The 125,861-nt window shown below is 34.9% G+C and overlaps 3 protein-coding genes across 5 annotated transcripts; 1 reads left to right on the top strand and 2 right to left on the bottom strand.

Annotated features, from left to right (window-relative positions):
* The first annotated feature begins 6,234 nt into the window (after positions 1 to 6,234).
* LOC124357689 (probable 39S ribosomal protein L49, mitochondrial) lies at positions 6,235 to 11,413 on the top strand. Its single transcript, XM_046809680.1, has 3 exons — positions 6,235 to 6,595; positions 9,075 to 9,258; positions 11,025 to 11,413. The coding sequence occupies exons 1-3, from the start codon at positions 6,524 to 6,526 to the stop codon at positions 11,300 to 11,302; spliced, it is 534 nt and encodes a 177-aa protein (XP_046665636.1). The 5' UTR covers positions 6,235 to 6,523; the 3' UTR covers positions 11,303 to 11,413.
* A 5,490-nt stretch (positions 11,414 to 16,903) lies between these two features.
* LOC124358417 lies at positions 16,904 to 38,026 on the bottom strand. Its single transcript, XM_046810715.1, has 7 exons — positions 37,181 to 38,026; positions 27,988 to 28,103; positions 26,285 to 26,454; positions 25,692 to 25,910; positions 22,062 to 22,129; positions 20,872 to 21,116; positions 16,904 to 19,362 (listed from the first exon to the last, which is right to left on the bottom strand). The coding sequence occupies exons 1-7, from the start codon at positions 38,024 to 38,026 to the stop codon at positions 17,721 to 17,723; spliced, it is 3,306 nt and encodes a 1,101-aa protein (XP_046666671.1). The 3' UTR covers positions 16,904 to 17,720.
* Positions 38,027 to 61,299: 23,273 nt separating this feature from the next.
* LOC124357691 lies at positions 61,300 to 109,329 on the bottom strand. Of its 3 annotated transcripts, none has more exons than XM_046809682.1 (7): positions 109,173 to 109,329; positions 104,745 to 104,912; positions 93,875 to 93,981; positions 91,302 to 91,431; positions 88,519 to 88,680; positions 88,050 to 88,217; positions 61,300 to 63,170 (listed from the first exon to the last, which is right to left on the bottom strand). In XM_046809682.1, the coding sequence occupies exons 1-7, from the start codon at positions 109,182 to 109,184 to the stop codon at positions 62,808 to 62,810; spliced, it is 1,110 nt and encodes a 369-aa protein (XP_046665638.1). In that variant the 5' UTR covers positions 109,185 to 109,329; the 3' UTR covers positions 61,300 to 62,807. The 3 variants fall into 3 exon arrangements, with proteins under 3 accessions (XP_046665638.1, XP_046665639.1, XP_046665641.1); XM_046809683.1 differs by lacking the exon at positions 109,173 to 109,329 and adding an exon at positions 108,716 to 108,980; XM_046809685.1 differs by lacking the exon at positions 88,519 to 88,680.
* Positions 109,330 to 125,861: the final 16,532 nt, after the last annotated feature.

Here is a 125,861-nt window from a genome sequence, read left to right on the forward strand (position 1 = left end):
CCAGTGATGTATTTGGAGAAAAACTTAAGAGAGAAGGCTTACAGCTAGTTCAGCAAGGAAATCTGAGACTCTTTGGTCAGAGATTTACTGTGAATGGAATAAAAAAACATGTAAACAGTTATATCTTAGAATTTTAGCAATAGCACAAAATCCAGTGTACACTGATTATAAAAATTAAAGTAATTACACTAATATACTCAACAATTACAAAAGAGGGAACAGTTCTAGTAGATGGAAACCAACTGGGAATACATATTTTTTTTAAACACGTAAGTAGTTTCCCTACCATTGAATCCAGTCGTTGTAGGGATGATATCAAATGAGAGTATCTACGATCCAACTTGAGCATTAATAAAATGTTTGAGCTTTACTTGAAAAAATGTAAGGAAAATTCTATACCAAGACAATCCATGTACTATAAAATCGTTGTATCTGGCTTTAATATAGGATTACATATTCCTAAGTAACAGGTAGAACATTGACAAAAGTACAAAATGGCATACAATAACATTTTTCTTTTAAGGTCTTACATCTGAATATTATGTGCATTTGTTAGAAAGGAATGTAATGCATCAGAAAGCCAGATAAAACATAGCCAATGATTAGTATTATTTTTTGACTTAGAGAATGTTATTACATGTCCCAAAGCAGCTTTAAGCTGCTCGTTCAAATACAAGAAAGTTGAATGTGTTCCAACATGACAGCTTACTACAGTGTAACCAAGCAACTATATGGAATAACACAATGGCTACAAGAAAAGGGAACAATATTGCAAGCACATTAAGAAGAATTATGGTTGTTGTTGCTGAGGAAAATGAACATAACAACATGGTCTGATTCTTGCATTCCCCAAAATACGAATTCGCTCATCTCTTATGCAGTCATAGACTGTTTGAAGAAAACCCCAAAGGTAGACACTGTGACAATGAAATAGTCAGTACCATGTTACTCATGTGTACAATGGTAGAAAATGGTCACAGCCTGATTTTTTTACTAATCCATTAGGATTAGTGCTTCTTTTAAAGCAAACCCATCACAAGAAGCCGTTCTGCATTATTTAAGTGAAAGAATCTGATTTTAAGGATTTTGTAGGTTAAGCTAAACATCTTAATTTCAAACGCAGTAGCTTATCAAAAATTTCAACTATTCAGTTTTCTCAGACACTTCATCAAGCTAAAATCAAGAATTCACCTCAAGCCGAAAAACCTTTAACTAATAGTCAACCTAAAGTTTGAATAGATATCATCTTGGAGCAGACAAACAGTTCGAACAAGTAGACTCCAGTGCCTTCTAGATTAAACCAAATTTAGATAGGATTAAACCAAGACAAGGTTCCAACTGCAAAATTGCATATCCAGAAATCATGAAATTACTTAAAATAATTTTGGTTTACTATTGGCCAGATGTAGTTATTGAAAACATGAAGAAATATACAGAACATTACGCAATAATAATGATTACCGTTTATTTTGTATCAAAACTTTGAATGCGATATTCTCTAAATAAGCAAAAATGCAGTTGGAACCGTGTCAAATCAAAGTAGTGAATTGTATTCCATTGAAACTGGATATTATAGTCTCTCAAAAAGGAGTGAATTATGGGGAATAGTATTAATATCGTTGTAAAAATCTTAAGAAATATCGCTAGAACGACATTAATATCCAGAAAGTTAGAAAGATTTGTTTTTACTATGTTCTTGTTTACCGTACTGTTAGAATACAACAATAACATTCCAATAAAATGAGTAATATATCCATAGTAAACTGTACATGCAATAATAGAAATTTCCTGGTATTATGTAACAATGTGTCATTTTGATTAAAGATAAACTTTCCTGTTTAATATAGAGCAAAATATCGTTTTTTACTGTTTTACCTGTTTCTACAATTAGGAAAAAAATAACTCTCGATATGTTTTATTGAAAAATTTCGTATATTCTAAAATGTTTCATAAAGAGCATTGTTTCTCACGAATCGATCATTTTTCTATTGATGACTTAAAAAAATATTGCATGGCGATTATTTCATATAAAAATGAATATATAGTTGTATGAAGATTATAATATAGTAATTGTCTCAATATTTAAAATATATTTATATGATATGTTCTTAAGTCTTCATAACTGTTTGTTATTAATTTGTTTATACCTTGATTTTAAAACACAAGTGGTATCATGTAGGAACATAATGAATTTGGTTATATAAATAACTATTTAGTGTCATGTTCTCAATTTGACGAAGAGGAAAAGAATATAATGGAAATACCACGTTAAAATTCTATATAGAAATATTAGTAATGCAAAACCAGTTCCCGCGTTGTCGTGTTACCCTCTCCAGCACAATTTCCCATCTCTACCTTTTCCAATCAACCACGTGCAGTTTAGCATTTATCAAGATCCATTACCATTCTAAAAACAACAAAATACTTTGCTGATTATAAGCAACATATATTTTCTCCAGTAGTAAATTGTTTTCAATTCCAATTTAGTTAATTTCAATACAACGGAGATTCTGTTAACGACGTTAGAGGACTGAAGTACAAAATGTACATACAAAATTCTCAACACGTATGGTAATGCCACCCTACTAGTAGTTGAAAATAGCGAATAATGAAGGTTTATAATAATTCACTTATAATATATCGATATATAGAAGTTATTATAAAATACCAGTCAATCAATAAGAAGTGACTTTATGAGAACTATTTTTCTTGTGGTACCCTCGATTATGAAACCTTCTGAGAAGATAAAGTATCCACGTTGTTTTTAGTCTGAAATTCCTCGACGTATATATAATAATATATGTGCCATCTAGCGGCTGAACGATAGAAACACGCCCAATCAGCGAGCGGCGAGTAGCTCTAAGACTTTATGCTTTCATGACACCCATACTTAGAATATTGTATTTTTGACTAACACTAAATTGATATGACATCTTTCTTTAAATAGTGTTTGATTTGACCTTTTATATATAGCATATATATACCACTCTGAGGTTCATGACGTCATCAAAGCCATTGTTTAGAAATAAACCGGGAAATGCGAGCGTATTGTCGTGTAACAAGTGCAGCGCGATCATTTTAGAACTGTTATCATACGGTGGAGCGATGTTAACACATCCACGCAACACATGATGTTAACACAATTGCCATAGCTGCCCACCATGCCACAACCATACTCCTTACAACCACGGATAAAGATTATTTGTTTCTTTGCACTACTAATGACTACCTGTATTGATTCTGAGCCTGGCTGTTCGACAGTCCTATGAAGTTACATTACAATTAGTTCTTACTAAAATTCGTCATTACAGTAATAATAAGCAATTAATTACAATTGTAGTGTTAAGTATTTGCAATAACCCTAATTTAATAGGTTGCCCTGTTCATACCGTAAAAAGTAGCATATCAATGTATTAAATATTGTGAATTAGGATTATCCCTTACTGAAATGGATATCATACTAAAAGAGCTATTGTGACCATTGTCATAAACATTTCCTCATTTAATCCAGATAAAAAACAGCAGTAAGATCAATAAGCTTATATCTATTAAACAAAAAAGGTTTTCTCATTATAAAAATAAAAAAACAGTAGCAGTCGTGGGACTGCCGATAGAAGTGAAAACGGAAATATTAAGTTGAGAGTAATTAACAATACGTTATAGTAGCAGTACATCTGTAATTGTAAATGTGACGCGTTTTTAATTTTCCAATTTTAAAATCCACGAAAAAATATTATCAAATAACTAGAAATCTATTTTACCACGCTAGTAAGATAAATCTTATACCGTAATAATACTCATTTCATGATGAAGAGGTTAAATATTAAAAACATAATTAAAATGAATAATGCTAAATTTTAAATACAAATATTCGTACAAATATTAAAAATGTTTAAAAATATATTCGTTGTTTTCATTATTCATTTATCTGTATAAAAATATGTTTGTAATTGCTCAATATTAATAGTTAGTTAAACATAGAATACAAGTGAGTAAACACCGAGTGAACAACAGTGAGTTGAACACCGTTGTAAATAATACAGTTATTGCTACGGATAAAGTATATAATTGCAATAACAATTAAACCCACAATATTTTTAAAACTAATAAATTAGTTAAATTAAATTGGTTCTTTCGTAAAGGTATTTTTATTGCACAATAAACTAATTTATTGAGTTAATACGGTATCAGTGAGCCAATGCGCCAACTACAGTTCCGGCAGAAACGTTCACTCATCACTTCATACGCTACTACAGGCTAAACTAAACTTCCAATAAAAAAATGATAAATTACAAAAAAAATATTCATCTATTTTCACACAACTTTCTCGCTGACAAATTTTGTCTGACCAAAAAATAAAAAAAAATCCTCGCTTACTACTTTTTTCTTGTCATTGTAAACGCTATGTAAAATGTAAACAATAATCAAAATTATTTCGAAATTTTTTTTAATATTTAAAAATGTAACCAATAGATTGCCAATATTAAGAGCTTTAATTTGACGCATCTTACAGAATTGTACGACATTGGCTTCACTTTTAAATCGCGAGAGGAAGCCGTAAAGGTCACTGATTTTCGCAGTCTGTTTTCATACTCCGCCGGGACAGTTTAAACACAGCGAGACTGACTTTTTCATGCAGGTTAGTAGTCCGCGGCCAAGTCTACGGTTAAAAAAACACAGCTAGACTGACTTTTTCATGCAGGTTAGTATCATTAGCACGTCGGTGACGCGAACCGAGGATTTTTACCCTCTACCAAAACGCTCAACGCGCCTAAAGAAGTTTTCACTTCAATAAAGCGTTTACAAAAAGTATTGTGAACAAATCTTTTTGGAATATCTCAATATAACTGTTATAAACATATTTTTGATCCAGAGAGTCCGTAGGCACATTGAAGAAGCAGGATAATAATTTACTTTAGTATGAGTGTTTTTAGGCGGATCCTTAGTATGGTTATATATATATATATATTTTTTTATTTGCAGAGTATTATTTACTAATAATAAAATATTAATCCATAACATTTGGTCTGTTTTTATTTTTGTTTTATAATTTAGAATGTCATACACATTTCTTAAGTCAAAAAACTATGAATATTACTCGTAACTTAAATGTTTTGTTTAGCTTAAATCCCTTACACAAAAATGATTGATTTTATAAATTGAAAAACTTAAATAAAAGTAAACTAAATGTCAAGAATTAATATCTTGTCACGAATAAAAATATTATTTTAATATAAAAATAATATAATCATATTTAAGATCCACATAAAAAAATATATTCTATATTATTGTCTTAGTCTTGATATAGCTACAAATCCTATGAACGGTATAACATTTCTATAAAAGCAATATTGTCATAATCTAGTAAAATATTTAATGGTCTACAAGCTTCGTTTTTCATGAGAAAAAAAATATTAGGTGTCTGGCTTTATTCGGGTACAACTTGTTTTAATTAAAAACGTTTAGAAAGTTTTCAGTTTTATAGCTGTTGTTTTATTTGTATTCAATAAGGAAGTTTTGTTTATAATTTGCCGTTATATCTGCAGATTAGCAATTACCGGTGGCTTCGCACTCAATTTCGTAGGCTTTGAACATGTATGAACACTACTGGTTCGTTTGAATTATATTTTCCACGTCAATGATGAGTTTGATCAATGTGAATGATGAAATGTTAAAGAGATGAAAATGTCCTTACAGGGAGAGACAAGTTTAAATTGGAAACATGTTACGTTATTGACAGACTTAAAAGTGAACTACTATACTAAAAAAAACACATTCTAAAATACTTTATAGATTTTCAGTTTTTTTAACCTTTCAAACAAACAACCATCAGTCATTGTAGAACATGCAACAAAACTGCAAACCCTTTACGATAGTGATCTGGAGTCACCATTAAGAAGTGAATGCGTACACGTTTAGAAATTAATCGAATTTAATAATGTCATATGCACACCTCTTTCTATAAGGAAGTTGCTCAGAGAACAAAACTTGTAGAATACGCTTCCTAATGTATATATAACTCTAAGGATGTATTTGTGTCAGCAACTGCTCCGCAAACAGGTAATTTTCGTCGTTGAAGAAAATTAAGTCATATCTACATTCTATTCTCAAAGAAGAAATATTGCTTAACAGAAAAATAGAGAGCGGGGATGTCGGATGTATTCTTTTTGTCCCAACTTATTGTCTTCCTTTGCATTTTGCAACATTTAGCTTTTCGTCACTGCTAAATTAACCAAGACAAAACTATTCAGAATTAATATAACTTAAATATTTCATCTATACTGGTACAAAAACTACAGTGAGAAAGATCAATTAAATTGAAGAAGCAATACAAAAAAAGAGAACAGCTAAGCAGCATGATGAACAGCCAAAACCTACAACTATGTAAATAGAGTACAAAATCAAAACAACATCTTAACCTATAGTAACTAGTAACCATAATACTAACTCAGGTTATTTAGAAGTAACTATTTTAAAAGTTCTTCATAGTGTAAAAAGAAAATAGCAACTAGCAAATAGAATAATGATTTCGATGAGAAGTTTAGCAATTAAAGCCTTAACTTGTAATAGGTTGACAAATTTTAACAACATACAGGTAAGAATAGTTAATTTCTTGTATATAAGTAAACCTAGGCCTCTAGACCATAGGGATAAAAAATAGCTTACAATAAATTATGCTCATTTTAGTTCTATGATATATATGGAACAGTTGCACTTGTTGACAACATTTTAGTGCCTGATGTCATGTTAAATTACTTGCTCAACAGGAATATAAGTTTTTTTTATGTTAACTTTAGCCATATCATAATAGTTGTTTTTCAAAAAATGCTTATAAATAAATTTAAAAAAGGAAAAAAATATTTGATGTTGGAAAGGTTAAAAATGTATAAACTATAAAAGAAATTAGTCTAGTAGTTGAATTGCCTGATAGTAACGGCTCCGGCCTTCAGTGTGGTACATTGATGGTAAAACATTCCTCTATACAGCCCAGTACCAATTAGTAACATTTAAAATTCTTAAAGCCTGATTACTAATGCTTGAGAGCCATTACTAATGCTATGGATAATGTTTACTTTAGCCAAATTACCTAAAACACAAGAGTTTAAGCTAGAAGAATAAGAATTTCATTTTAAGGTAATTTAAGTTTTTCAGTGTGGACAAAATGAAAAATATAACCCTTTTAACACAACAGACATATGCAATTTGGAGTACAATGAGCGCCAAGTGCTAAATCAGCCATTAACTGTATGTTTTTATAAACAAAATCATCTTATAAGGGTACAGCAATAATTTTAAGATGAAAAATACTTTAGTAAAAAAATTAAATTTGTATTTTTGATAACAACTATTCTTTGGCAGTAAGCACATAGAAAAAATATGTATTATAAAATAGAAAAAAAGTTCATTACGAGTTCTTGCAAAACCTGAGTCAGGCGCATTTCCGATAGATACCATACAAACCTCAGATCACTTTGGACGATCCCACAAGCACTTATGTCGGCTTGATATGAACTTTTATTATCAAAATATCATTGTAATGGAAATACTTTTGTTCTTTTGAGTCGTAACCTCCTTGATTTCACTATAATTATTCATTTTCACCCAAAGCTGGCATGACGGCTGCTGTCTGTTATGACTAATACGATGTTGATTCACAGCTACAAGATCATGTGATGCACAGCGCATATGTAGAACAACGAAATATTGCTCAGCCAATAAATATGAAATTAACAGCCGGAGTGGAAAATTACAAGTTTCGTGTCATGTTAACCTATTGCAATCATCCTCTTGAAGAAAAAAATATAAACGCATTAAAAGTGGATTACTGTATACTTTCATTTCATGGAGCATTATTTTCTTGTTCTACATTTGTAGAGCATCACATGATCTTGTTGTGGCTGTGAATCAATGTGGTTTGTCTTTGGATTCCAGGAACCAATCAATCAAGATGAAGGAACTCAAGTCTTTAATAGCCAAAGACCGTTTTAACTTCACCCCAGGCTCCTCCGAGGTTTTAGTCTACAGAACCCCTGGCCCTTTGTAGGTCTCTCACTTTGTAACAATGATCTTTGGGAATATCCAGCCTTAAGAATCATGATACCTAGAAAGTTCTGATCTCAGAATTAATTGCTCTGTAGAAGACATTGGGAATTTAAACCACCATTCTCTTCTTGTGCATTATGGGCCTAACTGAAAATCGTTTTAGTTTGTAGCCTAATATGTGAGATAACTAGTACAAATTCAAATTTAACATAATTATTGCTGCTGACATTTTTAATAGGATTTACATGTGCTAATTTTGTATAAATTATTTAAAATACTTTCAGTCTTGCAAATAAATAATTATGCCCTTCAACTGATTCTGAACTAGGCTATGTTTAATTTGGTACTATAATTAATTAATTTTGGTTATACATAGATTTAAGATTTCTGTGTTTTACCAACAATCCATAGTTTGTAAAATCTCCATTTTTGTGTTTTGTTTTAACATGCTCCGAATTTTTTCAGAAATAATCAATTATAGCCTACTTTGTTTTTTGGCCTCGACTGAGCTATATTTGGTCTGAATATTAATGAACAATTGTTTAGTTTTAGTTACTAATACCAATTAAAATAAAACATAGTAAATGATAGAATAGTTAAGTATGTGTTAGCCGAAAAAGTTAGTCAGGGAATAATAAAATAAAAACTAGAAAATATTGTTTCTTTCTAGCTTTATAAATATGAATCCAGTCATGTTGTTCTGAATCCAATTATTCTAATGTTGTTTCACTTGCCATATGAAGATGCATATGAAGGGCCTGAGTTGCTGGAAATGCACATGAAGGACATTCTTTATCTATATTACGCATTGTCTGCGTTGTGACTCCACAGTCGCAGGATTCAATGGGAGACTGAGTCCACTGGTCGGGCTAACAAATTATGTATTAGAGACCAAAACCAAAACTTAGTATTGTACTTCAGTACATCTAAAAGTAGAAAAAACCTGGTTTTACTATTATAAGTAATAATTGTAATAAATTAATATTAAAGGTAACATTTTCCAAGCTATAAATCATTATTATTGTTTATAGTTTCAAACACGTGGAGTCTCGTACAAAAATAGTAAACTAGTTGAAGATGATAGTAAGTACACAGAATTTGAGGTATTTCATAATCCGGAAGAATGGAAGTATGTGGAGAGGTTGTTGCCAATAAAATGGATACCAGACCCAAAACCAAAAGAAAATTATCCTTCTGGATGGATTCCACAAAAAGGTGCAGTAAGACTTACAGTTACCTAAATTCTAAGCCATTCTGTTGTACACTAACGTTCTAAATAATATGTCAGAGTTTCAATACTATATAACATGTATGATAATCAGTGATGCCATTGCTAATTTAGCAATACTGGAATGCTTAAGTTGCATGGGGATAGGTCAATACAGAATCCCTCCTCCTAAATAAAAAAAAAAACGGGTTAATACTAATTTTTCACTAATAACTCACTTAACGTGACGATATCAAAGTATTTTCCTTCTTGGGTACTACATAGAAGGTAGCACTAGTCAAGATACCTCATTTCTTACTGGTTAGAATGTTATAACATTAATTTAAATATATCAGATGCTATTGCCTTCTTTATATTTATTGATATTTGTATTTATTGTATTGAGAATTATGTATCTTTACTGTATAGATTTCATTCCTCATTTTCCCGTGATAATGGAATCCAAATAAATTGAAAATTAAAGAGTTTAACATGTAGATGTTAAACTCTCTTTTTTGTAGATGTTAAACTACAAAATTTTACTGTAGAGTAAAATTGTGTAGTTTAAATTTAGTATAGAAAGTAGTTGTTTTTATTCTAGATAATTCTACAACACTTAGTAAGTAGAAGTAGTAGTGTGTTTATACTATATTAATATACAAGGATGTCACCAGCAAGGGGTCTAAGGGGACCCCCTCAAATTTTCAATTTTCTAAATGACTTTTTTTATTATTTAAATAATTCAGTATTACTATAATGGCTCTTACTTTAACTCATTTTACTATGCAGCCTCATAAAGCCTGACTTCTGTATATTATGACGAACTCTTATTTACAGAGTTTCTCAACAGGTGTGATTTTTGTTTGCTGAAAAATCTTTCTCAACATTGAAACGGGTCAAGAGCTTTTTTATACAAAATAGAGATTGAACAGTTGACTACTTGCCTTACTCTCTGTCTACTACAGGAAAATCAGTTTCTCCAGAGCAAGTACTAGATACCATGGTTTTGAAGTCAAGAAAAATTTTTATTTTTGTAAAAACTTTTACATATTATCATTTCTCACTGTGCATGTTTATACTATGTACTGTGTTTTGCAGACAAAATTGTTGGTTTTGTAATTACATTACTACATAAGTTTAATAAATTTAAGTTATTAACCCTGCACAGCCTACTAAAGCAGTGCCTCAACAATTATAAATATCATTCTTAAATACAATCTATTCAAAGACGTAAAATCTTTGTGCAAAATTCCCTATTGTGCTTCTTAAACTTGAACGTTTCACAATTTTTTCTTGCCCCCAACATTTTTTCCTGGCTACGTCCTTGTGATATATAGTAGTAATGAATTTGTAATAGACCACACATAATTGAATCAGGTAGAAATGGGAATTTGAGCGGAAAAGAGTGGTTCAGTGTAATATATACAATACGTCTATTTTGTAACGTAGACCTTTGACACTATTTTAAATTCTTTACTCTAAGTCAAATTGTGTTAAATATTTATGAAACGGAATGGTTATAGAAATAGAAAGGATACCAGGATTTTGGATATTAACCTTCATAATATGTTTAAAGAATGAACACTACATTTTGAGGATTAGAATCCATCGTCTTCAAGTGTCAAAAAATTTAAAGATATAAGAAGAGGATAGATTCCAATTCTTGAAACTAAGTATTTCTTTTTTTGTTAAAACAGTTAAAATTATGGGTGCAACTTTAAGTATACACTAGTTTTTAGGCATACAACTGGTTTAAGATGTTTTTCAATTTCAGCGGACCCAGAAAAGACTCCATATTTTATTGAAAGAACAAAGAACCACATGTTGCCCGTATATCTGAAACTTGGACAGCGTAGAATGCAGCAGCATACCAAGATCCGCAAAATAGAAGGAGACATCTGGAGATTAAGTGAAGAACTGGTGCAATACATTAAGCCACTCATGGGATATACTTCTATTGGAGTCAAAGTTGAGGAGCTGAGGAGAACAATTACACTTCGAGGAGATTTTGTTGCATATACAAAAAAATTCTTAATTGAAAAAGGATTTTAAGGAATTTGTACAATGCAAACAGTTATTTGTTAATTGTATGAATGGATGTTTAATAAGTAAACCTGTAAAATATTTGTAGAAGAGGCAAAATAAAGAATAGCTAAACAAATATATAGTACATGTATGTCTGAATTTCACCCTATACAAAAACTCAAATAAATACATGATGAAAGTCACACACAGTATAGCATTATCTGTTGAGCATTTGAGATAAGTATTTATTCTCATATCATCATTAAATGTTGACAATCTATTTTCAATTTCTAAATATGTATGGAACTCCTGGCAATGATACGTTAAGGATTTTCAGTAGAGGAAAGAGTTAACATTTTTAAGACCAAACACTTAATTTTGATTAAAGTCTTTTTGCCAAATCTCTCCATTGCAGGAGATTTAACATAAGGCTGACTAGGTTTCAGCCCAAAGCCAGAAAAGGGGTGACATATGAATATGGAATTTGAATATCATTGTCTACGGCGCAGTGAGTGTGGTTCTCCCAATCATCAATTTTCAATTCAATTCTTAAATCCAGTGCATATCTGAATGGGACAATTGCATAGATAACACTTGAGAATACTTCTTCACCTACATTACACTATATATTTTTTATTTTATAGTCTGGGTGTCTTTGATGTCGAAACAATGTAGAGTTCAATTTGAGCTTCTTCGTTGCCAACATTTTTTATCTCTTCAGATGAACATGACTCCAATTTCCAGGAGTCAAGTCTGTGACAGTGTTGGATTCCAGATGCTGCACTAAGAGGAAGGTGAATTGTAGCTGATCTTAACATTCACAATAAATCAACCCTTCCCACCATAGCTACGTTATTAGATTTTTTGTAAGAAGCGGGTATTTTGGAAATAACAAAGAGGAGTGAGTTTTTGCAAAATTTAATAAAGATAATAGATAGTTGTTTGGTTGAAGATATAGAGTGAAAACTCACATCTTGAAATGAATGTTTCCCGATATTAGCTTTATTAAAAAAATTTTGTTACGGTGAAAATGCGGAAAGTTTGATCAATTAGATGTTACCGTTAGAGTCAAGAAATATTGAGTTAATGGTACTATATACTGTCAATGGGAGATTAATTTAAGAAATGGTACACAGTAAAAAGTTAATACTCTCTTCCTCTTCTTCTCGACTGAAAGTTAGCACAGAATGAGCTTCCTCCAGGAGGAGAGTTTAAATAGGGATTTCATTAATGTTTTTGTCATAATTCAACCAATTTCAGCCTCTCAGTGTTAGCCTGACATCATGTCACTTCTGGCCAATTGTTCCTTTTTCTTTAAAATAATTTTGTAGCATTCATTCCTTCACAATAAACTGTGCATTGTGATTTCAGAGAAATATGAGCCGATTTTTCTCAATAAGATTTTGGGCCGTCTCAATGTTGACGACGGTGGGCGATGATTGTGCCTCTTGTTCTCAATCTATTCATGTCCTTCAAATAATTTTGAACTTTGGTTAGGCTCACTCCTTCCTAGGCCAGAAGCTTGAATATGATATGCTGAGCCACAGAGATATGAGCTTCCTGTTTTCCCATGATTTTCATAGTAAATGAACCTGAGAGTTGCAGTCAGTTCTCCTCTCCCTAACTCTAAACGCTAACTACGCATCAAGTGATTGTAGGTTAGTGACTCCTTTAGAATTTTTAAAATAACCGATTCCATTTGTATTTGACACAACCTCGTCACTACGCACACTACAACGTGGTTGTGGTGCTCACTAGCATATCAACCTCCATTTTGTTACCTAGAAATTCCTGTTATTTCCTGTCAGCAGCAGTACAGTCTCGGTGGCACACAGCTTCGAACAGAGCTCCAGGCAGCTGTGTCAATTCTGGTTTTGCTGATCAACAGTATTTCACATTGAGTTGGCAACATTGCTGAGTATTAATGTCATAGGAAAAAGTTATTTTGTTTATAGTTTTTGCCATTACTGCTTGGTATCACATCTATGTAGAGATACAAAATTTATTAAATGTTTGACTACTGTTAAAAAATAATGAAAAGTTGTAACAAAAGTACAACCTGATATGTAACAAAAATAGGAGTATCTTGCTTCTTTAGCAACTATTTTTATACAATGAATAACATTTAAATTTTTACCTTTCTCATTGCTCAGTTATTATTTAGCAAGTAATAACTTCTGTTGTTTAATCTTTTCTCTGAAAAATTAAAAAAAAACCATAGTCTGATTTGTTCTTACTTTGATTATTGTACAACATCAAACATCATTCTCAACAGACAGCTGACATGAACGTAATACGCATCAGCCACGTTGTTGTAAAACTCTTAAACAAGTGCCGGGTTTTGTGTGTTACAAATCCAATAGTATTTGTGGAAAAATGTATTTTATAGTGTTTGAGTGTTATTACTGTGGTTTAGCTTTCTTAGGTTATAGTTTTAGTTGTTTATTATGGGTGAACGCTTTAGAGAGCGATCATGAGATTTTAAGAGAGCTGGTTTTGAATCATCCTATTTCTAGTGAAGACAAAGTTTATTCTGACATTGAGGCAAACCTGACAGACGATGTAACCTAGTACCCAGATGTGAAATCCTAGTAAATGTTTTCTCACAATTGTGTGGCTCAGACAGAGAAGTTGTTTATCCACCTGGTATATACAACTGTGTATACATTGTGCATATGTAAATAAAATAGAATTCAAATTTAGTGTTTTATTTTGTTTTTGTTTAAACTATCATACTTACACCATTATAAATGCTGTCATGTTTACCCATGAAAGATAATATTTCTTTAAAGATCAACCTATTTAAAAAAAAAAACTGCACAATTTTCTATACAAAGCCATGTAACAAATAAGATTTGAGGTTAAAGTTAACCCTCCAAGTGGCGGTCATTTTTCCCTGTAGTGGCAGCATGTTTTAGAGCCTCGTGCAAGAGTTTTAAAAAAAAATTATTAAAATTATAAATTAAAAGTAATATATATATAGAAGTATATATTTTTGTGTTCAGAATTAAACATATAATAATATTAGCATTTAAAATTGGCCTTGAAAAAATTGTTACTAAAAATATTTTTCCATGAAATTCAAAATTTACATTTTTTTTTTTTAATTTGGAGGGGACCATACCTAGCAAACCAAGTTATAGTAAGAAAACTATAAAAGTGAGATAGCCATTTTGTGTCAAATTTATTCTAGTTTCAGAAAAACATAAGCATTATACAAATTTATGAAACTATAATAACGCTATATAACAAAAAGCAGCAATGCGCATAAATTGTGAAAAAAGGGTGTATATGTAAGAGTTTGCTAATAAAAGTTTTACTAATACAGTTTTACTTGAATACATGTTATATTTTATTACTCAGAATGAAGTAAACTGTACAGCAGCAGTAAAATAAATTCCATAACTTTTTTTTGAAGAGACGAAAAAAGTTTCACTCTGTCATTACTCAAAACTTTTGCGAAAAATTTTCAAAGAGCAAAGTATAAAATGTTTTTCAAAGCCTGTATTATATCCAAATTTATAAATCTATGGTTTACATCTGATGGGAAATTTTATGTAGTTTTAGAAAACCATAAACTGTGTCTAAATATATTACATATATTTTGATTCTTCAACTACATGTATTACTAACATAACAGTATATAGCCTACGCGACTAACAATGACCCCTGGAATGGTCCAAACAGTTATCATACATAACCAAAGAAATTACAGTAAATATATATTTGGTTCTGAAAATTGTTATTTCAGAACTAAAAGAGTGCCTAAAATAACGTTTAGTGAGTGAAAAACAATAACAAACTACGTGAAATGAATTTTAGCCAAGTCATTTTGCCATAGCCTACACAGATTCGATAATTCATCAAACATATTTCAGTAAAATAAAAAGAAATTTATTTATTCTAAAATATATTTATTTGCACTACTGCAATATCTAACAACTCACCACACACTAAACACAACACTAAAACACAAATAAAACTTACTAATAAACACGACACGTCACAGAAACAAATCAGAACGGCAGCGACAACATGGCGGTCAGAATAAACTGCATCATTTTCTTTTACGTTCCAAAACTACGAACTTGGTACGTTGCAACTACAATAAAAAGAGGAATAAAACTATAGTATTTCTTAGGCTTTTTCTTCCCGAATCCAATGGTGCATGAATCGAATCGATACGTTGCCGGAATATACTGTAATAAGTGATTATGTAAGGGAATGTTTGATCGTAAAAATTTTGACGAACAACATTAAAGGATGGAAAATAACCATCAAAATTTTGATGAAAACACTTGGAGGGCTAAGAAAACTATATATTTTTGGAATTGACACAAAATGTAGAATAAGCTACAGTACGCGCGCTGAAGGTTCGGCCCTGTCGTTGCCCTACTAACCAAATAAAAACATTGACTCTCCAATGATCCGTGACGGACGGCAATGTTTAGTTCTCGCTCGACAATCAATTTATGGTTAGACCAACTTCCTGTACAAATACAATTCTGAAACTTCGCCTTTTCCTGTGTATGCCAATGCTAATATATGTATTAAGTTTCAATGTTTTATTACTTTTTCTTCAATAAAATATATTTTCAAATTAACTGTGCCAAAATTGTGATACAAAAAAGTTTGTATGTGAGGATTTTTTTTATTATTTGGTCAGGAAACTTTCACCAGCGGGAAAGTTTTTCTGAATGAACTGAATTTAATTTTAGATTTAACTTTTTTCAGATACATAGTTTAGGTTAGCCGTAACTTAGTCTGAAGTGGAATGTATCACCGACACCGCTGCCCTACAGTTTATGGCCCATTCACGTAAATGCAACACGGCAATACCATTTGAAAGTTTAACACTTTGCAATAGTTTATTTCTGAAAAAAAAAACACTTTTGGCCATAGTGGTGATCTGTGGATAAACTAAAAGTTTAAACTTTAATGAAATTATGTTGAATTTCATTGTATTATATTCGAATAGAAAGTGTTTTGGGGTGTATTGTTTATACACTAATTTTATGACAGATGAATGAATACGAAACACTGAATTATAAAGAATCCTGAGAACAGGGACAATAAATATTCAGACTGCAGCGGGCCAAACATTGGCGGATGTCTGCAGAACAGTTGTTATATCGGGCAATCCACCCGTCCCCCGCCATAGTCTGCTCGGTTGACTCGGAGCCGAACCTTCAGCGCGCGCGTACTGTATACATTTACAGTTTTAACGTAAAACTTATCGCTAAGCAGTTGCACTACAAAATTAATTTCAAATGTTTTAAAATTTTGATAAAAAAATTATTTACATGGAAACTAACAAGAGGTTATTGTTACTATAATATTCTCCAAATATTTGTGAATAAAATGACCTATAATGGTTTAAACTTGGAGAGAAGCCAGTACAGTGTAATACAATTTCCAGTTCTACGATAACAGATTATTGTAGGTACTTCCAGGTACTTTTATTACCTGGAAACAATTTTAGATATATAAATGGTAATAGATAATTATGTTATTATAATGAAAAAATAATGATGAAACTAATCACTTTTTTGAGTATCTTGGATTTTGTAAAACCTAAGCTAACCTGTATGATTTATTGGATCCATGGCATAAAAGTAAAACACAATGTAAAGATAAAGTTCTTTAATCTCCATACCTGACAGTCTCATTAATTAATAGTTTATAACAATAACACTAGATAAAATAATAGGATTTACAAATTATTCTTCTCTTTGATTAACTACATGACTTGAAGATGCAATACAAAAAAATATAGTTACATTCTGTGTCAAAAATATTACAACACACCAAAATGTAAAAAGTTCAGGCACTAAACTGTCAACTTATATACAATGATAAATAATAAGTATTTTATTGAATTTTGAATTCATCAAAAAGTGCTCATAAAATAAATAATAGTGCTGTTCTCTCTTTCATGATAAGCTCAATAAATAATTCGGTATCAAATGAAAAATCTGATTAAAAATAGTTACATGTCATATAACTAGAATACTAAATGAAAATAAGTTAATATGGAACACTATGATAACCTCTACAAACTATAATAACATTTGTGATAAGCAAGACTGGATAAAAAAACTGCATATGCGTACTTGCCTCAACCATAATACATGTTAATGATATGCTTATACCAGCCATTTGGTCTTATTTGATAAATAAAATTGTAAAAAATATTGTAGATACAAATCAATGACATTGCCTCAACATCAATATGATGTTTGGTAGGAGCCATTTTATAGATGACAGAAAACAACTTTTGTCAGTAATTAATACTTTTAAGTAACTATTTAACAAGTCCAAACAATTCAACCGTTAGTATAATAGGTTGAAGGTATAAAAATATTCTATCGAATCACAATTTAAAAACATGACTCTCAACTAATTTAAGAATTTATCAAATTTCGGCCAGCCGACATTTGTCTGGTTAACCGTTTTCACTAGGAGTAGTTTCCCTAAAGACACTAATAGAAGGCTTTTCTGGAGGTGCAATATTGGGTTTAGTATTGACATTTGGAGCCTTTTCAATCGTCAATGATGAAGTTTTCATAACCAACCCTGATGTCTTTGGAAAAGTGGTTACGGTCAATGAACTGGGCATTTTTGGCAGTATCGGTGCATAATATTTTGCAACATTCTGCTTCAGTAACTTCTGTTGTTGTTTTCTGAAACTTTCATTCCAGTCAGATGTAGAAGTCGAGGTCGCTAGTGATCTAACATCACAGATCAGAGGCACAAACTCGGTTTCTGAAGAAGTGATTGTAGACGTGGGTTGTGACTGCGATACAGGTTCAACTTTGGGGATGATTGTTACTTGACTTGTTGAAACTGCTGGCGGTGGCTGCTCCAACCGAATCTTTTTGAATTGATGATAAGATATAGAAACAGGCCTAACATTCTGTTGTCCCCTACCGGACTGTATGTAGCTGTGACTAGGACAAGGCATCCTCATGGTGCGAGGCCCAGACTGACTCGGTCTGGCAGGGAACCTGTATGGTGGAGGTGGTGGTGCAGGGGTGGTAACAGTTGCAGGCAACATTCCACTAGCTGATCCTGTTGTTTGTGTTGAAGTAACAGGAAACTTGTAGGGAGGCGGCCTTTTCAACTGATTTGGTAGCCAGGAGGAACCTGGAGTTATCTTCATCAGAGGAGGTGGATCACTAGTAACCTTAACTGGAGTTGACATTGGTCTTGGTGGTGGTGAAGCCATGTTCAATTCAGGTTCTTTACCATCTTCTTTAACACCTGAAGATTTGGCTCCATCATAAGCCTGCACTCGATTTCTTACGCTGTTAATATATTTAACAGCTCTTGGGTTAGGATTGTCTGCCAGGACCAAGGAACCATTTCGCCAGTGCTTCTCAAGGATCACAAGATGCCGTAGAAAACTTGATTGATTGCCATATGGCCTCTGAAGTTCCTGCCACAGCTTCTTCGTATCTCGATCAAACTGGATGGTTGAGGTACAGCGTTCCCAACTAGATATTGGATTCAAGGTTCCATGAAATTCAAATTCTCCTGACAGATTCAGATCTCTTTCACCTGGAAGATAGGGAGGTCTCTCTAAGGCAGGGGTAGCAGTGCTTGCAGGCCGTGTATCTTGGCCAATGTTAAGGTTACTTAGTTTTCCGATGTTCAAGTTTCCAAATTTGACTTGAATTCTAGTGGGTTTTTCAACTCTAGAACGGTTTTGTGAATCTGAGGGATAAACTGTCCCTTGACCTCCTTCCAGAGGATTCAAAAGTGATGCTATGTTGCTAAATCCTCCTTCAAAGTCTCCCAAAGAACTATAGTCCACTGTTGGTGTAGTTGGCTCTTCTCTGTGAACATTTAGGGAATCTAAGTAGCTGTAGTCTATCATTTGTGAGTCATTTGATCTTTCTTCATTTCCAGCGTCTGATTTTTCTTCTTTATCTGCACTTCTCTTTTTAGATTCATGACCATCAAAACTCTTTGATTTAGATTTTTTCTTCTTAGCCTTTGGAACTTCTGAAGTAGTAGCTTCATCTTCAACAGACTTCCCTTCTTCTTCACTGTCACTAACTGGTATGTCATGGTAATGCAAGATCCTGGAAATAACATATGATTAATTAATAAAGTAGAAACATTATTACACATTAATAATATATTTTTAATATAAATTTACATATAAAATTTAAAGCTCAAGATGCAATTTCACACATTATTTTATTTTTATGTTGATTTTAAAATACGTAAAGGTAAAATCACTGTTGTTATAATTTGTTAGATATATCAATGTTGATAAAATATATGAGGTACCGTACTTCAAAACTCATAAATTTATCTTATACGAGTAAAATAAGACAAGAGGTCAGATGAGTTAGAAAAGTACTTCCCAAGAACTAGAACTATGTGGTAAAATGTATTTGGCTGAATTATTAAAAATAATCTAAATTCAGTGGAAGCTAACAAAATGTTGCACTTAAAATGAATGAGATAAGATAAAAAATAAAACGTTAAAGAATAATTATAGAGGATTAAATAAGTTACAATAACTGTTATTTCTTCTACAGTTGTTTCTTTGAACAAGATCAAACTTACCATATTTTTTTGTTCTTTATTTCAGACTCTAATAAAGCAGAGAAGTACTGATGAAATGAAATTATTTTGTATAAAATTAAATATGATTTCTTTTTGTGAAAAGAAATCAGATACATTTTTATTACTAATTTTAACTACATCAATCCAATGAAAATAGCCCATAACTTTTACATACAGTGTTCAACAAGTTTCGCTTTTCTATTCCACAAAATTAGTAATTCGCTCTATAAAATTAAGACATAATATACAGGGTGATTCCAATAAAAGTGCGCATTTTTAGGGTGGTAGAGGAAGTGAATACAAACATTTTTTTTTGTCCGATACACATAGGGTCACAAATGTTTCATTTCTGAGAAAATTGAGAATTTGTGAAGGCCTCCTTGTAAGCGACACAGTGTTCCCTTTAAAATTCAGCAAAAAACAACGTGAAGCTGCAGAAACAAAACTTTATTTCCTTTCAATAACACTTTAGAAAACCATATAATGTGAACAACAATGTAAACAAATTGATATTTTTTTTATTTTTTTGTTTGCATGATTCTTTTATTTGTAACTGAGAAGAAAAACACATTTAGTTTCAGTAGCTTTGCGTTTTTCTGGCTGAATTTTAAAAGAAACACTACGTGTTGCCGACAATGAGGCATTTCACAAATTTTAAATTTTTTTCGAAACAGGACATGGGGTCGCACCATGTGCATTAGACAAAATATGTTTGTATTCACATCATCTATCAACCCTGAAAAATAGGCACTTGTATTGAAATCATTGTGTATAATGAGAAAAATTAGATTAAAATGTTGATTAAATAAGGATAAAGAGACCAAATAATGTAAAAGTAGAAAATATGATTGCATCTATTACTGCATTACCTAGTCTGAATCCAACATAGTTTTAAAATTTTAAAACGTTTTTGAACTAAGGAAACGGTTTTAACCCTTTGCGATCGCCATTAAACCTATACGATTGCCCTCGTAGATAGATTGAATTTGTTACAGCCAAGAGATGTGAACACTTACTTTTTACGATAACTGTTGAGGAAGAGCCGATGAGTGGACGACATAGTTGTAGGGTCCCGGTACTTGAGCCGCAGTGAACTGTAGTACCGGCAGAGTTTACACAGGAACAGCTTGTCTGACAGCCTAACAGGTATGCCATCGTCACTCAGTGCTTGATTGAGATCGTCAGCCTCAGGTCCCAGTGCATACATGTGGTTACGTGTCAACCTTTTCTTGCAGATCCCACAAACAGTAAAATAGTCCACCTGCAAAAGTATATTAAACATTAATTTTTAAAAAGAACAGGATTTTTTGGCATTTAATTTTTATACAATGCTAAAAACAATGCATTTAGTTAATAATTCTTGAGAAAACAGTTCATCAATATATGAAAACCTTTTCAATCACATTTGACTATTAGAACTAAATGTAGATGTAACCCTGAAAAGTAATTACACACTATAATCTGCAAAATACATTCAAACCTTAGACCTTAACAGGTGGAGTGAGCATGCAAATTTCTTGATTATACTTTAACTGTTTTATCTGCAATGGTTCAAACAATATAAGTCTGTCCCAACATGAACTGTCCTGTTTGTCCGCTATGGTAGTCATTATTTTCAATTTTCACAGTATTTAATATTTACACTCATGTTGGCAATTTATTAATGAAAGTATTAAGATTTTATTTCTGAACCTGGATACAACAGACAATATTCTTTACTTCCATATTCCTTCATGGCGTTTTAAAACTTTTCCAGGCTATAAAAAATTCTTGAGTTCTCCAGATAGCATGTTGTAAAAGCCTGGCACCTACATAAAATGACTTTTTTGAAAATAAAACAGATCTGAGGGTTGGCAAGTTATAGCTATCGCCATGTCTTCTTTGATGTTGATGGATACTAATGTTCCTAAATAAATGTTTATAAACAAACAGTTACATAATAAAAACAATTTCCTCCATAGATATGATAAGTGAAACCCAAAACCAAAAGAATAATCAGACTACTATCTATCCTCAGCAAATAAAATTAGTTGGTTAGTTGTTACAAGTAAATCTTGGATAGGAGAGTTTTAAATATATCTCACGGAAATTGTACAAAGTAAATAAAATAATACAAGTAAACATATGTAATCAGCAAACTGTGTTGAACTGGCAACAAGTAACCCATCTCATGTGTCTACTTTAATGATTAAAGTTTATCACTTACCCAATAGTAATGCTGTGAGCACAATGGGATAGGCAGATGAGGATTCTTGTCCATGTCGATCACAAGCTGTAAAGCACAAGCAGGTAAAAGTAAGCCATTAATGTACTATAATCTAAAACTGATTTTAAAAGTTTGTTAAGTTTAGACATTGGTTTTAATAGAAAGCCTTTAATGTAATTCCAAAGCATCTGATGGGTGGGATGATCAAATAAAAATAAATACAATGTCACCTATCCCTTCAGAGAACCCTGCTTTCAGCCAACATCTTGCTCTTCCTGTGGTATATCTTTCTTTTACCAGCATGGATAGCAGACCTTTTTCCAATCAAGGTTAAAAGTCTCTAGAAGAAGTGAATGGGGAAAAGAGCCTATTTCTGTATCTTTAAAAGAGGAGGCTGTGTTGACATCTCAATGGACTGACTATGTACGAGGGTCGTCCATAAAGTAACCGCCGTTTGGGCGTGGCACGATAAGTAGTGGGGGTAGCACCGCCATTCTCACGTTGGTGTGCGCAGCCGTTCAGTACGCTTCTAGCTGTGCAAGGGAGAGCATCATGCGATCGCGCGCGTTCTTTGGTTACAATGTAAAAAACATGAGCGCCGTGATAGAATATCCCGCCAAGTGTGAAGTGCGTGGTTGTACTAAGATTTCTGTGTACCCAGCAGGGATCACTTCTGGCTGGTTTATACCTACCAGTTGAATCCACCACTGGGCACAGCAAAAACCGATGTGCCACTTCAATCTGGGCAACCTTATGGATGTCCAGTAGCGGCTCATCACTAACCGCAAATATTGAAATTCTGGGGTTCATGGGCAATTCAATAGGTCTAGTCTACTGTGGAAGATGGCTGTTGGAGTTGGTGGGGTTTGATCCCTTACCTCAGAGGCTCTTGTTAACCTCAACAAGGGTGTGTCCCCCCCCTGCCTACTTTGACTGGAGAGGCTGGTTCACAGCTGGCCTCCCTTCTTCCGGGATGACTTTGAGATGTAGTGCCCTAATTCTTCCTCATGGATCTCGATTGGAGGCGGCCCCTACTCCCTAACCTTACCCATCCTGAATATCCTATCACTCCGGAAGCAGCGCAAAGGTCCTTACAGGACTAAGTGCAATTTATAAGCTTCTTGTCCTAAGAGAACAAAAAAAAAAAAAAAAAAAAAAAAAAAAAAAAAAGATTTCTGTGGTGGAAAATTGCACAGCAGCTGAAATTCATCATGAATTGAGTGCGGTGTATGGCCCAAACATTATGAGCGAAGGTGTAGTCCGTCAATGGGTTCGTTTTTTTTAAATGGAAGAACGAACGTTTACGATGAAGACCGGAGTGGTAGGCCATCTCTCATCAGTGATGACTTGGTGAACAAAGTGGATGAGAAATTTCGCGAGCACCGTCGCTTCACAATCTCGGAACTTTCAGATCATTTTCCTGAAATTTCTCGAAGTCTTGTGCATGAGATAGTGACAGAAAAACTAGACTATCACAAGTTTTGTGCTCGTTGGATTCCAAAAGTGCTCACCGATGATCACAAAATGAAAAGAATGAATTCTGCCATAGACTTTCTTACTCAGTATGATGTTGAAGGAGAAACATTTTTGAACAGGATCGTTACAGGAGATGAGACTTGGGTAGCCTATGTGAATGCCGAAACAAAACAACATTCAATGCAATGGGGTCATACCGCTTCGCCAAGCAAGCCAAAGAAATTGATGGCTACAGTTTTTTGGGATGCTAAGGGCATCTTGCTCGTTAAATTTATGGAGCGTGGTACGACCATTACAGTTGCAGTTTACTGTGAAACCTTAAAACGGCTACGACGAGTGATTCAAAACAAGCGTCACGGTTTTCTGACATCTGGTGTTGTGTTTGTCCATGACAACGCCCGCCCTCCTACAGCTCAAAGAACAACAGAACTTTTGGAAAAGTTCAAATGGGACGTTTTTGACCACCCCCCCCCTACAGCCCGGACTTGGCTCCCAGTGATTTCCATCTTTTCCCGTACATGAAGCGGTGGCTTGCATCTCAGAGGTTTGCGAGTGATGAAGAGCTTCAAAACGCTGTGACAGGTTGGCTACGTTCTCAGGCGGCAGATTATTTTAAAGACGGAATTAAAAAAAACTGTTAAAAGATATGATAAGTGCTTGAATTTGTATGGTGAATATGTAGAAAAGTAGAAAAAAGCTGTAGTTTTAACATTTATATAATAAACTTTTTGTATCTCAACTGGTTTTTTTTTTTTTTTTTTTTTTCAAAACGGAGGTTACTTTGTGGACGACTCTTGTAGGTTAACAACACATTTTATTCTGTTTATTTATATCTTTAGATTTACAAGGCATGTTTTAAAGTAGGCATTGTTTTTTACTGAGTGGCCGTCCACTCAGTTCATTTCTCATTATAAATATTCTTTTGTCCATCTTTTTAAACTCTTACAGATTTGAGTGCCAGTCCATTACTCATAATAATTCATGTCCACACAGTTCACAACTATGATGATGAAGTTCAACTACTTTTACATCTGTAGAACGAAGAAAAAAATAGAGCACGTATTTCACAGTCACCAGGATTTGCGATTGATCGGTGCGTTTGAAAAATGTATTACCAAATGTAAAAATGATCAGTTTTCCACGTAAGCCTGATGATACTCCTATCCAACACTTATTTTAACTACAATGTGACAATTTAACAGTAAATTGTGTGAATTGGAAATAACAGTAACAGTAAGTTCAGTTTGTAGCGATACAGTTCAAGAAATGGGGCAACATAAAAAAATTTGATCCTAACTGATTTTGAATTTTTATCTAACCTAAAAATAAATTCTGGGAAACAAATAATGAAATATCCAAACAACGACCACATCCGTTTATCTAAGTATTAAATTAGAATATTCCAGTTATGTTAATACTCTCTTGACAACAACCTATAAGGTGGTAAGATATGTGATTGTTAAAGATATGAAAATCAAGATAATCTAATATTGTATTAGGATATATACATTTGTATTAGGATAAGGGATAAAAAACTATTATATTTATTTTTGTTGCTACTACAAACTGATCTTATAAATTTAAGTTTTAAAACTGAAATATCCCTCTAATAGAGTGAAAATAGAGGAATAAAAGTATTTGTAACTAAAAAAGGAAACTTTTTTGGACTCATAGTAAATATTTGACATTCCGATTAACTGAAGGCCTGCCTTCTTCTGTCCTGTATCAGATATCTAATGTGTAATATAAAATCTTAGCTGAAGTGGAATCTTCAGCTCCTAGGGACATATTGAGGTTTATTAAAATAAAGCATAAGCCTCTAGATAACATGGGCTGTCTAGGTTACAGCATTGTCATAATAAATCCTTAGGGTCACTGTGACAGGGCTATCCCTTTGCCTAATTGAATCTCTGTACTGTATTGTAATATACAAAATATTTACTCGCATTTTTCACTCAGTCCCACTGGAAGGAAACTTAAAAATAATTTAATCAGTTTTTGTAACAAAAACTTGCCTGGTTCATACAAATCAAAATAAACTCTAAAATTTTTAATAAGCAGCAATCAAATTTCAATTACTGTGAAGGACTAGCTAATATGAGAATTTTCCTTTCTCTTAGGGAAAAGGCTTAGATTTGTATTGTTACTAACCTTTTTTGCCGATACTTTTCTTCAGTTTGATGAGCCACTTGCGCCGTACTGAATGCCTAGCTGGCTGCGAGCACTCCTGAACAGCGCACACGGTACCAGCGAGAGGCCCGCGCCGAGCTGCCGGCTTGCGTGACCGCTGAGAGGTAGGACAATTAGCTTTGCGATCCACATAGCGGAAACATCCGTCACAAAGGCAGGAGTCGGCAGAGAGGTGCACCTCGACTGTCAACACATATTATACTTTAGACTATATAATGATAAAGTTAATAAAATACGTAATAAAATTACAAGCAAGTAAACAATATTCTCCTTATACAGAATGATAAGTGAGAAAAAAATCAAGATAATAGTTTATATTAGTTAAATAATATAATAATTGTATTTTTTACATAAATGCTTTCTTCAATACTGAATACATTATAAACCAGTTGTTTCTATTAGAAGCAGCTATCTAAACTTTCAACTGTGTACATATAAACCATAACTGACTTTAACATGTTGAGTGCTAAAAATGAATAGCATACAAAATTCATGCATACATGAATTGCTGACATTTTATTATAATTTTTTAAATGAAAATACTATGCTCTACTTACTTGCTAGGATCTTGGACTGTCTCTCGGAGTTCTTAAGTTGAGCCAGATGACAAGGGGTGTCTAGAGAGCCAAACTTTCCAAAACAGTACGAGCAGACGTCGGTGCACAAACGTTCAGGATGGATGGAGAATGAACTGCTCTTCTCTGGTATTATTAGATTCTGCTTCCCTCTGCCAATGCACAAAACAATGGATATAACAATTTTCCCTACAAAAATATAATTCTGCTTGAAATAATTTTATGTTAGTGCTGCTCAAAACATATTATGCCTCTATCAGATATATTATTTGGTAGCAATGAAATCCAGTTCCATTACTGTATTTAGTTTTAATACCAATATAAAGAAAACTTTTATTTCAATTATATTGCTCTTTAATGCAATTTTGAAATTACTCTTCAATAAATTAAACTTTACCACTACATATAAACAATGATTTTCTTACAACATCAAGTAAAACAAAAAGTTTCTACAAAACTGAAGATTACACCTGTCATTATTTAAAAATATTATCATCAACTAGCTGAAAATGACAGCCCACTTTGCTTTGTTATCATAATATTTCAAGGGAAGTGTAAAATTCATGAACAGTGTCAAATTCTTTACTATATAATATAATAAATCATAACTAATATGGTTTTCAAAAAGGCAGAACAACCTTAATACTGTATGCTGTCAAAGTGTTTATTACAACATTGGTGCCTAGACTTTGACTAAAAACTAATCCTTTTAGAATAGGACCTAATCTGATTAAGGTTTTAGACAGTGTAAACATAAATTCTCCAGAAACCTTTGTGTGTCACAGTGACGATCATCTGTAGCTGTTTAACTATGTCAAAAATACCAGGGCGATGATCCATCACCACTGCCTGACAGTGTGAAAAATGTTACCTGATGTTATCGTAAATGTATCTTATTAAAATCCTATATCGTTTATATAGATACATACTTAATATATTTATTACCTACTCTACAATATGTAAAATAAATGTCAATAGTAGTATAGAATTGTGTAAAAATAAACTTAAAAACCATATGCACCCAAAAATCTGCCCAACACAATTACTATAATAATTACAACACAAGTCAGGTATTTTTTATACACCATTAGAATCCAATGTGGCACCCAAAGGATTAACTGGAAAAATTCGTGTCTAGGCTTGAACTAAAAACTAATCCGTAAAAAATGTTTCTGCACAACTTTTATCATTTGGCATGTATACCTTATTAAAAGTGTCAATCATATATTCAATCAGTTTTTGGAAAAACTCGACTTGTATGCTTGCACATGACGGCACATTAATTTATGTACTTTTAAAATAATACCCACAACAAACCTTTATATTAACATATAGTGCAGTCTTATATTGAACCATCAACTCATACAATGCAGGTTCTTCGGATGACTCAACAAATTGATTGATTAAATTCTGTTATTTTCATCAAAATAGCAAAGTCAATACTAAATTTAAAAAGAGGTACTAGTAAAAAGCCTGTATTGCACTATCATAGTTCTAATGGATATATTATCAGACATTTGATAATATGTTCTCTAGGAGAAGATAATTATGATCGTAAACATATGATCATAGTTAAAATATTATATTTGGTAATATTGGTAGTAATATTTTCTATCATAGACATACCATAATAGATGTATGTCATAGAACTATGATAGTATAATACCAATCTAAGATCAACTTACCCTGTTTCTTTGGTATTATCTATTGTAGTTTCCATTGAACCAGCTGACCCTACAATATTAGGGCTGTTACTCAGATCTGAAAAATTATTTATTCTGATTAAAATTTTTTTAACAGCCTACAAAGAGAACATATTTGTTGCATCAAATATTTAAAAATATCACAACAAAATAAATATTCATGTTGTAACCGTACTCTCAGATCAATAGTATAGATACATGTTTGAACATTAAACCACAAACTAACCAGTAGAGCTGCAATTAGGGGAGTTACATAAAATTAGCTTGTTTATTTTTGAGTTTAGACATATATAAAAATTATTTACAATCAATAACTTTTATTTGTTATATCGATAACAAAGAGTGTTGTGATGCTTTTCAACCAAACTGTAACTTAGAAATTTCATAACTCTGAAACTTGTGATCCGATTAACACAAATTTTCATACGAGACAGATACACATGTACTGTTTTGAACATGTAATTTTAAATATTTAAAATTAGATGAAAAATAGTGTTATTAAATTAACATCTCCACTTTTATTCATGATTGGGTGGAACAAAAATTCAGCATTGGTCTCTCATAATGAAGATCTTAAAGTAAATTATCTTGGCCATGGAGTTTTGTAACACCACAAATTAAATGGTTTATTTTTAACACAATTTTAATTGAACAGGTTTTGTTAATTTATCACGGTGAATGTTCAAACCACCAGACTATACAGGGCAGTCATTATTTGGTCATTAAAATACAAATTTGGTTCAATTCACAATGGTCAAGGACTAATTTATTTTCTTAAATTTACAAGATATTGAAATGAATGAAACAGATTCAAGTTACAATGTGAAAATACAGAACAATTAGTTCTCAGGATGTGGTCAATCGAGCTGGTTACCAAGTATGTTTGTTTCTGGTAGCTATCAATGACTTACCTTTCTCAGTCAATTCCAAAAATATATTATATGCAGACAACACAACCATTTTAAGTAGTAGTAATGACCTGAATGAATTGAAACAAATTTCAATGGAATCCATTCAACAAACATCATTGTGGTTTAACTCCAATGGATTTTTGTTTAATGAAAATAAGACACATCATATAATTTTTAGCCTGAGACAAGTAAAATTGCAATATTTATTCTGATATTGAATTGTTGGATAATGTGAAGTTGTTGGGTGTTTGTGTGGATGATCATTTAACATGGGGACCCCACATTTGATCACCTATCAGCTAAGCTCTCCAGGATTGTTTACCTCTTAAGACGTCTCACGTGTTGTGTGCACACTGATTACCTCAGAACGGCATATTTTGCTTTCTTTCAATCAGTGCTCAGATATGGCCTTATTCTATGGGGACCACCCCCCCCCCCCCCCACCCCCCCCCCCCCCCACCCCCCCCCCCCCCCACCCCCCCCCCCCCCCACCCCCCCCCCCCCCCACCCCCCCCCCCCCCCACATAGATTTAATGGGGTGATCAACCGAGGCGGAGAGAAAGAGTGGGGACAGAGCCGAGCAGAGCCGAGCAGTACCGATAAATCCCGAAAATTCCTGACAAACTCTGTACATGCGGCTAATAGCGACCTCAGTTCGGAACGGTTCTGATTTCTATTATCTTACCAATTAATGAGTCGTTTTATATCCGAACATATCTGCAAAACATAGAAATTATATCGAATTAATTATATTAATATAGAACTTTCTTTATAACTCCAAAGACACTTTACACGAACATATCTGCAAAACATAGAAATTATATCGAATTAATTATATTAATATTGAACTTTCTTTATAACTCCAAAAAGTTACCCTTATTTACAAAGTCATGGTAAATCTTAACATATAACAACCAGTTTTTCAGCAGTAAAATGTTGGCAATACAAAACACATAAATAACAAGATTTACGACTATCAAACTAAAAACAATGGCCGACCATGGTCGTTTTGATGAGTTGACAGTAGTCACGTGACAAACAGGAAAGTTTCCGATTGGCCGAGAGGGTCACGTGACCTATAGGACGGCTTCGATTGACCGCCAGACGTAAACAAACAAACCCACATGGACAAGGAAAGGAATAATTAGTGAAGTTATTGAAATGGCGTGCGATGGTTTTTGTCACACGCTAAAAAGACCCTAGCTTGCGTATTCAAAACTCAGATCACGCGATGCTTGCCCGCTGCGCAGCGCTTTGCGCTGCTTGCTCTTTTAGAAAAAAAATTAACTCGAGCTTGCAAAGTCCAAGCCCAGATCACGCCATGACTGCTTACACACACAAAACTCAGACAGAACTAACGCAGGTTTCATTACAGGCAAAAGGTAACCGGCGCGCGTTTATGACTGATAAGATAAGACGAGTTTATACTAGAAGTAGTACCTGGACTACTGCCCTACGAAATAATAACACCAAAAAAACAAATAAATACATTGTCAGTCAGGTTTTTCAAATTTTATTTTTTCAAAAATTTTTTGGGGGGGGGAGTAAACGGCTACGGCGATAATCGGGACTAGTTTTTTCGGTGAAATTACGTGCCGCTGGTCTTAAGATTTACCAAAGTCATTTAATAATGTAACTGAAATGATGCCTAACATCATGGAAACTGAAGGATTTAAAAATGACTGGGATTTTGAATTACCTTTATTTATGGAAGAAAATAGGGTACTTTGGATTATACCGACCACACCCAGACATGAATCGTTATTTCACATTTCGTTTTCTACTGATTACTAGATTAGCGTAGAACAATATTTCGTCAATATAAAACAGGAATTGTCTTATCGCAAACACCTCCCCATCCTCAGACAGACAGAGGTCAAAGTCGAGCGTCTAGTAGATAACGTGATTGCAGAGTCTCGCCGCCCGTTCAGCTGGTGCATCGCTTTGTTGTACTTCCGTGTTTTACCTCTACATTTCTCCAAACACAAAAATTCAACAAAAACAAACATTTACCAAACTAAACTTTTTATTAAAAAAACACTCAAAACTTGTTTTTATTCTTGATCACATTCCGCCACCCAAAATGCGAGTGCCCTCCGGCCATCAGCGCGGGCTTCGACAGCACCTTCGGTGCTGCCCCGCGCTGATGTCGACGAAAGAAAAACATCCCTCGAGATAGTACCTATATCAGTAAAATATCAAATTCTAGAGGGGCTAATCAGAAATATAAATTGAATTGTAATGGAAAGGCAATAATGTACCGTGCAAATCACGTGATGCCGCGCGGCCTGCCGTAATCAGGATTCTCGAGAAAGATAAGATAACAGCGACAACAATACCGATCACAATACCTGGAAATGCTTGTAAGTTTGTAATTTTGTAATTGAAGAGTTGTTTTTTCGTTCTATCATGTTTGTTTCTATAAATTTCTATTTTTGTGTTCTTCATACTGGTGTGGTCGGTATAATCCCAAAGTACCGAAAATAGTATAAAAGGCGATACTAGATTAACAAATTTAGAAGTAAGTAAAAAGAATACGAGTAAAGAAACTCTAAAACAATTGTGGTTAGAAAAAATGTCACTATCACATTTAGGTTATGTTTATGTTTATACTGATGGATCCAAAACTGACACGAGCTCCTCACACGGGCTATCTGTAGTTGGCAGGAGGGGCCCCTCCATCCCCACTCTTTCTCTCCGCCTCGGTTGATCACCCCATTAAATCTAACACGTGAGGAGCTCGTGACGAGGCAGTGACCAAAGGAGAGGGGGGTCAGGTGATCTCGAGTAGCCAATGCCGTTTATTCAAAATCATACGATTAAAACAGCCGACACATTACGTCATATGGGGTGAGGTGCACTTGTTGCAAATATATCTAAACTTACTAGATAATGATACAAAGAATATTCATATATAACAATTTCCTCCCTATTAAATTCAGAAATTACAAACAAACCAAATTTAAAAATTAATTGTCCTTCAATAGTTTGAATGCTTCCTCTTGATACTTAAAGTAATAATTGATAAAGTACTGATATGACATGATTCTATAATTAACAACAAGTTGACAAAAAGTAAACACTAAACAAGTTTAAATTCAAATAAACGCTTGATAAAACCACAATATAATAAAAAGAAAAACACATAATATAACATAATACACAACCATTACTGAATAAGTACATCTTTATTATAAGTCAAGTTTATTTACAGGTTTTCTAGTGCGCTCAGGATAGCGTCGCATCCGACTTTGACAGGTGCTGTCAAGAACAGCTGATTTTACGCGCGCTGATACGGGTGTAGTATGGTGCGGGGTAGAGGTGGAAGAGAATGACCTTCCACCACTCGCCGTAGTGGTTGCCATGCCAACTGGCGATCGATTTACGTCATGTGCAGGGGGGAGAGTTACACTGCGATTGGTATTGCGGCGCTGCCAAGTCTACGTCTGCGCTTGCGGAAGTAGGGGTTGTCACGTTTCTCGGTACAGTTTCTGCTACTGCACTCGAGTCTCTGTCTAGCGAACTGTCACTCAGACCGATCAGTTGATCTATGTGACGTTTCGTTACAATGCCAGAATTTAACTCTATTTCATACATAACAGGACTGATTTGTTTATTTACAATACCTTGCAACCATTTGTTGTTTGACCTGTAATCTCGCATTAACCTCTTCATGCATGAATTATTAAATAATTAAAATAAAAATTTGTTTACTTGTTTTTCTTGTTAAATAGGCTTGTTTAATAACAAAAATAATTTTTTTCAAATTTTGTTGCGTCTTAGTTAAAAAATGGCGGACCTGACGTCATATGACACCACCATGCAATAAGGAAACAAAAGAATTAATGTTACCTTTTTTATAAATTGTTTTATTTTCTGGTACATGTGCATTAAATAAGTACTATGTTTAAGTTATAAATGTACAAAAATGCATTTAATCTCTTAACATTAAATATTGTCACATTTTGTAAAATAAAAAAATGTTTATTTAAAAAAAAAAATAAATTTCAAAACTAAAATCAATTTATTTATTGAAATATCCATATAAGAACATCCTATTTACTATGGAAAGCTTCCATAAAGTGTGGACATACATGTAAACCACAAATGTTTTACACTGGAATCTGGTTTTTTTTCTTGCAGTGTTCAAAACGGCATCGCTGCTCCCTGGCGTTTTCGACTTTCGATGGCCAGTGGTCAACTTTGTCGTATCTCAGTTCCGGAATTATGCTTACTGGTTACTTTTTTTTAAGAGTTGGAGTGTTGTTAGGAGACATTGATGAGGGCCTTCCTCTCTTCTTCGTGTTACATAACCCTTTCGCAATGAGGGTGTTGGCTACAGATGATTTGAAAGACAACAAGTCCATTTTTCCATCAACCGATTTCGTGTAGCACAACCAAGTATTCACTAGGGACACATTTAAGAGGTGAACAAATACTCTAAGGTACCACTTCTTAGACTTGATGCCATGAGGGTAATGTGCTATCATTCTGTCCGCCATGTCAACTCCTCCCATGAAGGTGTACTCGGATATAGCATGAGGCCGAGTGATAGTTATAACTTCTTGGGTTTTCCTGTATTGACTGAAAATTTTGAAAATCTGTGCAAATTTCAGGAAGATTTTCTGGTATTTCAATACCTTCTGAAATATTCTGTAGGGCAACATCAACTTCAAATAGTTCATCACCTGAGAAACTACACTCCTCATCCTCTGACCCAGATGGAATAATATTCGCACTATGTAATTCCAAGTATTCGGCAATATTACTATCATCCAAGACAGAAGTATCCATGTTTTCTTACACCTACGAAGAAGAAAAAATAAAATAAGTGAAACTATAATACCAATCAGTAATGGGCATCGGGATAGTTTCACTTATTGCATGGTGGCGTCATTTGCCACTCATCAATAATTTGTGGCTAATTTTTATTTTATTAGCAATTTCAAAAATATATTTAGTAAATATGTTAGTATATAATACCTAAAAACAGAACATAATTTTTCTTAATTGATAAACATTTCTCAATAATCAGGAAAAAATTATGAAACTGCCAAAATAACCTCTCACTAATAACAACAATGCTGGACTGAATAAAAATGGATGGAAAATGAACTATTACTTCCAATGTGCTGTAGGGTGGCTTTTGCTAGTACCTATGAACCCTTGAGTGAACTATATGAGATAGAGACAGTTTGGTGTACATCTTACATTTTATATATATTTATTTATTTAGTGGTGTCAAATGACATCGTCATGCATGAAGAGGCTAATACAGTTTGACCTGGATAAACTACCCTAGTAATATTTTTATTAAAACTATTTTTTGCTCTCCTCTTGTTTCTTATTTACAAACTGGGTAATGTTTGGTCTCAATATATCCAACCGGGTGCGCAGTTTCCTGCCAAACATTAACTTGCTTGGTGTTTCATTGGTAGTACTATGTACATAGTTACGGTAGTCAAACAATATCCTACTCAAGGCTACGCTAGCATCTGCATTGTCATGAAATGCTCGCTTTAATTTGTCTTTAGCAAATTTCACGCTGTTTTCTGCTTGGCCATTACTTTTTGGATGATACACAGGACTGAAAGTATGTTTTATACCGTTCATTTCCATGAACTGTTTGAACTCCGATGAGGTAAAGGGTGGTCCATTGTCAGAATGTAAATTAACAGGTAGACCAAAACGACTAAATAGCTCTCTTAGAAAACTTATAGCTAGTTTAGCGGAAGTTGAACTAACTTCGCCTACTTCTAACCATTTTGAGTGAGCGTCAATGACGATTAAATACATTTTATTTTTAATAGGTCCTAGGTAGTCCACATGAATACGTTCCCAGGGAGCGGGAGGATAGTGCCAAACATGTAATTGACTCTTTGACGGGTTGTTCCGTTCCCGGAGACAGGAAGAACAACTGTTAGCCATATTTGTGATCTGTTCATCAATACCGTTCCACCAGACGTAGCTGCGTGCTACCGATTTCATTTTCACAATACCTAAATGACTAGAATGAAGCTCTTTAAGTACATAATCCCTTAAAGTTACTGGTACGACTACTTTATAACCCCACATAATTACTCCAAATTCAACTGTCAGTTCGTTCTGTCTCTGGAAATACGGAGTAAGCTCTTCGCTTCCCTCAGGAATGACATTAGGCCAACCGTGTATAATGTAGCCATACACTTTTCTTAAAACTGGATCTTTCTGTGTATCTGATTTTACATGTTCAAAAGTCAAAGGTAATGAGCTTTCTTGAATACAATGTAAATATGTACCTTGCCACGCAAACTCATCAGTAGCATTGTTGTGATTGACACTTAAAGGCAATCTAGACAACATATCTGCATTATTTAGTTCCGTCTTTACGTATTGAATGTCAAATTCGTAACCGGACAGGAACAAAGCATATCTTTGCATACGGCCAGCAGCAAAGATAGGTAACCCTTTTTTATTTCCAAAGATACTTAAAAGAGGTTTGTGATCAGTGTACAAAATAAATTTCCGACCGTACAAGTATTGATTAAACTTTTTGACTGCAAATACGATAGCCAGAGCTTCTTTCTCTATCTGTGAATAGTTCCGCTCAGCTTGTGAGAGTGTGCGTGACTGATAGGCTATTGGTTTCTCTATACCACCTGGTGAGATAACACTTAGGACGGCTCCCAAGCCAACTGAACTAGCATCTACGGATAACTTCAAAGGAAAATTAGTGTCATAATGCGCCAAAATTGGTGCGTTTGAAAGTAACTCTTTTACTTTGTCAAAAGCTGCGATACAATTCTTATCAAAATTAAAAGGTGTGTCCTTCTTAAGAAGACTGTACATGGGACTTAGTATGGTGGAACAATGTGGTATGAACTTTGAGTAGTAATTAATTAGACCTACTAAAGCTTTGACCTCTGTCACTGTTTTAGGTATGGGAGCATTCCTAATTGCTTCTACCTTAGATTCGGAAGTGTGCAACCCTTCTTTGTCAATACAGAAACCTAAATACTCCACTTTAGGTGCAAAAAATGTGCATTTATTCTTTTTTACTGTGAGACCATTTTCGCTTAGGCGCTTGCAAACTTCCCTAAGTTTTTGATAGTGTAGATCATAGTTTACATCTGTAATCAATACATCGTCTAAAATACAACAACATTGGACAAGTCTTGTAAACACTGTTCGATTCTGTACTGAAATATACTCGTTGCGGAAGAAATTCCGAACGGCATTCTTTGATAACTGAATAACCCTTTATGGGTACTGATAGTGCATAATTTCTTAGATTCTTCATCTAACTCTAGCTGCATATAAGCTTGGCATAAATCTATTTTACTGAATTTCTCGCCTTTCTGTAAACAAGTAAACATTTCATCTGTTCTGGGGATACGGTACTTTTCAACTTCTAAACATGGATTTAAGGTAACTTTAAAATCTCCGCAAATGCGTATTCCTCCGTCTGGTTTTATTACTGGAACAATGGGAGTGCCCCAGTCACTACTTTTTACTGGAACAAGTACTTTTTCCTCAGTTAACCTTTCTAGTTCTATTTCGACTTTAGTTTTAAGTGAAAAGGGAATGGACCGTGGCTTAAAATACATTGGTGTGGCGTCAGGTTTTAACTTTAATTTAACTGGTTCACCTTTGTATTGACCTAATTTGTCACTGAAAACTTCCGGAAATTCTTTGATCAAATCTTTAGTTAATTCAATGCAATGTTTACTCGTGACATCCGGATTACTGTCTTTATTGCTTATGCCAAATATTTTATTTTTGAAAGATATTTCCACACCGAGACTTTGAAGCCAATTTCGTCCTATGAGAGGATGAGCTCCTTTCTTGATTACAAACAATTCAAGAAAATTGCTAACTCCTTGATATTGAACATCCACTTCAATTTTCCCTAACGGAACTATAGGTTCATTCGTATACGAACTTAGAGATAAGTCAGTGGGCAATAATTTACAACTATAAAGGTTTTCTTTGTAAAATTTCTCGCTGCACACGCTTACTGACGCGCCTGTATCAGCCTCAAAATAGATTGGCTTACCCTTAACTATTAATTCTAATTTAACCGGACTAACTTTAATGTGCTCAACTTCCCTTTCATTCATTTTAAATAAATTTGAAATATCTTCCTCATAGCTTTCAGGTTCAACATTACTATCAGTGTTTTGACTACATACTTCTTCTACATAATTATGTCTACTATAATTTTTATTTTTAAAGTGTTTAAACTTAGATTGTTGGTTTTGGGGCTTACCCTTTGATCGACAAACCTTAGCAATGTGATTCTTTTTTCCACACGCGTTACACGTAACACCAAACAATCGACACTGATGGCGCAAATGGCCCACATTACCATAACACGAACACTGCACTTTGTAGTCGTGCGAAGAGCTGCTTTTGGGGTTGTGGTGGTGACTTCCAGGTGTGGTAGCGCCGCCGGCACCCGCCGATGCTCTGCTCTCAGCTGTTACACTGCGGTGATGAGCTGTCATCTTTTGTAGTCGCTCGGCGTTGCGGCTTCCGTTGATCGCCAAGGCTGCTGCATTCTTCTCAGCGGCTTCTGCTGACGTGATGATTTTAACTGCTTGGTCAAATGTCAAGCTGGATTCTCCTAACAGTTTTTGTTTTGTTGCTTCATTTCTAATCCCGGAGACTAAACGATCTCGCAGGTAATCGTTTAAAACTGCCCCAAATTCACAATGGGTGGACATCTTTCTTAACTGGGCGATGTAGTCTGCTGCTGATTCGCCTTCGTGCTGAATCCTCTTGCTGAACTTGTACCTCTCGGCTATGAACGATGGTTTTGGATACAAGTGATCTTGAATCAAAGATACTAATGCGTCAAAACTTTTTGTAGACGGCTTATTGGGCGTGCATAAATCCCGTAATAGGCTGTACGTTTTTACACCGGCAACAATTAATAACGTGCTAACCTTTTTCTCCTCCTTAATATTGTTGCACTCGATGAGTAGTTCGAAGCGCTCGATATAAGACGACCATGTCTCACTATTTTGATCGTATTCACCGATTCCGCCGATTATTCCCGACATTTTTGTGTTGCCCGGCAGTTCGATATTGTGTAGTAACGGCGCTAAATCCACTTCGTCATCCGACATTTACACGTGTTGTCCGAAATTTACACTACGCGGCACAATCGAACAGTTGCATTGCCCGGTATGTAAATTTAACCGACCTCGTCGCCATTTGTTATGTTTGTTCTAAATAACAGTACTTGTGCCGGGGGCGGGTGAATCGAAATAATGAACACTTTTACATTTCTTAAAACACGGCCACACGAGGGGTGGTGGTGGCAAGCGAGACTGGGAGTTGACTGACTACTCCGGCTCAAGGAATGCTCGGACGAGGCAGTGACCAAAGGAGAGGGGGGTCAGGTGATCTCGAGTAGCCAATGCCGTTTATTCAAAATCATACGATTAAAACAGCCGACACATTACGTCATATGGAGTGAGGTGCACTTGTTGCAAATATATCTAAACTTACTAGATAGTGATACAAAGAATATTCATATATAACACTTATCACTGATTTGTCATCAAATTTAGAGTAACTAACCATGTTTATTAGTTAAATATTAAGCTTGTGTTTACTATTTCACAAGTTTACCATAGTAAAATAACTATACCATACTATGGTTGTCGTAATACTCTGTGATGGAGTATTGGAGAGTTTCTACCCTTCCTCTTCCAGGATTGCGTTCTGTATACCTTCCATCTGATCAGTAGTACGGTATAATGATCTGATCAGCAGAGGGTTTAATGAAAATTCTCATCCAATATTCGTACCTTTACTCCCTCGGTTGCTTGTTTGTAGGATATTGTACGGGCGGTGTAGTATGCAACTTTTAAACCCATACTCAATGGTCTTCTTCTCTTCTTGTCTTTATGTTCAGATTTTCCTCTGGAGTAGACTCATTAGAAAGAGGTTAGACATGTTAATCTTTTTATAGCTGTACTTTTTATACGTACAACGTAATATCTTAGAAATCCAGTTTAGGCAGCAAGCCTTGCAGCCTGTTCTCTCAGTCCTAGTTCTCTCTGCTGTTCATCCTTCGAAGTCCAATGTCCTGGGAGAATGTTTTCGTAGTAGACGAGATGGGTAGAGCGAAAAGAAAAGAAATACATGTTAGATTATAGGGGTGAGCCAGTCAGTTCAGCTCAGCCAGATCGGATATAATGAGAAGACAAGAAGTAGATCAGGTGAGCGCGTGCAGAAAAACAGATCTTAATACTTATCTAATAAATATGATATTTATTCACTATTCAATCATGTTTTATCTTTATTACAGTCGATACAAACCATTTAAGGCAACCACAAAGTTAGTGGCAACAGAAGTTTTAAAAACTTCGAGTGCGAGATATGTGTTCAGAGCTCGAATAGGCTGTTTAGTTTCACACCTAACCTCTTACAGGGCACATTATCTCTTGGTTCTTTGACTTTATGCTGTTATGTTGCCGGATTAGTCGTTATAGATCTTTCACTTACCATCGAGCATTCCTTATAACCATTAAATATAATCTTGATAAAACATTTACAGTTCGCAATACACGTTATGCGAATTACATTAAATTAATAAATGCATTTGTACTATACGAGTTAAAGGTGTGTATTTAAATGAATATTAAACCGTATTATAGGTAGTGCATGCTGCACAACACATTTATATCTTTCGCGATGTATGTTAGATGTGCGGTAGTAAATTTTGACCAATATTTTTAAGTAATGGTTAATATTTAGGTCCTGTTCTGTATATATGAACCTCCTTTCAAATATAGAGTTATACCCTTTGCATTGGTTGAAGTTTATCTGAACTATACGTATTATTTGGACGCTTTTTCTTCATCTCTCCCATATCTATTCCTATCACTTTTCTTCTGTTTGCTTGTAACGTTCTCCATCCTTTTCTCCTGTAGCACACATTGGTGATCCCTTTACTGTGGGTACTTATTTAGGAAACGAGAATATATGGATGATTCTTCATTCGTAGCTGCAGAAACTATTGTATTAGACTTCTCCATTTCGGGTTTGTTAGGTGCTTTTAATTTAACTTTTGCTTCCTCCATTTTCATCCCCTTAGCAGCATGGAAACTTCCCGAACTCATCTACAACCTGTTCAGGATAAAAAGAGTGACATTTATCCTCGGTTGTGATAGCAACACCCATCATCAGCAGTTCCAATATGAAGAAGAAAAGCGAGGAATTTTTGTTTTCAGGTTCAACTACGAATTAGCAAATAAAAGGACAGAACATATTTTAAGCAATATGTGTTAGATACCAACCTACATACCTTAAAAGTATAAACCTACTCAGGTAGTGGCCACATTGTCAGACCATTGTTTTGTAAGGTCCGACTTGGAGGCGGCTGTAAAGACAAACGTACCATAGAGGGTTTATAAATACTAACTGGAGAGAATAAAGGGAGTAACTAGCAAAAGAGTTACTAGATATAGATCCTTAATCATAAAAAATGAAAGAGTAATTTAAATATTAGCTTAAATTTGTAGACACTTCTATAATAAAGGCATATGGGTAAAATTGTCCTCTTCAACGCAATATGATTAAGAAAGAGGCTCCTCGGTGGACAAAGAGACTTGAAAAGCAAAAATAAATAAAATGAAGAAACTCATCAGGTGGACAATAATAATAACAGGTGAATGGAATCTGTGCCAGTGCTCTACATGAATATAATAAATCAATAAAAAATAAATAAACAGAATAACCTGGGGAAACTTATACAAATATATAAACTGTTTACCAGAGCCTGCTTCACCTCAGAAAACTGTCCAAACTAACCCACTCAGGTCACTGATAAATGCAAACTGTAGCCTAACTAAAAGTATGTAGGTGACTTTGTAGTTGTTAGTAGACACGCACTTCCTGCGCTTTTTATTCTTTGACTGGGAGAGAGTATGGTCGGAAGGTCACCAGATCTAGGTAGCACATAAGAAAAATCTTTTCTGCAAAAAGGATTAGATGGGCTGTTACTTCTTTTAAGCCCTTAAGTCACTAATGGAGGCGATATCTTTCTGGCAATGCTACAAGAAGAGTTAGATATTCTTTTAAATAATCTAATAACCCTCACTTCATAAGCAACCATGCTTTTGATTATATTCCAAAGAACGGGAGGAGTCAGTGGTGTTGATAAGAGTAGAAACTCATCTTAGCACATACAGTCCGATAAGCCTTAACTCCTTCACGGCGAAAACCTGTAAATAAGGTTATAGATAAACTATAAATGGACACATAAGGGAAGGAACCGTCAGTTTGCCCACTTATTCTATTTCAACTTGCAGCTATCGAAGGCAAGTCTACTACCACTGCTCTACATGGTCTAGCTGTGTCTGTAGGGTCATTGAAAGACCTTTCGACAGAGTAGCATACGATTCCATGGAGGCAGCATTAAAAAGGATAGAAGTTCCTTTAAAAGTGATCAAGTGGATTGTAGCCCTCTTAAAGTTATCAAACTAGAGCAAAGCTCGAAGAGGAAACTGCCACAATTATAGCCCGAAAAGGATGCCCACAGGAAGAGGTACTGTCCCCTCTATTGTGGGTATTGATGGTGAATGATCTCTTGACTAAAGCAGAAGAAAGATGTAAAAATACAATGGTATGTTGATAGCCTAGAAGCGCTTCAATCCAAAAACCGTTATCTTTATAATCAACTGTTGTATGGCGAGGGTCTGACACTTCAGAGGCCAGCATGCGTAAACATTACTTAGGCAATTAAGTCCAGTCCAACTTTGGCTCTAAAAGCGGTACTAGGATGAACTCCTTTGGTAAAGGAGGTAAAGAAGACAACTGCAATAAGCTCTATAAAGTTTATTAGTAGAACTACTGCCTTTAAAAATAATTTTTTTAAATCCTGAAGCCAAATTTGTTAACTAACGTGTCCGAATGCATGATAAAGAAATATATACTACTTTGATAAACCATATTTCGTCTTCATAGAATGTAGAGGTTAACGTAGGCCTATCCTACTTTGTACTCTGTTAAGTTCCTATCAGACAGTCGATGAGTGCACGTCGCTTATCTGAGCTACTATCCGTCTAACCTGTACTGATCCATTGCCCATGTGCCTGCCCAAACATGTTCTAATGTCGTTTAATAAAATAACATTGTTTACAATTTGAGCTTGATAACACATTATAAAAAGTTTAATCTTATAATCTATATCTTATTTAATCTGTTGTTTATTTTTATGTTTGCCTCTGAGCTTGTGTTCGGATCTAAAATGGCCGATAAGTAAAAAAAAAAAGTGACAAGGAAATCGCGAGGTTTAAGTGTAAAGACTGCTCTGGTCCCCCTCCGTAGACTAATGGATACAATCTCGGCTCTCTAACTGAGAGATCACGGGTTCAAATCCCGGGGAGGGCCCATCATGAATAGCCAGTGTTCAATGAAGCCGTCATAGCTTAAAGCTGATGCTTAAAAAAGAGAAGAAAGACTGCTCTGGTTTACTCCACCAAGCCTAGTGTAGTGATACTGCTAGGGAGATTGCAATACAGAATAACTGGAGATGTACACAAGTACAAGTCGCTGTGACTGTGGGGGCTGGATCCCCACTTCTCTCAAGGCTTCTGCCGCTAGGCTTTTGCCTTGTGTCAACAAGGGTCAAAGCCCTAGTAGCTTTCGCTACCTGTCAGTGTTGTAGTGTAATGTGTAGTGTAGTGTTGTTGTCTAGTCGTCCATTGGAAGACGGAGTTGGGGGACCTCCTGGTCACGTAGAAGACGGATGTGTTCCCACGGCGAGGATTCTGCTGCTTCTTGAAGAGTCGAAGTAAGTCCTTCCACGAAGCTTCTGATCGTAGGGACGTTGGCCGATGCTCTGATCACGGTGTTTCTTACAAACCAGGGCGACCCAGTGGCCCGCCGGAGGCACCTACTCTGGACTGCGAGTAGTTTTCTCCGGGCGGACTTGCAGGTGAGGTGATACCATGCTGGAGCCGCGTAGGTTATCACTGGTCGGGTCAGAGCCGTGTAGAGCAGGACCTTCGTCCTGGCTGGCAGCTTCGTGGAGCGGAGCAGTGGGCCGATGTTAGCAAAGCCCTTCCTTGCCAGTCCACAGATCCTCGTGACGTGGGGAGTGAAGGTCAGTCTGCTGTCCAGGAGTACCCCCAGGTACTTGACCGTCGTCTTCCAAGGAATGTTGTCCCCGTTGAGAGTCAGTTGTCGGCCGTCCGCTTGCCTCCTTGACCTTGTGAAGTTGATCGCTTCACACTTGTCTACGTTGACCTTGATCCGCCATTTTTCACACCAGGGCTCCAGTAGATCCAGCTGCCGCTGCATGTAGACTCTGGCCATCCTCAGGTTTGCAGATGTGGCCGTGAAGAGTGCATCATCGGCGTACAGCGACAGCTGCACCCCTGGAGCTACGGGGATGTCGTTTGTGTACCACAGGTACAGGATCGGGCCGAGCACTGACCCCTGTGGTACACCGGAGGAGACTGGTCGAGTCGTGGAGGTGGATCGGGCAACGCAGACGGAGAAGGTCCGGTGGTGAAGGTAGTTGCGGATTAGCCGGAACATCCTGCCAGGCAGCGGGGACTCTGTGAGTTTGTACAGTAGGCCGTCGTGCCACACCTTGTCGAAGGCCTTGCTCACGTCTATCAGGACCGAAGTTGAATGGTGTTTCCTCTCCACCGCTCCTGAGATGTAGTTTAGAACTCTGCGGAGTTGGAGGGTGGTCGAGTGTCCACTTCGGAAACCGAACTGTTCAGTCCTAATAGACGTGAAAAACTCCTCAGGGAACCTAGCCAGCATGATCCTCTCGAAGATCTTGGAGAGTACAGGCAGCAGGGAGATGGGCCTGTGGTTCTCCGGGAAAAGGGGGTCCTTGCCGGGCTTGGGAATCATAACTACCTTGGCATCCTTCCAGGTGGTCGGGAAGTGGGCCAGGCGTATGCAGGAGTTCATGATGCATGTGATAGTGACGATCACCCAAGCCGGCAAGTTCTTCAAAGCTGGCGTTCCCAGGGAGTCTGGGCCAGGAGCCTTCTTTGGGCGGAGGCGACGGATGTGGTCGTTTATTTCTTGTGTAGTCACCAAGGGCAGCGGGTCATCCTCTTCAGGTTCGTAGTCTTCCAGGAAGTCTTCGATTCTTTCGCAAGTGACCTCGTCGTAGATGTCAGCGTGTGGGGAGAATTGATCTTCCATGGTGTCGGCGAAGGCCTCGGCTCTGTCTCTGGGGGAGTAAACGATACCACGTTGGCCGTGGAGAGGGCGGTTTACCTTCTTATCCCCTCGGAGAGCTTTGGAGACCTTCCAGATGCCGCCGACACCATCGTCAGCTTGGTGTTCCACGAAGTTGTCCCACGCAGCTGCTCTGTGTTCCGCCAAGAGACGTGAGCATCTCCTGGCTTGGCGGTTGAAGACTTGCTTAGCGTGGGGACACCGTGTCAACTGGTACTCCCTTCGCAGTCTACGACGTAGGCGTATCTCCTCTCTCAGGTTCTCAGGAAGAGGTGGAGTGAGATTCTTCTGTGAGAGAGGGGACGAGGAAATTTCTACAGCCTCCTGGAGGGTGATGGTCAGGTCCAGAACCTGTTGGTCTAGCTGGTCGGGCGATTCGGCGGGGGTTGGTGGGGGCCGAGGTCTGTCGGCGAGGTGGTTTGCATATTTGTGCCAGTTGACCTTGGTGGGGCGCGTCGGAGGGTAGGCTGGCGCTCCATCGTCCGGGAGGTCAAAGACAACTGGCACGTGGTCTGACGAGAGGTCAGACACAGCAAACACCTCGACATTTCCATCTAGTGACCCAGCTAGACCAATATCAAGGATGTCTGGCGGATGTCCTTGGTGGTGGTAGTGAGTAGGCTCCTCAGGGGCCAGTACATGGACGTGGTGGCGGGTTTCCAGGAGACGTTTGAGGTCCCTGCCGGTGGAGTTTGTCTTCCGGCATCCCCAGTCCAGGTGTTTCGCATTGAGGTCCCCAGCGATGAGTGCAGGAAAGCCAGGTCGCAGCAGGCAGTCGAGGCAGTGCGGTTGGAGCAACCTCTTTGGCGGATTGTAGACGGAAGCTATCTCTAGCTCCGTCCCTTTGTAGCTGACGGCAACCCGGGTGATTTCGGTCCCCGGGGTAGTAACTGCAGCCAGTGGGCGATGAGTCACCCTCCGGTGGACTAAGACCGCCGTGCCTCCGCTGGGTCGGATGTCCTGCAGCTGTCTGTCAGTGCGATACACCTGGAAATTTGGGATGGTGAAGGAGTCCGTCTGTCTGAAATGGGTCTCCTGAAATGGGTGCATGGTGGCGGACAACATATCCATGAGGCGAGACATCATCGCCACCATGCTGGTCAGCTGGGAGAGGAACTGTGAAATCCCTGCCTTGAGTTCCTCAGGGAGACGGGCAGCAGGCTGAGAGGCCGGCATGTTGTTTTGTGTGGGCGGCTGGGCCTGAGGTTCTGCACTAGCAGCCATCTTTGGCAGTTCCAAGCGAGGTTTTAGAGTGGGCCTGGGTAGGGCTGGTCTCCTCTCAGGTCTTACAGGGGCTGGTACGGCTTCATTCCTCGGGCTCTCTGGTTGTCGCGGCTCGGAGATGGAGGTTTTCGCGGCAGGATGAGCTCTCCGATTTTCCGGCTTCCGAGCAGGTCGGTGTCGGCGACGTCGAACTACCTCGAAGTCCTCGTCTTCTCGGCTGTCAGTGGAGGGCTCTGTGATGTCGTCAACAGGGGCAGCTGGGGCAGAGTCAGGAGCTTCCCGAGGTTTTGGAGGCTCGGCCCTGGAAGGTTCTGGCCTCCGAGTCTTCTTTGCCACGGCAGCATAGGAGAGTTGCTTCTCATTTTTGTAGCTGGCACACCCGCGGTAGTTGGCAGAGTGGGCCTCGCCACAATTACAACACCTTGCCGGTCTAGTTGACTCCTTCGGGCACAGGCTGGCAGGGTGGCCCTCGCCGCATCGGACGCAACGCACATCCCGGTGGCAGTGTCTGGAACCGTGTCCGTAGCCTTGGCATCGGTGGCACTGGATCGGTCCTCCCGGTCGGGTGTACTTCCTAATCTCCAGCTTGCAGAAAAGTACACTCTGGAGATTGTAGATGTCCGTGGGGGGTCTCAGGCCATCGCCACCGCGCAGTGTGATAAGCCACAGGCTGGTCGGCTGGCCTCTCCTAGACTTTAACAATTTGGCCTCCACTATGCCATAGCCGATGTCTTGAAACTCGGCCACGACCTCCTCAGGAGTCAGAGTGGAGGGCAATCCTCTGACCACAACCTTCAGGAGACGCTCGGTCGCCATAGCGAAGGTGTGGAAATTTATCTTCTGCTCCTGCAGGTATCTCTGCAAGGACCTGAAGTGGGCCACAGTACTGGTTTTGAGCCGCAATGTCCTGGCCGTGCACACAGCTTCAAGGTCTCCTCCTAGGAGCTGTTTCAGGGTCACTGCGTGGCTGCCCCATCCTCTGGGGACGTCCAGGATGATGGGAGGAATCCGGGGGCCTCGCTCAACCTCCATGTCTTCACTGGCAGCGGTGTCCGTCCGTCGGCTCTTAGGCGGAAGAGTCGAAGCTGGGGCCGCTTGCCGCTTCCGCAGACCCGCGGCAGGACGGCCTGATGAGCCGGAATTGGCCCCAGGGGTAGCTGGCACTATGGCCTGGGCCACTGGGGTTGAGATCCCCGGAGTTGTAGAGTGGCCTTTAGAAAGGCCTTTTTGGGCCTCAGACCGGCGCAGGTTCCCCTGGCACTTAGTCGCTGCACCCTGGCAGCTTTCCGGAGTAGTCCGGACTTCACCCGGGCCCTGACAAGTCCCGGGTGGAATAAGTTTGCTGGCCTGAGCAGCAGTGCGGTGCTGGGATCCCGCGGCCCGGTCGGCTGACCGGGGCGGGCTCACCTGGCACATCGCGTAACAGGTCTCCGGTAAAAACCGGACTTCACCCGGGCCCTGTTCTCCCGTCCCGGGTGGAATGGTGTTGCTGGGACGTCCAGCGGTTGGTTGGCCTTGTAAAAGGCCTTTTGGGCAGACAGCGCTGGGGCCCGCTTGGCAAGCCGCGCGGGACCCCAGTAGTGTCACCAGCGGCTCCGGTAAACCGGCTCCGCCAACTGGGACCGCCGAGGCAGATCCCTCTTCCGTCATCTTCATCCGTGGTCGATGTCGCTCTGATAGATGTTCTCTCGTCCACGTCTCGTAGCAGAATGAGATGATAACTGGAGATGTGAAGATTGTGCTACGGGCTGTTCCATCACTAAGAGTAGCGTCAGTCAGCGTGATCCAGACAACGTAGTCCTAGACGCAATCGCAGCTTTCCGAAAGTAGACCAATGAACACTGAAATTTACAGACTATCAAGCCCAATCAGATGCAGTAGGGCCTTAATAATAGTGTTAAATGATATGAGCGGTCTAAAGCAGTAATGTGATGAATTTAATACAGTGTCGGATAAAAACGAGGCAGATGTGCACTCATGTAATAACTGGGGTGCCAATAATGATAAAGATGACATTTTCTTTGCACTGAAGAACCTGGAAAGGCTCTTGGATATAAAGTTTCACTACACTGATATGTTCACGACTCATAGACGCCCTAGTTCTAATAGCAGAGCCTGCCCTCTGTAATTGTAGTCAATTTTGTATAGAAGGCTACTAAGGTGAAATAGATCACCGCCACAAGACAGAGTAGATAACATTTAGCTAGTGAATTGAATCCCAAGTTTGTATTAGTGTATTTTCCATAAAAATCAACATCTTACCTTGAACTAGTGTTGTGTATTTGTTCCACATAATACTTTCAGAAGTATTAAAAAAACTCCAATGCCTTATCTAAATCAGTTTCCTCAAATCATCAGATAAGAGAACAAATCGTTAATAAATTTTCTAGATATTAGTAAGGTTTGGAAACAGGACGGGACAGATTGATCATGACTAAACTCAAGAACGTCGTCAATGATTGTTACCTACAGTAAAAACAAATTGCTATTGCTGTTAAAGACTGGTTTACTATATTACATAACAAGGACCTGTAGTTATATTAGTAAGCATTATTCATTCTGCGAGTGTGTTAATTCAAACATCCCAAATAATACAACTCATTACTCAATGTTCATTATAGATCATTTTAGTTTTCTACAAATATTCTTGTTTACCTTAAGTACCTTTATATATAACATGAAATACTTTGGACACAACTATTATTAACAGCAATTGTTATTACTTAAACCACCTCAGCCTAAAACAAAAAAGATTATGATAAAAGGTTAAAATATCAGTGATACATATTGATCACTTGAAGAAATGCTTCAGGACTCAGGCAATCTATGCTAAAGGGTGGATTAGACTCCTAGATCTAAGCAAGGATGTACGATTAGTACTTGGAGTGCTAACAGGATATGGTACTCTCCAAAAACATCTGATGAAGGTAGGTTTACTGCAGACTGCGGAGAGGCAGAAGAATCGGCAAAATGCATATATGACTTAAATGTCCTGTTATTTGTACAACCAGGAAAAAATTCCTAGGAGCTTATCTCTTAAGCACACAGATCTAATTTGTCTTTGAAGAAACCTCAAATTTGAAGGTTAAATATAAGTAAGCTGGAGTGTGTGCAAAAGTTGGACCACGCAGTCACCCGGCCCCGGCACCGCCTGCTAGCCCCTGCGGGCCGCCGCCGCCGGGATCGCCCGCCGCCTATGTGTCGCTAGCTCCTCCTGAACCACCGGTCAGGACCATGGCCTACGACAATTTCGCCGAGGCGGTGAAGAGCCAACGCCCAGCCAACCTTCAGTACAGTGATGATTCTGGACAAAAAACATTTGGTTTTTAACTAATGTAAAAGAAGGATAGACACATCAGAACCAGAGCGTCAAACATTCCACAGAAAACATCAAACCAACAAAATTCAACCAAAATTTTCTCGGTTGTGCATCAAAATGAACAGACTGCCACCAACAAAGCAGACGAGCTGTCGCCCATGCCACGCGAACTGCATCCTGACGTTTTTGTTATTTCTAAACATGGTTTCAAACCTGAAACAGTCAGACTGTTCAGTATTGACAACTATAAATTGGCAACATCTTACGATCGAACTCATTTTAAAGGGGGAGATGTGGTAATTTTCGTAAAATCTGATATTGAATTCCTTCCACACAAGTTGACTCACAGTTGTGATTTAGATTTTGAAGTGGATGGAATAAAAATCGGCCTGAATTCTGATGACAAAATTACAATTATTGGTTTATATCGTTCTCCAAACGAATGCAGCAATATTGTGTTTGAAAATCTTCTAAATTCCATCTGTTTGAAGTCGTCCAAGTTTATCATAACTGGCGACTTTAACATTGATGTTTTAGACCACACCAACCCCCTGACCCAGCGGCTACGCGACATCCTAAATTCTTTCGGATTGATCTGGTCAGTAAACACGCCAACACGAGTGACCGCTACATCAAGTAAAGCCATCGACAACGTCATCACAAAGATTCCAAACGCCTCAGTCACTGTTTTCAATGCGGCCATCTCTGACCACTTCGCTCAGGAGACCACTATCAGTAACTTTCAGCCAGAAATTGAACACCCGTCATCCAAAATCAAAAGAGACACTAGCTCAGAAAACATTGCCCTTTTGAATACGTTTTTAAAAAATGAGTCCTGGTCGTTTTTAGACAATCTTGAAAGCGTAGATGAAGCTTACACCGCGTTTCATAATCTTTTTGTTTATCACTTAAATGTAACTTGTCCTTTCAAAAATTTTAAAGAGCGCAAACAAGCAAAACAAAATTCTTGGGTGACGAAGAAAATTTTAGAATTACGAGAACAGCTCAAATTTTACAATTCGATTTACATTAGCACCGAAAATGAACAATTAAAAACTTTTTTTGGAAATTTCAAGAGCAAATATCGGAAAACAATAAAATCTGCAAAAGCACGTGAAATTGAAACAAAATTGAAAAATTGCGAAAACTTTTCCAAAACTGCTTGGGGCATTATTAAAAATGTAACAACACAGCCAAATTGCTCAAAAAATTTCCAAATTCCAAAGCTCAAAATCCAGGACGAAATTATTTCAGATCCCTCTAAAGTGGCAAGTGAATTCAACTCATTTTTTTCATCTGTTGCATCACTTGACCCATCATTCAAAGGCCTCAATTGCAGCGAAGTGTCATCGATGGGACCAGTCTCATCCATGGCACTGTCTCCTGTGAGTGAGGAAGACGTGGCCCGCGTGATACAGGGATTGAAACAAACAAAATCATGTGACATCAACGGCATGGCTGCTCAAACGTTGCTCTAAGCATATTTTGGCTCCACTCACAAATTTGATCAACTTGTCTTTCGCACACGGCATTTTTCCCTCCCTTTTGAAATCTGCGAAAGTCACACCCATTTTCAAAAAAGACGATCCTTGCCTTGCAAGCAACTATCGTCCAATTTCAATCCTCCCAGTTATGAGCAAAGTTCTTGAAAAGATTTTTCTTGTCAGATTTGAAAATTTTCTTGATAGTTTTGAAATCCTCTGTTCCGAACAATTTGGTTCCAGAAAAAACAAATCAACAATCAATGCGGTCACAGACCTAATCCAAACAGTTGTCGATGGCCTGAAGAGAAGAGAACATGTGCTAAGCATATTTCTAGACCTCTCTAAAGCATTCGACTGTGTACATCACGAAACACTGTTGTACCAGTTGACGACATGTGGTGTTCCGAGGTCTGCCGCACGAATGGATCTCGTCTTACCTCAGGGATAGAAGCCAGTGTGTGCAGATTGCGAATACCCTGTCAGGAAAGGTTCAAATGACTTATGGTGTCCCACAGGGATCTATCCTTGGACCTGTCCTTTTCCTTGTGTACGTCAACAGATTGAACTCATCGATCCTTACGGGGAAGATGGTTCAGTATGCTGACGATACAACTCTCTGCTTCAGAGCAAAAACAAAAGATGAATTAGAAATCAACTCATTTTTAGAACTGAATTCATGTATTCAGTATTTTTCAACACTAAATCTGAGAGGCAACAGTTCCAAATCAAGCGTCGTCAATTTTTTTCTTCAGCAGCAAGAACCTGACAACTTCGCTGCCGTGATGGCGGATGCAGTATAATACAGTAAAAGCAGTAGAAAAACTTGTGGAACAAGTTATTTTTAATTTTGAGAACAAATTAATATCATCTGCTACTTTAATTGACTTGACAAAAGCTTTTGACTGTATCTCGCACAATTTATTAGTAAAAAAGCTGTTTGCATATGGAATACAGAATAAAGAACTTGATTTATTAGCATCTACCTTAACGATAGAAAACAAATGGTGGTCCAGGGCCAAGAAAAATCAAGTTTTAAATTTGTGAATGCAGGAGTCCCCCAAGGATCTGTCCTTGGACCATTTTTATTCATCATATCAATGAATGACATAGCTTTTAATTTACCTTGCCCATCAGTTTTATACGCTGATGATACTACACTTTTGAGCTGGAATAAAAGTTTGGATACACTGCTTGAGGACGAAACACAAGCCATAGAAACTGCATTAGAATGGTTTGAAGCAAACAAACTTATTGTAAATAGTAACAAAACAGAAAAAAATATTTTTTCCTTGACTCACTATATTTATAAAGATGTAAAGCCTGTAAAACTGTTGGGACTTCACCTAGATAGTAGATTGAGCTGGGACCAACACATTCAAGAGTTATGCAAAAAATTATCTAGTCACATTTCTTTTACGTAAGCTTTTGAATTCTGTGACAACGAATATGCTAATTACTACCTATTATGCCTTTTTCCATTCTCATCTTAGATATGGCATTACACTATGGGGTAATAGCTGTGGTTCTCAAAAGGTTTTCATATGGCAAAAGAGAGCCCTAAGGGTAATAAAAAATGTCCCAGAAAGAGAGTCCTGTGAGCCTCTTTTTAAAGAACTACAGATAATGACTCTACCTAGCCTATACATTTACTGTTGCTTGGTTGATGTTAAAGAAAATCTACAAACACTCAGGGTTAGACAAGAAGTTCACAGATATCCTACTAGGAAAAACCATATGATAGAAATGTTACCAATAAAATTAGAAAAAACTAAAAGTAGTCACTGTATTATGAAATTAAAGATGTTCAATAAACTGCCTCAAGAGGCATGGCATGTAACATTAAAAAGATTTAAGGCAGTTTTAGAACATTGGCTCAAAGATAAAGCGTTTTACTCTGTACAAAGTTATTTGGCCTGTGATATTAGTACCTTAAGATTTTAAAATTAGTGTAGTACCCCCTGTTTATTTATTTAATTGTTAATAATTTATCTATTTAATTGTTAATAATTTATCTATTACAATTTATCCTTTTGTAAATTTTTCTGTTATATCGTTGTTAAATTTTTAAATTTTAGCTAAATTAGAGCTAAGCCTGGTTGATGAAAGAATGTAATAATTGTTACCTGTAACATTGACTAAGCCCGCTAGACAAGTTTGTTAATGTACACAATATATAATAGTAGGATTTAGCACAGAATGACTTTGTCGATTGCATATTTTATGTTTAAAGACAATAAACTTTCTCATTTCTCAATGATGTTCTAATAGAAGAAACTGATTCCACCAAGTTCCTCGGAATGCACCTAGATCGAGGGCTGACTTGGGACGATCACATTGACGGCATTTGTTCAAAGGTTTCCTCAGGCACCTATGACTTACGGAACCTTGCAAAATTCTGCTCTTTGGATATAGCCTACTAAGAACGGCCTACTTTGGCTTGGTATATCCACATCTGACATACGGTTTGAGACTGTGGGGCAGCTGTTCTAAATACAAATTCGAACGTGTATTTAGAAGTCAAAAGAAAGTTGTCTGAATCATTTCAAAATTGAACTTCAGAGATTCATGCAAAAACACCTTCAGGGAGCTTGGATTGCTGACTTTGCCCTGTCTCTATATCCTGGAGGTTGTCCTGTACTGCCGTTCTAAGTTTAACTTGGTTCAAGGCAGGGACGTTCACCAGTATGGGACTAGAGGCAGGGACAACTTCCGCGTTCAACAACACAGAACTGCAGCATTCGAACTTTGCCGTCTAAGGTTAGTGTCAAGCTAATCAATAAGCTCCCTGAAGAGATCAAACAATTGAATGACCAAAAAAAATTTAAAACTCGACTAAGACATCTTTTGCTGTTGGGGGTGTTTTACTCAGTTGACGAGTTTATGGAGAGCCGCTGGGACGAAATTCAAAACTAACACCATTAATCCTCTGGTTCTGGTGTGGCAGTGTCAGGATTGTCTGGTGAGAATGAAGACGAGAGTGAATGAGAGAACCATGTGACTGTGTGGGTGAGTGAATGAAGTGTAGGCCTACCTTTTTATTATTTAAATATTTATTTGTGACGTTTGTATGCAATTTTATAATTGTTACCGCAATAAAATATTATTATTATAGTAAGGGAGATACAAAGGTCCTTTAAAGACTATGCAGAGGCTCTTTCCCTTATTACAAAAAACCTTTAACACATTCAGCGCCAGGGCATATGACACAATCCATTTAGCATGGACCATTAGGTTTTTCCATATTTTAACGGTCAGGGCCATGTGTATCAAAAATGATACACACCCCATGTTACCAAGTGGGCCGCGTGTATCATTTCTGATACATACGTCAGTTTCTATTTTGAGCCATATGTATCAAAACTGAGCTCTTCTACAATGCTTTTAACACTATAGACTGAATCTCATGGTCCAGGCCTACCACAGAACCCCGGCCAGTTCCGGCCCAGGACGTCAGATTACTGTTTAGATCACAGGTGTCTAATGAAGTACATACACTCTATTTCTAAACATGTTTTATTATACAAATGTCTATATACGACTCCTAAAATATAAAATGGGTACCTATAAAATAAAAGATCATTAGTTGAGCTGCTAAAATAAAAACTGTAAGTTTTCGTGAATTAGAAAACTAGTGTTTGTTGTTGAAACACGTACGGTACATGTAGGGATTTCCTTCGCAAGTGTCACATACCGTGTAAACTTGTTTCTGTTCCAAAAACTGTCAATTTATATTCACCTCCCTTGCAGTCCTCTTCCTTTTCTTTTTATTTTTTCCCTTTCCTGCTGTTTGAGACTCTTAATAATTTTCTTCTTCGTTGTCGTCATCTTCATCAAAATCAACATCGCCATTATTATCTTCATCTTTTTCACAATAATTCTCTTCCTCTTTATTTTCTTCCTCGCTAGTGTCACCCGTTTTGTCTATTTCATCTTTGTCTTGTTCAGTTTCGTTCTCAGTAACTTTCCTGTTATTATTTTTTTTATGTCATGTAAATTTTCTTTGTAAATTGTTGTGGTCAACTTTATGTTTCTTCATACTTCTTGCTTGAATTTTTCTTTTTTTCAGTTGCCCCTTTTACAGCATTCTTTTTTTTCGGTAGTTTTTCTTTTTTAGTAGTTTTTCATATTCACTATCTTCACTACTCGCATCCTTTCTGGCTGTAATTGATGGTACTGCTACATTGTCTTGATCACCTTGTATTTAAAATCGTTTTTCAAATAGTCGACTGAATCGTGGTTTTCGAGTGTTACTATAATCACTGTCCACACTTGGATGATATTCCGGATCACGATCAGAGTCAAATACTTCGCTTTCCCCACTCAAATCAACATCACTATCGTCTTCATTTGGCTCTCGTAAAAATCTGTCAATTCATCATCGTCTTTTTTGTACAATTATTTTCCTCCATTTTCTAACACTATAACAATAAATCAGCATGTCAACCAGAAAAACAGGGCTATTTGTAAAATTCAAGTATAATAATACAAAAATTATCAAGTGTGCAAAAATGATACGCATGGCCCCTACTAACAAAATTTAGTTGATTGTCACAGTCTGGGCCACGTGTATCATTTTTGCACAGACATGAAAAATTAATGTACTACCAATACTGTTCGTCTGATTTCAAAAAGAATTATAGTACTGTGTTTCTAAAAGCACTATTGATCTTAAATCGCACTTGGCCCCTGACGGTAAAAATGAAAATTTTAACTCGGCCCCTGCCTAAACAGCTTTGCGTATCATAAATGATACACATGGCCCACAACGTTAGTGCTGGTGTGTATCATTTATGATACACATGGCGCTGAATGTGTTAACTGTTTTATACCATGAATTGTTTCAATTTCGATTTAATCACAATTATTGTTTAACCATAAAGAATTTTAATAATAACTAATTTGTCGATGGTCGCGTCGATGCCAATGATACGTTCGAACTGTAAGGAAGCTTCTTTGTTAGACGCTTGATAATTCTCTTGATAAAGAAATTCAGTCGTTGTGCTACAATAAAATTTGGCTGATTCTATTTTTATAGCAATAAATATTCTCAATCAATGTACAAATAATATTTAGGTTGCAAGGACTTTTGCTAACAATCTAATTTAGCCAACCACTGCAGGCTAAATGATGTGTGGGCGATTCGGAAGCACTGCGAGAATCTTTGGACCTATTTCCTGACTGTTGTTACTACATTGGTTGGACTAAATTTTTATTTAAAATCCAAGTGTTCCAATGCCAACGCATAATGTAGCCTATATGACCATTTAAATATTTACTAAAAAAAATTATGGTTGCCTGTAAAGTCGGTTTTACGGGCGAAGATTTTACGTGACAACGTCTTTTTCTCGGTAGAATATTTATTGATATGAATATTATTAAATTGCACAATAGGAACAAGGAATTGAATGAAAATAAGAATTGCACAAATTTTAACTATAGAAATATATTTTGTTTACTAAAACATTGTACATAATTTGAAATTAATTAAAATTTGTTATTGTAAATGGTAAAGTTGAATAAAACATTTACTAAAATTGGAATTTGAAATTCTTGCTAAACACAGTTAAATTCTAACTCCGCGCGTGGTGATTGGTCGGTTTAGTTCGTTTGTTTGGTCGCACTGTTATGACAGGTTAGAGGTTATAATTTGTTATTTTAAATGTTTGACTAGCAATACGCGCTGTTTCTTCTCAATCGACTGAATTACGATTGATTGCAGAGTGATTTAAACTAATAATTTACTTAACACTATCAACATTTGTCAATAGTATGACATAACCTATAAACTCAGTTTCTCAACTGTTGTGTCAATCTAACAATTAATCAATCAATCATAGTTTACGATAATGAAATATCAGTGTACAATTATTTACCTTTATTGTTGTACATTTGTCAATAGTATGACATAACCTATAAACTCAGTTTCTCAACTTTTGTGTCAATCTAACATTAATCAATCAATCATAGTTTACGATAATGAAATATCAGTGTACAATTATTTACCTTTATTGTTGTAAATGACGAATCTAAGCACTCCACATTTTCACGAATAAACATAGTTATCTGCTTTATCCCGTGCGGCGGACCCACTGGACGGGCATCGTAACGTTACCGGGCGTTACACTTTTTCATGAGTGACTCCGAGCCGCAACCTAATTTAAGACGTTGTCACGTCAAAAATGTAAACACAAATTTGTAAATAGAATTTGACTAGATGTACAGAAAATAAAGACATGACTTAAGCCTTAAATATAGCCATTTCTCTTTACTCGACATATCCCTTTAAAATAGAGTGGTATCTTTGGACTGTGTGTTGTATTATCAGGTGGTCTAGACAGCAATGGCAGCGAATGGTTTGGTGATGATGATTCTATTTCAATCATAAAAAACAGCACGACATGGGGGGTATCTGTCCTTACCCGTGATTGTGTTAACAGGTATATCACTATTTATCAAATTATCTGCCTTACTTGTGTTTTTTTAATGTGTTATAATTTAATTCATATGATGATTGACAATGCCTTCTGGTTAATCAAAATCTCGTACGTGACACACAAGTTAATGATGAAACAGTACACACATTTATGTTAAGTTAAACAGTATTAATCTAATCTTACATACGAGAAAAAAATGTATACCAGATTTAAAAAAACTAGTTCCCGACATTTTTATTTATTTTTAAACATAGTTTCATTGTTGTTTTAAACATTTGTAATAACGTTCTGTGAGCTTTTGAATGCCGATGTCGTAGAAGTCTACTGCCTGTGAGAATAACCAATCTTTAACCTCGACGTCAGTTGTGAAGTGCTTCGGCGGAAAGTCCAGGCTGTGCGGGAAGTTGTCAATCTGTTCCCAACCAAATGATCTGATTAGATTTTGGCGTTGGATGGCAGAGTGGGGTCTGGCCTTCTCATGCAACAAGGGGACTCCAGATGACAATAGTCCACATCATGCACGTCGAAGTTTAGTCAGAGTATCGCAATAATTGGCTGCATTTATTGTTCTTCTACGTTCCATAAACTCAATTAACAATATTCCACGTCTATCCCTAAACCCATATCTCATCACCTGTGGCAATGTTCTCTAAAAGTGTATCGCCTTCCTTATATCGGACCAAAAACTCAAGAGCACAACCCATTCTTGCTCATTTTGTGTTCTTCCATAAACAGCCTGGGAACCCAACATGAGCACAATTTGCGAAATTTCAAATGTTCAGAGACAATTTTGTGCAATGCCATGTTATGGTTGGAAATTCCAATGCTAATAATGAAATAGTAAATCGTCGATCTTCACGAATATTTTCACCATCGAAATTCACCAAATCTTCCGTGATCACTGATGGCCGGCCAGATCACGGTTCATCATAAAAATGATCTTGTCCATCTTTGAAAGCTCTCACCCACTTCCACACTTTACTGTCACTCATCGCATTAGGGCCTTACACTTCATGTTCTGTATATGAATATATAGGCGTATCTAGGATAACCAAAGTGGGGGGAGGGTTTACTGCTACAAATGTTTTGTACCTCAAGCTAGGGTATAGGAGTGCTCCCTTAGAATGTATTAAATGCTAATAAAATTGAAAGTTTGGCAGCCGTCTGATAGCATATTATTCTTATTTTATGCTCTACAAAAACGGTTATAACTTAAGCGAAACTATAAACTATCAGAGACCGCACAATAACACAAAAGAATTTCAAGAAAACAACACTATATTAAAGACAATAAAATATGCTCAGAAAATGGCTATGTATTAAGAACTACAAGATATATCCTTTTACACAGAACTTGTACACGATAAAATGGCTTCCTGGATAATTTTTTATTTGCAATAATGGGTGTTCTAGCATTACTTAAATAAAATGTATTTTACATTTAAATGTTTTTTTTATTTCAAACCATGATAAAAATATTGGACATATTTTATATACTTACTTACTTACTGCCGTGGCTCTTGGTACCCAAGGTGGTACTTTGCCTCGCCAACACACTGCCTCCAGATCTCTCTATCCATTTTTATATATATTTTATTATATATTACATATACATTTTTATATAAATGTATTTTATATATATATATATATATATACATAAATATTTCTTGTGTGCGTGTGTATGTCACTGAACTCCTCGTAAACGACTGGACCGATTTTGATGAAATTGTGTGTGTTTTATTTATTTCAACAGTATGACACCAATTTTACAAATATTACAAGTAGATCCGAATGAAACCAATAGATAATAAGTATACAATCAAACAAAACAATATCAAGGTATTTTAACATATAGGAATTAATTGTAGAACAGAGACTACGTAGCTCATGCACCACGCATCACTTCCAGTCTCTCAGGAAACCAATAGCATCCGTCCTGAAAGTAGAATTTCCGAAGAAATTGACGGAGGAAGAAGCCGCTTCGCCAGTTCTCAGGAGTCTGGATATGCCGTGGTTTTGAGTATAATTAGTTGGCTGGAAACGCCTATTGAAAACTGACTTTGAGCGAGTCCCTCACGGCACAGTGAAAGTCACAGCTCCCAGCAGGTCAGGACAGTCTATATCGCCGTTGACCAGCCTTCGCAGAAAGTTGAGGTCTTGATAAGCCCACCGCAAAAAGAGTGGTTGGATATCGAATAGTTCCTCCACGGTGTGGATTGGGGTCTCCATGTACTGATACCCAAGCCTTGTTCCCAGAGCTCTGGTGAAGCGGACTTGCATTCTGTTGAGCATTTCAATGTGAAAGGCTTGATGAGGTGACCAAACAAGACAACAGTACTCCAGCAAAGGACGAACTATGGTTTTATAAAGAATAACAAGAGTATGGGGGATCTGAGTTCTTTAGTAGAGCGGAGGACAAAACCAAGAAGGGAAGAAGCTTTTGAGGAAATGTGTTGGAGATGAGGAAAAGGAGATAAGGAAGGAGCAGTGATGACATCTAGATCCCTCACCTCATCAACCGTCTTCAGCTTGTTCCCATTGATTGCGTAGCCATAAAAGAAAACCACTTCACTGTGGCTGAAGTGCATCACGACGCAATTTTTTGTATTCAGCTCCATTGCATTCACCTCACACCACTTGCATATACTATCAATGGATTGCTGGAGTTCATCTTGATCAAATGAAGAAAATACTGTTAAACAGCTTGATATCGTTCGCAAAGAGAAGTAAACGAGAGGCTGCTGTTTTGAAGGGGATTCGAGAATGGTTTAGATTCACAATTTTGTTAAATTTAAATCGTTTATTTAATTAATTTTTTATTTATAAATTGTTGTCGATGTTGGAGTATTTTACATTGGTTCCGGCATATTGCGCTACGACACGTAATACAAATTGAACTGATACTTACCAGCTGTTAACACTTTCAGATTAAGTTCATCAAAGAGGCAGAAACATTTTAATTTTAGTAAATATTAAATTATTGTAAAGTTTTTGATCAGCAGTGAATGCAGATTTCAAAGATGAAGTTATTATCACCAACATTATAATATTACAATACAATTGTTTGTTTAATTAATTTAAGTAGCATTTTAAATGTATTGATATTTATAGCCTTGAGACCATAAACATATAAAAATAACATCACTTCTTACTTCAATATTTTCTGTAATCACTTTGAAGCATACAGTTTATCCAGATATAAAATTGGAAGTTTTCGTAAAATATACTTTTAACTGAAGTTTTTAGTAAATATTAAGTATGCAGCTAATTAGTAGGCCTAGCGTAAAGCAGGAATTAAAGATAATGTTACAATCTATATTTTGCTACAGATATAATAGACTTTTATAAAACCTAACTTAGATATATTTTTAGTAAGAAGTACGCTTCTCAAACCTTTATAGGCTATATGTATATTTTCTTGCCAACAAACATCTTAGACCGGATGCATATTATAATGGGTATAAGTATACACTTTTTGATATATTTTTTTGATTTTGGCTGCAAGGCAAACTCAACCATGGCGTAGAAAATATAATTCTTTCAAATCAGAAGTACTCACCTACACGCAGAGTAAAAAATAAGAGCCATTAGCAATTGTGCTTATCAGTTTAAGCTGTTAACCAAGGGCACTAACATAATACATAACAAAGTAAAGCTTACTTCCATTCCTAAACTGCACAGAATCTTACCATGCATTATATCGTTAATTGCTATTGTCTTTGACTTAAGGATTCCTCCACACTTGCCTAAAATAGTTCAGTGAATCAACAGATTGGAATAGCTTTGAGTGACTTTCAATTATCTTAGGAGTGTTTAGAATATCGTAGAAAAAGAATAAGTGAATATAATGTCCTGTTTTTTTAACAAAAAATTGAGCGCAGAAGCTGCGGATAACTACTAGTTCAGATATAAATCCTTTATTCCAGTAAACATGCCAATCTCACTTCAATTTTAGTTCCACAAAACACAGTTATTTTCATCACTAGGTGCATTCAGTTCTCTTAAAAAAGTGTTACAACTAATGTCTTTTGTCTACCTCACTGGACAAACAATTCTTTTGAGGGATACCCTTAATTTACTGTTTAGTTCAAATCCTCACTCAGGGTGTTTCCCAACTGATTTGAAGATTAGTAAAGCTGTTTTAATTGTAAGAAATTGAAATTTTATAACTTGAGGCTGATATTGATTACTGAAATTTTTGAAACATATTTGAGAAAATGGTACATTTATGTATAATGTGAAATCGATTGATTATTTCTGTGTTGCAGTACATTCATAAAGTTCCTCATTGTAGTGTACTACTTGTTTGAAACTGCTTATATAATAAAAATATGTTCATTGCAATCTGGGTTCCATCAAAAAAAGCTCTCTACAGTTTCCACTGTTCCTTTATTTGTTCAAAAAGCATTTCCATTAAGATGAATGAGCGCATCTTTCCTCTCTTTTAGGCTTTTGATGTAGCCGATATCAAGTATATGATATAGCTATCTAGATATTTGTTTTCTTCAGAATTTATTAAAAATTTTGTTCAACATAGTCCATGCTGGTCACTGGATGTCTCGGAGAATATTTTCCGCCAGATAGCAACTTAACACATCTCTCTTTATTAATTAATCATTGCATTGATTTTGTTTTAAATAACAATTTGATTAAAATTCCAGAACATAGCTCCAGCAGCAGAAACTAAAATGAGTTAAAATGGAGGAAATTTAACATACACATTTATAAAAATTCAATTCTTTACTGTGGTCTTAAATTATTTAACTATCCATAATTATGACTACATTTGGTGGTAAAGGCATTTTAGTGTTTACATGAAGTTCTTGTGTTTATTTTAATATTAGCCTAACATGTACTTTATAATATTTTGTAACAATTTATTAATATTTTATTTGTAGAATTGATATAGGTACATACAACATATTCTAGTGTGTAAAATGAAACATTAAGAAATACAAACTTCAAATCATATATTATTTAAAATGCAACATTTCTTTGATTTGGTTGTGTACTTACAGTTTTTGTGGACATTTCATTAATATATGTTACAAAATAAATTAAATAGGTTATTGCATAACTTCCGGTATATCTGAAGTTCACCGCCAAAGGATTGAAAGTTCGTTATTTTATTTTTATAGGTAGGTCACCTATAAAACATGTTTTAACACGCAACTAATTTTGTATGTGTTTTAGACAATTTTTGTTGAAAAAATACAGTAGAATTTTGACAGTATCAGCTAAGTAAGTATAATCTTTCTAAGAAATATAATATTGAAAAATATAAAAATCAGTAAACTAAATGTTTTTTACTACGACCACTAATCGGCATTCATTAATAACACAACTAGCCCCAAAAGTAAAACCATTTGCTTTATTGGATCACCTGATTTTGATCCCCGGCTCAGTCGGTCACTTCACTGCTGCGATTCGTTCAGTTGAACCGGTACAGAGTTACTGAGCCTTTCCACTAGAGCATGTTATACCGGTCTTCGTGTTGATCGAACAAAATGAACTACTGAATGTAATGACCAAGTGAACGAAAGAATCCGCTTGTAAAAAGTGTTTGAATAAAAAGACAATTATTTTGGCAGGTGTCTATAGGAAACCACAATTGCACGATTTAGAATTTTTAAATAGGCTAAATGTTATTTTAGAATTGTTAATAAGAAAGGAAAATTATGTTATTGCTGGAAAAGACTTTACTATTAATATCATCATCATCATCATCATCTGACGTTTCCGTTATCACGGGTCGTCGTACACAGCCTCCTCCACTGGAGGAACTATTAATATAGTTAATTCATTTTCATCTGAAGTTAAGAATTTAAAAATATTTTGAAAAGTCCAGTAGTGTATTATTTGGTGGATTTTCTGACTAGAGTAACGGTTTCAACATCAACCTGTATGATGATGAAAATGTTATAACAACCATTAAAAGATAATAAATAAAAATATTTGGTTTATTAAGAACTGTGAGATCATGATAGCCAATTTCTGAAACTTTCAGTGGAAATCTAAAAAAACTAAACTAATTAAACTTTGCAAAAAACAATATGGAAACTTTTATTAAATTATTGCAAAGAGAAACTTAGTCAAATGTTTATAACAATAAAATAAATTTAAAATATTTAACTTTTTTCAAAATTTTTTACCTACTATTAATCTTGTTTTTTGAAACTAAAAAAAGTGTCTAGCAAAAAATCAATGGATAACTGATTGTCTAAGAAAGTCACTGATTTGAATCATAAATGGTCAGTTGCCATGTGACATTGAAAGGAGCTTTCCGAATTAAGATATTGGTATTGGGTAGCAGGATGGTCAGCATATCGTACAGCTGTGGCAGTAGCAACATTTCCGGCACAAATCCCATCTTGGTAGGCCTCAGGATCGGGATATAATCTACTGAAGTCTTCTGTGGAGTTTGAGTTAGACTATTGCCTGCTGTGTTGTTCAGGACCAGATGGTTCCGTTCGTCGATCATAACAAAGTTTGTGAATTTAAGCAGCTCTAGTGTTACCACCAAGACAAAATCTTTCAGTGTTTTGTTCAGACTACTTACACCCTCCAGCACCAGGCTGAAGGTGGCTGCTACCTTGAAACACAAAAAAACAATATATAAATATCTTTCTCATCAACATAAAAACTACAGAACCACTATTATATTTTAAAATATTTATATTTTTCATGTGGTAGCCATTATTACATAATTACAATAGCATAATGATTTAATTTTCCAAACAATTGATTTTAACCCCGCAAACAATACAGTGTAAGGGAAATGGTAAAAAGAAATTGTTATTCACTAGATAAATGAGAAAACATAAATTATCAAGAAAAATCACTGTATTAAGAGTTCATTTTTAAATTTTTTAAATTTGCAAGCCTAAATTTATAATTACATTGTGCAACCTGAAGAATTCTTGGGCTTTCAATTAAATGTTGAAATACATCTGTAAATTTAATAACATAATTCAAACTATCAGTACTTATGGAATCCATTTTGGTAACTCCTTTAGTATAAAACCTATAATCGTAGAATGCAGGACAAATTAATGATCAGCCCCAGAATTCATTAGGATCAAGTACATGAATTGGTATTAAGGATTGAATCCAATATAAATTGGCAATCACCATAAAGTAGACCTAATCATATATATGCATTACGTGTTGGGCATTTACCAATAAAAATATCTTTATTTGTTTTATATTTATATATATATATATAGTAAGTATTTTTGTTTTATTTGTTTTTTATTTGTTGTGTTTCTTGTTCTCTTGATATTTATATTATGCTTCCTGAAGATGTGGGTATCAAATCCCACGAAATATAATTAATATAGAAGCTTTATATCTTTGTTTTCCATTTAAATAAGTGAAATAGTATATATATATATATATATATATATATATATATATATATATATATATATATATATATATATATATATATAAGCTTTATATCTTTGTTTTTCATTTAAATAAGTGAAATAGTATATATATATATATATATATATATATATATATATATATATATAAGTAGATATGAATATGAGGGTTCTAGCGCACTTTTGGGACAGACAGAAAATCAATGTAAAATACTGTCCATTGAAACCATAAACAAATCTGAGAAATCAAACAGGAAAATCACGAATGTTAAATAACCGAAATCTATAGCTGTTTTACTGTTCATTGTAGGCTTCTACATTTATAAGCTGTTTTAAATGAAAAAATCCAGAAATCTTAATGAAAAATCTATAAACGGAAATAATGAAATTTGCTAACATTCGCTCAACAGAAAATAAGACGATTTTTACTGAATTTCTTTAATATCGTTCTTAATCACATCATAGGCTAAAAAATTTCTCAGAAACCACAACCACATAACAAATCGCGTTTGTAACAGCATTTTGAAAATCCATATTGATAATTATATCGTTTCTTTGAACTAGAAATATTTGTCAAACTCTTTGTTGTATCAATGACATAAATGGGTCTATTTGCTATAAATTCTTTGGGGTTGTAAATACATTTCCATATTTTTGTAGTAAACTTTCTTAAAATCTTGATACATCTGATACATGATTCTGAAAAGACCACCGGAAATGTTTAAATTTTGTAATTCATCTGGATAATAAGAACCATTCAATTTACTCTGATATTTTTTTTACATTCAAACTATCAAACTTTGAAGGATTTTTTTCTTGATTATTCTGTCTATCTGTTTGAAAACCAATGATAACGAAACTTGGGATTGAAGATATTTCTATAAATATTTGTGATATCGAACGAATAAGTTGTTCCGGAAATACCTTTTTGCTCAATACATTGCCAATCTAGAAAATTAAACGTGATGTTTTTGAGATTTTATAATTTTCATATCAATCAACTGAATTTTACTCGTGGTTTTGTAATCAATCATCGGAACTCTAATGAAAAACTCGTTAATTGTAATTTTGCCATCAACAGGCATAGCATTTCCAGTTTTGCAGTCTTCAGAATCACATTATCGTCTTCAGCTCTTATGAAACTAATGTAAAATCCACCTTATATAGATTGGAAAATTTACATTTTCAAAGAATCCTAAGCCGAAATGTGCTAAATCACCGACCGCTTCAAATTGTCCAAATTTAAAAGTTGATTCAAAACTGTTTGAAAATACATCACTTTTGGAATAACAAATAGTTCCTTTAATTGTGCTTAATTGGCCACAGTTTTCGACTTCTTCTATCAATTTATTGTGTTTTCTTACTTCAATCTAGAAAATAAAAACGGTATAAAATTATCGATTAATCTAACATTATCAGTTCCAAGATATGCTTGACCATCTTGTTTTGTTAAAGTTCCAGAAATATAAAACTGGAAGTTAGACGAGCAAAAATTATCTCCAAAATCAATATTAAACTCAGTTTCTTTTATTCGGTTCATTCAAATGTTGTTTACTAATTGGATAGAAATTTTTAAACTCCGCCCTTTCAATATCGCCTGAATACTTTTTGTAGTCCACCATTTAATAAGAGAAAATTTCAAAATTCTTTTACGAAAATTTTAGTCATGTATCAAGTGGATAAGAAAAGATAAAACTCAAACTATTATCTACATTTTGAATAATTTGTGTACCAAATACGTCAAAAATATTTTGTGAATCCATATTTATTAAGCAATAATTTGTTAACAACTTCTTTAAAATCTTTACCATTACTCAGTTCATTCAAAACAAAAAAACACATAAATGACCACAAATTGGGGGATCTTTATAGTCTTGAATCTGAGAGTCATTGTAGTAGACGCTTGATTTTTTCAAATATTTAATCAATTCTATAGGTGGTTTTGTCCTCAATTCTTCCATACGAATCAAAATAACATGCATTCTTATCATATTTTATAATAACAAATCCAATGCGTTCCACTTCCCATAATCGAGTCTAAATTCACAATTCCACATTCAAATTTCTTAACTTTTTCAGGTAATGTATCTCTCATGAAGATTTCCTCTAAAATGATTAATATTTTTGCAGATATTCTTCCAATTCTCCGAATGTTAAAGGTTTAAATTTTTTTTTCAATGTTTGATTTCACGTAATTCAAAGTTTTTTCATCTAATCCAGATCCTGTAACATCTTCCAACTCTTTATCTAACCAATTTAAAATGTTTCGAACAATAGGAATCACATCTTTTTTAACGATTGGAGCAGCTTTTACGAACATAAGGAACAACATTTTTAACAACTGGAATATTTTCTCCAAAATCTAATAAATCTTTCAAAAAGTCCACCATTTTTAAGTTCTTTCAACTGATTATAAGAAAATTCTATTCTGGTTCCTTTATTGTTTTTCTTATGTTTTTCGAGTTTATTGTATTGTCTATTTGTTTAAAAATATCTTATCTTCGCCAATTTTTTAGGTTGATCTATTTTAAATTGAATACTAACGGGTATTTTTTTTTCTTAAAAGCGGATTTTATTTTTTTCTTTCTGATTTTTACTGAAATTTACGTTTCACCTCCATTTATATAAGTTTAAAATTTCAAGTTCTCTTCAATTCCCATTCCTAGTTTTCTCTTCAAAAACATTGCTCCAACTGTTTGGAAGTGCAACAAATCTTTTCACCTAAACTAGCATCTTTTGATAAAAATCGATCCATTTGCCTTATCTTGCAAAACTTTATCTGCGATATGTCTGGAATTTGTGTCTCTATGTTTTGCATAAAAAATATCGTGTTCCATAGCAGCTTGATCTAATTTATTTATACCAGTATCTCCTCTTTTTAGTCTTTTTTTCGAGTTTTGTGCCAGGCCCCAGATACTGATAAGTTGGTACGTGTAATTCAAAAGGTAAATTGTTGATAAAATCATTCAAAAGTCCACTACCCTCATCATAGATTGAACTTATTGCCGGCAAAACTCGTTTTAAATATTTAATTCCATCAGGTTTTTTCAATCATTTCGTCAAGTTTGTTCGAAATAAAATCTTTAATCGCTTTCTTTTCGTTCAAAAAATTGTTGTTTCCAGCCTTTTCTTGAGCATAAATATAATTTATAATTCCATCGAGTTTTGTCAAATCGTCGATATATCTGTACTCAATCTTATTATCACTGTATTTTCTCACACCTGATCCTTCGATTCTTTTTTCCCAAATTGGTTTAATCAAATTGAGATATTTTTTACCTTTACTTGACTTTGGTTTCTTAGTTGATGGATCATTATTTTTGTAAATTGAATCAGATTTCCATAAAATTTTCAGTATACTTTTTCAAGTCTTCTTCAGATATAAAAACCGTCTTTTGGAACATCAGTGCCTGTTAATAATCTCCATAAACCTTGAGTTCCTTCATATGTTTTTTCATTAATAATGATATCATTATGCTCAAAATTCACGGCAAATTTCCAATCATAAAACTTTTCTTTTTTCTGTCCCAATACAAACCAAATTTATCATCCTTTGCTCTAGGAAGAAATTTTTTACCAATTTCACCAATTATTATATCCGTTGTTCCAGGACTTATTGGTTCAACTATGGTAGAGTCTTCAATGATTCGAGGTCTAAATGGTGTTGAAGATGGTAATTTTGGCAATTCAAACTCAGATTCTTGGTATCGAAATATCAGCAAACTGTCGTACAACTGGAACCAAATTCATTAAATTTTGATTATCACTTAAAACATTTTCAATTTTTGCCCTCAACGTTTTTTTATTGCAGATGTTACAGGTTGATTAATTTTTGAATAAATTCTTGTTCTTTTTCATCAATTCGAATCTGTTCTTTAAATTCTTTGATTAATTTCTTTTCTATTTGATCAAGTTTTTTCGCTTCTTCAGAAGTTACGTTCGCCATTTATTTAGGAAGATTTTTGAAACGTGGAACGTAAAAACGTGAACGTGGAACGTAAAACGTGAACGTGGAACACGACCGTGAAACGTAAACACGAACGTAAAACATGAAACGTGAAACGTAAACACGACCGTGAAACACGAACGTGAAACATGAACGTGAAACATGAACGTGAACGTGGAACGTGAAACAGATTTACCGTTTTTTTTCAGTTGTTTTCATAATGTAAATAAAAAAGTAAAGATAATGTAAAAATAATTGTAACAAATATTTTATCAAGTAGATTTGTCAGACCACTGAGCAGCATTTATATTGAGAAAAATTTATTCAAATACTTACCATTTTTAGGCTTCAAAGTTAGATTAATAGTTTAAAAAATCCGTAGTCTTCCTTCCAAATTTTATCACACAGCTCATTAAATTGGTTAAAACTCATATCAGATCCCACATAATTGTTATAAATCTTTCTCGAATAGTGATCATCTTGCTTAAAAATACACAACATATTCAGATTATTTCTTATAACTTGTTTATCAACCTTTGAAAAGCATTGAGAAAGATAGATACAAGAGATATTTTTGTGACGAGACATTACGAAATATTCCTTAATAACGTCTTGATTTTCTAAAAATACAGTCATCGAAAACGATTAAAGAATTTGGTTTACACTCGCTTAATGGAACTATGTCCTCAGAAGCATTATAAAAATATGATATTTTCTTACTTAAGTTCTTCTCAATATTTTCAAATCTTTCTTGTAATTTTTTATAAGCGTCCTGTTCTAAGATTTTACTAAAGACGTACAAATTGGAATAAGGAATCAACCTATTGTAGATAAAATTCAATAATAAAGTTGTTTTTTCCACATCCACTTGAACCAACAATTAACAATCTGATTGGTTGATCTTTCTTGTTTTCTTCAAACGTTTGAAGTTTTATCTGATCTTTTTGCTTTAAAAATTTCTCCATTTAAATAGAAGATTTTCATCTTGAAGCAACGCTTGCGAAAATGAAGCTGTTCAAGTTGACTTCAGAAAGCTCTAAATTAGTTTTAAACTTGGAACATCCTATACACTTAGAGGAAGAATCAAATTATTTTATCGGTTTTAAGCGGTTTTTATTCTGACAATTTTTGTAATAAATATTAGTGAAAGTTCTCCTTATTGCATAGGATTTAGTGAGAAGAACATAACAAAATACTATGGTTTTTAAACAAAGGATATTATACTTTCGATCAAATAAAAAAATTCCCTTAAAAATTATCTAAAAACATTCAAACAATCAGATAAATCTTTAAACTTTGACGAAAACAAGTTTGAAATGCAAAAAAAATTATCTCTCTAATAAAATTCAAATAAAATCACCAGTAAGAATAATGTTTTCCAGCAATTATTGTAGATTTTATTAGGGTTTGTTCAAGAAACTATTGAGCCAAATCAGGTATATTTAGGAAATAAAACGCCAAAATTTAGACCGGTTCGATGTAAATTGAAGTGCACTGCAATCTCGTTGAACCTAGTTTTTTGAAAATCATACCGAACATTTACACAAAGAATCTGAAATTTTGTACACTTTTTTCCCAAATGTTGCTTATGATCAAAAAATCAGTGAAAAACCGAATGAAATCGATTATATTCCAATTAGAAAAAAATATTAAAAGAATTCAAAAAATCGTTCTAACTATACAAGACTCTGAGGGAAATTTATTAAATAATGAGAGTAAAACAACAATATATTTAAGATTGTCGAAAGAATGATGAATCAAGGGTGGGAACGAATCGTTCTTACCTTCAAACTTTCCAAAACGAGTTGATAATGATGAATAAATACCAATACTTTTATCTAAAAGATAAGGTGGGCTATAAAATAGCTTACCTTCAAACTTCCAAAATAACACTGTTTTCGTTAATGAATCCGGACTTTAATTCTCGAAATAAAAATTACTAGTTAAATTTCTTTTCTATCTAAATGGAGTCAGTTGTAGACCTACTCAACAATCAACTTATATTCAATAATAAAGACATTGTAACGATTGTAGACGAAAACAATGTAATCTGGTTTAAGGCTAAAGATGTTTGTGAAATATTAGGTTATGAAAAAACAAAAAACGCAATTAAATTAAATGTTGATGATGATGACAAAATTCAATATTTTTACTTAAAAAACAAGGGGCTATTCGAATGGCCCCTTAACAATCTTCATCCCTGTACTGTTTTTATTAATGAACCAGGTCTCTCAAAATAAAAATTGCTTGTTAAATTTTTTCTATCTAAATGGAGTCAGTCATAGATCTAAGAAATAATCAACTAAAATTCAATAATAAAGAAATTTTTAACAATTGTTGACGAAAATAATGAATTTTGGTTTAAGGCTAAAGATGTTGCAGAAATATTGGAATATAACAATACAGAAAAAGCGATTAGAAATAATGTCGATGAAGGTGACAAATCTCAATACTTTTATCTAAAAGATAAGGTAGCCCTCGAGGGCCACCTCGCAAATATTTCACAAAGATACTATTTTCATTAATGAATCAGGACTTTATTCGTTAATTTTAAGATCTCATAAAATAGAAGCAAAAAGCTTTCAACAATGGGTTACGAGAGATGTTTTACCAAGCATTCGTTAAATTTGGTGTGTACAAACTTGAAAACGAAAATAAGCAGTTAAAAGATTAAATAAAACAGTTACAAATTTCAGGTCAAATGAAATCCTTGAAAATAGAGAATCAAGAAATTGCGAATGGAATTAATGAAGAGAGATATGGTATGTAAAGATTTTTTGATAAGAAAAAACACCATGTTTTTTTGTGTTAATTAAGAAAGAATCACATTGTGGGAATGGCCTTATTATGTTATCAAGCTCAGAAACGAGAAATACCAAACCGATTAAATCAAAACATCTAAAAATAAATTATCCTGAATTAGAGATTTTGTTCATTGATGACGAACCAAAATTCTATCAATCTCTACAACCAAATGAAAGAATCTTTGAATATTTTATACAACGAAATCATTTTACTACAAATATGGCAGAATCTCGGAACTGATTTATAGAATATCTAAATTACACGATGAAAATGTTAAACTCTTCGAATTATGATATTTTGTTTTGTAAATGTCTTTTAAGACTATAGAATTGTTTGAATTTCCCTTCCGCATACGCAATGAACTGGTCCAGCAAAGATTTCTCTAATACATTCTTTACAATATGCTTGTTTTTTATCTTTACTATAATGCCAATTGTTAAATTCAGAAATATTCTTAACTATTTTACAGCGTGTGCATTCTTTCTCTTCTAAAGTTAATTTTTCCATTTTATCATATAATTCTTTTCTATATATTTTTTCACAAGCCTTACAATAAGCTTTCTTTCTAATCTTTACTATAATGTCGATTGTAAAATTCAGAAATATTCTTAATTTCTTTACAAATGTGACACTCTTTCTCTTCCAAAGTTAATTTTTTTTTATTTTAATCGTATAATTCTCTTGCATATTTTTTATGACAATCCTTACAATAATAGTATAAATCCATCTTTTCTAAGCTTATCTTTATTGAAATTCTTCAAAATCTTTAAATTCTTTGCACCTTGAACATTTCTTTTGAGCCTCCATTTATATAGAAAAAAATCTTTGACTTTCTCAATTCATATTCATAAAACTTTCCGGTTATTTCTTCATTATTTAAATCTTTTATACTATAAGTTACAGGATCTGTGTTATTAATTTGATAAATCACAAAGATTTCTCTTGACCAATTGTTCTTATATTTGTTCGAAAATGTTTGTTTTTTACTAACAATTCTTACATGATCATTGACTTTAAATTTAGTTTTCGTGTGAATTTCTGGTGGAACATACTTAAAAACCGACTCTAATAAACTCTTTTTTCCTGCATCTTTATCTACGTCTTTAGGCTTCATTTTGATTGTGCTATGAACAGTATCGTTTATATTTCTTTACGATTTCTTGAAGAATATCGATCCATTTAAAGTTTTTATTAATATCAAAAATTACTTTCATTCTCTCATTTTGAGTTCTGTTATATCTCTCTACAATACTTGATTTCTCTTCGTTTTTCAGTATGATAAATTCTTAATGTTGTATTTTCTCAAAACAATCGTTAAATTCTTTATTTTTAAACTCTAAACCCTTATCTGTATGAAGTAAGTTTGGGAGGTTTGTGATTGATCCTTATGGTATCTTTTACTATATCTTCGAAAGCTTTTGAAATATCCTTGCCGTTTTTTTCTTTTGATAGCTCTTGACCAAGCATATTTTGAGAAAGTATCAATAACATTTAACATATACTTAAATCCATCATTTTGATCTGAATAGTTTAGACATTATAACTAAATCTGCTGCCCATAAATCGTCAATTCCTAATGTTATAATTTTTCCTCTTTTTAAACTTCTTTCGTACTGGTGCATGAATTTCTCTAGCTTTCAATCTCGATTCTTCCATATTCTTAGATTCTTTCTTTACTTGTTTTTCATTTGGATTCTTTATAATTTACTCTTATTTGTCTTACATATTTTGAACATTTTGCTGCAATTCTATACAACCCGTTTTTGAGTTTGAACGATTTTAGAATCTATATTTTTCGTTTTTTTCTTGCATTTGTGGCAGTGAATCAAATCATCTTCCATTTACATGTCAAAGTTTCCAAGTTTATTTAACTCATCTAATATATCAGATTTTGCTTCATTTTTATAGCCATAAGGTACTGTATCGATCTTATTTTCTAGAACGATTCTCTTATCATCTTTAGCGTTTCAGTGCTAACTTGTTTATAGTGACGGTGTACAATTCATGTTTATAGCTTTTTATTACAGTCATCTCCCTAAATTCTTCTTTATCTTCAAACAAACATCTCTTTAAGTTTTCGATATTTAATTGTTTTATTTACAACGCTTCTCTTAATTCCTTTACACCTAACTGGATTTTTGTCTAGAATATTTGTACGAGTACATCTTTGATCTTAAACCACAAAATTCTTCTAATATCTCGCCGTTCAATTCGTCTTTGAATTTCCCTATTACCTTCTTATTTTTAGTAGTGAAACATTCATGATCTTTTGGATAGTCGCTCGTATCGAAATCATCTATATTTTCTTTAATAAATTTTAAAGGGATCTCCGTTTCAATTCTAGGAAATAACTGTCTGTATCCATGTAACACAGATTCAAATCTGGATCAAACTTCTTTAATTTGTTGTAATAAAACTCGTACATTAGCAATTTTGAGAGGTCGAGAACTGAAAATCCTATGTAAATCGGTTTTTGTTAAATTTAACCTTTTGTTTGTACATGTGACTCGCTATAACAGTTGTCGTCAAAGATATTGAAACATTTGAAATTCGTTTTCTTAGCTTGTTTCATTGAAAAAATTCTTCGTTTCCTAGTTTAATATCACATCTATTTCTTACATTTTCCATCGATTTTCCAAAAACCGAGTTGTTCATAAGCTTATAAAAGTCCTTCTCAAAGTCACTTATAGCCTTGGTTCTCATACTAGTATTAAAATCGATATATTCTTTCATGAAAGGTTTCTGATCAAACGCAAAAATAACCCTATTCACAATGTTTTTAAAATCATACCTTGTTCTAGATAGAATTTCAAATTTCTAGAATGAACAACATATTCTGTTTTGTTTAAAAGAGTTGTGCAAAGTTTGTTGTTATAATGTTCTGGAGCAAGAGGTAAATCTTTGTGATGTTCATGCAAATTTGTTGGATAATTCAAGATCAACTTCTAAAATATATCCATAATCTTCGTCGCCCAGTGAGTTCCAAAATTGTTTCTTTCCATTCTGCTGTTGTATACGTTTTAGGATCCATCCACTTGATTTCGTTATATGGTAAATTTTGCATAAGTCCATACCCATAAAGGTTGTTTTGCATCGACGTACAACAAATAGTTTTCGGGCTTTGTCTTATCAAAATCTTTTAAATATTTGTTATTTGCTTTCACATATCGTTTAATACATTGAGAAATGCCTCCGCGAATACCTTTTTTCGATCATCAAATACATATTATAATCACTAATTAATTGTAATTCTAATATTCGTTAATTTTAACATAGCATCCCATGCAAGACTGGGAGCTGTTAGATAGTGTGCTGGATCAAGTTTATAGCAATTTAGGCAAATGTTTCTGAAATTTTCGAATATATCGGCAAGCAATAAAACATCTTGAATGTTATAGAGATCGGAGTAATTTCCTAGATTTTTTACTTTTAATTTGTTCCATACATTTAAGTAGTGTTTGAAAATCTTTCTCAGATATGCTCTCATCTGTCAAAAGTGAATAGAAATCTTGAATTCTCAATTCTTCTGTGTAATCAAGTTTTTTCAATACTGTCGATAAATTTCGTAAGGAAATATGCCCTTTTCCAGATAGAATTTTAAAGATTTTCTTCTTCGTCATTTGGTTGTCTATCTAGTATTGGCGTTTCAGACCATCTTGTATAAAATGATTTGTATGTTTTGAAATCATCTTTTTTGAGGTTTTTAGCTACACTTTTCTATAGACGATGCCATAAATCTGAACGTATCTACGAAAGAAAACTTGATGTACTTTCTTGGTTTATCATCTTCAAACTCATATCCATATCCAGAATTTACAGAATAATTTATATATTTCTCATCGGTGTTTTGCGATCAAATCAACGTTTCCATACTGTTTTGCCAACTCTTTTATGTACAAATGAGAATCATAATTTGACATATTGTGACAGAAAACTGGAATATTTTGAGGGAAATTTGAGATTCAAGTTACAAGATAAATGAGCTGAACCTCTAAATTTACCTGATAAATGACAATGATCTCGTACTTTTTTTCTTGTTTTGATTATCAAAACCATCACATTCGCAAATATGACAAACGTTTGCATTTTGGTATGAAATTTCTTCTTCTTCAGTCAATTTCATAGGTATTTTATTCTTAGAAATTATACTTTTTAGCTATGTATTTCGATAATTTATTAAGTTCTTCAAACAATTTTGCAGGAACATTTGGCAAATCTTCTTCATTTTTTGCTCGATAACATATCGGCTTGTACATACGATTGGTCACATTAGACACTAAATATAGAGTAAAACCATAAGGAATGTGCTTCTGAATCTTGGTTGTAGTCGATCTTTGAGGATTATTCTTACATGTCGGTATTTTCTCTAATATACTCTCAAAATCCATATAAATAACGTACGGATGGCTAAACTTCTTTTGATAATTAGTGAATTTAGTTGTTTGACCAGGAAACGGCATAACTGGTTTACAAACTTCATGTTGTTTACAAATTCTAAATGGTCTGTTAAATCTCCAGATTTTGTAGAAATGGCTTAAACATCTTCTGCATAGAAATTTTTTATTTTTTACACTTAGATAACTGAGAAAATACAAGTTTGTTTAAATCTGTTATCAAAACATAATGAGATTTTTTCATCTTGTTTTACATACAATAAATTGATTTCTAATTTGGCGTCATAAACTTCTGAAATTTGCAACGGAACAATATTGAGTTTTTCATCAAAACTATAGACATTTACAGACATTTTCGGATAATTATACTTTGCTTTACTGCCTTCGTTTTTCAAATAATTGTATATCTTTTAAAGACATAGGATAGTCGAACCCAGAAAAATATCTCGTCATTTACAAATTTTTCATATTGTTTTGATCTTTCGCAGTCTCTTTCGGGTTTTTTTCAATAGCGCATCGGATAGAATAAATAAAGCAATAATCATCTTTATTTTTGATATTTATACAAGCTTTCTTATCTTTGATTTTTCTTTGGTAAATCGATATATGAATCCTGCGTTCATAAATTCGTGTTTATATTAAGGCTCAAAATCAGTTGTTTAACAGCGTTTTAATGTCCATCCAGAACCTCGATTTTTGGATGATTTTGTCTGTTCTCGGATGTGTTAATTTATTAAATTGCTTAGTAATAAAGTCGTTTTATGTCAAAGATTTCGTCTGCTTTTATAGTAAAGTACATTGGACAAGTTTGTGTTTCACCGTTCACTAAAGTTCTTTCATATTCGCATTCCAAAGAGAGATAACCCTTCATATTTTTAACATTTTCTTGAAATTTTCTCGATTAAACTCTTAATTTTCTGACCGCATAATTGATAGATATATTTGTAAATTGACATGGAATTATCGTTTTAAATTTGTTAAAATGTATTGCTTGAAAAGACCGTGTATTGAGGATAAAACTTCTACATCAATGATATTTTCAGGTTTCTCATTAAGAGTTTTGTCAATTTCTTCGATCATTTCAGACTTAGTTTTTATCGTTTTTGTTTCAATGGACAATTTCTCAGCGATTGATTGAATTTTTTCATCTTTAAATAGATTGAGATCTTTTTTACTTTTCCTTAAAATTTTCTTTAGTTCACCGCAATTTTTCTATATTATACATGTTTTGGTGATCGGCAATTTGATTTTCTTTAGCCCAAGTCTTCAAATAATTTAATTCTTTTTCATAAATATCTTTATTTTTCAGATGATTCTTTGACTTATAATGTCGGGTAAAATGATGTTCAAAAACATCTTTTTTGCAGTACGGACATGATACCTTTTTCCTCTCCATTTAAATAGGGAAAATTTCTTAACTATGAATTTGAAAAAGTAATGATTTTTACTTGAATTTGACAGAAATCAGCACAATTTCTGGTGAAACAGTGATAGATTCTTCTATTTATTATAGAAAAAATCTGTAAACTAAGACTTAAAATTATTGAAAAAATAGTATAAGTTATAGGACAAAATAGTACTATATTGGTTTGTAGGGGGCAATTTAAATTCTTTATACTATTTTTTCAATAATTTTTTTCTTATGTAAATGGAGCTACTAAAGGAATTAAATGAGGTTGGTGATTTAAAGTTCAAAGAATATAAGAAAATTGATTGAATTTAGAAGAAAATAAGAAGTATAAAATTGTGACATTGGATAAAATGAAAGATAAATTCGGGCTTACAATAATTGCCGAGTTGGAAGATTATAAAGTACACTTACCGAACAGATTTTTGACTGTTTTGGATGAAAAAAAGATTTAAAGAATTGAATAAAAATGATAAATTACACTTGATTGTTACTGGAAAGAAGACTATTAAAGATAAAGACTGTGTTACAATTAACTTCGTGGAATAAAGATTTCGAAGATTTCTGGATTATTTTTCATTAAAACAGCTTATAAATGTAGAAGCAAACATTGAACAGTAAAACAGCTATAGATTCGGTTATTTTTTCATTCGTTGATTTACAGATTAGTTTATGGTTCAATGGACAGTATTTTACATTGATTTTTCTGTCTGTCCCAAAAGTGCGCTAGAACCCTCATATTCATATCTACTTATATATATATATATATATATATATATATATATATATATATAATATATACAGGTGTAAATTATGTCTGGAAACACCCAAATATATCCTTTAATAATTTAAATATAAATTTGAAACCTCTTACAATTGTGATAGAGATTGGGCATCTACTTTTTTGGAACAATGTTTTGTTTATGTCACACCAACGGGGGACGTCCTGCCGAGGGTATCGTGAATATTCTTAATGGAAGCCTATACCCTTGTGATACATAATTTTAAAAGGTAATAGCTTACTGAAATTGAATGCCACAAACCGCATCTCAAAGGAATTATTCTATCAGAAAATAGAGCATTTTTAGTATTGAAAATTTACTGATGTTCAACAATGTAATTTTAACAATGGTTCTTGCCACAAAATGTGTTACACTAATTTTTTTTAAGCATTTTTTAAATGTTCAATTAAAATAAAATAAACAATTTATTTTTAAGCTGGTTTCATTAGTACAAATTTACCAGTTTTTATTACAATGAATAAAACTTATGAGTCACTTTCTCTGATTACTTATGAATCTGTACTTGGTGTTTTCCAGTCAGCAGCAGGAAGGTTTAAAGAGACAAAGGTCACTAGCCTATGAGAAACATTATTTGTGTTATTAATCATCTGGTCTACAGGTTTCAGTTTGTTGAGCATGGAGCTTTCACTAGACAGGTCTAAGCTTGGGAATTACAAATGGACAAAGGTCATATATCATTCCTGTCGAGTTAATCAGTGTCTCTGAAGCATTGCTGTCAACAAGTTAATCTAATTACAGTAGTTTAGTTTTTATTTGGCATTTTAATGGTATTGTCTGAAAGAGAACGAATTACTCTGTTGATGATGCGAGGATATGGCGATCGTCAAAGATCTTATCGGGAAGTTTGTAATTTGTTTTAATGACACTTTCCCAGAAAGGAATCCCATAAGTGTTTCAACAATATCAAAAACTATTGAAGCGTTTTGAAATGACAGGGAGTGATACGTAATCGGCCAAAGTCGGGTAGGAATACAATCTGCAACAGATGAAGAACATGCACTAGATGTTTTTGCAAACATTTATTGAGGACCCACATACATCGCTCAGAAAAGCTGCACAGCAACATGATATGCACCCTATGTCCTGTGAGTAAGATTTTGAAAATTAATAAATACAAACCATTTTAAAGTTCATTTAGTCCAACAGTTTAAGTGAGGATGATTACGACAGAAGAAGAGTTGAGTTTTGTGAACTTGTGAATGCGCAAATGTGATGACAATAGAGATTTTTCTGACCAACATACTATTTTCTGATGAGGCAACTTTTTTCCTAAATGGCAATGTTAACAGGCACAAATTGCCGTTACTGGGCTAGTGAAAACCCACATTGGATTACTGAGTCCCATTCACAGCAACCACAAAAACTGAACGTATGGTGTGGAATTTTAGGTAACAAAATTGTTGGACCCTTTTTCATCAATTGGAAATTTAAATGCCGAACTTTACTACAATATGCTCCAAAATGAAATAATCCCAGCATATTCAAATTGCATCAGGAGAATACTTTGATAATGTATGGTTTCAGCAGGATGGTGCTCCACCCCATTATGGGAGACAGGTAAGAGAGTATTTGGATTTAAGGTTTCCTCATAAATGGATTGGCCGCCGAAGAGGAGAAATCGAATGGCCTCCAAGATCTCCGGATTTTGTCACCAATCGATTATTTCCTATGGGGTCCCATTATTTAAATCCAATGTTTATAGAAGAAAGCCTCATAATTTGGAAGACCTAAGAAACAGGATTATAGAGGAGATTGCTTTGATAACTGAAGAAATGTTAGGCAACTCTGTCGAATCATTTTACACAAGATTGGCTCATTTTCAAACCGTAGAAGGAACACAGTTCGAACAATTGCTTTGACACCAAATGCAGGTAAAACGTTTGTTGTAAGACTTTTCTAACAGCATACATTATTTTTTATTTGTAATAAGAAATCAATAACATAAGTATTTCCATAATTGTACTGTAATAAAAACTGGCAAATTTGTGCTAATAGAACCAGCTTAAAATGAAATTTTTTTGTTTATTTAATTGAACATTTAAAAAAATGCTAAAAAATTAGTGTAACACATTTTGTGGCAAGAACCATGTTTAAAATTACATTGTTGAACATCAGTAAATTTTCAATACTAAAAATGCTCTATTTTCTGATAGAATAATTCCTTTGAGATGCGGTTTGTGGCATTCAATTCAGTAAGCTATTACCTTTAAAATTATGTATCACAAGGTATAGGCTTCCATTAAGAATATTTCACGATAACCCTCGGCAGGACGTCCCCCGTTGGTGTGACATAACAAAACATTGTTCCAAAAAGTAGATGCCCAATCTCTATCACGATTGTAAGAGGTTTCAAATTTATATTTAAATTATTAAAGGATATATTTGGGTGTTTCCAGACATAATATACACCCTGTATATATATCAAGCACTAAATATAGTGTGAATCAGAGCAAACTTACATTCATTATTGATCAATTACAATTTTTCTTATACTTGTGTGTATATAATACATGTCATTTATATTAAATACATCAGGTTAATAATAAGATAAAGTCTTAGGAATACTAAAAGAGAGCATCTTGTAACAGGGTTGTATAATTAATTTGTATATGTGATTCTAACAATTCACCATTACTACACTGTACGAAGGATCATCATAAATCCAAATGTATAATTTGGATTTAAACTGTTTAAATGATCAACTTTGGAATGAAATGGTTGATTTATTAAAATCTTTACCACAATTTGGCGTGAATGAATATCCTGTAAAGGATAACCATACTGGGAGTAATTTCAAACTGCATCACCAAGAACCAGCACCAAAAAGAAGTAAATTTACTTTTCTGATTTTGATATTTCAACCAATTTTATAATTAAAAAACAGATTTTTATTCCCAAATAGAACAAAATTTCATGTATAGGCTCAATTAAAAACCATACATAATACAAAATTTGTTATACTAAATTTATATTTGCAAAGAAAAATATCTATGCTTTAGATATGCCCTATGCATGTGTCTCTACCTAATCGGAGCAAACATTTCACTGTTACAAATTATGTGTAAGGCAGTCTCCCTAGACTACGACTCAAGAGAAACCCTTTCAGGCAGGTTGTGGTACCCTCCCTAGCAAAATATTTTATAAAACAATATTTTGCTCCCATTTCATATATTCTATATTTTTGATCGCCCACTGCAACAAGTCTGCTTCATGTTTTCATGGACAACAGCTGATTGTCACTATGCACATTACGATCACAAAAACATGTTATTATGATAATTTCCGTATTAAAAAACGTGTATGATAACCATATTACCGAAGTTTTGTAAATAATATTTTCTTTACAGTTTGTATTTTATGGTAACATAAAGCAAGACTATTTAGCTTATATTCTAAGTTACTATTTATGACAGCAAAAAGCCATCTTTTTACATGAGAATTTACATAGAATAGGTAGAGCAGATTTATATTTACCTAATTAGAAGGATATTCCTCTTCTTAAAAGAGTGTGTCTAATTTACCCTGAGCCACGATAAAACATTTTAAGATAAAAACATACATTTATTCTTATTGATGCTATATTTTATACAGTTAAATAAATTATGAAATAAACAATAATTATCACTGAGTGGTGAACGTTCACATATACACAACAAGTGGGTGGATGCATAAACATAGACACAAGAAATGCAAGCTAGATGTTAGACGAGTTTCAGAATTAATTGACTTAAGAGTGTATTAATTTTTTAATAATTATTTTAGTTCATTAACTAAGTCACCTAAGTCTAAATTTATTTGTAATAAATCATGTACAATATGACACTATTCCATGTATAACTTTATACAATGAATAAATAAATTTGAAATTTAAATTTAAATAGCGTGTTACAGTGGAATTTGAAAACCCCTTTTCTTTTGCTATTTTGAATATTGCCTCACTTCACAATTTAACATTTTATTCCTATCAATATTGATGTCCAATATTTAACCATTCGAATGCTGTAAGTAGAATATCTCACCGATTAAATCTAACATTAAATGTTCCAACAAGTAGAATATTGTGTGGTATCTAAGAACAATGCATTATATTAATGTTAGTTCTACAAAAGCCCTCCAGAATGCGTAAGAGTACTTCTTTGGTGTTTTGGTGTGAAAAAATGTGCAGCATGACTCATCACAACATCCCATGACAGAAACAACTCACGCTTTAGTATGTTTAGTCAGACCGGACACACACGCAGTTACTATGCTCTTAATTTGTTTGTAAACTGATATATGCTATTATTGACTGTTGTACTAGGTTATTTACTTCTAAAATGTGACTTCATTCATTGTTTTATACTTGGTGTAACAAAACTCTCTACACAAAATTTAGGATATTGTTACATGGGCAAAAAAAGAGTTTAAATGTTGGAATTGAATAACAAATAATTGACTTATTGCAAGTTTCATCCAACAATGCATATTCAATCTCAAATTTCTGTACAATAAAGTAATACAAACTTGGAACATAACTAGCCATGATACACATTTGTGAGGCTGGTACAATCAATCCTTAAAAATACTAATTATAAACTAAAGTTTCCAGTCCACTTAATCTTAAATATAAGCAGTCTTGCACTGTTTGATTTTAAATAAAAAATAATAGAATTCCATTACTAACAAGTAAAATTGTTCAACATACACAAACACAAATAAAATTGATACAAAAATTGTAATATTTATGTTTAAATAATAACTCGCATAGTACAATAACACTACAGTCATACCAAGGGGTGATTTATATCTCCTAATGTTTGGTGGGAGAAAGTTTGTGCCAGTAAATTGTTACCATTTTGTTATTACGTTTTTCTTAATAAAATACAAATGTGTAATGAGCTTCTTCTACACAATATGGTGTCTGAAATTTAATATAATTACTAATGGCTGATATAAAAAGATTATCCACTTATCAGTACAAGAAAATGAAAAATTTATATCAAAGCAAAAAGGATTGGTTTTAAAGGTGTATTTAAGCCAAAAACACTGTAGAATAAAACAGAGCGGAACGGGAAGAAACAGGGCCTTCAGAAGCACCAAGGTGGTATTTTTATTTTATTTACCAATACGCAGTACTGAGTTAAAAAACTTGGGTTATCAACACCCTTAGTAAGACTGATACCTACTTGTTTTTCAGTAGTGTAAGATTGCCAAATAAGCATAGTATATTCGTACAGACCATAAGACAAGCCATGAATATACATTAAACTTTACAACAGATTGTACCAAAGATTTATTCTATTATCCTTTTTATATCAAATTGGCTGTAAAGGAGCCAACTCGATAAAAAATAATAATCGACTACAATAATAATTTAACTACAAACTGGATAGACCACATAGCTTGCTTTCATGAGTGGAAGGGGTGTAGAGCTCAGAATAAGTAAAAATAAAACCATTATTAATGACAATTTTCACCTTATTAAACAGAAAGAAAAATATTGGAAAATAGTATTGGAAATATTAATTGCTCTTGTGTGAATTTCTGATATAGAGCTCAAAATCATTTATTCTTCGAAGCACGAACATCTTCAGAAGATTCATGGTAATGAGACACAGGTATTACTTGAGAAAAGGTGTCTAGAATGAAATGGTACAGTTGCTTGTGTTGCAAAGTATTACTATATAATTCTTGATGCAATCCAGATGTGAGTTATGTGGAAAACATTATAGTGATTGCAAGATTTGTGTAATCACAAACTCCAAAAAAAGTTCAGTGAAATTCAAGGATATTTCTTGGTTTGATACCCTTGACTGAGACAACAGGTGATAGTTTAACAGAAGCATTATAAACATTACAAATAAAAATAGAACACATTGGTGTTTTTTATTCAGACTGACTGATTTCAGTATCTAGCACCAAAATGTGCTGCGAGCGCGTACAGTGACCTAGGACTTAACACTATGGCGCCTGTTTCTATGTCTCGTGTCTCAACTCGGCTTGAATACAGGTGTGTTTCATTTCTCAGACGCAGTGAAATTATTTTAAACTTTTCCTTTTGTTACTATCGATGTCAACGATTTGTGCAGAAATGGACAGATACATCTAATAAATAGGAATTGATTTTAGGTCATGGCTACGATACAAGCAGCAAGGAGCGATAGCGTCCAACATAGTTTATTAAATAATGAGCATAAAATGGGATAAAATTTGCTGCATGTATCATATCAGACTTCTTACTACTAATCGACCCGTAGGAGCAGTTCACACGATCTAGAATTGCGCAAGCCCAACCACGGCAACTCGTGGCGATCGGTCTTAGCATGATTTACAGTGGTTTCAAACACCGACAGAACGCAGATAAAAGCTGCTGTTGGCTGTAGTAGCGAAATCGTGGGACCCTTTTAGACGGTTAATGCAAGTTTCAGTGTTCTTTTGCTATTCAAGTTTCCCTTCCCTGCCTCATTCAGCAGTGGTCTTGCTGAAACATCAATAATTTTTTTTAACTATTTATATTTTTTATAATGCTTTGCTGTTTCATAGTTTAAGGCGAAGCAGAAGAGACTGAAAAGTGGCAAGATAATTTATAGTTTATTCTATCTTGAGTTCCAGATTTCGATCAAGTCAGTTTTACTTGATGCTACTGCACTCAGAACTATTTTTTCTTCCCCTGACTGAAAGACAGTTGTCTCCACACGTAGTTCTAAAAAGATCTTTGGACCTCCATTACTTATATTTGTATCTTCAGAATCTGAGCCTTTTACAGAAGCCAATCAAATTTAAGGGCTTCTGTTCTCTGATGTCCTTGAGGCATTGCTACACGAACTTGGGGAAAAGCCCAGAATAAAAAAAAATTATTACCAAATATCCAAAAAATCATTCTACGAACAAATGTTAAATATTAACTTCTTACGAGGGGTATTAGAAAAATAAGGTTCCCTATGCCGCCGAGACAGAATGTGATATGTTGGGACAAATCTGGCAACACTTTCTTACTCATCAGCTGTCCCTCTCTATATCCATACCACTCTCGCCCCGCTACGTCCAACAGTGCCGGCCTAGCTGCTTTCGAAGATGGAGCTCACTATCGTTGTTACTGCCAGATGCGAAATTCGTGTTGTGATACGTTTTTTAAATGCAAAACAGATTTCACCTGTTGAAATTCATCGTCAGTTAATCGAAGTTTATGGGGAAAACTGCATATCTGTTCAACACGTTCGGAAATGGTGTAGAGAATTCAGTGAAGGCCGCATGGAAATTCACGATGAAAACCGAAGTGAACGGCCTTCAGTTTCAGATGGAGTTGTTCAAAAAGTTGAGACAATATTGCTTGAAGATCGGAGAATCACCATTCACAGGAACCACAGTAAACTCTGACAGATATTGCGACACAGTAAGAAAACTGAGACGCGCGATCCAGAACCGCCGCAGAGGAAAATTGTCCAGTGGTGTGAGGCTTCTCCATGACAACGCTCGACCTCATGTCTCACTTCAAACTCAAGAACTGTTGACAAATATTGGCTGGACTGTTGTGCCCCATCCCTCCTACAGCCCAGACCTAGCCCCAAGTGATTATCACTTATTCCCAAAATTAAAGGAACAATAGGGTGGCCAACGCTTCAGTACCGATGATGAAGTCAAGGAAGAGGTTACTCGATTCCTCAAAGGATTGGTGGCAGAATTCTACAACATGGGGATAGAAAAGTTGGAGCATCGTCTACAAAAGTGTTTGGACAGAAACGGTGATTATGTGGAAAAATAGCTTAACTTTTAAGTTTTAAATTGATGTATAACACTAAGTAGAAATATAGAGCTGTCTATTTGAAAAAATCATGGGAACCTTATTTTTCTAATACCCCTCGTAATTCCACAATATAGGACTACATTCTTCTATTATCTACTTTTATTATAAACCATTCAAAGTTTAAGTCACCTTTTTTTAACAGGTAATAACATCAGAACTGAAATGAAAAACACCTGTATTCAGAGAGAGTTGAGCCACAAGAACCGGCAACAGTTTTTGGCTCCTTTTGGTCCATGAAACAAATATCCTAAAGGTTCTTTGGAGAATTTTGTTACATCCTGTATAGTTCATAAAGTTATATTTGATAAGTATTTTTATTTTACTATGCAACCATGGAGAAGTACTATCTTGATATAACTTGTTATCTTGTATTAGTATTTCATAATTGTTTTACTAGTACAGTAGAGCGTTGATTATCCGTAAAAATTGGTGCAGAGGGGTTTTCGGATAATCAAACATCACTGTAAAAAAACCTAGTTTTTGTTGAGGGTAGGGGAATGTGTGGGACAGAATAAAACATGTTTTTGGACTAGAACACACAATAGCACCTTTTAATATCACACGAAAGTATAAAATGTAATGTGAAGGTTACACATAAAGTAGAGATTACACATACAGAAAATTCAGTTTTGTCTCAGTGGCTTAGATATCGTAGAAACAGTACATACTTTACTTAAAATAAGATAAAATAGAAACAGTACAAAATCTATCCAAAATTAGATACATATGATAAAACAGTAAAAAATTTACCTAAAAGAAAAAGTTGAACATGTTTGTTTACTTAATCTTTGACACCCGTTTTAAGTCTCATAGGCATCTTAAAGACAGCAGCTGTACAGCTACACTTTCATCTTACTGTTCCAACCATTCAATGTCAGTCTCAAAGCACTGGAAGGCTTCTTCATTGGTCGGACTTTGTTCAACCGAGACATTGTCATCATCTTCATCAATGTCATCTTTAGACTCTTGTACCCGCGCTATTACGTCGTCATCTATCAAGAGTTCATAACCAGGATCAACCTCATCACACTCTGGCCACTCATGAATGTTTTCAACTAATCTGTGAGTGGCGCTGCGTGTTCAGTGACATGGTAATATAGATGACATAGATCCTTTAAATCATACTGCCGATATATCACACAATTTTTATTGATACAATATATTTATCAATGAATATGAACTTTTTCAATGATTTTCAACAAAATAACCGATACCAACAATGCGAAGGAAAAAGTGGTAGGCATGCACAAGATCACACAGCGCCATCTAGTATCTGGTGACATTAAGAGCCTATATAATCATAATGTACGACCAAAGCCAGATAGGGCTAACCAATCGAACAATTTCAGCGGGATTTAACTTTTGGTTAACCGACGTTTTGGATGACCGACTTTCGGATAATCAATGCTCTACTATATAACATTACTTATTATGCCTATAATAACTGACTTAGTGTAATTATAATTCATTTGTAACAAACTGATTTGGAATTTATCATATTTAAAGTCAAATACTGTAATGTGCCTTTTTCGCCTTTATATCTTTTAAATTTTAATTATTTTATATTTGTATTTCATACTTTTAAACTAGTATAATTTAATGCCTACTATACTAATATTGTACTGTGTGTAATTATAATTACGTAGTAAACCCTTTGGTGACAAGTCTATATTACAAGAAGTAAACCAGGAAAAACGGGCTATTTTGATGGGATTAGCAGAATTTTGGGAAAATAGCTACATTTTAGGAACACAAATCATATCCTTTACCTGTTTTTTTTTTTTATTGTCTATTATAAAAAGGGGTACCAGAATATATGTCGTATGCAAAAAATATATTTGTATGAATTTTTAATACTTATAATAAGTATTGTAAATTTGAAATTTTCGAAAAACCACTCATGACCAGTGATAAAAAAATCCATACGTATTCTAACAGTGAACATGTCTATATAAAACTACAAAAAGTATGGCTCAAGAAAACTCTCAGTTAGGAATATATTTACACATTTTACATAAAAGTACCGTGTTTTCCCACAATTGATGAATAAAATTGGACTCATTTGAACTAAAGCATATGTTTTCCAGATAGGCCTACTTTTAGTTCAGTGCACTGACAAAAAAAAAAACAAATAATTTACAAAATAAAAAATGAATTTGCATTAAATGCAGTATACATTATATGGATAACACATTGCATGCAGCCCTCTTTCACACTTCTTGCAAGCTGTTTTAGATTTTTTCATCTTGCCACCACTTTATAGGCTCTTTTTGCTGCAAACAGTACATCTTTCCTTATTTTCTGGCAGTTTGAACACTCATTGTTCTTCACGTAAATCAAACAAAATACAGAAATAGGAAATACGGCATAAATAACACTATTTACAATGTAAACACATCCTAACAACTGTCTTGGTACTTTTTGGATGACCACTAATTTTGGATGAGGTTTCCTTATCAGGGGCCAAAATAAACTTCATTATCTGTTACTAGTACGTAATTTTACCCTAATTTGTTTTTGGTCCCCTATAAGGAAAAGTTGTCCAAAAATAGTGGCCTCCGAAGAAGCAGCGACCGGTGTTTAGTCTGACCATAGAGGAACCAGACGGACGACATTACATGTATACAGTCATAGAATAAACAAACAAAAAGTCAAATACTATTTAAAAAACAATAATATTTCGTTACTTTCTGTTTTGTATCACTGAACGATGGCAAACGTCCAGGGAAATCCTGTTTCCCTAACACATACTTAAAATTTTGTTTTGTAAAGGATTTTGATTTCATAAAATGATTGTACTATGCCGCTTGGAGGGGAAATTGATTAATGCGCATTTGCAAGCTAGGTGCCGAGCACCGTGGCCTACACATTGTCTATGGCAGACGCCCTTGTGCAGCACTTGCTGTCTGCAGTGAAGGTTAATGTGGCTGTTATAGTAATTTGTTACCTGTGATGTATAGGTGGGGACCAAGAGCAGTTTACTAATGTTGGAACATTTGTTCAAGGATGCATCAAAACCTTCCTTGATATCAAAGTTGATCAGCTCCAGATGGTTCAGACATGGTAACTTGCTGATGGTATGTATGATGGCATTTGTGGGGCAGTCCTGTTGTCCCTGCAAAGTACATTCAACTTACAAATCCAAACATATAAATTGTTTAAATTAGTTTTATTGATAAAAATTACGTTTTTCATCTTAAGTTTTGGCTATTGAAAAATTATTCAAACTCTTAAAAAAAATTTCACAAGAAATTTTGTAATATTTAATCACTAATTAAGAGAAATCTTATAGAATTACACTTTTGCCTAACAATCAGGATTACTAGTCAAAAGGTTAATGCCAACATCTATTAATACCTCTCGTTTGCGTAACGATGCTGGTTTGAAATAGCTTAGAAAACTGCTATATTTCATACCTTTTCGAGACGAAGCCGTTTGAGCTTAGTGAGCTGTGAGAAGCCCTGTATCACATGTGTCTCTGTCACATTGATCATATCCCCCAGCTCTAGAGACTCCAGCTGAGTCATCTTGCCTACCACCTCCAGAACCTCCGACGTGTTCTTCACCTCTATCAGCGACTACCAACAATCAATTCATTTTATTGAATGTATAAAAAAGATAATACTAACTACTAAGCAACGCAATGTGCTTGTCAATTGGAGAGAACCCGTGTGGTATATATTGTGGCCATACCAAGTAACTAAAACATTTTCTTCTTTCTCTATACCCCCTAATCTCACTTAACTAATAAGTCATTATTTTATAAAGATAGATTATTTTCAAATTTGAAAAATGCACCAAAATGGCACAATAAAGGGGATAGAAGTGATATTTGAGCAATTTTAAAATGTAAATATGTATTGTATGTTAAATGTAAAATTATTTAATTTTTATAAGTCCAAAAAGTTGCTAGCATGTCCCTCGCCAAGAGTACAAGGGACTGTCTGAACAGTTGCGCTACGAACACAGCAGTTCTGTTATTTTACTTGTCATGTGCTGCAATCTTGCCGTAGATCTCTGAAACTTTTCATACCTGTTCTAAATGAAGTATATTTACTTTCTGTTGTCTCAGTTTAGCCTGTTAACGTGGGACTACTTAGTGGACAATATCTGTGAAACACATAAATGCAGGCCCTTACAATGAATGTACTTTATTAATGATTGTGTATTATTTTTTTTATTACAATTATTCAGACAACATTTGAATTATTCTGTGTGTTTAGGCTGCAATTTTTGAATCTTTATATAGACAAAAACTTTAAATACGAAAACTGTTTCTTGTAAAAAGACCTTTAGTGTTTTAGGAATTTTTGTATTCTTAATGATATTTTTCAAATTTGTAAAAGTCCAATTACGTGCCGCTACCACAAAATTTCCTAATAGAATACCCCAGTAATAATAAACTTGGAAAGAATTGGTACCTTCCAAAATAGAAAGAATAACACAATACTTGATTTAAACACCCTTTTTAAGAAATATAGCACACTCTGTAAATAGAGTTTAAGACATTTCACGTTTATTTTCACCAAACTGTTTTATATACTGAGACCTTTAAACGTCACAGAACTGGATAAAGGTTTATTTATTTCCTCCAAGCGTGCAATTAGGTTTAAAAAACTTATGTTAATTTGCTTAGTTTTATATGAAATAAAATTTCAGAATTAATTATAGAAAGAAAAAAAAAATTAAAAGTGTTGTTTAAGACTTTTAAAATATATTATTCATATAAATATGTATAAGAAAACAAAAAATACAATTCGCCATCAGTGAAAAAAATCATGATTAAAGAAAACAAAATTGATTCAGTTGCTATAAACAATGTTCAGATGCAACATAATATGTTGCAATAGCAGCAATTCAACATATGAACAGAGTTTTTGTGCAGATCTCGAATTGCACTATCATCCTCCCCACATAGAAAAAGCCGTTGTACGCGCCAGTGTGCAGCGCAAAATGGTGTTTGATTGTAATGACAACCAATTTCGGATACATTAAGAGGTGGCCGAGAATAATAAATAAAGTGAAATGATGATAAGTTAAGAGGAAAAAAATAAACCTCAGACCTAATTGGTGACTCCGACAATAAGTCAAAGACATTATGGAATATTATAAACAATGAAAGGAAGGATAAACCAGAGCCGAAAACCAATGGAAGCTCCATGTAGAACAGGAAACATTAGAAGGCGCCCAAGAAATAGCCAACCACTTCAAAATTCTTTTTGCTGCTGCAGCTGAAAAACGCTGTTGAATGTCACAGAACAGGAGCTGCATTTTCCTGTTTTGTGAAATTCAACAGGAGCTGCACTTTCAAGGTACAGAAGCCGAAAAATACAGAAATTTATAGACTCTTTAAAAAGGTATTTTCCCATCACAGCTAAAAACAGGAAAAGTAAACCCAAAATACAAGAAATGTCCTAACACAGACACAAACAGCTACAGACCAATTTCCCTAATATCCACATTTTCAAAATTTTTTGAAAAAATTGTCTTTCAAAGACTCATTTGTCACCTGAAACAAAATGAACTGATAACAAACCAACAACACAGCTTTCTCAAAGGCAGATCTACTACAACTGCCCTAATACAGCTGACTGAACACATCATCGACCAACTAGAAAAAGGCTGCCTAGTCACCAGTCTATTTCTTGACTTCAGTAAGGCATTTGACTGCCTTAACCACAACCAGCTTCTCCAAAAGCTACAAGCATTAGGCATTAAGGGGAAAACAGCACAATGGTTCTGTAGCTACTTAAAAAACAGACAACAGCTTGTAGAAATAATAGATACTCAAAATGGATCAAAATACAGACTACACTGAAAGAGTTCCTCTAAGAAGAGAAGTTCCGCAAGGATCAGTTCTTGGCCCAGTATTGTTCCTTCTGCTCACAAATGACCTTCCATGCCAACTAGGAAATTACTATTCAGTAACTACAATACAGTTATTACCATATCTGACAAATCAATAGACACACTAAAACTACATGCCGACACAGTCTTTGCTAGAACCAAAATATACTGCAACAACAATGAGCTAGCACTAAATAAAAACAAAACGTGCAAATAAACTAAACCACCAGGTGCAGTGACACATAAAAACCTTATGTAAGAAACTTTGCTCTGGAATCTATGTCATTAGAAGAATAATGCATATGTGACCTGCATGCAGCTAAAAATATATTTTATATTCAAAATTACTTACCAGTTTTTTTAATTTAGTGAGATTCGTAAGTAAAGACACATTGATGACTGTTATCCCTGCCAGACCTCTGAGATTCAGTTCTATCAAATTTTGACAATTTCCTAAGTTTGTCATATTAATTTGACTGTTCCTGAAACCAGAAAAAGCAAAATAATTTTACTATTAAGCCAACAACTGATGAACAGAAGAATCATATTGGTGCATTACAAATAAATTACAATTAATTATTATAATAATACAAATACATCAGCAAGTTGTTTGAGTTTCAATACATTGACTGCTGCAGTGTATCCAGCTTCTCTATTTCGGGTCTCCTTGTGTGTGAAGGTACCTTCCTCATATAGGTGGAACTTTCCACCTATTGAACTAATGATTAAGTTGCAAGAATTATGAAGTATTTGAAGTTTTTCAATGAAACATTTAAAATTCATACAAATATATATTGAAGAAAAACATATAATGTAAAAAAATAAAATTATAGATTCCCAATGTCATAAAAGTTGGTAATGAATGTGAAATATTCATCATTTTAATAGGAAAACTATGTTTAAGATATGTATTTACAGCAAAACAATAGACAAAAACTTAACTTAAAGGTCCCCTGAGGGGCCCACCCCAATTCAAAATTTTTAAATGGTAACTACCCACATGTGACACATGTTGGAAAGGGAATAAAATACCTTTTATTTCCACAATCTTGTTTCTGCCGTGACGATTGGCATTTGCTATTGGCCTCTGGTCAGTTGTAAGTGGTTGGTAGACGAATGCAGACATATTATGACTTGTATTTTGTAGTTCAGTTTTAATGATTAGTATTGTGTATAGTTTTTTATCAAGTCCATGTTTTGAGTTAGTGAAGTTGACACACAACATGGTGGTTGTGATTCCTGAATTATGCGTGTCACAACGCTTTGGTATGATTTGTTTATTTTAACCTAGTTTGTAATTATGTATTAGATTAGTTATTTACCTGAAGAAGAAATCAGATTGCAGGTCTCAAAATGTAGTGTTACTGATTTTTTGTTTCACTGTCTATGATATTTTCCACTTTTGTCTATGTCAGTTGAAAAGGCAAATAAAAATATAACTGGATGTGGACCTAGCAGCAGTTACTATCAATTGAAATTTCATTAACGAGAGTTTTATAAAATTTTACAATTGCGAATTTAGCAGCGCTGTCTCTACAAAACAATGCTGATGTACTTGATTTTGTAGCAATGAATGTATAACAAATACTTCATTAACTTCATAAGCGATTCAATTTCTTCATTTCCTACAAGGAGTCATCATTTTACTAATACTCTCAACATATTTAAAAAATATTTCTTTACTTAAGTCGAAATGATGCTGAATTAGTTAATTAAAAAAAGAGCAACGAAAATGCTGTTATTTTAGTTATGGTCCCACAAAGTACTGTAAGACTTAACATATAACACTGTTTGCCGACCAATATGTGAAGAATACATCTGAAAGCTCTCAGTTGTTGAAGTTACCAAAGTTTGGTCAATTATATGTGGAACACATACGTAAGCACTGTTACTGACCAGTATCTTCCACTATTACTCCCAGATTGCAAACAAAGGTAGTCAATTATTGGCTTTTAATGATTTGTATTTGTATTCAGATATTGACTTTACAAAGAATAGAATCACATCACCACGAGAACACAACTGGATAGTTATTTTGTAAACTAACTACTACTTGCAGCTATAAAGTAAATAAACACAAGGAAGGCTGTGATTCAGATCAAAACTTGTTCATGATTGTAAACCAATCAACTAACCAGTCGGATGTCTGCACACTAGTGACTACTCAATATTTGGTTAAGTCGAAATTTGGACATAACTTTGGCATCAAAACATTAATTTTTCTTAGTTTAGATCAATCTAGTCAGACGAAAATCGGGAACGTGTGTGAGGAGTGTTCATAGACTAAACTAAACAATCGGTTGAGCGAATTTAATTGTCCACAGATTATTACGTGTAAGGGGGAGCCTAACGTGACATGGGGTAGAACTAACTTTCAATACACAAGTGGAGGCAACTATGGATTTACCAGCTTCAGGTGGAGCTTTTGAACACAATGTCAATTATGGACTGTAACCACCATGTGCACTCGACACACTGCAAAATTATCGTGTACATAATAGTCAATCTACATTAACTTAGTAGCATCGATAGCTTGACGTAAAATACAGTGTTTCAGATTAATCAAGTCTTCAATTCAAGAAGCCATCAAATTATTTCTTGATATCATGAGTTCTTTGAAACAGAAAAATTATTTTTGAGATTTCCCCGGTTCTACAATGAGATTCTTGTCTTTTTATGGGTTAATTCCTGGCTTATTCATGGTTGGGAGACCACCCTGAAAACATATCATATAACAACCGTGCCAATAATTTTTAAAACATATTTCTATAATTTACTCTTTCAACCTGTAAAAAAAATGCTTAAAATCATAATCTCAGAAAAATTATTCAAATAAATAAATTAAATACCTAAATATTGTAAATATATTACTTAGTGTACACCTTGATTAATTACTATAAATGTTTCATAACTTAAGTTACTGACTTCATAGTTTCAGCTGCTATGTACTCCAGCTGTGGACAGATGGCAGCTATCTGCTTTAGGAGTTTCGAGGTGCAGCGACACAGATCTAACTTCACCAACGTATTTACCTGTCAGCCAGATAAAATACCACATGTATAATTTATACTTAGTCTTGTCCTCATGAACTGAATACATCAAAACTTAGAATAAATTATTATTTCTTCAATACAGTAAAACCTCAGTTAACGAAACTCATGTTAAAACCGTAACAGTCCCATGAATGAAAATGATCGAAATCGTTTATATACAACATAACACTAGGTTTACCCTTGGTCTCTGAGCAGGTGAATGAAGCAAATGGCTAGGCAAATAACGTGTCCTTGATATAATTCACACTCCCCTTCCCTTACCACCCCTAGTAGCTATTAACGTATAAGTGTACAAGTACGTATTGTAAGAGTTTTTGAGCATGAAAAAAACAAAATCAGTTTTTTCTAAGATTGTGATTTTCTATTCTTGTCTGCGTGTTTACGTTCTGTACTCCTGTACCTGATGTTTTGAAAATGTCTTTCAAGTAGAAGGGTGTTAAAATTTTCTTTTACGGATAAATTATCTAGTGTCAAGAAGTTAAAAAAGGGACTGTCCTGAAAACTTATGGAATTGGAGTTCGTACTGTTTCAGAGAGTGCAAAATCTATTCCTAAATCCCCTATGCAAGCTGTGGTAAAAATTTAATAGAAAACAATAAAAACATCACACTTTCAAAAATTTTACACAACAATGAGAGCACGGCATACCATTGTCAGGTCCAATAAAAAGCTAAACTATTAGCAAAGTTGTTAGATGAGAAAGGAAACTATTTGTGACAGTTCTGGATGTTTTAAAAAGTGATATCGCATTCATCAACTCAACTTGTGCAGAGTTGTCTGGTGATGATACAGTAGACATTTTCAAAACAGAGTTAGAAGATAATACCCAATGCGTTAATCCTCAATCAACAAAATATGTGTTAATTTTAAAATTCTGTCTCAAAAATCTCTAGCCTCAGCAACTGAAACTTCTGCCCAAGACACAAAATGAAAAAAGCAATAACAGGTTTTTTTTGCTTCGAATGCTTCTGGCCCTCATCGGATCCCACTGAAGTGCAGAAGTAAAATAAACCTTAAGCGTTAAAGGATATTATGCCAAATGCTTTACCTAATTTTTATACTGCACAAAAAAGTGCTTGATGTCCTCTAGGCTATTTGAAGAATGGTTTTTAAGAGTTAGTGCTGAAAGTTGATGAGTTTTTGGTTGGAAAAAACATGCCCAGAAACTATACCTTATAAATCAATAATACGTGCACACATCCTAGTGAATTAAAAAAGTGGTGATATTGTTGTTCACTTCGTTCCTCCAAATGTTATTAGTCTAATTCAAGCATCTGGATTAAAGAGTAATAGAAACATTCAAACAAAACTACCGACCACTGCTACTGCGAACCATTCTGCAGAATTTCAATACACAAAGAGATGAATGAGTAGCACTGTCAGCAGTTCGTTTCATATGAAACATGTTATTTATAGGTTTGCACAGGAGGCTTGGGGTAAGGTTAAAAATCAAACGCTTCAAAGATGGTAGAGAAAACTTTATGGTAGACTAGAGGAAGAAGAATCAGAAAGTTTTGAAAAAGTGATAGACATGGTTAATAGAATTCCTGGATGCGAATACATAAATGAAAAGAGTACTAGATGAATAGATCATTTCCAAATGAATGTGAAGAACTCACAAATCAAGATATTGCAGACGCAGTGTTGCAGACAGCTGTTTATGACTGGGCTGAAAACTTAGAACCTGATGAAATTGATAACTGAGTCTGCAAAGTGATAGCTAATGATGGATTTGATGCATTGCAAGTACGAGGGGATACCCAAAAGTAACCGGAATTGTATTGCTGGCAGCCGGCAGCGTGTAGTACACATTCCTGCCGCTAGGCGTGTGTCGCGCAACCCATTGCGAGCTCAGTGATCCCAGTTCCGTTGTCCTAGTGCATTCTGTTCGTTCGTAGTGACTTTTTTCGCTAACCCTGTTTTGTTCTTGTTTCGTTTTTTGTCATGGCAAGTTTAAGTGAACAACGTGCAGCTGTGAAATTTTGTTTTTTTACTTGGTAAAAATGCTGCAGAAAGGACGAAAATTTTGAGAAAATTCGTGAACTTGTGCTCACCGACCGTCGACAGACAATTGATCAATCAATCAATCAATCTTTATTTACATATACATAGAATATAGTATTGCGTCAAAAACATTACATTGTAAGAAAAAACACAGGTTTACATTTACATATATACAAAAATTTTACTGTACATAGGTAAAAAAGTGTTAAATTTCAAGGTTATGATATAACATCATAAAAGTTGCTATAGTTTCTTTTTTTTTGTCAATGGGTTCTCCAGTTCAGGAACTCTCGTACTGTGTAGATGGATCGGTCCAGTAGCCAGTCTGACAGTGCGGTTTTCAGTTTTTTCTCAGGCAGCCTCTTGAAATTCTCAGGCAGTTGATTGTAGAAGGTGGCTCCTTTATAGGAAGGCTTCCTCTCGTATAGACTAAGGTGGTGAGCGTCAAGCAGAAAGTTGTGTCTGTACCTGGTGTTATAAGAATGCTGTTCTTCCATTCTAGTTTGGCCCGATTTTACTGTAAAGAGCACAGTTTCAAGGATGTAGAGTGAGGCCACTGTCAGTACTTTGAGCTCCTTAAAAGCCTCTCTGCAAGAGTCTCTGGGGCCCAGTCCGTTCAGAGTTCTTATTGCTCTTTTTTGTATGATCAGTACTCTTTGCAGATTTGTGTCACTTGTACCTCCCCAGGCTACCAGTCCGTATCGAAGCTGGGACTCAAAGAGTGAATAGTAGGCAGTTAGTGCTGTTTTATGGTCGCTGATCTGTTTCATTCTTCTAATAACAAAGAGACTGGAGTTCAATTTATTGCATAACTGGTTTATGTGAGGTGTCCATGTTAGGGTATTATCTAAAATTATGCCTAAGTATTTATTTATACTGACAGTTGTGATGTCTGGGAGCCCCTGATGGTTGTTTGGGGTTGTTGTGAAGATGAGTTGGCAGGTTTTGCTTTCATTTAAGACAAGGTCATTTTGGTAGCAGTATTGCTTTGCCATGTTATAAGCCACATAGGAATTTATTTCCAATTGTTCTTTATTTTTGTCAGCAACAATCAACGCTGTGTCATCCGCAAACATGACCGCCTCGCAGAAGTTTTCTAGGTATTTTGGAAAATCGTTTGCTAGAAGAATGTACAGGACAGGACCAAGCACTGATCCTTGTGGCACTCCTCTAGTTATTGGTAGTACTTGTGATTTCATCTTTTGTAGGACGTGATTGTCTTCATAGGTGATCTCTACCAACTGTTTCCTGTCACTTATATAGCTTTGAAACCATTGTGCTTCTTTTCCAGAAATACCGAGAACCCTTAGTTTCTTTATTATCAGTTTGTGGTCCAGGCAATCAAATGCTTTGCTGAAGTCCAGCAAGATTGTTGAGGCAATGTAGCCTTGTTCTAGCTTCTCTATGAGGCCTTCTATGAGTTGCGTAATGGCTGTTGTTGTTGACCTGTTCTTGATGAAGCCGTGCTGTTTAGAGGTAAAAAGGTTATGCTGATGAAGATGCTCTGTGAGTCTGTTGAGAACTACTCTTTCAAGAATTTTTGAGAAGTTTGGTATTAAGGAGATTGGGCGGTAGCTGGTTGCTTCAGTGGTTTTTCCACTTTTGTATTTTGGATATATTTTAGACGTTTTTAAAGTGCTAGGAAATACTCCTTCGTTAAGAGATTTATTTATTAGGTTTGTTAGAGGGGCTGCTAGTTCATTCTTACAGTATTTAATTAATTTAGATGAGATCTCGTCTTCTCCAGCCGAAGTTTTGGGTTTCATTGAATCTATAGTTTTTCTTATCTCTTCTTCAGTTGCCTTGTAAAGCTGGAGGTTTTGAGCCAATATATTTTCAACAGGGTCTTCTATTGTGCCATGTTCTTCCCTTTCGTTCTGTTTCAGTGTTCTATCTGCAATTGTCACAAAAAAACTGTTTAAGTAGTTTGCTATTCTATTGGGTGAGCTGTGCATGCCTCCTTCTATATTCAGGTTTTCTAAAACTGAAGTCTCACTCTTTTTCTTCCTCTCTGAATTTATTACTTTCCATAAGGCTTTTGATTTGTTCTCTGCTTGCTCTATAAGGTGTACATTGTGCTTTTTCCTCAGATCTTTCAGTTTGAGGTCATAGTTTTTCTTTCTGAGAGCTGTGTTATTTTTGTCTTCTATATTACCAGTGAGGATTTCTCGGTTTAATGCCTCTAAATATGATCTTTTAAGTTCTTCACATTCGGCATCCCATACTCTTTTTACTCGTGTTTTCTTTATTTGTACTGTTTTATGTGGGCATACCGCGTCCAGAGTAAACCGCAAGACACTATCCAGAGCAGTGAAGGCAGCCTCTGTATTTTCTTTAGATATTACATCTGCCCAGTTTTGGGTTGCTAAGATTGTTCGTATTTCCTCCATTTTGTGCATATTTATAACCCTTTGTTTAGACTTTATTGGAATATGATTGTCAATGTTTACGGTTACACGACACAGTTGAGCAGTGTGGTCTGAAAGCCCTGTGGTGATCACACTATGGGATACTTGATCCTCACTTATGTTTGTGCAGATGGCATCAATAGAGGTCTGGCTGTGGTGGGTGATTCTAGTAGGAGTTAGTTTTAATCTCTTAATATTGAATCCCTCTAGAGCTTCCATTAAGCTTTGGCTTTCTTGACTATCTGTCAGGTTATCAACATTTATGTCACCCATTATGACTATCGGGTTATTTGGATTTGGGATTTTGTCTAGTTCTGTTGAGAGTGTATCAATAGCGTTCTCAAGGTTAGAATGTGGAGGTCTGTAGACTCCCACTAGGTATAGAAAGCAGTTTTTGAGATTTATCTTCAGTGTTATGGATTCACAGATCATTTCACTTGTTGAGTCTGAGATGGATACTATGCTGACCTTGCTTTTTAAGTTCTTGTTGTTGAATATTGCCACACCACCTTTCCTATGTTGTGTCCTTGTGAACCCTCCAATGAGTTCATACTCTGGTATCCTGATGTTTTCTAGGTTTGCGCTGTTTAGTCCATGTTCTGTCAGTATGAGAATTTCGGGGTTGTGGGAGTGAAGGAAGTGTGTCAGTCGTTCTATTTTATTTTTGATTCCATCTATATTTTGGTGGGCCATTACAATGTTTTGGTGTGGCCGCGTGACCTTGTGTTGTTTAGGAGGTGTTTTATTTTTTTGAAGCTGGAGTTCCAGAGTGTTCGTGGTTTGTGTTTCACTTTGGTCTTGTCTCTTTCCTTGCTGTGCTGGATTTTGTCTAAAAAATCGTGGTCTGTGGTTGGCTGCTGCTGATGTGGGTTTGTTTCTTGCCTGTTAGTACTTTGGCCTGTGTTGATTGTTATGCTTTTTCTATTCAGCTGGTCAGTAGTGAGGTTATTTGCTGTGAATGCTAAGAGTTCCTTATTGTCAAGGGCGTTTGTCTGCTGGATCCATTTGCTTATTGTGTCATTCCTGCATGGTGTCACGTAAAGAAAGGATTTGGTGTGTCTAGATAGTGCTACTAGGCAGTGTGGGAGTGAGTTGTATATTTCCCCTGGGCTACTGGAAGTGCGTATTACAGCTATATTTGCAGCTTGTTTGCCCTGAAACTCATGGATGGTGGATGCTTTGTATCCTCTTTTGATAAGTTCTTTCTTTTCTGCCTGTTTAAAAGCCAGAACAGTGTACTCATCTGGGTGTAGCTTTAGATTTTCTAGGCCCTCAAAGTTTTGTATATCCAGTTCACCTACCATATCGTTTGTTGTTTCCATTCCTTGTGGGTAGAATTTTGAGAGGACAGCTGTCGTAGATTTAGTGCATCTGTAGGATGTGCTTAGCACTTTGACCGTTGTGGCTATTTCAGAGATTTTGTAGTATTTTACCTCCAGCTCGGTTGTTCTATTTATGTAGGGGATTTGATTGGTATCACCTATGAGTAGGACTTCTTTTGCTCCGGAGAGGGTTGCTGCAAATAGAATCTCCCCAGCGTGCATCATAAGTGCTTCGTCTATGATGAGCCTATCATACTGGTTTCCTTTCTCGATATGCTGTGAAGAGTTGATCAGAAATGAGTGTAGGGTTCGGAAGGTGTCATTAATGTTAGTTTTACAGTAGTTAGGGTGTGTGTCCTTGAACCTGTTTCTGAAGTCAATTGCTGAGTCTCTAGTAGGGAATAGGATTAGATCTCCAGGTTTAAAGTTCTTCTGTATATAGGTGGTTTTGCCACATCCTGGTACTCCTTGTACTAGGTTAAACGGAATATCCGGAGTAAGAGTAATATTGAGGTGTTTTATGCTGTTATATAGCCTCAGGTCGTTTAGGAGCTGTGTGTTATCTGAAACTAGGATGTTGTCATTAATAGCAAAATTGTTAGGGGATAATTTGTAATTTTGGTTTTCGTTTCTTTGCAGTTCCACTAGGCGTGCACCGTCATACCCGAATTGGTATTGTGTTTGTGTTTTTTCTGTTGTAAGCACTTTTCCTGTGCGTATATTTATGATGTCATACTTTTTCTTAGTCTTTTGGTGGAAAAGATCTATTTGGGAGGCTTCTGTCAGGTGGCTTACATTGTACTCCTTGTATATTTTACAATGCTCTTTAAGGATATATGTTTCCTTTGATTTCCAAAGCTCTTTTTGTTCGTGCATTGCCCCATGTATGTAGTTGAGCCTGTCGTTTCCAGTTGGACGAGTAGGGTGGTAGGTGTTTGGGCTTGGGAGGGACCCTCGAGTTGTTCTCCAAGTGCTGTATATAGCCGAGTCTCTTGTTGCTACTCTTGATATTTTTATTTGATTTTTGTACACTGTGTCATCAAGAATCCGGTCAATTGTTTTCTTCGTCTCCTTTTCTTGTGTATACAGGCGGAAGCGATGTAGGTAGGCATTGCTGGAGAACTGCAGAAATACCTGAAGGAGCTCTCTAATGCTTGAGGGGCTCAGGTTCACTTCCTTCATGTTTTCCTCTGAATTGATGGAGAAGAGCACTGGAAATTTGATGCATTCATTGGCCAGCTCTAGAAAGCGAAACAGTTTTTTCTTCCAGTTGTTGAGTTTGGCGGAAAAACAGATGATTATTTTTGTGTTTCCATTGTTGTCCTGAGTTGTAGTGAAGTTGTTGAATGAGATGTTTTTATTCTTTAGTCTCTTTTGAATTGCAGTGACGTTTTGAGTTGATGGTGATCTTGAAGTTGAGAAGGTATCATCAACATTGAAGAGGAAAATGCTACACGATTTGGTCATGTCTTCATCAGTCATGTACTGCGTAGTCAATATAGGTGTCTCTTCTGGTGGGAAAGAGTATGGTTTTAATCTTTCAAGATTTTTAAGATCCTCTTCGAGTAGGTTGGAAATGCGGCCTGTGTTTGGGTTTACTGAGGTGCTCCCAACATACTTGCGGGCGGTCGCTCTTGTCTCTGTAAGTTCTGAGTCTTCGTCATCACTTAATGGAATGTCTTCGAGTTTGCCTGTATCTATTTCCATGATGTCTCCTTTTGTGTTTGTTGAATGAATGTGTTTGGTGTTTGCATGGGATTTGGTGGGTAGTTTTTTGGTGTGGGTTGGGTAGGTTCCCACCGTCATTTCAGGAGACTGTTTTTTAGGCTGGGTTTGGCAGATTCCCTCTGTAATATCTTGTGTGATTTGGTCATTATGTTCTGATGAGTCATGGATTTCGGTGGACAGTATTTTTGTGTAGGATTGGCTGATTCCCATAGTCATATCAGGTAGCAGATTTTCAGTTTTGTTGGTACCTACTGTGTTCCTGTTGCTGTTATATTGTGCATAAGTCGCTGTCATTTCTTGAGTCTTGTGAGCTTGGTTTTCCAGAATCTGGCCTAGACCTTGAGTCGTACAGGAGATTTTCTGTTTTTCTGTACGCGTTTGGCAGTCTCCCACAGTCTTAAGCAGTTCATTAGTTGTCAAAAGTATCTGTCTTTGTGTAACCATAGGATATTGTTTCTGGGATTGTGTAAGTTTAGCCATTTGTAGTGAAACACTGAAATAGTTCTTCTTTCCTCTATTAGATGGTGTATTATTTTGTTTGGTTGGCATACTTTTTTTAATTATTTTATGATTTTGTGTTTTAAGCATGCTTTGTATTTCTGAGTTAGACGGAGGCTCAGTATGTCTTTTTTTGATTTGTCCTGCCAAGTCCTCAACCGTACGTTCTAAATTATCTTGCCTTACTTTTAATTGAGCAAGTTCCATCAGCGAGTCTGAGGAGTAGCTTATGGGCTGAGAGATGTAATGAGTGAACGGTTCAGTTTGGGAATCATTGTTTGTACGATTCGGCAATTCTGATTGAAGTGTTTCTTGTGAGCTTAATTTTTTCTCAAGATTTTTTATTGTATTCTCTAGGTGATTTATCGTTTTAGTATGATTATCAACAAGTTGTCCTTGTTTGTAGTCGTGCTCTTCAAAGACGTTTTGTGTGTCTATGCGAAGTTTTTTTTCTCTTTCCAGTTGAGCCTGTATTTCAGAGATATTCTGTAATAGGTCTTCAATTTTATTCAGATATTTATTCTCTTCGTTTTCCATTCTCCCAACCTTTTCTTCCAAAATTTCTAGTTTAGCTTCTAATCTAATATTTTTTTCTTTCAAAAGATTATTTTCCTCAAGGAGTGCTACTCCTATTTTTGCAGCCATTTCTAGTTTCTCATCATTATCCTCTAAGTTATGTAGATTATTATTTTCATTCAGACTGCTTTCCAGTTCGTCTATTGATGTGCACAGACGATCTAGAGGCTTTGAGGAGCCAGGAGTAGTTAAAGCAGTGGCATTGAGCTCTCCTATGCCACTGCTCCCAGTGGCATTGAGGAACTATCAGAGAGTAGTGGGTTAACTTGGAGCTCGGTTCAGCGAATTTTAACAGGAGATTTAGGACTGAAAAGGGTTGCTGCCAAATTTGTTCCTCGACTTCTGACTGACCATCAAAAGGCACATCGAGTTGAAACTTGCCGACTTCTGAAAGAACACCTCGAAAATGATCCCGATTTTCTGGAAAAGGTAATTACTGGTGATGATTCATGGTGCTATGGTTATGACCCAGAAACGAAGCAACAGTCAAGCCAATGGAAGTCGCCATCTTCACCTCGTCCAAAAAAATGTCGGCAAGTCAAATCAAACATCAAAACCATGTTGATTTGCTTTTTTGATGCTAAAGGCATTGTTCATTCTGAGTTTGTTCCTCCAGGTCAGACTGTCAACCAAACATTTTATTTGGAGATTTTAAGAAGATTGCGCAACAGTGTTCGCCAGAAAAGACCCGATTTGTGGCAGACTGGAGACTGGTTCTTCCACCACGACAACGCACCGGCACACACAGCCATCTCAGTTAGGGAGTTTTTAGCCAAAAACGGCATGGTTCCGCTGCCCCACGCACCTTACTCGCCTGACCTCGCTCCATGCGACTTTTTTTTATTTCCACACATGAAAAGAGGCTTGAAAGGTCAACGATTTGACAGCGTTGAAGAGGTTAAGAAAAAAACGAAGCTCGAGCTTGCAGCCATTTCTAAAGATGACTCCAAAAAATGTTTTGATCAATGGAAATACCGTTGGGACAAGTGTATTAGTTGTAATGGAGATTATTTTGAAGGAGATAAGGTCGTATTTAAAAAAAATTAATAATATATAATTTTTATAAAATAATTCCGGGTTTTTTTTGGTACCCCCCCTCGTAAGTCAAGATTTACTCATATTACACTACGGCAGCAGTCAAAACTCTTATTGTGTTTCACTAATTCAACTAGCAATTGTGTTAATGATAAACTTTTTAAATAAGTCAGAAATGACATAAGTTGTGTTGTTGTATGTTGCGTTCAAATATGTAGAACAGTGCAGTGAACAAACACCTGCTGATGTCCTTCAAATAAAAAGATGACTAATCATCGCCACTGGCAGTGTGAGAAACAATAAAAAAATTAACAAAATCACAGAGTTAAAAAAAATATATAACAATCTGTAAGTATTCATTAATGCTACATATTGCAAAAACAATAATTTTAAAAGGAAATAAAACAAAGTATAACTTACTGAAATTGTTTTGTATATATTTCATTAGCCCTACGAAACCATTCTAGCATATTATTTTAAATTAATTGGGTTAAAAAAAATTCATATCCGAAATAGGTGTTCCTTCTTTATTTTGACTACCCAGGGTTTCACTAACTTATATACAGGATGAATAATAAGTATGGCTACACCATATTAACTTTTTTTTAAATGTACCTAGAAAAACCAAACTCAACATTGTACTTTTCGATTAGTATCACACGTTTGCCACGGCCCCCAAAATACCAAATTTTGGGCCAAACTTATAAATGTTAAACGTAAACCGTCATTAGGCTGCAAATAGTTTTAAAGGCCTTTATTAAAAAAAAAATAGTGAAACAGTGGTTGCTATATGTTAAAAATGTTGTTATAAACAAAGTTATGACATTTGAACTCGTTTTAATGAATCATTTTTTACTATGTACAAAAGTGAAACATATTCGTTTTACAAATGGGAATGTTTGTAAAATCAAAGTTCATTTGCCCTACTAATATAAGTGTTTTCATAGCAGAAGCCGAAATCGCTCTAAATATAGTAGTAATATTTAATAATGCTGTATATTAAAAATTATTCGAATCGTGATTATAAATGTATGTGGAGGGAAAACGAAATATGAACAATTACATTTAATGGAATAAGTACATGTGTTGTTAGGTTAATATAGATGACAAATATCAATATATTTTTGTTAATCTGATTAACATACATTGAAGTAAATCATTTATATACTGACCTTACTAATAGCTTTGATACAATCACTCCTCCAGGTCTTGCGAACCTCAGTTTTGTCAGGCATCCGGACATTTCTCATATCAAGATGTTTAATACTGACACACTTCAAAGCGGTTGCCAACCCATCCCAATCCTGCACTTGTGAGTTCTTCAATTTCACAGTCTCCCACTGTAACCAGGTCATTATCTAATTTTAACAAGAGGGCTGTCCAGAAAGTAACCAGACATTTTGAAAGAACAAACTAACAACATGAAAGAAATTACTACTGGGAAAGCTACATTTGTAAGCTATTTTTCTATGTAATCCCTGTTAAATTGAGGCACTTATCATGGCAAAGTAAAAGTCTTTTTATTCCAACTTTGAAAAAATATATAGTAGAATTTACTACTAGAGATTCACTAGTTAATGTGAATATCAAGTTTAGTTCCAGTTCACCTTCCTCTTAGTGCAGCGTCTGCAATCTGACACTGTCTCAGACCTGACCTGGGATCTGAAGTCATGTTCGTCTGAAGAAATCCATAAAAAATTGACGACCAAAACGAACTCCCTACATTGCTTCAACACCAGTGACACCCAGTCTACAAAATACAACAATATAGTGTATGTTAGGTGAAGAAGTAGTCTCATTGTCTTATCAGGTGCATAATTGAGTGCACTACGATGTTTTTGACAATTTCTAAGCACGGTGGAGCAACCGAGTTTTCTACACATAACGTAGCTATGGTAGGAAGAGTTAGTTCAATGTGAATGTTGAGTTTAACTCCTATGCATCAGATTCCGGATGCTGCACTAAGAGGAAGCTAAACTCAACATTCACATTGAATGAACCCTTCCCACTAAAGCTGACTGATAAAAAACAGCAAAAAGTTCAACATTACTATCAAGAATTCTTCATTATGAGCCAGGAAAGATTGGTGGAAAGAGTGGTTACATGGCACTAAAGCTGGCCTGTATGAAAGATGATTGAACATCTCCCATTAAAAAGCTGTTGTGTAGAATTAGCTGTGTGTGTGGACTTGCATTGTCCTGAAGAAACAAAAGTGAAGAAGTAGTCTCATTGTCTTATCAGGTGCATAATTGAGTGCACTACATTGTTTTTGGCACAATTTCTAAGCACAGTAGAGCAACCGAGTTTTCTACACATAACGTAGCTATGGTAGGAAGAGTTAGTTCAATGTGAATGTTGAGTTTAACTCCTATGCATCAGATTCTGGATGCTGCACTAAGAGGAAGGTTGGTGGAAAGAGTGGTTACATGGCACTAAAGCTGGCCTGTATGAAAGACGATTGAACATCTCCCATTAAAAAGCTGTTGTGTAGAATTGTCTGTGTGTGTGGACTTGCATTGTCCTGAAGAAACAAAAGTTATGAGCTCAGTTTTTCCCTACACTTGTTTTGCGTCGCCCACAGTTTCTGCAGTGTTTCATAATACCTTTCTACATTGATTGTCAAGTCTCATTCAAGGAAATCAACCAAATCACAACCTTATTGCTTAGAAAAGTTGCTGTGACCTATCTACAGACAGATTTTTGAAGTATTTTCATTTTTTTTTTTTTTTTTTTTTGAAGAATGCGTTTGTATCCCATCCAATAAAGTGCCTATTCGTGTCACTATTAACATGCTTTACCTATGTTTTATCAGCAGTTATGATTGGATCGAGAAGCTCATTATTGTAGGTATTTATAACAGCTTGATAACACGAGCTTGTTTGTATAAGTCTTATAAAGCCCTATGTCATTTATTTTAGTACACAAAATAAATTATTCAATAACGTTTAATATATACATTAAATCTTTTAGTTTGACTATGTCCATGTGTGTTCTATAGTTGTGTACAGTTATTATGTATGCTATGTTTAGCAGTGTGAAACTGCCCATAGATTCCATTCATAGAAAGAACTAATCCTCTGTCACAAATCCTAACCTAGTTCATGAACTACTCCTGACCTAGTTTCTGAACTACCATTAACCTAGTTCCTAAACCAGTTCAATTAACAAAACTAAATTAATTTTATTATTTGAAAAAAAATCTATAGAATCTACTTAACTGGCATTCTAAAACTAAAAATAATGGTTTTCATGAACAAAGTATACCTACTTTCACAGGCCAAATGCAGAAAAACAAATCTATAAATGACCATATCTCAAAAACATAGGTGCAGGTTTCGATAAAACTTTCTATACACATTCAATACATGGTCTACTGTATTTTGTTACTACCCTTATTCTTAGGCCGTGCCTATTTTCGGAGATTTATTGATTTTACATGTCAAATACTGAAAAACGAAATCTATGTATGGCTATACCTCAAAAACGTATGAGCCATGAATTGTGTACATCCTTCACAAAAAATAACAAGTAATTCAGGATCAGGATTGCGTTTTTGTGTAACTGCTAATTTGGAGAGATGAAAATTCAAATCTGAATAATATATCAAATCGTTCAATAGTAAATCGACTAAAAATGGTAGGCCACTTACTAAATTCTCTAAAGTTTTTGTTTATTTCTAACTAATTAACCATTTAATTATACTGATGCATACTGCAAAACCATATTAATAGTTTTTAATTGTATAATTAATTCTTGACTATAGTATTGTATAAATAATTAATCAGCCATATGATGAAACCACAGTTAAATTCCTGTTTTACAAAGTCTTTTTAGTCCAATAAAATTTTAATTAATTGTCATAATTATCATAATAATAAAGAAATTTTATGAACAATGTAAAATTAACAATTGAAAAGTTTGTCTTAAATCTACCAAATGATACTCCTAATCATCACAAAATAAAGTATACTGTAGTAACAAGGCTAAGCAGATATAATGATAAGCTTTAAATACAATACGGTAGTAATGAAGTCCATTAGTTAATGCAGGTTTGGTAAGTTGTCATCTTGACAATTCAAAACACCAATTTGTGTGAAATGTGGCAACAGTTCATTTTTTCTACATCTGTGTATGTGCCAATTTTTGACCCTGATCCAGGTGCATGAGTGGAGGGTATAGATGCTACCGCTATTATTTCAGTGTGTTCTGTGGTTGAACAGTCCCTCCGGTGACCCCTTTAACTCGTACATAAGTTTTACTTTATATTGCGTAGTCCTGTTGACGAATCTTTACTTGATTAATTGAACCTTTTGGTGATGAACAATACTTCATGTATTCTATTTACATTGTCATTATGAAACAATACAATGTTCTATTTAAAATACATGTTTCCAGTCGTATGTTAGTGCTTTTTTGTTTTGCTTTTATCCACAATGCATTACCAATTCAACCGGCAACAAGCCTGAAATAATTATTGAGTGTTACTACTGTACTACACTCATTTCACCAAATGTACCACACAAAACTGTCGACCAGCAAAGAAACATGACGCTGGCCTCTCTGCATCTGCATCGTGACAGGAATGATCAATATCATTTTAGTTAATTCTAAAATGCTATGTCATCTATGTGCATAACAAGGTATCCAAATGAGAAGGTCCTCTTACAAGAATAAAAATTGCAAAGGAAATCAGCTGTGAGCTTCTTTGGGCTTGGATGTAACATTGTTTACAAATGCCCAACTTCAACAAACCATTGTGAGAATTCAAGTAGAAGAACCGGCAGCTCGTTCAATCCCCGACCAGGAGCAAGGACGAAAAATATGCAGCTGTATCCTTTAAAAACACGCTGGATGAACAACCCACTTCTGGGAGAGTTGTTGGCAAGCAATGTGTGGGGAGCATCAAAAACAATTCTACAAGGACTGCACAATCTAGCATACATTGATAAAACTATGTTCCTAGTATCACCCTTACCAATCTAGGGTTAATAATAGTCCTTATTTTAGTAATTTAGTGTATTTAAATGTTGTTCATAAGCACCAGCCACTAGGGAACATTATTAAAACATCGTTGCCCAATGGAGAGATTGATGACCGCTTCCCAGTCAGTGTCAGTGAGCAACAGTTGCTGAGATAACTTTACCGCAATCTGGCAGAATAACACCACCACAACTCCTTGCCGCTAAACAATTTCCACCTACAATAAAATTCTAGTCGCCTAATAAATTTTAACTACTTAACTAGGTTAGAAAATATATATTGTGAACAACTTTACCGCAATCTGGCAGAATAACACCACCACAACTCCTTGCCGCTAAACAATTTCCACCTACAATAAAATTCTAGTCGCCTAATAAATTTTAACTACTTAACTAGGTTAGAAAATATATATTGTGAACAAATTTAGTACAATGTGTAAATATACAACATTTTTCATTGTAACAAACAAGAGGTTTGTGTATTTGTTTCGTCATAGGGCTTAACAAAGTCATGTTCATACATTGCGACAATGAACTATGAAATGTCAACGTTTTACGTATACTAAATATGAAATAGTCATACTCTATAATTCTAATTAATGACAAATAACACGTGCTTACCTCAGAGAACATCGTGATATAATAATTAACTATTAATTAATTAAATAATCCACGGACACAACAAACAAATAGGACTTAAGAGTGAACGCCGGTCTGACTCACTGCTTATTTGGTGCACTACTGTCAACTGTGGTAGTGTAGTGGGGGAGAGCGGAAAGGAGGGAGAACTCGCAGTCTAAACATGAAATCAAACAGCTGATTTCCAACTACAACTTGGCGTATCATCGGCGCATCCAGCAAAATCAAATAAACTCATTGAAATGGAATGCTTTTACTAGTCTTCTTTTGAATTTTCCGGTTGATATAATTGCTTGTTTGTTTTGTATAATATTAAGATCAGTTCTGGATCCATTGAAATTATATATATATAACATTTTAATTATAAGTTAAGACATTTTAACAAAATAAAAAGTTAACAAGAAGCAAGAAAACATAAATGAGCACAGTAAATAACATTTGAAAAGTCCAGCTGACGTTAAAATTTACTATATAAATAAATAAATATATATGTAATAGTTGAGTTTAGAAAATGATAGAACAATAATAAAGATTTTTTGAATATGAAAATTATTTAAAAAATGATCTTAAATTGAGTACAAATAGATATGTTTATCATATTGTATTGTGTATGTAAAAGGTGCACCTCAATTTTGGCATGCGTATGTAAAATTGCTGAAGCATTATTATAATTTCTACAATATTTCTTAAAACTATTGGATATTGTATCATTATTGGTTGCTTCAATAATTCATGTTTGGTCATTTGGGATACTGCATTTCCATTGTGATAACACGCAATATACACTCACCTAGTTTGCTTTTCGCTATAGCGCCCACAGCGACCGGCCCGGCCTTTTATACTCTGTCAAAATGCATACGATCAAATGGACACCCGCCCACTGCGACCGGTCCGGTGTCCATTTGATTGCGTGTATTTCGACTTCACAAAAGGCCGGGCCGGGCCGGTCGCAGTGGGCGCTGTGCCTTAATGTACAACGCGGAACAAAATATGAGAATATTGTCCACTGGCTCCAAAATAATGATTCATTTATTCCTCTATGGATTCTCATTAGACCATAAACCAATCAACTACGCCTTCGATTTTCGGTGCTTGGTCTTCCTCTTGGAATCTCTAAAACTTTATAGAACCTAAACCATTTGTATAACTTTTACAAACAGAAACAAACATAATAAAATAACAAAATCATCTAGCAGTCTTTAACGGTTTATATTTTAATCTTATGTTTCCTTGTTAACATTATTTCAACACATATTACTTTAACAAACATAGTACTGTTCAGAGTAAACTGCAGTCACACTGTTACTGTTACTTTTACATGAATTCACGGTCTATTCCTTTCAATATAAATACAACACTAAAATCAATAAACAATAGTTTTGTTTACATCATGTTGTGCTCACGCTTGCTGTTATATTTATAACAGATTATTATTAATTATTATTAATGCAAAATATACTTTGAACGCGTGACTAACATTCAGTGACGGATCCAGGGATGATCGTCATGCCCCTCTCCGAGATTTAAAAAAGATGATTTATGGAAAATATTAATTATTCTCGTATTATAACTGTAAAATAAAAAAATAACTTAATAAATTAGACTTTAAGTGTGAGTATATTTCTTTTCAACCATTTCATTTTATGTTGTATCAAGGTGCACAGTTTCCTGTTACAGTAAAGATAATGGTAAACTACAACCAATGTGGCCTCTCCTAATTATCGATTATGGATCCGCCCTTGCTAATATTTAGACTGATAATTCACCAATGCATTCCTTATAGAAATTTCTTCAACTTTAGAGGATAGTGGGGAGGGGACTGTGTAATTATTGCCATATCTGACATTTTTCCCACCGTCCTTGGCACTTAACCTTGATAATGATTCTATATTATTTTCTTAACAGCTCGAAAAATTTCCTGAGGATCGATTTCCTTACGGAATTAAATATATAAATTAGAAAACCCGTAGATTTGACTACGGCCAAAGCTTGTACATGATTTTCACAGTCGAAAAGTCTTTGTCTTTTCTGTTTTTAGATGTTTACTGAAATATATCATACATTGAAGCCAAAACAAAGATGTTACGGGACTCAACTTCAAACTTAACATTATCTCAAGTTGTGAAAACAAATTATGAGAAAAACTTCCTTCTACTTTAAAATACTTTAAATGAAATTCTGCACCAACTCAGAGAAAAATCAATATTTCACAAAAGAATCAACTACCCACATTGGAAAATGAGCAAAGTAGTTTAGTAAACTGAATTAAAGTAATGCTATATTAGTATCCCATTATTCATAAATCTGTTGATTCTAACTATATACTCATAATCATTGTAAATATTTCCAGGATTGTGAATGGTTCGGAGGATACTAAACGCTCGCGTTTACATCTACACACACACTCACATTAAAATAAAATCGCATTTATTTCCACAAAATACACAACTGGATATACAGCAGTAAATATTTTATATTAAAAAATAAAAATAACAAATGATGGTATAATAATCCTTATAGTCATCATGAAAGAACTTGAAACATGATAATAAAAAAATCTAATATCACAAAAGATTAAATCCAAACAAAAATTAAGAGATATATGATTAAAATTAAAATCAAACAAGATCAGCTTTTATAATTAGTCTTAATTTGCTACCTTAACGGAAAAAGAAGACCTTAGTGGTCTGTGCGTAAACTCGAGTTAAAAATTAGGTTCATGTTTTTCTGTCTTGAACAGTCTGTGAATTGATTTAATAAAAGTTGTAATTGAAAGTAGTTAACTGAAGTAGAATAAATTACGGATATGATCATAACTGTCAACGGTTATGGCAAGATTACGATAAGTGCCTATTGTTTGTAGACAGTCGCTCGCATTGTGACTGCAAACACGATATCACAGTCGTAAAATATATCTCTCATGGAACACTGATAACAGATTCCTGTACGGTCATGGAGAGTCAGCCGTGTCTGGATGTCACGTAAGATTGTTAGATTGTTCTACATAAACCATATCTCACAGCTGACTTTGTGTCTAAAAAATGTATGATATTAATTTTACCAATTAAAACTAAATATTATTTATTGGCTGAGCGTTATTTTAGCCTATAACTCAAGAGCCTGGAAAAATTATTTGTCTGTTCCTTCGATATCTCGAGAACAAACTGATATAGACTTGTAATTTGGATAGATCTTTATATCTATATAAAACGTCGAGTTCAATAATCGTGCATTCATTCAGTTTTAACTCTAATTAGAAGACAATTTGGTTTTCAGAAAAGTTTAGTTGTGAGTCATCGTCAGACCGGACACGAAATCTATTACCTCTCATGCCATTATGTTGTGTGATAATACACTAAGCAATTCGAAGAATACAGAAATATTCAAAGCTTTTTTAATACCTTGTAATACAATCCCAGTTTTAATATTGCAACGATTTATTTGTATTCAAAGCTCCACACATATCTAAATTAATTTTATGTTAAAAACAACTCTTTAATAAAATGACCCATTATTAAAAATCTTTTTTATTTGCTTCAGTTAAAACTTCAATAAAATATAAACGTTAGCAAACAGTTTGAATAATAAAGCTGTTACCTGAAGGTCTGCGTGCAATTTTCAAATCGAAGTACGCAGCCTACTCCGTTAAAACACTTATAGAGTAATATGATGGAGTCGAAAATAGTGTAATATGATGGAGTCCTAAGATACTTTTCAAGCGTTAGTAGGGATACACCAGGTATATATTATTACTTCAATGTTTACGGTTTCTCTGTAAGGGACCTGGCAGTCTCATCGGCATTAGCAACTTTCTCAGAGAGGATCGAGGGTGATGTACCCTCCTCGTCTTGTTCTGCAACTTCTAAGGGAGAGGCAGAGCAACATGAGAAAGCCACATTCCCTTATCACTATCCAGTGACTAGGGTAGAAAAAACCTTTTCTCCCCTCTTGATTTGGTCCTGAAATCAAGAGTATTCCCTCACTTTTCTGATGCCCCCCACTCTACCCAAAACCCAAGACTAAGGTGTTATGCGACCCGTGCTGAGAGTCTCGTGGCACTGGGGGTATATTCTATGTCTTCAACGGAGCCTTCTGGGAAACAGGGGACACCCAGTCGTAAATACCCTTATCTTCCTCTTCGGGTCACTGGGAAGATGGACTGCAAACACCCGGTTCTCGTGGGTACAGGATGGAGAATGAACAAACAAAAAAAGCAAATCGGAAACTCAAGAGGTATGTGTAAATCAACTAGAAGAACTACCGATTGAGAAACTAAAAGTGTTTGAAATGTTCCCAATGGAGGAAGACAGACTTCTCTTGTCGGAAGGCCAAGTTTGGCCGGAAGAGCCAAAAAGAAAGCGGCTCTCTAGAGGTGGACTACGAAAGTGGAGGATTGAAGAGGCTCTCGGTAAATGTGAGCCGATAATCCCCCGGAAAGAAGGGTAGAATAGGTGGGAAGAGAAAACCTGAGCTCTGGTAAAACCACACAACGAAGCCGGTTCTTCAAATGAGAACTAGTATGTTATCGTAGGTGCAGAGCAAGGGAAAACTTTCTACGAATCAGCTAAAAACAGCAACCCCAAGCTATGGAGGTGTGAGGAGGCCGTGATCGCAGCTGACACCAGAAGAGCAAGCAAAGACGGGGAAAAAGGAAGGGTCATGATGTTACCAAGAAGACACCAGAAACATATGCCGAAAAGATTCCCGTGGAGAAGCTGGCTGTTGTTCGGCTCAAACAACCGAAAGTTAAGCTATTGATGAAGGAAGCCAAAATCCTGAAGTGCAGGGCAAACGTACCTTCAAGGGCAAAGACGTTAGGATGTCCAGCTGTCATGTTGAAATTGCAGCTATAGTGGTCGGCTGTGTCAACAAAGAAACCAAGGAATAGCTGGAGAAGCAGGTGTAGGAGCTGCAACCGGAAGTTAAGCTATTGATGAAGGAAGCCAAAAACCTGAAGTGCTGGGCAAACGTGCCTTTAAGGGCAAAGACGTTGGGATGTCCAGCTGTCATGTTGAAATTGGAGCGATAGTGGTCGGCTGTGCCAACACAGAAACCAAGGAGTAGCTGGAGAAGCAGGTGTAGGAACTGAGTCCTTTTTAAGGAATTCAGCTGAAAGTGAGTCCAGCTGAAAGCCTAGTGAAGATTTTTTAAGGTGTCAACCTTTATTCCCTAGGAATTTGAGGTGGACTGCAAGCAATAGCTGTTCGAAGCCCTCAAAAACCAGAATGACCTTGAAACGGACCAATGGACTGTTGTTGGAGGGTAAACAAGCACCAACGACGAATTTCTGGTCCTGCACGTTGATGAATTCAAATTCAAATTCAAATTCAAAATTTCTTTATTCAGCCATGTAACAGATTACAAGAATAGCGTCACAATAAATCTCAATATAAATTTATAATTGCTATATTAAAACATAAAAATCAGTTTGACACTCACTGAAAAAGTAAGATTTGGCTATGTAGCCTTCTACAAAGTAAGTTAAAACAATTTTTAAATCAAGACAGTTATTAGTTAAGGTAATTATTAGGTAATTTAAGGGGATTTTATACATTTCTAAACATACCCAACAATACTTAAATGTTACTTACATATTGAAACAAAAAAAGTCTTCAAAAGAATACAAGGATAATGTTAATAAATAATTTTTAAGTAGTTTTTTGAATTTTTCATAATTTTGCTCATTTTGAATATTGAGAGGAAGGTTAAACAAAAATTTTGTGCCAATGAAACCAGTTTTCTTTTCATAAAACTTCAGCCTATGTTGTTCCACATATCTGCTACGTCTTAAATTATGATCATGATGATTTAAAATACTAATTGGGTTGTTGTATTTTTTTACGTATAAAACAGTTTCATAAATGTATAGATCATATACAGTTAAAATTTGAAGTTGAGAAAAGTATGGTTTCACTGTATCTCTTTGTTTTAGGTTAAAAATTATTCTTAGAGCTTTTTTTTGTTGTAATAAGATTCTGTCCAGATTTCTTTTAGTTGTGGCTCCGTATATTCCTATATTGTAAGACATATGGGAATTTACCATAGCAAAGTAGATGGCTTTCAATGTCTCAATGCTACACACCCTTGACATTTGGCGTAAAGCAAATAGACCGGAGGACATTTTTTTTACCACATAATCAACATGTTTCTCCCAACCCAAATTCCGATCTAATATTATTCCAAGAAACTTTGTATTGTCTACTTGATTCAATTTTGAATTTTCTAAATATATGTTAGGCTCAAATTGTAATCTTGATTGTTTAGTACTGAACGATACAAAATTTGATTTATTTGGGTTTAGCAAGAGATTCTTGGAACTCAGGAAATCTTTAACAGTTAAAAGGTTTAAAAAAGACAAAAGCTCAATGTCTTCCTGTTTATTACCTGAAACCGTAATACTTGCATCATCAGCATAAAGGCATATTGAGCCTCCACCTGGAACCGTCCCAGGGAGCCCCTTTAAATAACAGAGAAATAAAAGAGGGCCCAGGATAGAACCTTGAGGAACGCCATGTTTAACTATTTTAAATTTTGAAAAATAGGTTCTAATGTAATTATATTGACTTCCAGCATAGTTTAAAATGTGTTGGATTTGAGTACACTGCTGTCTATTCTTCAAATATGACCTAAACCAATTGTATTCCTTGCCTTTTATATTAAAATCACTAAGGACATTAAGCAACCCATCATGTGACACACTGTCGAATGCTTTGGTAAGATCAAGAAAAATTCCAATAACTTTTTCATTTCTGTCAATTGAGTCTATAATCGATTCAATAAATTTAACACTTGCTGTAGCTGTGGATCTGCCTGGTCGAAAACCATGTTGCTCGTTATCAAGTAACTGATTTAGTTCCAAATATTTCATAAGCTGGTTATAAACTACTTTTTCATAAACCTTTGAGAATACGGGTAACAATGATATAGGTCTGAAACTTGATGGGTCATTTGTGTTTCCTTTTTTATGAAGAGGTATTACCTTAGCAATTTTTAATTGACATGGGAAAAAACCAGAAATTAATGATGAATTAATAATGTGCGTGAGTGGCCTGGAGATGAGCGGGAACGATTGTTTTACCAAAGCCATTGGAATATCATCAATACCAGTTGAAAATTTATTTTTAAAAGTCATAACAATTTTTTTTACTGCATCTTCATTAACAGATTCAAAAGTGAATTTTCTTGAACTTTGTGTTTTAAAGGACAACTCACTAACAATTTTAGGTTGGATGTTTGGAATTACTAAATTATCTACAGCATTTACAAAATAATCATTAAAAATATTGCTGACAAGGTTTGGCTCTGATACAGTTTTGCCCTCTACAACAATATGTATATTTTCATTTGTTTTAGTAGTGTTGTCAACTTCAGATTTTATAATTTGCCATGTAGATTTTGATTTATTTGTAGAATTCATTATTTTATTATCCAAAAACTGTTTTTTTTTATTATCAATTTGCAATTTAACTTCTCTTTTTAACTGTTTAATTTTCTGTTTTAAAAACTCGGTTTTCAGCAATCTATACTCTTTTTCAAGTTTCACAATTTCATCATTTTTAATTTTTACATCATTTGAAATCCATTTAACATTGTTATTTTTTTCTATTGTTAGTAGTTTGGGAAAGCTAGTTTCAAAGGCATAAGCAAATTTACAATAAAAAACATTGTATTTAGTTTCAACAGTAGCTTGATAAACATCTAACCAATTTTCGTGTGCCAGAAGTTTAAAAAATAAATCTTTGTTAGCCTTCGTAAATTTCCTACAGTATTTTTTAGTTTTATGACCAAACTCATTTTCCAAACCATAAATTTCCAACAACTGTCCATCATGGTCTGATAAGTGTGTTATTATACCCGATATTTTTAAATTTTTACATTTAATGTTAGTGATAAAGTTATCTATTGCAGTTTCAGATTCTGATGTAACTCGGGTAGGAAAATCTACTTTATACTCGAGATCATAAGAACGTAAAATATTAACAAAGGCATTATAAGTTTTATCCTTATTCAAAACATTTATGTTTAAGTCACCTGCAATAAGGATATTTTTGTATTTTTTGCACAATAAATCACAAAGGAAATCAAATTTATAAAAAAAAGATTCAAGTAAGCATTGTTGGGGGGATCTGTATATACATACCAAGATAAATGAAAATGTGTTTACAGTTATTTCTGATAAACAGCATTCAAATTCTTTCTCCACCAAAAGATTTTGTATGGCAGGAATTGATACTTTTTTACTCTTGATGCAATTTTTAACTAATATCAATACACCACCGCCCAATGAATGACATCTACTAAAAAAGGAACACTACATTTAAATAAGTAATTTCTGTTTCGGTCATTTTATGTTCAGATATTGCGACAATATCAGGTTGAATTTCCTCTAGATTAATTTTTAATATGTTTAGGCGTGATGATAAATGTTGAACATTGTGATGTAGTATTTTAAGAGATTGAAGTTGAGTGCCGTTTAGATTATTGTTTAAATTGTAATAGTCATTACCAAAAGTATTATTGCTATTGTTATTAAAATACATTGAGTTTAAATTGGTCTCTACCTTATTAACATCTATACTAAGATTATTATAAACAGATGCAGAAGCGTCTTCATTGTCATAAAACATTAGTTTAAACCTAAAGGAGAAGAACATAAATCAATAACACTAGATTGCCCATGAATTTTTCCACTTTCACTGGCCACTTCTTCTAACATATCTAATGGTGGATCTGCACTGCAGTCCAAAGGTGTCTCAGTCGGTGAAGTAGTTTCCAATGTTTTATTTGGACTGTCAAACGGTTGGTTCCTCGGCGTAGCTAACCTCACTTCGCTCAGATTCTGCTCATCGAAAGGGTTTGTTGGACATGAGATAATGCAGTCATCAAAAGAATTCACACAATGGTTTGCTCTTCTAGATTATGTTGAAGGCTCTTCTTTTTGTGCTGTCATCATGGAATGTCCTTGAAGATGTTGGATGATGGTTTCCATCCTCTTCATAAAATCAGGATGCTCTAAACCATTGTATAATCTTCTTGTTGATCTTTCTTCATAAGACACAATTGTGACATCTACTCCAGAGGATTTTTGAAATTCTATGAGATTTGATAAGAAATGTTCCAGTTGTATGTTATCCCTAACACAGCCCATTGGTGAACAAATGAGCTGTTTGTGTCCTCTATTTATGAAGTCTGCAGCGAATTGATGGAAAGCTGTGTCATAGTCTGCAGAGGTTGGTTTCTCAAAATGTTTTGTCTTTGTAACGAGACCATAAATACCAGCTTTGCCCTTTTCTTGTTGGTAGGTTAAGTGGGAATTTAAGAGATGAGCGGTTGATGGCTTGCCAAAGTTTCTGCCAAAAACTACTGCAACGCCTGCTGTCATGTGTCTGTCCGATCCAATATCCGCTGATATACAATGGCTGAAAGCTGTGTTAGGGTCATTTCTGAATTCTTTTATTACTTTACTCATATCTTCTTGTATAATTTTAATTTTGCTAGATTTGGTGATGATTGGGTTTCTGTTGGCTTGAGACACTTGATCTTCTTCTATTAGTTCATGAAGTACAGCACGACTAGTGATGGGAGTTTGGGGTACCTGGTGCAATACGATATCTGCTGAAGGGTTTTTGAGCTCAGCAGCCACACTCAGTGATGTTACACACTGCTCTAATACCATACGATGTTGCCTCATTTCTCTCGTAGCTCCAACAATCATTTGACAAATCTTTTCCTTCCCAAGCTTGTTGAGGTGAAGACCGTGTTTGGTGTAGAAATGTCTAGGCAGTCTGTGAAGAGGCAGTATAGAGACAGCTTCAGCACCAGTAGACCATTTCATCAAGTTATCATTGATGTGTGAAATTTGTTCATCTAAATGTGGTTTGTCCTGAAGACTAACATCTAAATGTGAAGACTCCCTGAAGAATCTGAAAGCTCTTGCGAAAGCTTGTGGGCAGCGACAGGATCACCTTTAAGCTGCATGGAGGCAACGATCAATAGAGGATGACAGCGGTGCTTCAAAGACAATGTGTTCCAGAGATACAGCCAGCGACAGGGTTCACTGGCAGATAGGTGATGGCAACATCAGAATCCTGTTTGCAACTGTTTACCTTCAATACGATTCTCCAAAACCACTACTAACTATGGAGATGAGGTGGATTGTGGAGTTCTGAACCCTTACCAGAAGGTATACCTGATTGTGGGTTGTGTTGAGAACGCCTACTATACTGCTGGGGAATTAGCAACATCAACAAACGCGGTGAGTGCCTCTTGGATTTTATAGTAGAATCTAACTTAGTTATCATGGATCAAGAGGTACAGGGATAAGAGAAGAGATCTTAGATATAATTCTGGCTAGCAACTATATTGGGACTAAAGTTTTAAACTGGAGTGTGCTAGATGAAGCATCTGCTTTAGATCATAGCTATATCTCCTTTAAAATGATGTCGAACTAAATAAATGATACCTACAAACATACAAAGAAAACAGATTGGGTATTTTTAAGGCAGAGCTAAGAAGCAATGTAGAAAGTAAAATGGGTGTCAAGGGCAAGGGGTCGAGGATATGGCCAACTTATTTCAAAACACCATAAAAGAGTCGTTCCATAAAGACTGCCCCGAAACAGAAAAGGACTCAAAGGCAAAAGCATGTTGGTGGAACCAGGGGCTCGAAACCACGAGAAAAAACCTTCGCAGAGTATACAAACGTGCAGAGAACTGGGATAGGTAATCTGTTGCCCTGACAGAGTACAATAAAGAGACGAGAAAACGTAAAAGAAACTAATGGAGAGAATTCTGTTAGAGTATTGATAAGGTACCTAACTGTGCAAAACTTAAAACAGCCCTAGCTCAAAGTCCCATAAATGTGGTGGGTACTATACTTAGTGAAGATGGGACTCACACCAGAGATTATGAGGGGATCCTTCAGTATTTACTGCACACACACTTCCCAGGATCTTTCCATCCAGTGAAATAGTTTCTAGTGAATGCCAGCGATAACCTAGAGAGAGCTCGTCTAAGGAGGATTGGAACTACTCAAAGACTGTCATCAACTACTCAGGGATCAAATGGGCCCTAAAGTCTTTTAAGCCGTTCAAATCACTAAGTACTGTTGGCATTTTCCAGCTCTCCTGCAAGAAAGTGCGGACTTGGTGATACCTACGACTGTTTAGAACGAGCCTAGCGACAGGAGTCATATCGTCATCTTGGATGACCTCTAGGGTTATTTTTATCCCGAAGCCAGGTAAACCCTCCTATGAGGTTGCTAAGGCTTACAGACCAATAAGCCTAACATCCTTCTTCCTCAAGACCATGAAGAAGGTTCTGGATAGGCATTTAAAGGATACAGTTCTCATAAATTGTCTCTTACATTCAAATCAATATGCTTATCAGAAAGGTAAATCTTGTGAAACAGCCCTACATTGTTTGGTTGGCAAGATTGAGCAAGCTCTTGCACAAAAGGAAATTGCTTTAGCAGTATACCTGGATATAGTAGGAGCTTTCGGTAACACGAGTACTCTATCTAGTGTCTAAGCTCACATCCAGGAGTACTGCGAAAACTGTTGTTTGATGGATAAAAAACATATTTACTGGTTGAAAAGTACAGGCATCTATGTGTGGAGTCACAAGAGAGGTCAAAACGCAGCGATGATGACCACAAGATGGTGTACAGTCACCAAGCCTGTAGAGCATGGTTGAGGATGACATTCTCTGGACTCTGAATGAACAGGACATGTATGCTCAAGACTCTAAAGATGATGTTGTCTTACTCGTTAGGGGTAAGCATTGGTCACGTGCTTGGAAATGATGCAGAGAGCACTGGCTATTGTGGTGCGATGGTATGATGAAGAAGAACTAGCAGTGAATCCTTCGAAGACCGTAACAAGTAGGAGGAAGCTGGAAATTACACAGCCAGTCCTATGCGGGGGCCAGATACAGGTAAGCAGGAAGTTCAAGTATCTAGGAGTTGAACTGGATGATAAACTCACATGGAAAAGACATCTAGAATACATAATCAGCCGATCTCAGATTATATTGATGATGGTGAGACGTGCGGTAGGATGCACATGTGGGCTTTTACCTGACTTGTCACATTAATTGGCTATACACCAGAATCATTAAAACGATGACGGTTAAAGGTTACGGACGGGGAAAACCAGTTCAAGTCAACATTTTTGAAAGTGAGGAATGGTCAAACGGTGAGCATGGCTACATGAAGAAGGCTCTAACGTGGTATATGGACGGGTCGATGACTCTGAAGGGTACTGGGACAGGTGTCTGTGGAGCCAGACTTAGAGCTAGCTTTAGCGTTAGCCTAGGCAAACTGGCAACTGTCTTTTAGGGTGAAGTTACAGCCCTTGGGGTATGTGCAAGAATTTGGGGTAAGGGCAAAACCATATCCATTAACTCGGACAGCAGGACTGCTCTGCAGGCCTTGGTCACCCAGGACTGTATTTCAACGACAGTATGGGAACACCATAAGGCCATGAAAGTACTGGCGACAACCAATACAGTTATTCTAACTTGGGTGTGTGGGCATAGATGAATCACAGATAATGAAGGTAATGAATGTGCTAACTTAAAAGCCAATTGTCCTTTTACTGGTCCTGAACCAACGTGTGGGGGTTTCCTATAACTTAGCACGGAGATCAGTTGCTAAGTGCGTGTTTAACAAACATCGACATCATTGGAGAACTGAAGTGAACGTACAAGCAAAGCGGTTGCTCAATGGACCATCAAGGAACATTGTAGCAGATGCCCTTATAATGAGTAGAACGAAGATCCGTAAGATGACTGGTTTTATTACAAATCATTGGATATTATGAAGCCACCTGAACAGACTATGTATTCCTGTTCAGAAAACATTGTGCAGGAGATGTGGCGAGGCTGATGAAAGAGCTGAGTATGTCATATTTAAATGCCCGGCATCACAGAGCAAACGCTCAAGATCACTAGGATTTCTTAGGTATACTGAAGAGAGGTCTGAACAGGCAAGCATTGTTCAGAAGATCTCATTGTTTTGTAAAGGCCTGGGATTTGATACTTCTTAAACCTGGAAAGGGGTGTACAATAAGCCGGATGGCTGAGTAGATTGCCAGGCCCAGGAAACCTGGCCCTTTGTAAAAAAAAATGGTTTACGGTTAAGGGGACACACTACCACAGGCCAGTACGATGTTTCAAAAATCTGCAGAGGGAATGATTTCCTACAAACACTACATGTGAATAACATTACAAAACACTTCCACGTTTTACTACATTACATATTTTAGACGTTTTAACATAAAACTATCATAGTTACAATGAACTTTTACAGCCAATGAAGCAAAATTCTCTAAATAGGCACTCTTTGTATATATGTATAATTGTATATATATATATATAATAGAACAACACTCCTAGTCTAAGTAGATTAATTCATCACGATGATGATTTGCAAAAAAGTGTACTGTGGTTTTAAAATAATAAAACTATGATTTACAATATAACTTGATGAGGCCAGAATGACAGTGACAATTATTTTTATAACCCTAAAAACATTTATATTTGAAGTTATTTGCAGTATTAGATATAATTAAAAATATATCTGTATCATTAATTTTTTATTGGACTCAACATTGTTACGTGTTTCCTGATTTCTTTGAATCACATGTACCTTTAGTGGCTTAGATAACAAGTTACTAAATATTGTTCAGAGCTGTTCAAATTATTGTATATTTTTAACAGAAATTGTATTCAAAACTTTACAAAACATTTTCTATTGCTTCATTTTTGTATTGCATTTTTTAATTTGATTTAAAACTGCAGTTCATTATTAAGTAATACATAGATTATGATTAAAAACTAATTTAAGTAAAACCATTAGCCTAATAATGAATAAAATATAATGAAAAATTATATTTTATTAATTTTTTCTATTAGTTTTCGAACAACGGATAAACTAACAATCAGCAGCTTGACTGATGAGCATAGCTGTGTTATATAATTTGTAAACACCGGGATTCATCTGCTGAAACATTGCAATGTATAAAAAAGGTAGATGCAATTTATTAATTTTCACCTTGAAAAAAAAATGCCAAGAATTTACCTAACTTCGATAGGGAAAAAACCATTTCATTTGTTGTCAAGAAGGTGGTGATAAAGTAAATTGCAAATACATCTTCAAAATATGAAAGAATTACGGTATAAAATGGACCTTAAGGAGTTTAAAAAATTGGTGGAAAGATATTTTACACCAAGACGTTTGGATGATTTTTTTCTGGCATTGACTGTAGAACAAACCTTGATGGTAGGAAAGTGTTGAAGGTCCTTTAAACGTGGTGCCACTGAAAGTGTAGTATATAAATGGAACAGAAGAGAAATTTATAAGCCATATATTATTAAAGCTACAAAAAATTATGTTATATATCTTTCAGTAAGTCATCAACACACTGATTTGACAGACGCTTGAATAGAAAGGGATAATACCGATGTAAACATATTGGTGGATTTCTAAAAACACAACTCTTTTCCTAATACAAATGCTATTACGTCTATTTTTTTCGGAATTACTGGAGATAAATTGTTATGATGCTTTAGAAGAAGGTTTGAAAGCAATCAGCAGAGGGACAAAATCTAAGTCAGTTGAAATTATTAAGGAAAAATAAAATATATCCTCTATTGTTGAAAGAAATAACTAAATTTAAATTTATGTTGATTTTATTCCTGTTGATCCATTGCTGCTGTTTCAACCTTTTTGTGTTTTAAAAACCAAACTGATGAAGAACTGAAAAATTATATGAATTATGAACTGGTACTATCTTTGCTTGCTGTATTTGAATATAGTGACCTCCAAAAGACAAAAACAAAATGAAATTTTACCAAATATTTCCTGAAATTTTTAACAATTTAAATAGTTTTGAAAATGTTGCTCATGTTATTGATGGGGACATGTTACTATATCGTTGTAAATGGCACATTAATGAAATATTTACAATGATATGTTAGTATTATATGAGATATTTAAATAATAATAACACTTATGTGGTATTTGATACGTATAAATAGGCAGTATTAAATCTGCCAAAAGTAACCATCGCACATTGAAAAATAAATGTGCAGATATTAAATTATATGAAAAATGCTCAAGAGAAATTTTTGCAGAAGAATCAAAATACGAGGGGTATTAGAAAAATAAGGTTCCCTATGCCGGCGAGACAGAATGCGATATGTTGGGAGAAATCTGGCAACACTGTCTTACTCATCAGCTGTCCCTCTCTCTATCCATACCACTCGCGCCTTGCTATGTCCAACGGTGCCGGCCTAGCTGCCTTCGAAGATGGAGCTTCCTATCGTTGTTACCGCCAGATACGAAATTCGTGCTGTGATACGTTTTTTAAATGCAAAACACATTTCACCTATTGAAATTCATCGTCAGTTAATCGAAGTTTATGGGGAAAACTGCATATCTGTTCAACACGTTCGGAAATGGTGTAGAGAATTCAGTGAAGGCTGCATGGAAATTAACGATGAAAACCGAAGTGGACGGCCTTCAGTTTCAGATAGAGTTGTTGAAAAAGTTGAGACAATATTGCTTGAAAATCGAATCACCATTCACGAACTTGCTTTACTCATTTCTGAGATTTCCAGCGCGATCCAGAACCGCCAGAGAGGAAGATTGTCCAGTGGTGTGAGGCTTCTCCATGACAACGCTCAACCTCATGTCTCACGTCAAACTCAAGAACTGCTGACAAATTTTGGCTGGACTATTGTGCCCCATCCCCCCTACAGCCCAGACCTAGCCCCAAGTGATTATCACTTATTCCCAAAATTAAAGGAACACACGCGTTGGGTTGCCAACGCTTCAGTACCGATGATGAAGTCAAGGAAGAGGTTACTCGATTCCTCAAAGGATTGGCGGCAAAATTCTACATGGGGATAGAAAAGTTGGAGCATCGTCTACAAAAGTGTTTGGACAGAAATGGTGATTATGTGAAAAAATAGCTTAACTTTTAAGTTTTAAATTGATGTATAACACTAAGTAGAAATATAGATCTGTCTATTTTAACAAATCATGGGAACCTTATTTTTCTAATACCCCTTGTAAAAGTTGCTTGATAGAAATGTTGAGAATGAAGTTAGCTAATGTCAATGTCGAGATAAAATCTTCCTTTTTTTCTAAAAACTACAAATCGCCTCCATAAATATACCCTTTGAAAGTATAAAACATTCACTACATAATAACTTATTTCCAGTTTTATGCTGTTTTTTTTTCATAAAAGGTTCTAATGACTTTGCAATCATTGATTTGCATATAGACTGTAAAAACTTATCATTTCTCTACAATATAAAAAAATTAATTTTATAAAAAAAAAGATATTTAAAAACTGAGGGAAAATCCTGTTGCTTCATCATCTTTCCATTGATTAAAGCAAACTTCAAACAACACCAGTCCTTTTTAATTATATTGACCTAAATAAATATAATTTCCACAAGTCATAAATGAAAAAATCAAATATCTGAAGTTCATCAATAATAATCATTTTAGTTTTTATTCATTGTAATAAAATCAACCTCACAGAGTAGAAAGTTACTTATGTACATTCAAAAAATTAAAAACAGTTTTTGCACATATATTGTGGATTCTTTGTTACTTCCTGTTAGGACCTTCCAAACTATTGTTAGTTCGATGATAATAACC

The sequence above is a fragment of the Homalodisca vitripennis genome, chromosome 3 (assembly GCF_021130785.1).
Source record: "Homalodisca vitripennis isolate AUS2020 chromosome 3, UT_GWSS_2.1, whole genome shotgun sequence".
NCBI lineage: Eukaryota > Metazoa > Arthropoda > Insecta > Hemiptera > Cicadellidae > Homalodisca > Homalodisca vitripennis.

Excerpts from the sequence above, each read along its gene's own strand:
- LOC124357691 (XM_046809682.1), bottom strand. Across the intron at positions 93,982-104,744 it reads GTATCAAAGCTATTAGTAAG|GTAAATACGTTGGTGAAGTT; the intron begins GTCAGTATATAA and ends TCTGGCTGACAG. Across the intron at positions 88,218-88,518 it reads AACGGCTTCGTCTCGAAAAG|GGACAACAGGACTGCCCCAC; the intron begins GTATGAAATATA and ends TGTACTTTGCAG.
- LOC124358417 (XM_046810715.1), bottom strand. The coding sequence starts at position 38,026 with ATGTCGGATGACGAAGTGGATTTAGCGCCGTTACTACACAATATCGAA. Across the intron at positions 26,455-27,987 it reads GATAATACCAAAGAAACAGG|AGGGAAGCAGAATCTAATAA; the intron begins GTAAGTTGATCT and ends GTGCATTGGCAG. Across the intron at positions 25,911-26,284 it reads ACAGTCCAAGATCCTAGCAA|TCGAGGTGCACCTCTCTGCC; the intron begins GTAAGTAGAGCA and ends ATGTGTTGACAG.
- LOC124357689 (XM_046809680.1), top strand. The coding sequence starts at position 6,524 with ATGATTTCGATGAGAAGTTTAGCAATTAAAGCCTTAACTTGTAATAGG. Across the intron at positions 6,596-9,074 it reads CAAATTTTAACAACATACAG|TTTCAAACACGTGGAGTCTC; the intron begins GTAAGAATAGTT and ends TATTGTTTATAG. Across the intron at positions 9,259-11,024 it reads TGGATGGATTCCACAAAAAG|CGGACCCAGAAAAGACTCCA; the intron begins GTGCAGTAAGAC and ends TTTCAATTTCAG.